This window comes from Notolabrus celidotus, chromosome 14 (genome assembly GCF_009762535.1).
Source record: "Notolabrus celidotus isolate fNotCel1 chromosome 14, fNotCel1.pri, whole genome shotgun sequence".
Classification (NCBI taxonomy): domain Eukaryota; kingdom Metazoa; phylum Chordata; class Actinopteri; order Labriformes; family Labridae; genus Notolabrus; species Notolabrus celidotus.
Window position 1 is genome coordinate 15,876,389 of NC_048285.1, and position 126,232 is coordinate 16,002,620.

Consider the following 126,232-nt stretch of genomic DNA (forward strand, 5'->3'; position numbering starts at 1 on the left):
ACCCCCTTAATCTGCACACAGTTAAAAAAAATACAGCATTCCTAGTCACAGGTAAGAGGCAGCAGTTCAACATCTCAGAGATTAACAGAAACATGTTCCACCATCTCACAGGCAAACACTGATGCCGTCAAAACAGTTCCAATGAGGGTTAGTAATTGGGAAATTACAGGCTTGATGCTCACGGGAGAGCTGACGTATAAGAGGGTAATTGCCTGGTTGCATACCGACGGATCTCTAGCATTCCTCCTCAGCTGACATGCATAACGATGTCCTATTGTTCAAGTTTTGACTTGTCTCAGAGGACGCCCTATGAAAAAGATACCTGCCTGCCAACTTCAGCCTGCTTGTTTGTCTAACAAAAGTCAGTGAGTGATCTCAGCACATGAAACAACAAGTACTTTGATAATCCTTTAATTCATCTGGGGGAAGAGTGCTGTTATGAGGCATAACAACCTGAAGAAGCACATAGAAATGTAGTTAAATAGCTTAAGACCAAATATTTAACATAATGTACCAAAAATTGTCAGAAAAGTTCTGATACCATACACAGGTTGTACCCATTATACTAGCGTGTTATCAAGTCATGTGATTACATTTCTGCACTTGTACCCCTGAAAAGGAGATCAGAGGCTAGCGTATCAGGATGGATGATTATAAGAACAAGAACATAAACTAAGGTGTGTTTTAACTCCGTGGCTGCCATGCTAAGCTCCAAATAAAACGGCTGATAAAGTAATTCTATAAGCAACATAAGAGGGCATTAGGTGGGCCTTTGTAGGTGGCAGGGTAAAGGTGCCGTGTTACAGCCCCCACCCTTTGAATCTTATCTGTTCACATGCCTGCACACAACACAATTACTGGAGGCAGATCAGTTAACAGTGGTGACAGGCCTTAAGCATTGACACGCCTGTTTTACGCACAAAACAGCTCCACGGCATGGAAACATAAAAATAAATTTTATTGAGGTAATTGGTGTTGCACTGGCAGTGAAACCCGTGGGTGTCATAAACAACAATGAAAGTCTTTTTGTATAATTACTGTCATTATAGCAAGTAATTCTGCCGCTTTCATGTTAATCTCATCATGTATATTTCTGTATTTTACAGACTAAATAGAGGGTGTGTCAGCAGAAAGATATAAAGCTATACATTTCAAGTTTTTTTTCCAACTTTCTCCGTAAATCAAGTTGATTCTCTAGCTAGAAATTCTTCCTCTTCAAGCTTTAGCCGTGTGGTGTGACAGAAAGTGCTGTGTGACCTGAGAGTATCTGCTTTAAATGACTAAAGTTCCAGATATGAGTGATTTCCAACGCCCATAACAGGAGCCTTATTCTCTGAGTCAGCAACAGCCCAATTGTTCTACCCTCTCACAACAAAACTGTCTCTATGTTTTTGTAATACCACCCTTAGAGCTCTGCTTTTTTTATGACTTGAACTGTTTTGTGTGAAAGATGAAAAACTGTAAAAAAAAAAAAAAAAAAAAAAACGAAAAAACCCCCCAAATGAATTACTTTTTGGGCTGCATTAAGACTGAGAAAATCCTGCCAGTGTGACTACATGAAGGGTAATAATACATTTTTATGATGTATTTTTCCCGCTCTTTAATTGCTGGCAAAAATAGAACACAGCTCAAAAAAGGTGTGCAATTTCAACAAGGACAAAAGAGACATGAGTAAGTCTTACAGTCATAAAGATATCAACTTTAGGAACAAATCAAACATGGCTGCTTCAAAATGAAACTATTCATTTCTAGGTAAGAGGTTCAATGAAAGGTTCTGCTTTGTATTGCTTGTACATTGAACCGTATCCACATCTTCACAGTCAATCAAACGTGAGACAGTCTAAATTAATAAATAAATACTAAGGGCAAGCAAATTAAACAGATCGATGATTAGAATCATTCCGTAGCCAGATCTAATGTACATTACGTGTGATTTTAACCCAAATGATAAAAGAAGTCATAGAAAGAAGTGTGCCAGCCATTTTTCAAACACACAAGATTCATGAGGTTATTGGTGACTGATCTGAAATAAATTTGTGTGCTCTTCTGTTTAGAGTTACAACTGCACAAGTGCGCATACAAACTGGACAGGAAACACCAGGGTGAAACTTTTGGGAACATTAAGCTGGAGATATTTGCATTTTAGTGGTTTGCAAAATTTACATCCGAGAAACAAGATAGAAAAAGCACATTTTTTACTAGTGTTGTTGAAAGGGATTCTGGTGGACCAAACCACTGTAGGGTATTCTCCGTGATAGTGGTAACCCATCACGAGGCAGCAGTATGAAGATGCACCTGGAATTTCAGAAATCTATCAAGGCTTCCATCAACACACCTCAGCAGCATACACATCGTTTGTTTTACCCACACAGGCACACATTCTCGTTATCCTCCCACTTTGAAATACAAAAAGCGCAAACATCTTTCTATTTGTGATCTAACCAGTCATGCTACCTGTAAATTTGCCTCTCTCTGACAACAGCATGTGGCCTGAAATAGCTAGAACAGAAATGACAACCATGCTTATTTAAGTAGACTGAGTGGAATCCTAAAATACCAACTTGGTTAAGTGCTTGTACATGTGCACATGAGATTGGTTTTCACATGTATGTGTTGTCTGCACATTTGAGTGTCACACTCATGGCTCAGAGTGCAGATATTAACTCGGTTACACAGTAAGTTATGTGCCCTCATTCACTTTCACAGCTGAGTCACATGTAGAAGCATGTGTATAGGGGTTTGTACTGTTAAAAATGTGGGCTGGAAACCAGGGATGCACTCAAGGGTGAAATCACACTGAATCAGATTGTTTTATTAGGAAACATCATCATTACTACTTTCTCTTTAGTTGGGTGTAATAATTTATGAAATATACTGCAGGATACCTTTTAAGTAATGATAACCACATGTATGGGAGTGGTTTTAACAGAACCTCAGTTTTTCATGTGTATTAGTGCAACTTTCGCAAAGGAATGTACAGCTCTGCTTCTCTCTGTTAGGCCATTGAGTTACAGCCAAGCAGAAACCTCCAGTCTTAAAATATGAAGCCCATGCGGATGTTCTAAAAACTGCAATTCATCAGGCGTCCGCATGAGGCTGGCTGCAGAAACACCAGAAACCACATACACACTCATTCAAAAATTACGATATTGCAGCAATAATAAACATGTTTATAGCCTGGTTCAAAAAACAGTTTAGGTCTGAGTAGCTAATTTCTCTATTGGCACACACTGTACAGGGGGTTCATTTTTTTATAACTCTGTATTTTTGAAGATATTGAACTTATGAGTTTTGCCCAAATAAGGACATGGCTGACGTGTTTGACAGACGGGCACCCTGTAGTTGTTAGCCAAAAGTCTCAAGGCCCGCCTCTTTACCTCACACTATGTGGCAGCGGTTGGCGATTGGCTTCAAAACAGCACTCAAGAACAGTTGGGTGACATCACGGATACTACGTCCATTTTTATACAGTCTATGTTTACAGCACAGACTAAGTGCTGATTACCAAAGTATCCTATTCACCATGAAAGTCTGTCCAAAATAGAACAAGTGGTAGAGGGCAGAGAACCCACCAATAGACAGACAAATCAATATAACCATCTTTGATCCAGCACTAGTGTTGTCAAAAGAGGCCTCCGTGGTTTTCTTGGTTTTCTTTCCGTGCTGATGATACTGCCTTATTCACCATTTTCGAAGAGACCATCTCAGTGGCACATCAGATCCATCTCAAAAGTCCAACTAGGTAGGAATGACCTACTTCTATACATGTTCAAAGCATACTATCAGGAACTCTGCTACTATAGCAACATAACAGGAATGCATGTGTATGTGCGTTTGATGTGTGAGCATGTGCTCTGGTGGTCTCTTTGATTATCAATTCCAAGAGTTTGGCATTAGTGTATGTTTGAGGTTCAAGGAGAGAAGGAGAAAAGGTCGAGAAGAAAGAGAGAGGGGGGAAAAGGGAGACGGGGAGGAGTGGAGGAGAGGTTGAGGGTCAGCCAAACAAAAGCCTTTTTTGGCCATGGTTCCCCGGGTCAGGGCTTAGAGGGCAGGAAGTAGCACAACAATATCCGGCACTCCAGGTTGAGACCTCCTACCCCCACCACACTTCTGTCCCTCTCCCTCACTCACACAGGTCACCCAGTGTGCCTTGACAATGTATGTTGATCAAAGGCAGGCTCTGGCAGTAGGGGACGGGGGGGGCGGTATGGGAGATTAGCCCGGGAGGGAGTGTGAGCTTTGTGCTGTGGTTCATGAGTACTCTGGGTCAGCAGGTCTGGAATTATTTCCCAAAAGCCTTCCATTCACTGAAGTTACCTCCGGTGTAGTTATCAACTTTTATGAGTGTATTGTCAGAAATATAGAGTTTGTGAAACTCTACATTATGGTGTTTTTTTTGTAACAAGCACAATTTGTAAGATAATATGTCAAATTAGCCCTTAACAGATGTGTGTTATGTGTTGATAAGACTGTAAAAGTACTATTATCAGCCCTTTTAACATGCTTATTGTTGGATTACTCTACAGTTATACGCATTTATCAATCAATCTTTTACAAACATAGCAGGTCTAGTCCATACTTAATGTTAAAAATATTAGCAAAGTCCCAACATCAACACCAGTCCCCTTACTGACAGGACTTGATCTTATCTCATCTTAATCCACCCTGAGCACGGCACCTCGCAGTATTTAGCTAGTTACAGCAGCAAGGAAAAACTTCTATTGAACAGGCAGAAACCTCGAGCAGAACCAGACTCATGTTGAGGCCATCTGCCTCGACCGAGTAGAGGGAAAGGGGAGACTAAGAGAGAGAAACAGCGAGGATATTGATGAGACGGATAGTAGTAGTAGTAGTAAGAAACTTGTTAACAGTTTACAGGCTGCAGAAACAAATGTGTTTCTTTACTGCAGTACTAAGCTTCATAAGCTAACTTTTGCTGACCTGTTTATTGCTTTATCAATATGAATATGTGCTTCATTACACACGTATTAGCTGTTAACTTTGCTTTTTGTGGCAAACAGATCTTGTGAACAGTTTCCCAATAAGGTAAATCTAATATTATGCAGATGATCTGACAATGTAGACACCTTTATTGTGATAGCATATATTATAAATTGTGATCCCGTTTAATAAATGAAGCTACTGGGGACATTGTACACACAGGATCAAGCATTTTTTTTATCACAGTCTTCAAGGTTAACAACTATCAGGGCAGTCTTGGCTCTGTAGACAAAGCCTCTCATAGAATCAATAAATTACTCATGCTGTTTTATAGACTGATTGATGAAAGTCATCAGATAATTTAAACTTCCTTTTAACATTTAGGTTTCAGGACTGCTTTGGTAGTACTTGTTGTTTCCTGTTGTATAGTTGACATTTGGAAGGGCTCAGAACTCAAGTTGTCGTTACATATTTAAGTAAGGTCATGGCTCTTTTTGTTGTGGTTTTTGTTGCTGTTGGCAGGGGGATACAGAATCAAGTGGTAAGGAATCTGGGCAGGTTTGACGTTTACTTTGTTTTGCTTCATCATCTCGGATTTGAGCAGACATGACACTCCAGAGAATCCCGCCTTACACGCATGGGTGGAGAGAGAGGGAGTAGACACTGAAGAGAAGAAGGTGAGGTGAAGAAATGGAGACAAAGATGAGGGATGACTGTCTAGATCTGTACCGTCAGAGGGATTTTATTAGGATCACATCTGAATGTAGAAAAGAAAGAGAGAAAGAAAGGAGGAGGAGGGCATGACAACGAGGGCAACACAAGGCAGTCAGAAAGACAGAGAGAAAACTTCTGGATAAATTTGTCTTTCTAACTTGCGGAGGGGAAAAAAAGTGTGGTGTGCAGCAGGGAGATAACAATGAGAGAGAGAGGGAGGGAAGGAAGAGTGGAGGTGGAGGAGAGGAGGCAAGACCAAGCAGATGGACATGAGCCAACATGTCGCTTGGGGCAGAAAAAGTGGCTTAAGAGCGGAGAGGAGAGGAGAACAGAGGAGAAGAGAGGAGAGGAGGAATTTTAATGACCTAGAAACCAGCCTGGCAGGTTTGGAGAAGTGGAATGCCACAGATACTTTCCTCATACTCCTTTTTCTTAATCTTCACAAATGACAGAAGTACCCTCCCTCATGTTATGTTAAATATCAGTATCATTATAAACAAGGATTATCATCAGCAGAGCCTGTTTATGTTGGAGTCATGCTTGTGTGGTTCCCCTGTAGCTCTGTGTTTGGAATTTGAATCCTAAGGAACTGTTTCTATTCTTGTGTAAAAGCCGGTTAATGATTTCTTTAAGTATCTGTTTACCAGGACCCGTGGGTCTATTGGCTTTCCCTTTCCCTCTTCAGCAGATGTCCCAGGCTTATCTTTGAACTGAGCATGATATGCCGTCACAATCTCTCAGAGTGGTGTGATGTGCTATTTTCCTTTCTCCATCAAACACTGTGGAGTGTTTCCTTCTCTCGAGCCCTAAAAATCTGTCTCTCTTTCCTGTTGAACAGTTTGGGATCTTTCTTACAGTAGTTTTTTTCTGGCAGTGCAGCACACAGGACTCTAGTGCACATGTGACTTGCTGGTGTTAGTTTTTGGTAAGAGGGAGGAGGAGTTTTAGTTTTCATTCTGTGTCCTTGTTTTGGTCTCATGGTCTCATGGTTGGTTGTTACGTAAGCTTTTTATGCCATGATTTCATGTTAATAATTGAAGAACTAAACACAAAACAGTAATGCTAATGCATTGGTTAATGCCAAATGTTATTGAATGATTAATTTATTGATATTTACATAATTTATTAAACAATCACAAAGAACTTTCACTCATCCACTTGAGTTTTTTGAGTTAGCACACCGCTGTATAAAGCACTCTCATGCTATTTGACCAGGGAATGAGCTTAAACAAATGGAACATCATTGCCATGGTGAGTAGTACCGCCCCTGTCGTGCAGGTTTTAGCCACAGAAACTTGTGGTTGAGGAAAACAGTCAGAAAAGCGGACACTAAAGATCTCCTTCTGTTCAGGAAGTGGTAAAGGTTGCTTTGCTTGCATCTCTATTTATGAATAAAATGTAGACTTTTCACATGTTGACAGTTTGTTTAAGCTTGTTACCAGCCTCACATTTCTCAGTAAGAGATTGTTTTAAACTGACTAGTGTGATTGTGGCCTGAGGGTTTCGGTGTCAATCATTTGGCCCATCTGCCCAAAACTTTGTTCCTGAGGTAGATAACCATGAAGTAAATGCAGTATCTCTCATTTATTTGACTGACTTGTTGACTTTTCATCTGTTTTGAACAATACCCTAGAAGATAGTAAACTCTCTCAGAAAGTAATGGCCTTATGATTACAAACTTCACATGGTTTCCTGGGAATGACCCAAGAGGCAACCTGCAGCCGAGAGTATTGAAGCCAATGTGGAAATGTTAAAAACTGCACTTTCTCGAGTGTCCATTTGAGGCTGGCACATACACACAATGTGGAAACCACATACACACAAATATATATAAAAAAGGATCCTTACAGCAGAAATAAAAATGTTTACATCCTGGTACCAAAAATTTGCAATTTCAAAGATATTAAGATTGCGAGTTTTCCATTATGAGAGGCACAGCTGACTTGACTGACAGGTGGGAACACTGTAGCTGTTGGCTAGGAGGCTCAAAGCCCGCCTATTTAGCTCACACTAGCTCGACAGAAGTTAGGTTGAGTTCAGCATTTCCAATATGGCTCCCACCTACGACTGGCTTCAAAACAACGCTTCAGAAACAGATGGGTGACATCAGGGCTACTATGTCCATTATTTATTTCTACAGTCTATGGGAATGACTCATTTTTATGACTTCTGAGCTCTTATCAGGTAATAGTTGTCACAGTTGAGTCACATGTCTGAGAGTCATTACACCTCCAAGCAGATGAAACCTTTTGATTTTAAAAATCAGTGTATTTCTCTTTGATACGGTGTGATTAATGAGCTTTTGATCTTAAATTAGCGTTCAAACTTACATAGAATTATGAATATATTAATATTGGATACTTTTGATACTTGACCTTTGATACTTGAGTGTTTTACCTGATCTTTCTTTCCTTTTTTAAACTCCATCTGTTACCCTCTCCTCCTCTGTCTGCCTTTTTGCCCTCTCTTGTCCTACTGATCTCTGAAACCCCTTTCTTCTACTTATCCTGTCATATTATGTTTCTTCGCCCTCCTCCTTCATTGACCATCCATCACTCCAGATGACAAGTGTTAAAAGACACTGGAAGCATGGGAAGACGCATGAGGAAAAAAGCACAACAAAAAAAGTGAGGAGAAGCATTAACTGGCTGCTTGCTAGTGTTAAGATTCAAAGTGTATTGGTTGAAGGAGTGTGGAAAGATGATAGAAAGAATGACACTCTAACATTTCCTGCCTGGAAAAACAGTTTGGCAGAATGGTTATACGGAGACGCTCACACACATGCTCAGATACGGCAATGTTGACAGGAAAACAGCTTGTTGCCAGGACGAAGTACTCATTTATTGCTTCCCCTCTGACTCTGTGGATGCAATATAGGGTACAGACAAACAGAATCCCACACACACATTGTTCTGTACATTGTTCTGTATGTGTTTCTGCTTGCATAGCAACCACAACATGCAAGTTATGCAATGCAGTAGCAGTAAGAACCAGAGATGAAGTATGATTAACAGAGCTAATGGTGGAAAGTTTGTGTGTATTTTAAAGGGAGTTTGTGGATGCTCATGAAGCCCACTTGGGGTGTTTGTATGTGGGTTGTAGGAAAACTGACTCACGGATATGTTGAACCCTGTCCCCTGTACGTTCTCCACAGGAAGCATGTGTACAGCAGTAGTCTTTGTGTTGTGACTTGGTTTGAAATTGAGTCAATCACCTCATTTCCTGGCAAAAGTCCAGAGTGAGAGGAGAGAGGAGGTCTGCCTCTTATGACACAAAGTCCAGGAAGTGTAGGCAGCAGGGTGGTATGATGAACAACAAGTCATCCCCGGTCCACAGTTCATGACCTTTTAAAGATAAACACCCTCCCTACTGGAGCGTCCTTGAGGACAACAAAAGATGCTTTCTGTGTCTGACGTTGATCTCTAATCCCCTCTTATAAAGAAGGACAACAAGACGCGGGATCTCTACAGGGATCTGCCACCTATCATGGTCTCTTTATATATCATATTACCAAACTCATTTATGATTCTGATAGATAAATATGAATACTTTAGCTCCCCCTCCTGGTCTGTTGTGTTTACACATGCACTACATGAGAAACAGACAGAAGGAATAGATTGTGTCAAAGAGATTTGGATGACTCAGTTCCTGTTGGGTGAAGATCAACACACAAAAAATGTCCACCAAACAAACACACACACACACACACACACACACTCACACACACACACACACACACACACACACACACACACATTGCACTTCAATCTGTAGTCTAAACATGTGGGATATGGGCCTTTGAGTGTTCCCAGAAATTATACACAGTACTAATCTGGACCAGTTGGACTGTTTCTTTCTGACATAGGCACATTTGAAAGTACTTCACGGCCCCTTTCTCTCTTTCTGAAGCACACACAAATACAGACACTTGAATCAATGTGTATGTTTTCACTTTCTTGGTAAGAGTAAGAACAAATTTAAAGCATGTTTCTATCCGTCTGTTGAACAGAGTTGTCGCTGGGCCACCCTTTCTAACTTTGATAGAACCATTCATGCCGTTTCCCCCTGTTTCCTGTCTCTATGCTAAGCTAAGCTAACAAGCAGTTGCCAGGTGTCCTCTGCAAAACAGGCAGTGTGAGATGGAATGATGAAGAGGTAGAGAAAGTAGCAGACAAGAAGAGAGTAGGGAGCCAATGTGAGAGAAAGGAAACTGCAATATAGGCAGAAGTGGGAGTTGACACCGCAGCAGGGAGGAGGTGGTAATATGGAAAACGTGCTGCTTGCTACCGGCCCTGTGTGTCGGTTAAGTCATAGAGCTTGTATGAATCACTGGAGGACTGCTGACCCATCTGGATCACAGCTGCAAGTGTACTGTATATGTTTGTGTGTCTGTGTGTGTGTACACGTGCTTGTGCACAAATCAGTGTCTGTGCTGCATATGTGTGAAGCTGCCATGTGTACAAACTTTCATCTTTCTTGGAATCCAAAGGGATTAATGCCTCTGTATCCTCCAATACAACAATGAAGGAAGTTCAGGGGGCGCCAGTAAGCCCTCACAGCCTGATCGATTTATAAGGACTGGACTGAAGTATATAGGACAGATTACTCACATTTGCACTCTTTATTGCATTTTTTCCCTCACTCATTCTCCCACACCTTCAAGACCATCTTTGAATACATCCTTCCTATACACAGTGTTCCAAATTATTATGCCAGTAACCTTTTCTTGAAAATCTGGAAGACTGATGTTCAGAAAAAAATAGTGTTTAGGTATGATGTATTTAAGGCCTTTTGCTTTAACAAAACCCTTTTTGTTTTAATCTACAAAGCTTTCTAATATTCTTTGTTACAGACCACGTTTATATCAATGTGCCACATTATTATGCAAGTCCTATTCAACTTTGACCATGGGCAAAAAAAGTGGCCTGAACAAAGAGGAAAAGAGCCAAATCTCAAGAGTCTGACTAAAGGAGAATCTACCAATGATTAGCCAAGAAATTACAGTGTGACCACTGAACCATAAAAAGATACGTTCCAAATAGTCAGGATGGGAGAACACCCAGAGTAGAAAAAGCTTGTCGAACATTTTCAAGGTGAGAACTGTCAAGAATCAAACGAGAGGTTGCTAAAAGACGCTTAGCTACAAGTCAGGCCATTTTTGAAGCTGTGGGGCTTGTTGATGTACCCTGATCTACTCAAAGGCAAAGAAAAGACCTTCTCTGAAGAAAATACATTGGGAAAAATGACTGGAATGGGCTAAACAATACATTACGGACGACTACTCCAAAGTTATATTCACCGATGAGTACCAGACGCCGTAGATGGTCCAGATGGGTGGGCATCTGGTTGGATTTCAAATGGCCATGCTGCTCCAACTCGACCACGATGTCTACAAGAAGGTGGTGGTGTTCTGTTCTGGGTTGTCATTGTTAATTATCAACTTGTTGGTCCTTTCTGAGTTCAGGATGGTGTAAAGGTTTCCTTCCATGGAGGAAAAGTCAATCAGCTAAAGTGAAGAAGCCGCCAGTGTTCATGCATGAGATAGTGAAGATTGAGTGAAGATAGCGAGTGATGGCAAGAAATACGGCTCAAAAGAGAATCTTTGGAAAGCCATACAAGGTGCTGCAGAGACGTTATCAGAAACCTTACTAAATCTGTTTACCAGAGACTTTTGACACTCATAGAAAGAAAAGGAGGTTATATTGGACATTTGAGAGACACTTTGGATTTGAAATTTCTCAAAGACATTAACAGTTTTATTTTGTATACAAATGTAAAGAAAACTGTTGTTTTTGTTGAAGTTTGAATACACTTTTTGTAAATATTATAGTTTCAATCAATAGAATATTTGAAATAGTGCCTAGTTTTTAATTTTCACAAGTTATATGCTCTTATCACCAACTTGCATAATAATTTGGCACGCTCATTTCTGCAGATTCTGCATATTTTTGAAAATACAACCGACGTACCGACGAAAAGCATAATTTTAACCACACATTTGAATAAATATATTCACCATCTGACTTTCTAACAAATTTGAAAACAACAGTTAACATATTTTTTTAAATATTCATAAAAATGCAACATGCATAAAAAATTGGAAAGCAGTGTAAAGTGACACAATTTTTTTTTACACTGACTCTCTTCTGATTGGATAACAGTTGTTGTTTTATATGTCTTACCTTTTTCCTTTAATGTACTATATGCAGATTACATTGACAATGCTGGCAGATTTATCAATGTTATATTAACTTTGTTAACAAATAATACATTGACTTGTCAATATGATGAGGTTAAATGACATCTGTCAAAATCAAATTATATCTGCTTACATTATGTGGGGTAACAAAATGTATCTCTGCGTATGGCACAGATGAAGTGTGAGTTAATTTGACCTGCTGTTGGTTACAGGATAAACAATTCTTCTGTGGAGCGCTTTTCTACCACCAGTCACTGAATATAATAACACTCACACTGGGTCAAGTTAACCTAGTGTTGCATCTTTGCTGCTGGGTCATTTTTAACTTTCTATTTTTCGCATCTTATGTGACCATTATTACATTTTATTACCGGGCTGTCTTACTAATCACTGAAAACCTTAACCTGAGAGTGTTGTTAAAAAAAAACCTTGCCATGGAAGTATGGTAATGTGTTAATACTGTGTATAGTGAAAACAAAATTGAATCCTTGCAATTATAATCTTCTTTATTTGTCAAAACGTAGTAAATGGAATATAGGTAATCTCTCTTACAACATGATTATTGCTTGTGGAATATTCCAAAACACTCTGAGTCTTCTATACATCTTTCGTGTTGCCAAATTTGATCTCTGATGTCAGGACAAGTCATTAAGTGAAGCCTCCCAGCCTCGATACCAGCAGGTTGGTTTTTAGTGTTTTCTATTCTTTCACACGTATATAAATCTGCAGCATGCTGTTGCCACACATCATTGCCTTAACCTATTCACACACAAACTCAACACACATGACAGTCATGGTGAAACACGCCATTGTTATCCTGGTAATGCTCCCAGTGCATGTCAGGGAAGCTGTCTGCCTTTCTGGTGTCAGACCCGTCTATCCTTCACGCCAGCGGCTTCATGACCTACTGCCTAGCGTGCCTCTGTCTGCATGCATGCATATATCTGTTTGTGAGCGTGTGTGTGTGTGTGTGTGTGTGTGTGTGTGTGTGTGTGTGTGTGTGTGTGTGTGTGTGTGTGTGTGTGTGTGTGTTATTGTGTGTCTGGAGGCTCCTGGACTGCCAGCTGTACTCTCAACATGCCCAGGGAGAGTCTCGCCTCACAGGATAGAGAAGACAGTGAGAAGAACTCTTTCCACGCTAACACTTCCATGTTAACACGAGCCGTGCACACATGTCTGTTTATGTGTGTGAAAGGGGGAATAGGGAGAATGGACCTGGGTAATGTGTGTGTGTGTGAGAGAGAAAGGCAGACAGGATTTAGTGCAGTAGGGGGAGGGCAGAGGTGACTTGGAGGGCTTTCACATTTCATTAGCACAGTGGCTCACACATGTAAACACACACACTAGCACTCACACACTTCCTGCCCACCTCGTCCACTCCTCATTTAGCATCAGATTCACTAACACGTTTATTGCCCCTCTTCCCACATGCAAACACGCACAGCTCTCTTCTCATAAGACCTTGGCCTTTGCCCCAACCAGTAGCACACAAACACACTCTTTTACACTCTCTCATGCAAGTATGTCAACCTCTCACAGGGAATTGGACATTAACTTCGATTCACACAAGCACCTTTAACATATGATCAAAATGGCACGCACACCAGCAAACAAAGTACTTCCATATTCACAGCCTTACATGCATACAGGGAGTGTATCATGCAATTATGTTTTTTATTACCGTGCCATCATCAGTACCTTCGGCACACAATTCCTTCTTGACACACACACAGAAGTGCATATGCAATGAGTTCACGCCAGTCACATGCCAGGGGACCGGGATGTCGTTTTTAGGGAGGGCCTTTGAGGTTGGATTGAAAAAGATATAACCAGCCTGAAGAAAAGATGTGGAATTAAAGCATCATATTTGTTGAGTATTTCTCTTTACATATTTATAAGGTTGATTTTCATTATGTTAAAACGATAAAAATAAAGATGTTTCTATTCAGTGACAATGTTTTGTAAGAACAGAGGTAATAATTACTCATAACTACGTGAAGCAAATTGCATTCATCGTGCTCTTTGTTGTAATAATCTTTAAAATCCTTTATGATATTCTGTTTTTAACATTCAAAAAATATGACACAACCTAGAGGTCATGTTCCTGTTTCCCATCATGCAGCTTAGATTTGACATTTTAAAGTATTGAATTCTTAATGTGAACCTGGTGGAGTAATGCAAATTGTGCTCTCATTGTGTACAACCCCAAAGCCAAACCTTTGGCCTAGATTAAACCTTCTTTGTCCACAAATCATTTGCACAAAGCAAGTCTGTGTCATGAGTTGATGTTTAGTTTAGTGTTTTCCTTGTGTTTCTTACATTGGTTCCTCCCAGTGTTCATTCTGTATTAGTTATCATTTGTCTCCCTTGTGTGTTTAGTGATCCATGTCTCTTGTTGTATTTTCTTGTTTCTTAGTCTTGTCTTGTGTTACCTGTTTTATTTTGTAGTTCTTGATCCCTGTGTTTTCAGTTTGCATTTACTTTCTGCCCTTGCGTGTTTACCTCTTGAATACCCTCATTAGTTTCACCTGTGTCCTGTTGATTACCCCGTGGCTGTTTTTTGAAACCACTTACTATACTAGCAGTGCGTACTGATTTGGCCAAAATTCAGTATGTAGTATGTTGTTTGTGAAAATCTGAAGTATGCCAACACTACCCGGGTGTTCTACTGATTCAGGATAATTTCTCAGCATGCAGCGGACCAGTCTCCCTCGCATACTGTTTCCCACGTTGCTCAGCGCTCGCTCCTTTTTTTCTTTTTTCTCCATTTTGGATGGGGGGCATCAGTTTTTAGGTGCTGTGAAAATTATTAAATTACTTATGAACCACTTCTTAACTTTTTAAATCATAAGTGAATGCTAAAGAAGCTGTTTCTCTATCAGCTTGGCCGTTGTTTACTCCCGCTTTTGGATCTGTTTTGCAGTATGCTTGTTCAGGCGTCACTGGATTTCCAGTTTCAGAAAGTGGAAAAAAACAACGGCCAAGCTGATAGATAAACTGTTTCTTTAGCATTCACTTATAGTGTAAGCGTTTTTTATGGTATTTAGTAATTTTCACAGGACCTAAAAACTGAGTGCCCCCCTTCCAAAAAGAAGAAAAAAGAACAAGCGGAATGTTAGCGCTGTGCAGTGAGGGAAACAGTACACGAGGGAGACTGGTCCACTGCATACTGAGAAATTTTCCTGAATCAGGACATCCAGGTAGTTTTGGCATACTTCAAATTCCTCTTGATCACATACTATATACTACATACTGAATTTGTGCCAAATTAGTACATACTGCTAGTATAGTAGGCGGTTTTGAAAACAGCCTCTGTATTTGGTTTCTCTGTTTCCCCTGGCCTGTTTGGATCATTATGTCAAGTTGGGTGAAAGATTGCGGACCTAAGTGCACATTTTAAAATAAAAAGGTTTTATAAGGTACAAACAAAAGTTACTTAAATGTACAAAAATACACAGAGTAATCAGCACAGGTGTGGAACACAGGACACAGGTGAAACTAATGAGGATATTCAAAAAAGGCTATAAAACCTAAAATGAAAACACAGGGGATCAACAATTACAAAAAAACATGAATCACAAGACAAGACTAAGAAACAAGAAAATACAACAAGAGATATGGATCACTAAACACTCAAGGGAGACAAAGGATAACTAATACAGAATAAACATAGGGAGGAGGAACCATGGCAAGAAACATAGGGAGGAGGAACCAAGGCAAGAAACATAGGGAGGAGGAACCAAGGCAAGAAACACAAGGAAAAACCTAACTAAACATCAACTCAAGACAGTCTGAGCATATGTCCTGTGAACATAAAAAACTGTTGACAAAAGATCTTGTGAAAGCTGTTGTGTAGTTAACATGTGATTTCTCAAACTCCTGCTGGACATCTCCTTGAGTTAGCATTGCTAATAAAGTCTGATGGGGAACAAAAAAATGCCAGACGAATATCTAAGATGTGACTGAAGTTAACACTTGCAGGATGGGCATTGGACAGGAGATAAATTTGGTTTTATTTTTAAGTAGACTTAGACAGTCTGCAGCAGTAGCCCGGGAGCTTTGATCCTAGTTTTACATGGAGTAGGTCAGACATAAAGTATATTCAAGAGGAATTCCTGTTATCTCACACATGTTCTCCAAACACACAATCTGATGTTTTATGCCCTCCATATGGTGATATGTACAAATCCCAAGATTCAAAAGAAAACTTACTGATACACAAAAAAATCCGATTTTGCTTCTCAATTAACCTGTAACTCATGTGAAACCTTTATTCTTTCGTACACAATGCACATAATTACCTTTTTTCATCATGTCTGTCTCTGCAGATCTTTTTGTATAGCTCCACCTGAAACATGCTGTGACAGAGGCAGCACCAGGGATTCACCAGGGCCCCACGAAAAATATCACATTCTTTTAATGCAGATGTTCTAATATTTTTTAGGGCCCTTGTCTTTCATGTGCCTCATTCTAACTTTTCACCCCCATATGGCACAGCCATGGCTTGAGAGCATAAAAAAGGAAAAGTGAAATACCTAATGAGACCAAACATAAAACAATGTCACATGTAAACAACAGTGTTAATGTGACGTTGTTCTACTGGAGACTTTCCAATTTATTTTGGTGAATTGATATCTCATCCATGATTGTCATGCAGCACTTCTTACACCCAGCTTTACATAGCTTAACATAATGCCAAGAATGCAAACTAAGCTTTCACACCAAGTGTTTAAAGACTGACTGAACTCTTGGCTCTCAACACTCCTCGCATACTTCTCCAAGGATATCTTCGCCATTTTACAACTCTATAAAATGTGCCAACACAATTAGCTTGGCTCCCATTGTTCATGTATTGTCTCTAAGACTGTGAACAGCTGAGACATGCTGACATGACCAGGATAGAATCAGCGTGGTTCTTTTTGAATCTGAGGCTCTGCACTTGGATGGGATCATGAGTACCCTATGACCACCAGGCGGTGAAGTATTTATTTGGATATGAAACCAGGGCAGACCTGAGCTGCCACTATGACAGACACAGCCCATTTTTTTTTTTGCCTAAGCTCCTTGCAAGTGCTTCTACAACAGATGATCAACTGCAAAAACCCTCTCAGACGGCACACAGGTGACGGTGAAATGCACTTTTAAACGTAGCTGCCCTGGCATATCAGTACAGCAGTGTTGGGCTTTTATTTAACTTAAATTAACAACTGGGTCTCATAGCAAGTTCAACATCTCTACATTTCAGTTCCCAAATGCTCTTTCTCCTTTGGGACATGATAAAGTGCAAATAAAGTTAACCACTAACTGTTGAACACTATGGAGAATTGACAACCTGAAGAATAAGGTATTTCTCAAGTTGTTTTTGCAGAGTAAACAAACCAAAAAGAAAAATGATTATTGGACTTTGAATGGCTTGCTCTTACACACAGTCTATGCTTAAATGGCGGTGAAAATAAGAGCGTAAAAACAGCTTCTCAGTTTGACAAAAGTGATGAGTGTTACACGAAGATAACACTGATCTTGATTTGTTTAGTTGGACTCAGTTGGTGGGTCCAAATTTTTCAAAATGTCAGAGTATTCCTTTAACCGTAAATGTTTGCCTCTGGCATGTTCCTACATAGTTCCTATAAACATCCTCAAAGCAAGAATGTGTGGGTGAGTGTGTGTGTACAAATGCATGAACAAATGAATGTGTGCGTTTGTGTTAGAGAGGCGGGGGGTGGAGTCCGACTATTCTGTTTGTGCTATGCCCAACACTTCCAGCATCTTTGTTTATAGCCCTCCTCTGCTCTTTTCACACAGAATGATGAGAAAGACACACACATTAAACACATTGCTTTTGGCAGTCACAGGAATACAAACACACACACATTAACACAGACATGCACATGTACACACTTGCACACATACCGTGCTCCAAAAACCCACCGCAGTGACCTTTCAGATGCAGATGGAACAGCAGCTTCCCTCCACTGCCAAAATGTCAACATCTTCTGCTCCCTCTTTGCTGCTGAGACAAGCCAAGTTGGCAGCAGGTTAGCCTTCATGTCTCTGCACATTGGCTACATACTCACAAATGCTTATACACCACACACCACACAAACTGCTTAGTGCACATCTTTCCTGTTATTAGATTTGTTTGGATATACATTCCTACATTATTCATTTATGAACAAATAGCCCTCAATAGATAAGCAGGCCATGATGCACTCTGTATCAGCACATTGAAACAGAGCAGCACAATCTTATCTCTTTGTTTCTATCTGAGCACACTGTGAAATCAGGGCTTTATTGAAGAGAAGGAATGAACCACGTGAATGTTTGTTTTGGGACAGAGCTCTGCCTGCAGGGTCACCATAACTCTGCCAGGCAAAGCTGGGCCTGTGTCATCGGAGTCCGAATAGTTTTGAATCTCAAAGCCCGGGTCTGGCTGACCTGATAAATAATGTCTATCTGACTGCAGCTACACCTCCACGCCTACGGCCTGACTCACGCACCGTTGTTGTTTTAATCATCAGCTGGGAAGAGCACAAAATGTGGAGGAAAGAAAATGACATACATACGAGTTAGACTGACGTTTTGTCTCCTATGATGCGTAGGTGAATCTACCTCTCGTGGAATTTTCCTTTCTTGAAAGTTCCAATAATAGGAGGTAAAAAATCTCCACCATAAAAATACCTGTAGATTGCTTTGTCCTTTTAAGAATTCAAAAAAACGTTGAATAATTTCCTTTCTTTGCTTTTTTCTTTTGTTCTCATGTTAATGGTTTTCAAACATTTTATTATCCTTCTATTTATGGGGGAGGAAATTAAGAAAACAGATCAGAGGAGAAATTTGGTGCCTGGGTTCTATCCCCTTCTCTCGCTCTCTCTTTCTATGTTTGCCTGACTCTTTCTCTCCCTCCCTCTGTGTCTCAATTTATTGATTTATTAATCAAATTAGAGCGATATTAGACAAATGTATTAATGTGTTCTTCTTACTTAAAGCGACCCCCCCCAACACACACACACACACACACACACACACACACACACACACACACACACACACACACACACACACACACACACACACACACACACAGTCATATGTTTGCATGTATGTTCACATGCAAGTGTGCAACCCTGAGGCTGAGGAAACTATTTATGGTGAAAGTGGGCAGAAAGTGTAAACACATGTCCGGCATCCTTTGAAAAGACAAATATTTCACTCCTTTTCCTCCCTCCCTTCATCTCTCTGAGGGACCTCCACCCATCACCTCCACCCTCCACCCACCACCTCTACCGTATCACATTCTCCTTCATGCCTTTGAGCCTAAAGGGAGAACATAAATCACAGCACATGAAGGAGATAGGAGTGGAGAAGCACACGCAACCATTTGAGCAAATGTCTGTGAAAGGGGGAGATGTGATGGAAGTAGGTAGAGGGGTGGATTTTTGGGCTGGTGGGAGGGTGAATATAATCTCTTCCTCTAGGACAGGAGGATGACAGAGAAGATGGCACATGACCCTTAAAATGTTGCACGGCACCCCCAGTGCCTTTACACAGAAGCTTCAGTATGTCTTTCCCAAAATGACTTGAGACATTTTCCACATTGGTTACAGATTTTGTATTCTGAGGCCTGAGAGATTACAGTGTACATGAGCAAAATAAATATGAAAGCAACCCTCTTTCTATTCTTTGGGTCCATTCTACAATGAGGGTGATAAAACCAACACAACATTCTCATCCTTTTCTCACCATACCCTCAATAACGATTGAGTAACAGTAACAGTCATTTTGGGCTAGACAGATAGATAGATAGATAGATAGATAGATAGATAGATAGATAGATAGATAGATAGATAGATAGATAGATAGATAGATAGATAGATAGATAGATAGATAGATAGATAGATAGATAGATAGATAGACAGATAGATAGATAGATAGATCGATAGATCGATAGATCGATAGGAAAAGAAAACAATATAGGCCCAAATTCAGCCAAAAGCTTATCTCCACTGTGCTCCTCTATAGCAGTTGTTCTCAAAGTCCTGGGGGTCCCAGGACCCCACTTTATGCAAATGGTGCAAATGGTGCAAATGGTGCAAATGGTGCAAATGGTAGTAAGCATGTGCTTTAGTGATTGGAAGTTCGGCTCTTTTCAGAGTGCCGGCTCTTTTAACTAGGCTCCCAAAGAAGAGCCGGCCCTTCGACTCCCAAACGGCTCTTAATTTAGGATCTTTTGTAGCAATATATTTTACCTTAGCTTTGCAAAAAATAATGGTTTGTGTGTTGAAAACCCTTTTACATAGTGTTTTTATGGGAAGCCTTATAATTGCACAATTTTGTGCATTTATTCTGTTACAAAACCATTCATACCCTAACCCTAGGGTTAGGGTATGAATGGTCCAGGTTTTATATGAAAATTAACACAGGAAAAATAGTAGATGCTACAAGATTGACGTTGCTCTTATAGTCTGGATGGCTGATGGCACAGTATTGCTATTTTTACACAGTATCATCAACACGCACACTCACATGTACAGTGTTGTGGCATTGAGATGTAAGAGATGTTGAGCTCCTGGAGCTTAGCTTTGGGCAAGCATGAGACGATAACTCAAAGAGAATTTGTCACTATGATAGGTGATCTGTCATAAATGTTCCTGGGGGTATATGATCATACTGAGCTATAACATACCAGTGCTGCCAGGCAAACTGCTCTGTGTGCATGTGTATGAGCAAGTGTGTTGTCCCTTTATTTCCTGTCAGCTGTGACTGTTCAGTATGTGTTTGTCCCTGTGGTTATGTTGGTGGTATCACCAAAGCCAAAGTAATCTGGTACAAACGTACACACTCACACATAACAGAGACAGAAAGAGAGAGATAGAGGGAGCGAGAGAGAGAGAGAGATTACCAGCCTTGCCAGGCATTGTGTTGGCAGGCCTTTCGGCATCACCTCCTCCCTCACTCTCTTCCTCTTTGCCTCCTTCCTGCACCCCTGAAGTGCACGGTTAATCCCTAAGCTCTATCCCCATTTAAAAGACAGGGACATCACGCAAACCTGCCTGGATGCATTGAATTCTAACACTCACTCACACACACACAAGCCCATGCACTGTACTCAGCCACACGCACATGCTGCTTTCTCCTGCAAACACAGAGAAAGAAAGGGAACAGCTCAGCAGGGGGTTAAGCACTGCGGTGGCAGCAGTAGCAGCAGCGGGCAAAATATTTGTCTGTTTTTTTCTACAGTCCTTAAATGTCTCCAGCATGTGACAAGATCAGGAAGAGAAGGGACTTTTGCTGATGCTCATCCTCTCCTAATGGGATATGTATCTGTCATTGCGTAGTCACACTCTCATGCACACCATGGACTGTGGCATGTTTGTCAGATGAGGATGTGTGTGTAAGTGGGGAGCTTTAAATAGGATCTTGAGTTTGTGCTCCTTCAAAGCAAGAGTACTACAGCAGCTCAAAATGTAGAACTGTAGGGAAGTGAAAAGTTATGTTTATGAAGATTACAATTCCATCTGTCATTGACCTTTTGAAAGAAACGTGGTCCACTCATCCCATCAGTCTTAAAAACCTCTCTCCAGTCAGTCCACACTGTTGCTGCAGGGCTGAGAGCTCAAACTCCTCGTGATGAATGATCTCCACATTGTAACTTCTCTCAAAACCATCAAAAGCTGCAACTGTACATTGTTGTAGAATTTTAAATGCTATATGGACCATGAGGACACAACCTTACTATTCTTGATCGTCTGTAATCTACATGCACAGACATGTAGATGTTGACCTCTAGTGGGCATAACGTGGATGCAGCAAGCACTTGAGCTCAGAACTGTGCTGCAGTAACTATTTGAGGGTGCTTATTTTTTAAATGATCAATCTTTTTTTTTCCTAAAGGCAGTGTATTTCATGGATGCTGGTGGTTTGTATAAGTGTGGGGGTCAGATTTCATTGAATATTTAGAAATGATGCAACCGAAGGCATATTTCTTGAAGAGTTCCCAAGGAGGAAGGCTGAGATAACAAGCAAAAAGCAGTTTTTAATAAATTAGACATGGTAGGTGGACAAATTCATGTATTTCAATGAAATGTTTTATGTATTTTAACAAAAAATATTATTTCAGAAGAGCATGTTCAACAAAATGTGCTATATATGCTATTTTCTAAAGCAAACTTTAAAGGGAAAAATAAACAAATAACAATTTGAAGAAGATAAGCTTGGACAGAAATGTCAATTTTCAAAAATTAAGAAAATAAGGAAGAACATTTTAAATCCCAGTTTCATGAAGTTCAATTTGAGAAATGTCCGGACTGTGGAGGCTATTAAGAAGAGTATGGTATAACCAAGTCATGCCAGAAGCTTGTTGTAGAGCAGGGAAAATCTTCATTCACAAGGAGAAAGAGTCCTCAGGTTTAAATCAGTTCGGACCAAATCCCTATTGAATGTACGGTAAGATTTTCTTAAGTCCAGTGTAGCAGTCTATTTAGAAAGGAATAATTTAATAGATAAGACAGAGCAGAAAGCAGGAATACAAGGGTTTGCAGGGTGTGTAGAGCACACTATGATATTATAATGGCACCACATTCAGGTTGCTAAAAGGGATCTACATATTGTGTTTTTAGTTCTGGCATATGCATTCGGTTCTGTACCACCCATTTGGAGTGCTTTTGACATCTTTGGGTTGCCTGGGGTGATTGTAAACCTAGTGAAAACACACTTCCAAGATATTAAGATGTGTGTAAGTATGATATAGGTTTTACAACAGATGGAAGAGACTACAAGTAGGCGTTATGGCTATAGGGGGTACTATTTCCCCTCTCAGATTGGCAATGGAGGTAAGTAATTGTTAAAGCTTTAAAGTGTGTGATAGCTTGGATATGGCAGGGCTAGGATCAAGATCAAGCCTAGTCAATCAGGAAGCATTTCACTGTCCAGGGGTAAAGTGATAGAGATGAAGTGTTATGCAGATGGGAAAGAAATATCTTCAATAAGAGAAAAGCCAGTGAAGGGCTTGGGTAGATGATATAATGGAAACCTGGATGACAGAGAACAGATAGATCAGCTTAGAAAATATGTTGTAGAGGGGATAGCAAGGATAGGCAAGTTGAAGCTATGGTGATTGCAGTTTTGCCTGTTCCCTAGATTGAAGTGACCACTGTCCATTTATGATGTACTGATATTAAAGGTGGAAAGGCTAGATAAATTGGTTAACTTGTACATCAGGAGAATGTTCAGAGTTCCTCTGTGTCTTAGTAGTGAAGCATTTTATGAGAAGGGCATACTCCAGTTACCGATAATAACTAACAGTTGCATTCAAGTAGCCTACAAAATAGTTAGAGTAGAGATGTTGCTGTTTGGGGCCAAATATTTGGTGGTTAGTAATGTGGTCCCAAATCCAACAAAGGCAGCTCTTAAGCACATACAAATTGTAGGGGGCGTGTAGTAAGGTTGCAGGGGTTTGGGTCTAAATTCAGGCAGGCCAATGTGGAACAAAGTAGGTCTGAAGAAAGAAGAAAGCTGGTAGTGGAGCAGGTGCTCCTGCAAGGAGAGGTCGTTTAGTGTACAAGGGGCAGTGGCTCAGGCTCAGCCAGGTCAGAGGATGAACTGGGAAAGTGTAGAAAACGGAAACTTAGCTGGTGGGACTTGTGAAGTAGGAAAATGGAAGGAAATTCCTGATATGGACTACATGTGCTTGGGTGTTGGAGGACATTTGAAGCTATATACTAGGCTATGTATGAAAAAAGCTTGCTTGCTGTTGCTGCTGGTTCAGAGAACAATTGATGTGGTGGGCAGTTAAACCCAGGATCCAATGCCGTTAGAATAATTTATTTAGCAAAAAATAAGGGATCAGGTCAATAGTCTCTGAGGTGTGGATGTGGATGATTGTTTCTATGTACAAAATCAAAAAGGAAATATTACAAATCTAAATAAACAATGTCAATTAATGATATTGTTCAGATAATTCAGACATAAGGTTTAAACTTACATCAATAATGCATCCACTTCAGGTAATTTCTCTGAAACCACATGGCCTAAACAAAGGCGTCAGTCTGATACATGCCCAGTTTGGAGGGGAAGGAAAGACAAAGACCAGAGTGCAGGCTATTATAATGTTGGGGGAGTGGCTTTGGTCCTTCAGGTGGGACCTGATGAGGTGTCATCCAGGTTGAGTGGAGACTTGTGATTTAACAATGTAACTTTTCAGTAGAACATACAGAGCAGCCTTATTCAAACAGGGACCACCATCCCTGCATTGTCTGTCAAACTCCATCATCTCATCCCGAACTGACTCTCTTGACTGCTGCTGGCATTATATAATGCATGATATATTATATTATATATATATATTTTCCATATTATATTATATTATATTATATTACATTATTATTATAACTACAACTCATGTTCATATTACATACCCATATTTATTTTTATTCATATATAATTACACCATGTCAACCTGTCACTACTGAAACATTTTTAATACTGCCTGTGATTACTTCTATTTAATCTAAATTCCATTGTAACATTGTATATATCTAAATTGTATTCTAGCTTTATTTATCTATTTTTAATTTTACTTATTTCATTTTATTTTATTTTATTTTATTTTAATTATTGAAACTTCTTCTTGATTGTACTTATGTCTGGGTTGCTGTAACAACTGAATTTCCCCCCGGGGGATCAATAAAGTAATATCTTATCTTATCTTATCTTATCCATCTTATCTTATATATAATTTATATATTTTTTATTAGTACTTGATTTTTAGTGTCTGTCTATTTATGTTTGTACAGGGAGTAAAATAAAATACCGGAGTCAAATTATTTGTATTCTTCAGATACTAAAGTTCTTCCTGATTCTGTTTCTGATTCTGATTCATGTTTGCTAACAGGTGCATTGTCTTTGTCTTCCCGCAGAGGGCAGCATAAGCAGGAGCGTCGTCTTCATTGGTCAAACGAAGAAGAATTTACCGCCGTACTTCCGGGTTTATGCTGACGGGTCCCTCTTCTCCACGTACACCGACGTGTCAGTCCTCTTCTGTCCAGAGCTGAGCAGCATTCAAGTCAGTCATTTCGAAGACATGGCACCTAAAGGCAGCAGCAAGCAGCAGTCAGAGGAAGACCTGCTTCTTCAGGACTTCAGCAGAAACCTTTCAGCAAAATCCACTGCTCTGTTTTACGGAAATGCACTCATCGTCTCTGCCATCCCCATCTGTGAGTATGAGAGGAACTGGAGCGGCTAGCTTCCGCGAGCTAACAAGCTAACACTGATTCGCTGGAGGAGTAAAACACGATAAAAGCAAATATTGAGTGATGTGCTCATGAAAAGCTATCCGAACGAACTTTATTAACACTAAAAGTGTGAAAACATTACAATATAAAACCAAAGTATAGTCAATAAGAATCAATAAGTGTGGCTGATGTGTTACAACTAAAGTATTGCTGTTGCTATTGCTAGCTATGGTTTAAAGTGTGATTTAGCTAACATTGCTGTGAGTTGGAGTAATATAACTCAACAGGATTAAAACACTGTTCAAGAGTTGCAATATTTGTGTGTCTGTGATTGGGATCATTAACCTAAAAACATAGGGTAAACTTATAATGTTAACCCAACTTAATGGATTCATGTTATCACCTGGTTTACTACATGTTTTAATCAACAATGCCTTAGTAATTGATTGATTCTATTCTTCTAGGGCTGTTTTGGAGGATTTGGCACATGGACCTTGTCCAGTCGGCAGTTTTGTATGCTGTGATGACTCTGGTCAGCACCTACCTGGTGGCCTTCGCCTACAAGAATGTCAAGTTTGTTCTCAAACACAAGTAAGTAGTAAAACTCACGACACTCTATTTCACCAATTTGAACGGCTTACTCCTTTGCATCTAGAGAAATTGCATTTGGGCTACACATAAACTAATAAACTATTTAATTAAAAAAAAAACACTTATGGACTTCAACTGATTGTTAAAAAAAGTGGAACACCAATTTTCCATTGCTATAGCTTTTGACAAGTGTATTCTAGCACACTTTAATACATTCTCAGTAATATAGTAACAGTAAAAGTAATAACTAAAACAATCAATATTAACAAAACTGGTGGCAATGAGTGGATCCTTGTTTGACTTATCACCTATCTTTTAGTGGCTGCAGCTCAAATGTTCTTGATAGTATCACATTTCTTATTCAGACTATTACGTTTTGATGAAATAAATCAACACTCACTGATAGCAGTGCATCTTTTGAGTCCTGCTTTCAAAAAGTATCAAACATTTTTAAAGTTGTTTCTGATCTTTCTTTCGTCATCATTCAGGGTTGCCCAGAAACGTGAGGATGCTGTTTCTAAGGAAGTAACCAGGAAGTTGTCTGAGGCAGACAACCGCAAGATGTCCCGCAAGGAGAAGGATGAAAGGTAGGACATATCTTTTAAAGCTATGTAGTGTAGGTTAACATTGATGGTTTCACAATCAAACACAAATATGTATTGGGAAAAATTAGTAAAATCCATGCAGGCAAATGGTCAGGTTATTGACTTGTGTTGTAACCCTACTTAGTTTAGATGGAAAAAATATGACTTTTAATGCCAGGGTTACGTCTGGGTATGTGTTTCAACAGGAGAGAAAGTGTCCACCAAATGACACACATCTGAAATCCACATTTTATTAGCTTCAAGCTGGCAAGAAAAGAAGCTAGTGCCCTCAAACCATACTTCACTGTATTTGACATTAAAGGGAACATGATTTAATTTCTTTCTTTTTTTTAAAAATCTAGAATCCTGTGGAAGAAGAACGAGGTAGCCGACTACGAGGCCACCACCTTCTCTATCTTCTACAACAACACTCTCTTCCTGGTCCTAGTCATCGTGGCCTCCTTCTTCTTGCTCAAGAACTTCAACCCCACTGTGTATCCTTTTTACTATACATCAAGTAATCAACCTCTTTCCACATCATTCATGTGATGTCCAGAAAGGGAGATGCATATTTTCACACATTGTTTTCAAAACTATAGCTGGATCAATTTCACACAATGCAATTCAGTTCTCTGCCAATGCTTGTTTTGTCCTTAACTCTCTTTTCACCAGAAACTACATCCTGTCCATCAGTGCCTCCTCAGGACTCATAGCTCTGCTGTCTACAGGCTCAAAGTAAAAGCAGAAGGAAAAAAGGGGTGGGACTAGGTAGATGGGAAGGGAAAGGAAGGGGTCCAAAATTGGTACACACAATATTGTTTTTCACTTAAGTTAGAAAAGGGTTCAAGGGAGGATTGAAATATTACATTTCAATTTCATGAAATTCATGATCAAATGTCTGCAGGGTGCTCCTCCAAATCTGTCTCTGTCTTTTTGTAACAAATAAAGCAAACTGGTTTATTTGTCCTCTGCGTTGAGTGGATATGTGTGTGCAATAAGATATAGAACCACTTTATTAACCTGCTCGAATTGTTATACAGCACTAGGTTTAACTCCCTATATGTCAAAAAGAAGTGAAAAAGATGCTTCGATTGGCAATGCATTTATTTATAATCACATTTTCTTATAGATTATGTACAGAGAATACACTGCTCAGGAGAGAAAGAATACACGGATGGCTTGCATGTCTAACAAAAAAACTATCTACCCTCTACGTCTACATGTTGTAGAAAACACTGATCCATAGAACAGGTTACTCTCATGATAGTTTCTTCAGAATGGATGTAGGTTTGCTTCACACCAGAACAGGAAATCTTCAGTTTAAGTGTGACTACCTAAATAAGTTTAGAGTTGAAAATGTTACCCATACACATTTATTCCAAGCTTTGTTCCATTCTGGCCTTGATTTGTTTCCCAACAAGTGAAATAATTGAGAGAACTAGGCAGCTTTTTCCTACCAGTTTCTGATATTTACCGCTGTATGAATTAATTAATTAATTAATTAATGTTATCAGTAGAAATAGGCATACATGTTACGCTTGCTTTCTGTCTATAGAAGAATCCAGAGTTGGAAAAGACTCATTTTCTGAAGAAAAGAAAAGCTGAGGATTTATGAGGCGAAGAAGAAGACTGTTTGCTACTGCATCAGAAATAAATCAAATCTACAGTATAGCTCAGTGATTACAGTACAATTATTTTGTGAAAAAAGCAAAATATAGGCCAAGAAAGGACAAAGTCAAACTGAAACAAGTTGTAGGGCAGATTTCAGACAATTTAACAAACTGTATAATTCACTGTAAGCCAAAAGTGACCTTACACAAACTGCTGTAAGGGTCTTGCTTTATGTTTTTCAGTTGATGTTTGGAGGTAATCCTATAATTAATAATCTGCTTACATATTGTTCTATTTCCATTGTGTATGTAGAAGAGCTTCCAAAGACATTTTAACAACTCATAATGAAAGACATCCCTGAATGTTTTTTTTTTTTTTCCTGTAGCGGGACTCGAGTCAAGGCACTCTGTCAGGTGGAGCGGCCTCCACAAACACTGGCAGGCCACGGTCCATCAGTCACTGTTTAGTCTCAATGATGGGCAACGTGTTGACTTGTGCAAAAACTACATTACATTTTATTGCACATTCAGAGTCAACTTCATGAAGACTTTCGGTAAAGGAAGTGATTTGACCAAGGAGACACACTGTGAAGTAAATATCCACAGTTTGTTTGCCAATCTCTTTGTGATACATGGGGCACATATTGGCCACATTTAGTCGGTAGAGTCAAATGAGTATAAAATTGTTTTTCATATTTTCTTATATAAGAAAATGGTTTTCATTCCAATGGTGACTAAGTGGAAGAAACTGTTTTCATGATCACAGGCTACACTTCTTAAAATGATCAATGAGCCAAATGTTGCTGATTGATGATGCTTTAGTGTAATATGCATAGGTTTTTTTGACAGTAGAATACATTTTCCGAGCATTCAAATCCGCAGCGTGTTTATGCGACAAGCCAACAATTATCCTAACGACAGAACAGTGACTAAACTAGAACCTGGCCATCATTTCAGCAGATCTCTGTGATGGCTTGTTTTCCAGAGGAAGAATAACAAGAGCAACAACACACAAAGATAACAGCCATAAACTCTAAGAGCTGAGACGCCATGTTGGAGAATATGTATCAATGACAGTGATGAACATTAAACAAGCTTTTCACTCACAGAAGACCATTCCTCAAATAATGCCACTGTTAATACAGATAATATACTCTGGATACCCATTGCAAAAACAAGTAACACAATCGACCCTTTGTCGGAAGTATGAGTATACTTATGATTAAGGGTACAAACTGCCTTCTGTAACAATATGAAGTCAGGCAGGAGGAGGATGGGATGAAGAGTGTCTGCAGAGGAACAACAAAATAACCTTATTTACATCTTATTTATATATTAGCCATACAGTACAGTGAAGTTCTCATATGCAAGAGAGGCTTCTTCATGGTTTTATGTTACAAGGTATACTATAACATTTTCTGTACATGTACCATCCCAATATTTCTTAAAACATATCTCAAAATGTCAAAATAAACTTATTATTTACTAACTACTCTAAAATAAATACTGTTATCTTTGCCACATCCCAAATACTTTTGTGCTATTAAGAAGCATTTTTTTGCAGATATAACCATGACCAGCCACAAGGTCAATTTATTATAGTCTTTTTCTGCAAGGTTCATTAAGGCAATGAGCCATGCAGGTTCAGTTCACAGGCAAGAAAGGAATCAAACATCTTTTTCGTGAGAGTATTCATCTTGTTTGTTGTTCACAAAGCAATATTTCTCTCTCGTGTAATCTAGTGTAGCAGAGCAGTGGTTCTGCAAACAGTCCACAAGGGGGCGACATGCTTTACTCTCAAAGTCCTTATCCCACTGACACCAATGCTTCTCTGCTTTATGGGCAGTCAGTGACAGCAGCCAAGCTTGCAGGAATTATAAATGAACTCCATCCTGTTTGTTTCTGCTTTTTGCCCTTTGTAGAAAAGAAAAAAGAGGCACACTATAGCTGGGTACACATGCATCTGTTGGTTAATACACTCAGGATTTGCAGCCTACATATCATCTACTCGATTTTATTCTGTGCTATACTAAATAGGAGATAGAGTACATTTGGTAGGTAGTTAAAAGCTGATTCAAGCTAACAGGAAACTGGCTTGTTGGGGTCTATTCATAGCAGCATAGAGCAGGCCAATGTGTCATTGCTGAACCTCATGTTTCATGGGAAAAGAAGTGAGTGGCTCTATCCCACGACTTGAGTGTGCTCCTCTGACACAAGAGGTGAAAGTATTGAGCTCATATGGTAATCTTGTTTGCTGCACTGCATAGCGATTAAATGAAAGCACTGACACCAGGGTTGTCCATGAAACTGAAACTTCTCAATGTCACATTTCTGAAGGTTCCACTCAATTTTAAAATCGAAGGTGTCATAATTGATGTGTTAGGTTGTGGTTCAGTCAGTCTCATGGTTGAAAGATTATGGACTCAATCTCGACTTTGTGCTCAAATCAAACTCATCAGTGGAAGTCTGGAACTTCAGAGATGGGGGCTTGAGAGTGCTGAGTCAACAAAAATATGAGAAAATGAGCACTGAAAGAGAACATATAACAAAAATGTTGCATGGAAATTTGATAGCAAGTTGCCCTTGAGCAAGGCACGTTTGCTCCTTTTATAGCTCCTGTGAGGGATTTGTAGTTTTTGTTGTTTCAATTTTAGCGACCTCTGCAAACAGAGCATCACTTCTTTTTTATTACTCATCTTTTCTTATGTGAGGAGTGTTTCCTGACAGAAATGCCAATCAGGCTGACTTTCATAGTCAAATAATGTATCACCCATTGTCAAGATTTGTGTTTGAAACCAATACCTGTTAAATATAATTTTATTGAAATATTCAAACTTATCGTTGGTGGTTTCATTTGCTTTTGAAAATCAAATCAAAACCAGGTAAAAATCCCCCACAGAAGTTTTTAACACTTCCGCATGTTTTTATTCTGTACCGCTCAAGCTGTAATTAAGTACAGTTAAGTGAATGTTTATCAAAAACTATCAATCAACCTGCTTGGATTTCTTAATGAGACCCCTGAATGTGTCACAATGGCGCAGGATCTGAGCTGTGACATGTGAAAGAAGCTCTGCATAGTTATATTCAAATGGACCAGTGCTTTTAATATACTGCAGTGGACTAAGTTTTGTTTGAGGCTGCTGAAAGCTGAGCTAAGCATCTCTTGGCTGATCTGGACTGGACCTGAGATGAACCTGGTCGAGCTGATCTGAAAAATCGGGAGAAATGTCTCGAGATTACAGATGAGGTTACGGTATGCAAGGCTGGGCTTAGCAAGGCTTTATAGTTCCAGGCTGAAGTGGGCTGAGGCTGAGTGGGGTTCCCAGGACAGAACCATGGACTCAAAACTTTGAACTACAGGTCCATGGTAGCAGTATGGTTAAGTAGCTGGGAAAGCAGATAGGCTGACCTCTACTTAGTCCACCAGCCTGGTCTAAGAGCGGTAGTCCTTCTTACTGTACGGTCTGTTGCCCAGGATGTGGTCAATTTCAGACACTACATGAGACGTCATCTTTGGAAGGACCTGGGCAGAAGGAACGAATACAGGGAAGGAAAAAAAACAAGTAAAGAAAGCTGGATGTATAAAAACGATTTAGATATTGAGACTGATAAAGCTGGAGGACTGAGCTGGTTACAGCTGAAGAAACAGATGTTTGTTATAGAAACAGGTTGAAACAGTGTGTGTTCCCTGCATGTTCCCACCTGTATGGCCCCGAGGTTCTCAGTGAGTTGCTCAGGGTTGGACGTTCCCAATAAAACTGAGCTCACTCCTTCATTCCGTAGACACCATGCTGGGGAGAAAAAAAAGGTTTATGTTCACATGGTGCCCACTTGATGGCACACTTCTGCTTGTTATTGTCTCAAAACTGGCCACAAATAAACTCTTCAGTATTGTCCCGCAGTTGCTCCGCTTGAGTCTACATGAGAATATTTCACAAATTAAATTGTTAAAAAAATGTATTTTTAAAAATACAATTTACTGCCAATTGTAAACCTTGCATTACTGCCAGACAAGCTACAAAGTAATCTTTGAAACAACAGGCTGCATTTACTTCTACCTCCAGGCAGCTCAGTCATTTTGTCCTTGATGAACAACAATGTTGTGCACCAAAAAGTCGGTGTAATCTTTAAAAGCTGGAGGGAACATCAAAACCTTGAGACGAATAAAAAACAAACCCAGGCATTGTGTGGGATAATCTGAATCTGTGCTTCCATAAAAAAGCTTTCTGTCTGTTAGCTGGGAGCAGTTATATTTTCAAAGAGCTGTTTAAGGCTGCTTTCACAGGATTTGTTCTTAGGTGGTGAATAGAGTCTTACCCACAGCCAGCTGAGGCAGAGTGCAGCCCAGCCGCTCTGCGATGTGGTTCAGCTCCTTCAGCTTGGCTTGTTGCTTCCTTCCATCCTCACTTACTATTTTCTCTTTCAACCACTGATATGACTGGTGTGAGAAAGGAGGAAATACACACTCAGTTAGAAAAGAAGAAGGTCCTTGAGAGAAATAGATTAGACAAAGCAACATCAAATTGTGGAGCTGGATCAAATAGGTAGCAGGCATGTGTAAAACATTGAGGCTGTGAGTCGTGATGAAAAGCATAATGTCATCTTATTTACTGCAAAAAGACAGCTAGTCTGCTACTGTCGTGCCTTCAATTGGTCATTAATATCACAAAGACTTTTATTGATCTGTTTCATTTACACATGCAGTACCAGGGCCACTGTTGTAGTGTTTGGGCTGGGTTTGAATTCAACAAGAGTTCCTTGAAAGCTGTGTTCAATCATTGTTGTAGCTTGTATAACCATTTCAGATCCTAAATAACAAGGGCTGTTTTCGAAACAACCTGCTACATACTACCTAAGAATTTACTAGGCAGTAGGTACTACCTACTGCATACCGCGTTTGAATTTAGTATGAAGTATGACCGTTGTGTTATGTTGGATCTACTTCGAGGGACAGTGGGGGATGCAAGTCTTTGGCACCTGTATTTTGAGAGTCACGGTCTGAAAAGTTTGAGAACCCCTGTTATATGCAATAACACCAGACTTGGCTGCCCATGTTTTAAACCATTTCTCTCTATAATTAAATCCCCCAAACATATTTTATTAATCAAGAGTAACCATCAGCAGTATAGTGTGTATTATTCCAGGATTTTCTTACAACAAAAGATTGTGTACACTGGACCCAGAAAAAAGGGAGGTCAATGATGGGCTGGAATGATTAGTATATAAATTAAACCTAATCCAGGGATATTCCAGTGGTAAATTTTAATGAACTGTTCATATAGAGCACCTTTCTAGTCTTCAACCACTCAAAGCACCATAACACTACATGCCTATTCTATGTAAAGTGCCCATCAGTAAAAGCTAATCCAGTTTATAGCCTAGAATACTCAGGAGCACTGTGGAGTTCAATGTCCTGCTCAAGGACACTTTGAAATGAAAAGCTGGGAACAACCAATTTTTCGCTTGAGGGGACACTATCATGAAATAGGGAAGGAATACTGTCACTGCACTTGCTTTCACATGTATGAGTGTATAACTTGTAATGTAAGACTTTAATGACCAAAGTAATGAGCAACAATTAATCAAATTATTTTTTTGCAGTGATCATAGCCCGTCCAATGTTGGGAACCAAATGACTTTTGCCTTATGATACAATTTTTCCTATGGTGCCTCTTTGAATAACTCATCTGGTCCCTTTTTAATAGCCTGCCTAATGTCCACACTCAAAAAAATTTAACTTGCAAAGTTTGAATCATTGCTCTTGATATAAACTTGTACTTTCTGACAATTACTGCTGTACTCTAATGACAAAGTTTGATTGCATACCTTCATAGAGGCCCTAGAAGATTCAGGAATGCCGTTTTCATATTTCCCTGTGATGATGCCACATGCCAGTGGTGACCACGTCATGGCCCCAACTCCTGTCACCATGGAGACCGGGGTGGGTAAAAAGGAGGAGTTTTATTAAGATGCGCTAAAAGTGCTGAGATGTGTGAAGAAATGTGCGAGAACAGCGCTGAGACAGTGAAAATATATGAGAAGATGAGAACAAATCCAATGATTAAAACTCAGAGGAAATGAGCAACAGAAGAGGTGAGACTGTATTTATCTGTTCAATGTATTACTCCGTAGTTTTACTCATGCAAGACAAACTGAGAGATTTTTCTTGGGACAAAAAATGCCCCAAAATAATTAACTTACAGAACTACACAACTCAAAGACACATAGGATACTTGCCTATCTTGTGGTAGAGTTCAGGCAGTTGAACTTCTACTTTCTCTCTCTGGAAGAGATGATACTCTGCCTGCTCACACACTGGGGGGATAAGATTAAACTGTCTTGCCACAGAGTACGCCTCCTAGAGACAAGACAGAAGAGAATGGAGAAAAAGGACAAGAATTAATGGATATGACATTACTCTTTTTTTCTGCTATTCTTTGAACATATGAAAAACAGGGGGGAAAAGCGGGCGAGAAAGATTCTCAGGACTCAGTAATAGGAGCAACTCAGAGAGCAGATGGGGTAGAGGGGTGATAATCAGCTTGTGGGAGTGTGTTAGAAATCCAAACTCAGGGCTCAAAGTACGTAATCCAATCGATTATTATTACTAAACTCCCCAGGACATCAAATTCTAAATTCATTACATACTGTCTTATCTGGATTCCCATATGCCCTTCATGCCAGATAAAACACACACACACAGATTCACATATATGCATGCATGTAATGTGCAGGGTTGATTCGCTTTAAAAATGTCCCAGCTCTTTTATGCTGTAGGTCTCCTGCTGTGGGAACACATGTCAGGATGACAGAGAAGTTGGAGGGGGGTAACCTAATCAACGTAACACAGGGATAATGTTGGTGCCATCGTTCAACTTACAAATTACATGTTGCCCTTTTTCGCTGCCAACCCATGACATAAGCTTCCAATCTGTGTGTGTCTGTACAAAGTGTGTATGTATGTGTATGTGCATACAGTGCTGCCGCCTTGTCACGTACACAGAGAAGCCCTATTTACCCCCCTTCATTATTGATGCTATCTAAATTACACAGCTTTCATCTGGGCTTGTGTTCTACAAAGATATCTTCTCGCTTTCTCCCTGATCGCACAGAGAGGATGTCAGCGTCGCGCTGTGCAAACAGGGGGAGGGAAGGTTATGGAGACACCAGAGAGAGAGGAGGGAGGGAAAATGGGTGTTAGGTCCTTGATATCACTTTGGGCATATATTCATTTTATAAATCTACTGTGGGTTCACAATGTTTATATGTATATATGAACATACACACTCTCGTGAGAGTTGAAGCAGGAGGAAAATTGTTTCTGACAGGAGAAGAGACAGAAGCTTGAGGAAACCACTGTGCCTCTGTGGGAACTCTTCCTGCAAACACCTGTTTATCCTTAAGCTTTCACACAGTCCAAGTTTCCATTTTCCTCTTACTGCCTTTTATTTTTCCTTCAAAATAATGTGACCAAGACGGTACAAAGTAATAGGCTGCTAAACCAACTGACCATAACTACGGTTTCATTGGTTTATTAAATGGTTCATTGGTTCATCAGTTAGGTCAAATAAAATGTTATGGTGTGAGGTTTCTTTCATCAAAGACCATTTTGTCTGTAATTCAAATCAGTGGGATAAGAGATGTAATCTACCAAACAGCATGAAACTTTTCCCCTGACATTAAATTGCATAGAATTAATTAACATCATTCCTCACTTCTGACTGTCTGAGGCAACAGTAGGTGTTAGCGTTACTTGAAACTGGAATTAACACTTATTCTTCTCCTTGTAGTAGGTGTTTTTCAGAAAAATATTATAGCAGAGTTTAATTATCAACTTAGAGATCTGACTGAGTATTTTTTTTATTCCTTATTTATTGATCATAGAAAAGATTGTTGTAGCTACAATTAATTATGACTCCTCTCCATACTTACCATGATCTCCATGGCTGTCCACCGAGATGTTCCCCAGTACATCGCCATGCCTTGGTTGATTACATAGGTCATGGCCCGAACGATTTCTGTAGAGATACACATAAACCTAGATAAGTTGGATATGCAGCATAACATCTAATGATTCCAGCCTGTACAGAAAAAAAACAGACAAATTACTCTACAAATTACTTTACAAACTTTCACTTTTAGTTCATGCATGTAAACAAACGAAATACATCCATCCCTGATGGATCAACCCAAAACCCATTCAAAACTCATAGAGCAAAACTGTCCAGTCCTTCAAGCTTGTCCTGAAACTCTCTGAGAAAACGCACAGTGAAAACCTTGTTGTAAGACAACGACATTCCTCTTATTGTTCCTTCTTACCTGGAGCATTCAGGGAAGTGCACTGAAAATTAAGTTGAAAAATTTAATGGAATTTATTGTGGCTTTCTTAATGATCTTCCGGTTGTGTAAGATGCTTGATTCTAATTGGTCAAAACCCCTTGACAACGGTTATTAACTTTCACTAATATGAGCAACACCAGAGGCAAGCTGATCACACACCATGCCAAATCAATCCGCAAAAAAGAGTTCTGACACATTTTGCTTCTGCTTGTTGACAACATAGACAGTAAGGTGAGGTTAGTTTCCATTTGCATCAAAACAATGTGGCTAAAAATGCTAGTTTCGGTTAGCATGCTAATGCGGCTTGCTAAACAACATGGATATTTAGATCTTGGATCCTGTCCAGCATTTCTAGCCACGAGCGAAACAGGTGAGAGCAACTTTGAGTTACCTATCTCTACAAACAAACTTAAATCATGAGCAGTGGTGATGATAACATCAGTGTTCAAAGTTGTGACTTTTGCATTGTTTATTTTTAAAGGTATGTCAACTGCAGAGCTCAGAGAAGAAGGAGAGCTGACAGAGGACACTTTAATGTTAAATTGACTGCAACAGGCAGATAAGAAACCATCACCATGGAACGTTAACACTGCAGTCGAATCACTGGGACTATTTCTTAAAAACTGTATATATAAACCCATTTAAATCATTAAAATTATCTTTTAATCAATGTTTTTTGCCATTGTGTTTGTGTTTTAAGATAGTAGCCAGGTAATAAGCAGGATATTCAGGCTGGGCAAGACTCTGGCGGGAAGCGGAGGGGTCTTGTCCACCCTGCCGGAATTCTATTTTCCATAACTACATGCTAACCATAGATTATCCCTTACTTAATTAGTGAGAATGGGCATAAAGGATCCCATTTATCTGAATTATAATTTTAGCTTTGTGTAACTTTCCAAAGAATGTCACTGCAGGTTGTCAGTCTGACTCTAAAGGTGTATTAAAGCATGAAGACTAATTTTAAAAGTGACCAACAGAAACTTTTCAGTGGAAGATGCAAAATAATACTTTTTCAACATTACACTGATTTTTCTTTCTTTCTTTCTTTCTTTCTTTCTTTCTTTCTTTCTTTCTTTCTTTCTTTCTTTCTTTCTTTCTTTCTTTCTTTCTTTCTCACATGAAAGATAAGCACAAAGAACATCATGCACAAGGTTGATGCGACTTTTTCAGAGGTGGCAACATGTTCTGAATCAACAATAGCCGAGCCCCATCAAAAGACTATGCCAAGGACATGGAGGGAGATGGATGAAACCCAGAATGCAGTCAAGCAGGGAGGAAAAATGAGGTAGGAACAATGAGATTCAGGTGCCAAGTTACTCTGAGGTTTCAAAATAAAGTAGAAAAAAAACTTAAAAGTCATGAAAATGTAAAAGAAAAGATCTGGGATAAATAGTGGCCTTCACAAAAACTTAATCTTGTTTCATTTTTATATATGCATTCATGACACACACACAAAAAAACTCTGTGAAAGCCACCCACCTCTCCAAGTCTGTTCTACCTGCTGACACCTCCTCAACTCTCCCTGACAACCCGGGCACAAACTTACAAGCTCACATAGTACAGCTCATCTGATCACATTCAAGCTGCTGCATTTTTAATAAAGCACTTAGCTCCAACACTGCTGCCTTCAAGAGCCAACGTGCAGTCAGAGCCAACAGAAACTCAGATTAGTGCTGTCATTAAGGTTGTTCATCATCGCCCTCCGCTCACTCCAATTATACTGCAATCCCTCACTGTGGCAGGACCCTTGTATTTCACTCTGCTTAACTGGTTCTTTGTGAGCCAAGAGAATATGAGGGGTAAGAGGGTTGAAGGAAACGCTGATAGAAAAGAAAAGGTTAGTAATGGTGTAAGGTGTAAAGATGTCAAGGCAAGAGAAGTAAATAAAAGCCCAGCGGAGTAATTTCAGATCATGAAGAACATTCCCTTCAGTTTGTAAGTAATGATTAAGCCTGGGGCACAGATGTCTTACTAAATACCATCCCGCCAAAGGAAATAACACATAAACATTACTGCCTATTTTCTGTCTCTTAATTGTGTCTTCAAGTGCATCCCTCTCCCTGCCCTCCTGCCATAGGTCCAGCTGCATGCTGTGATTATGCACCCTGCATGCAGTGCACATTTAAATGCCCACTTGAAAGCCTCATGTCCTGGCAAAACAACAAAAAGAGACAGAAGAAGAGAAAGCGAATGTGCAATACGTTTTGAGGAAGGAGGGCCAATAGATCACAGGCTTGGTGGAATTTCACAGGAAATGAACAGAGAGTACAGATGACAGGGAAAAGTACATTGGATTGTACGATATCTTATTAATATCTGCTGCAAGTTCAACAGGGCCACCAAAGTATCACAAATTATACCTGTCAATATCACCTAATGCTGTTAAAGGATTCACTCTTCATTAACAATAATCGGCAAATTGTCAAAGTAAGGCCATTCGTTCTTTAATTATCTTGTCATTACTCCTTTTTAGTTCAGTTTTGATTTATTTAGATTAATAAAGGTTGCCTATAAATCCAGATAAGCTAAAAGCACCAATGAAGAAGAGGAAAAGTTGTGTGCAAAGCAAAGTAATTCACCTCAGATGTCCTTATTGATTTGGCTTCAGCACTAATTAATAAGATGTTGACAGAGTGCTCACTGTACCTGTAGAATGAAAGATAACACAACTACTTTTGAAGATTAGGAGGATCCAATGCACCACTAATATGCATGTCAGTAAGCAAAAAGGTTCTGCAGGAGGAAAAACATCCCCACTCAACATTCTTTATAAACTAATGACAAAAGATTCCACCTGATGTTTAGGTATCATGAGTGATGAGGCCTGATTGGCTGACTCACCCTCCATGGGAGTGTTGCTGTCAGGGCGGTTGGCAAAAACTACATCCACATACTCCAGCTGCATCCTTTGTAAAGAGCCTTTGAGACCTGAGAGACACAGGGAGGTGTGCCAGTTGACTTGGTACAGAGGTGGAGTTGATCAAATAAAAACAAGGTTTGCTGCAGTTATAAAACACATTTATTGAGTGTATGTCTTAAGTTTGCGTTTCTTACCTTCAATAATGTGTTTCCTTGACAGTCCTCGCTCTGTTTCTGCTCTGATGGGACAAAAAAACAAGCAGGACATGAGCTAAACGAGCTTCCAATATTTTGTTTGCATATTTATTCCCTTTCGTCAAGGCTGTCATTTGTTACTGGGATGTTACCATGGCTATTGTGATGGCTGGAGCCACACAGTGTTACCTGGTTATGGGGGGAGTAGTACTTCCTTGGTTGAATAAAAGGCATGGCTAAGGGTGGACAGGATTTATATGCTAAAGCCAGCTGAGTGGAGCAGACCATGGGCTCTGATGTCATGGGGGGCTTTTTAGGTTTAGTTGGTTTTACTTTGAATTTAGTTTAACTTAGTGTCCATTTTGTTTACCCCTTGAGTTAATCTTGGTTTGGCCAAACCACTATATACAGTAAGTTCCCTTTTTGTCTCATTGTGTCAGGTCTGTTTAGTTCACACCATACATTTTGTTGTGTTTATTTGACTTATGTTAAGTTGACCTCTTTTAAAGACCTAATTCTTATCATTTTGGTTTGGAGATTTGGTTTGCTTCATTTAGGCAAAATAAAACCCACCTTTCTTTAAAAAATATGCCTGTGTCCTGTACCTTACTGCTTGGTCCCTAACAGATATGATGTAACAGTTTAAGCAGGATATAGAAATATGTTTTGTTATATATGACAATTGTAAATCAATCTAATGCTTTGAAGAAAAAACTGTATTTCCAGGATTAATATGACTTCCTTTAATCTATTGTTCAATTTGATTATTTCTGTTTTCATATGTTCTGATAATTGTTTAAAAAAAAAAAAAAAGGTAAAAACAGAGAAAAAGAAGAAGAATTTTGGTGTAAGCCACACCCACTTCTGGCTTTCTATGCAAATATAGATTCAGATCATTTTTTGGTTGAACAGATACTTATACAGATACAGATGATGACATCTCAGCACACCCCTAATATATACATAACTCTGTAGATCATATAAAATAACTAGTGATAGAGTTGTCCAAGCAAACTAAAAATAATTTCGATTCATCTTTTGACCCTGACAGGAGGTGAAGACATGTGAGTGTGCATATTATGCTGTCTTATATAAATGGGTCAGAGCGCTTTCAACTGTTCAGCATCATTATTCATCCATAACTCCAGAGGAGAGATGTAAAGGACTGACTCTTCCTCACAGAAGGAATGCTCTGAAATGGAGAGAATAACTTTCCCCTTATCGCAAGACCCAGGTGGACTGTCTCCGCCAGAGAGTGTGACAGCCTATAGGTGCATGTGTGTGTGTGTGTGTGTGTGTGTGTGTGTGTGTGTGTGTGTGTGTGTGTGTGTGTGTGTGTGTGTGTGTGCGTGCGTGCATGCGTGCGTGCGTTTTGAAGGAGGCAAATAGTCATTATGTGCACTTCACCAAAAAAGTGTGTAGAAAAACCAATGTGTGTGATGACAGTCTAAAATCCATGCAATAGCAGAATGTAACACCGTTGATGGTAGTGAAATCGGTGCCATGCCCCCCTTGTCATAATTCTGGGACCCCCCCAGAATTATGACAATGCAGTACTGGAGTAGCTCGGTAGAAAACCTCTAAAAAGAGTCATTTTACACAGAAGACTGTGGCACCCCTAAGGATCTTTATAGTTTGTTAGTAAGCTAATTGTGTGTTTTGGTAGGTAGCAGCAGGGGTGGGATGCCAGGGGTGGGATGATTTTTTTGGCTTCACTTTTGTATAACAAAAGAGGCAGAGACGTATCATCCATTGTTATATTTAGACAGTAGTGTGACTCAGCAGAAGAATTGGTTCCACTGGTAGTAACTGTATGTGTCATGTCATTCAGATTGTTGCAGGGAAAAATTACCATAAAAAGTGGCATAAATAAACCCTTGAAAGTGGAAGAGTTAGAAAGCTTCAATGTTGTTGTTTTAGAGATAGAACATCAATGTAAATGCAGAACACAAGGACAAATTATTCACCTGTGCATTAATGAATGTTCATACTGAGAACAACGAGCCAAAGATATATAGGGGATACAAAGCACCATTTTTTTCCCCCTTCCTCCACTGACACTCTTCATCTCAAATAAAGCTTAATAAACATTTCACACATTGCCTCCTGGCATGAAAATGACAGTTAAGAGAGTTTCTTACTTACTTTCCTCCCCAGTAGAGTTTAGTTGTAATGACCAAACTGGATCGCCTGAGAAAGTGCAGAGAAACAATACAGAGAGGGAGAAGAAGGATGCAGCACAATGAGTTCTACATAACACATTGTGGTTGCTCAGTGCATCTTAAGTGACTGTGTAGATCAATTGGAGATTTCAAGTCTAGTTTCCACCATGTATTCCTTCATCCTCTGTTTGGCTGTTCAGCTAAAACTAAAATGATTTTTTCTCACAGCTAGTTCAAGTTGTCTAATATAAGTAAACGTCACTCTTTCCTTAAACTGTTTCACTAATGTGTGCAACAGCAGGTGTGAATATGCCACCCACATTTTGCTTTGGAGCTTTGGTTGACATCCTATCATTACATGTCTTATGCTTGGTTACCTCTCTAGCTCGAGTTTTCATTAAGTGGCTGTTACAGAGCAGCTAACTTAATGTGGGAATATCTAACAGTGAGCATCTGCAGGCTTGAGTCATGGGACAAATCTATACCAAAGGAGTATGTGACAACTGAACACGACTGGAAAAAAAATAAAAATGAAGGCAGTATTGTGTTGTGTGCCTCATTGCTCATAGTTTCAACAATACATTCTGAACTTTTGGTCAAAAGGTCTGCAGAAACCATCACTGCCCATTCCTTCTTTTACAAATGTGTCTAAAGTCGAGATGACATTCACAGACGGAAATAGTTTAGTATGCCCTTACTGCACCAGCACAAACCGCCTACTGGTATGATGTAGCTCAGAACATGGCGCTCCAGGCATAGAGACACAATAAGACTGCAAATTAAGAATTTGATACGTCATACCTCATTATAACCGAGGGAAGCTGGCGTTGACAGTCAGCTTATTCAAAGAATGTGTGATAACTATGACTATTTTAACATGTTTGATATTTCAGATGATAGCTTGTTTATTTTGTTAAATCAAATCAAATTAAATCATCTGGGTTTTCTATTACTCATGAGCAGTGGTTTAGTCGGTTGTTATGCCCCTTCCTGACTCAAATAAAAACTCCTAAATAGTTGATGAAAACAAACTTTATGTGTTGAGGCCAGACTTCATAAAATACCGAGGATACAGAGGCCTTCAGGTTGTACAAGCTTCAGCTGCATATTGCAATAACTCATGGGAATTGCTTATTTGCATAGACATCTTAAGGAGGGGCTGATGTTGAGGCTCCATAAGGTAGAGCCTTTGATGCTACAGTTCTCTCCTCCCTGATTTAACAACAGAGCGGTTCAATAATAAAATATATTTGAAGAACTTCATAAAGGGAATATTTGAAAATTAATAGAAACTGGAAAAGCCTTCAAGATTTTTTTTTTTAACTCTAACCTTGTTTCAAGCTGCTGTTATGTGATGTAATATGTGTGTAGAAGTGTATGTGTTTGAGTATGCTAAAAACATGTAGCTGCAATCACCATAAGAAAAAAACTGTCATTACTGTCCCTTTGTCTTGTCTTTACATTACATCTATCTCTCTCTCACAGACACACTGTAAAAAATGCCCCTCCAAAAACAAGAAAAAAAACGTATTTCAAGGTACTTTTACCTTGAAATAAGCAAAGAAATCTGCCAATAAAACAAGTGAAAATTTGCTTGGTAAGATTTAGAAAACTGTGATCTTAAAATTAGCAGGGAAAACTTATTTTAATCAATATTTTCACCAAATCGTAGTGTCTCAGAATAAGACAGGAATGTTAACAATTAGTATTATTTCACTCAAAAAAAGATTTTTGCACGAATAATTATCAACTTCTTCATTTGAGATATATAGTCACCTTAATTTGAGTTGTATTATAGCGGCACTTCTCTCGGTTTAAGACCATCTTGTACTTGAAATAAGATTACAAAGTTTAATTTGAGCATTTTGAGATATAATGTCCTCTCATAGTTAGCTGGATAAACTAATATTCAGTCATGTTGTTTTTTAGGATAAGCCAGCTATGCTCAAAAGTAGGTGTTTCATTGTGTGCATGTAGTTTGAGGATATATGTTTTGATCTGATTTAGAAGAAACAGTGCCTGAAAACTGTAACCCACCTTTAAAAAAAAACCCTTTTCTTTTTTTCTTTCTTTCTATCTTTTATCAATGGAGCTGTTTTCTGATAGATTCTCCAATGAAATGCATTTCCTTAAATCAAGTGAAGGGTTTGTCTTAAATCAAGATTATCCGTCTTCTACAAATAAGATCTCAGCTTGAAAAATGTATGAAATGTAAAATAAAACTTGTTTCTTCTAAATTACAACTAAAAACAAGATCATTTCAAGATTGTTTGACTTAAGATATTTAAGATGTCTTAAAACAAGTCCCTCTATCTCGCCCAAATGTTACTTGTTAAATGAATGTATCTTAAATCAAGTGGGAGAAGACATTTTGACTAAAATAAGACAATTTCACTTGGTAAGATTTTGAGTTTTTGCAGTGCATACACACAGAACACTTTGCCACTTACAGACTACACACACAAAGCCATCTTTTTCTCTCACATGACAGTAATCAAGCCATCAGACACACGTATGTCACCATTAAGAGTGTTTGATAATATACAGTCACTTCATTTACAACAAGCCTGTATTATCATTCAGTACTGGTACTTATTACACTATCTTTGGAATTTATTATTTAAGTTACGTTACAATTAGCTTATTATTAGCAGCTAATCAGCTAAAAGAGGTAGCCTCTATCAAAGATGGCTGCATGCCCCTGCATATTTTAACCCAGTGCGTGTACAGTATGTGTAGAGTACCACCCTCTGCCACTAGTGGCGGATACTGAGTTACTTCCCCTACACACCTAAGCACACTTATGCTGGTATATGTGCAAAGTGGGGAAAACCCTGAAAACGTCACAGGACACTATTTTGATCTTTCTTAAACTGAATTTAAGTTAATTTTCGTGGGGTCCAGGGTTTTGGTCCTCACTAAAATATCAGTACCCACACAATGAGTGGGCTAACATATTTCAGATCCCACAATGTAACAAATACAAACACCTAGACACACACACACACACACACACACACACACACACACACACACACACACACACACACACACACACACACACACACACACACACATACACACACAACACAACACACTTTGCCACTTATAGACTACACACACACATCCATCTTTTTCTCTTACATGACAGTAATGAAGCCATCAGACACACGTATGTCACCATTACCTCCAGCATTTCTTCTTGATGATGTTTCCAAGAATAACTTCGGCCCTGCAAGGCAATATAAATGAGCTGCCATTATGAACTTGCAGTTTAAATTCTTTCAGCATACCTCTACAATATCAACCTCATAAATTAATTTCCAGTCAACTGAACAACCCTCCTGTCCATAAAAATGATGGAAAATACTTTAATTAAGCTTTAAACGTATTGGTGCATTCAGGCGTATTTGTAATGTGATAGTAGGTTATGATGAAGTGTGTTTTCTTATCTACATTTTTCTGCTAGATGCTGAAAAGGAAACACATCTTAACTCCACTTTAGGTTATTTTAACAGAAGAATGATCAAAAACAATGGACACTGAGTAGGTTTCTTAACCTGATACTACTTTTAAACTTATTGAAGGTTGGAAAATGACAGTAATCTTCTTATTTACCCCAATAAGGTTGACACAGGTTGAAAGATATTCTCTATAGACTCAGACATCAGTCTGATTCTGCCGACTGTGTTACAGCTTCATGACTCTTTCAAAGCAAAAAAAAAATCCTCAACAATCAAATAACCCTGAAAAATGGCCCTAAAAGACTGCATAGAAATAGATATTTTACACATAGAGCAACAATTACAAGAAGTGCAGCCTCGCACATCAATATCTTTTTGGTCAAATTAACCCATCCAATCTCATATGTTGGCAAGAGCATGAATGTGCACTAATTACACCACAATAAAGACTGCTGATCACTGTTTCAGCTGTTTTCTTAGTGTATCAAATCTTATCATATCTGTATCAAATCAAACATGCATGCTAAAAAGACTTCTACAGAGGTACCAGATGTCTGCACTTGATCACACTGAAACATGAACAGGTTATTGAGCTCAGATGAACTGCAAATGATCTCAGAGGTTCACATGATACCCACCTGCCGCCTGCGTAGACCTCAGCTGTGTCGAATAGGTTGACTCCTCCCTCATAGGCAATGGTCATTAGCTGCTCTGCAACCTGGACAAACACACAACATGTACATACAGAATAATTTATTGAACTTAAAATCTCTTTTTTAAACATCTATCCTCAAAAATAAACAACAAAAATGAAAGAGCAGTAGAACTGTGGAATTGCTATAACTTTCATATATATTTCAACATATTTGCACAGCTGAAGTGCCCAATGTCAAAATGTTCTCGAAGCAGTGCAGGCGGACTAAAGTAGAGGTGTAGAACTCAAGTCATCCTATAGGCCTTTGAAGGGACAGAGGACAGAGACAAAACATCCACACTAAGAAAAGAAACACAACCTTTGCATTATTCATCATGATATTGACGGCATAACTCTTTCTGTCAGTTTCCATGTGAACAACTGAGTGCAACACACATACAGTAAAGACTTCTGATTTCTGTATGCGGGGGAAACTTCTTCTGATTGAGAATAACTACAACCCTCATGTCAGCAGCACAATAAACTAAAAGACAGTGCCCTGTTGCAAGGGATGTGTTGGATACTGTACATGGTGCAATATGTCCTGTGTGAGAATGCTGCAGTAGAGCTCTCAAGTTATCTGCTTGAACCCATACACTCAAACAGAGTGTGTGTGTGTGCTTGTGCTCAGTCTGTTGAAGTACAGATTTTATTGACAAAGTGGGATCACAGTGTAATTAGCGATGACAAATGGCCTGTCTCCATGATGTATGGCAGTGTCAACTCATTTCTTTTTTGTTAATAAGTGCTCAAACTTTGTATAAATGTGTGTGTGTGCATGTATTTGTGTGTGTGTGGTATATGAGGTGATATTTCCTCATCTATTTCAGATATGGTGACCATATATCATCAGTAGGAGGTCCAATTTCTCCATGCTGAGTTTTCTTATGAGGGGGCTTAAAGTGAATTTGCCATCATTTCCCTGTGGAGTGGAATTGGTTTGTAGATGTGTGTGGACAGACGTGTGTTGGGACACACATAGTTTGTGTTTGTTTTTGTTCAAGTTTGTGCATAGAATTTGTTTGTCCGTCTGTCTGTGCACAAAAAAAACCTACCTGCATGTGTGTGTGTGTGTGTGTGTGTGTGTGTGTGTGTGCGTGCGTGCGTGCGTGCGTGCGCACGCGTGCTCGCAGGTGTGTGTGTATATGTGTTTCTGTTTCAGTGGTGGCAGACAGTGGAGGTGTAGAAAAATTAGATAATCTGTCCTCTGAGACTCTGTCTCAACCTTCTCTCTGCTGTAAGCTCAAACTAGGCAGCAGTCCAAGCCTTTGTGATATATTTAATACAACAACGATAAACTTCACTAAATAATGTATACACATTGAACTCTAACAGAGAGCAATACATCAAAACAACAGAAAAGACCAGAATCTAGACTGATGCACAACCAATGCTGAGAAAAAAACATTTATAAAAGACATAAAATTAAAAAAAGATTCTTAAAAAATGGCACCAATTATGAAAATAGTTATGGCCTTTCTTGTCCAGAGAATACTTGCATGTAAGTGTAACAGGGTCAAACATGCACCTGTATTTTTCATTGTGTTTTGTTCTGTTCCACAGTGGGAGAGGTGTGTTTCAAGTTATTATCTTTCTTTTATTATACATTTATTTTTATCATAAATTACATATGACTTAAAAAGGGAGTTTTTATAACAGTCACTGAGCCAGTTTATTTATTTTATTTGTTTCAAGCTTTAAAATGTACATGGAGTTTCTGTCTGTCTGTGTCAGCGCCAGGTATCTTTGTTTCTGTATTTATAGTTTCTGTTCCATGTTAAATGTTAAGTTACTGTTTCCCCTTTTGTACAGTTCCACTGTGGGAGAAGAGCTCGTGCGGACTGTAATATTTACACTGAGGTTATGTTTGTTTGTGTCTGTTCCAGAATAAACCGAGGTGCAGAAGGTTAGGGAATCAGAGTCATTGCTTTATTATATCCAATCAGTGCACCACACATAAGCCCACTGATTACATGAGCGCCAAATAGCCTTCAGTCATCAGGCACCTCTCCTTTGGAATGATCTCCTGGTCAGGATCCGGGATCTTGCTCGAGGTGTCTGCCTGTTAAAAGGAAGTTTTTCCTTGTCACTGTAACTAGCTATATAATGCGAGGTGCAATGCTCATGGTGAACGAGATAAGACTAAGTCCTGTCTCAAGAGGCAAATGGAACTTATGCTGTCTTGATGTTGGGTCTTTGTTAATAATTTAACACAGTGTATGGTCAAGACCTGCTATTTTAACGTTGTTGTGATTTGGCGTTGTACGAATAATGATTGATTGATTGATATATTGGTTGAATGATTGATTGGTTGAATGATTGATTGATTGATTGATTGATTGATTGATTGATTGATTGATTGATTGATTGATTGATTGATTGATTGATTGATTGATTGATTGATTGATTGATAAAGAGCCAAATCTGCAATGGTAAGATAATTGAAAGTTAACAAAAAATATCTTCGATGACAATACTGGTCTTAATCCAGGGCTCTTATTTTGTATATGACTACATGAGTTGTACTGAGGGGATCTAAATGATGTTGGAAACGTCCAATTTTTTATAACCTTGGAAGAACAGCAAGGATCCGTCACATCACTGCTAATTACTATTTTCATAACAAGGCCAGTACTCACTATAGTGATCAAGGGAAGTACATGTATCCCTTCAATAAAAATGACTATTTTTCAGTCCAATTTCCCTCTAGAAGTAAGCTAATAATATATCTGTTTTCATGCTTGGCCAGTAGTATAGCTTTGAAGTCATTCATATTTAAAACCTGCATCATTATCTGATGCACATCCACTTCTCAGAATGGTCAGAAAGGGAGGAAAATAAGAGCACAGTAGCCACATTTCTAAATAGTGCATTCAGTCTGAGCACCCCGTCTGCCATTAGGGCAACCAGAGCAGAGTGCAGAAACAGAGCAGCATAATGAAGAGGTTAGAGACAGATCGGGTCAGTTAAGGAGGGAAAGAACTGGAAACAAGGGATGACTGAGAAAAGAACAGCATGCTTTTTCTTCAACTGGTCTCTGCAGAGTGCAGTGGGAATCTTTCACAACTTTCGGGCACACAGGAGGGTGATTTTTAATAAGAGTTTGGACAAAATAGGATGTGAATAAAAGGTTAGAGAGCCCTGCATTGATGAGTTAAGTAAAAAGTGGTGAGAATTTAAGAACCCACGTTAATTAATGCATGTTTGGAGGGTAAGGCAAGATGAGGAATATGCTGACAACAGCTTCAGGCAGACGATGAAGTGACAGACAACACTGACAGAGATCCACGATGAGGGCAAGTCAAGTCATTTTTCAAAGTGTGACTGTTTGGCTTTTGGTGATTGCTTATTCACAATGAGTCGCAAAAGATACCAAAGGCCAGTCACTGTCATGAAGGGCTTATGCTGACATTCACAAGGTTGAACTGTTTTTTTGATGATTAAGCATCAGTGCTTACATAGATAAATTACTATTTATGGGTTAAGCCATTTTGGATAAACTGAGTATGACCCACAGACTTTAAATAGTGCATTTCTTTTAATGTTGTAGGTGGAGAACAGTCTGTAGTACACAGATAAATGCACCTCAGCTGAGTCATTATAAAGTTGCAGAAATAGACAGGAGTCTGAACTTTGGGCTACTTTTGTCCTGGGGCAGAAAAGGTGCAGCAGAATAGAACACATGTAATAGTAAAAATAAAAACTTGTTCTCTCTCAACCCCAGAATCAAGGCTGTGGTAGCCTCCTACATTCTACCCACACAGCTCTAAGATGATTTTATGGCTGCACTGCATCCTCTCCTCCACACTCCCTGCATCAAAGTGAACATCAACAAGACAAATTCACTTTATGATGTATGGATCCACTTTTGGCCTTTTTCAATGAGCAAGCAATGTTAACTTGCATCCCACCATCACTCTTGCAAGCTCTTTGTCTGGTAATGTGCTTACTGCCCAGACAACCCTAGCTAAGTGAGACAAACTTCCTGCCCCTTTGAAAAGTCAAACAAGAGTATTATTAGTTTAATAGTTGTTACGGATTCCCAATTGCAAAGATTACTAACATGTAAAACTGTAGCACCAGAAGCTTATGAACAAATGAGTGGCTTGAGATACGGTGCACGTTTAGGAAACAGTTCTGAATTTTGGAAAGTTGTATGAATACATTAGTCATCATGTTTACGTCAACCTCCTTGCTAAAAAATGGACTTAGTATCCGTGACCTCACCCTAAGGCTGTTTGAAATCAATCCACGGAGGGAGCCATATTTGGTAATGCTGAACACAACCAAACTTCATCCGAGCTAGTGTGAGGTAAAGAGGCGGGCCTTTAGCCTTTTCGCTTACAGCTACAGGGTGCCAGCCTGTCAATCAAGTCAGCCATGTCCTTATTTGGGCAAAACTCGTAAGTTTGATATCCTCAGAAGTCCTGAGGTATAAAGAAATTCAGCCCCCGTACAGTGTGTGCCAATAGAGAAATTAGCAACTCAGACTTAAACCATTTTTTGAACCAGGCTTTAAACATGTTTATTATTGCTGCAAAGATCGTCTTTTTTCGAATGGGTATGTATGTGGTTTCTGGTGTTTCTGCAGCCAGCCTCAAGCGGATGTTCGATGAACTGCAGTTTCTAGCACTACCACATGGGTTCATATTTTAAGACCGTAGGTTGCCGTTTGCTTTACACAGACGCATAAACTTCTTCTGGGTCTTCCTGTTCTTCTACAGGGAAAAACTATATTTCTTTAAATGTCAAATTTGTCCTCTGATGGCTTAAGTTGTTGAGCACAGATACTCTTTTCTTTGCAGAACAAAACTCTGAGAAACAATCTGAGGTGTCTTCTTGATCAAAAGGTAGAAATGATCTCCTTTTTATCAAACATGCCTTATCAGAAATGAAAAAGAGAAAGTGCAGCTCTTAAACAAATTTTATAAAGTAAGTGTGTTCGGGTCCCAGACTTGTCATGCATTTATTACTAAGGTCACAGACCCTGAGAGCCACTCAGGATATGTTTGTTATAATAGCAATGACATTGGATGTGGGGCATTCAGGACAGTAGAGGACTTTTTAACCCCACAGCATTGCATGTGATGGTGGCACTGAAGCTGTTGTGGAATCACTTTATGTTTGCATGTCAGCTGAGGCTCTCCATCTGCACTGGCTTCTCTCTTTTTTTTCCTTTGGTGGCAATGATCCTCTTTTTGTGTGTCTATCTATCTGTCTATCTAATCTTCAGTCAACAATGTAGTGTTTGAAACAGGTTGAGGGAAAGTCAACCTGAATATTTTGTACGAATCTCAGCTGCTGGTGCCAAAGCTTGCTGGAATTGGTTATAATAGTGACATTGAACTGTCAACTCTTAGACTGTTGCAGTGAAAGTTGGTGCTAAGCTTTGAGTGTTCCATGTGAGCTGATGGCTCATAGCCTTACAGTAAGAAAAATCATACTGTTATATAACCTCCCAGGTTCTGTGTCCCCTAGAGTGAGATTTGTTCTCTTATTCTTGAGTGTCACTGTGAGAGTGTACATATGTGGTGAGCAACGCCCAGACCCCAGAGGCAACATCAGAACATAGGATTCATCAGTGTGAATGTAAAGGGGATTAAAGCACGTGTATGTATATGTGTTGACACTCAGCGTGCCCCTTTTCTGTCCTATACAGCATGAAATCTGAGTCAGTCTGAATAACTTGAATCACCACATGAAATGGGTTTGGAAAGGCTGCTACTTTTTTATGTGGAGAAAAAAAAATCAGCCCTGTCATTATGACATGTGAGGGAGGAATAAAACACAGAAACTGGCTGTAGGCTGATTGAGCCTGTGGTTATTACAGCTATGTCAGCCAGCAAACTGTCTGATCAAGGTTAACTGTGACAGCACTGTGTTAGAATGAAATGTCCCTCAGTCACACCACCAGCACTGGGGTCCACGTGTCCCTCTTCAGACCCACTGAACGACTGTAAGAGGGACAACGAGTAGTGGCTATCTGCTTTTAATTGCATTATTATTTCTGTTGAAATGAAAAATCTAATTTAATGTTTTGAATGTTTTCATGTGTATGAACGTTTGCAGCTTTCTTACAAACTACAAGACAAATAGAGGTTTCCTCTCTACAATTACTAAGCATATTTATTTTTTTTGGCTGTTCCCAGGTTTCCTGACGACGGTTCCACCTGTTCATCAGTGGTTAACACTCAGTGATTGACCAATTTGTATCAATACATGGACACACACAGGCATGACCCGAGTGCATCAGTAGAGCAGGTTTGTATGGATGCAGTTTGGAATGAAATCGAGTTGCCTTGAATATTAAATGTCTGTATTGGTAAAAATGGATCAATTTAAAGGTGCTGTGAGGAACTTTTGTTTTGTATCAATTCTGGCGCCCCCCTTGTGGACAAAGTGATACCTCTTATCTCTTGTCCTATACATGCAAAAGTAGTGTTTTCAACAGAAGCCTCATCCTGTTGTGTTCAACAGTCAACTTTATCAGGCAATGTGATTATTTTCCATGAAAACAGTCAAAGAAAGGCTGTTTCTGAAGCAAGATATCCATCATCCGGTCTGGCACCTACCCCCTCAGGGCGGTTTCAGGCATTAAAAATTACAACAGAGAAGGTGTCAGTGTTGCTGCTGATGGACTTGTTTGCTATTGAAGGTCATAAAGAGGCATCAGTATCATTTTCAGTCTGTTTCTCAACCAGTTTAAAACTCCTCACAGGGCCTTTAAGATTTTTTGTTATTTACAATCATTTAGAAATATAACTGACCCAATGATTTTTTTTTGTTTATTTTTATTTTATTCCATCTACATTAAACACACCGCAGATGTACACTATTGTATGGGCACCTCAAAACAATGTGGCACAGGCAAGGCGAGTGGAACCGCAACCTGTGAACAGAAAGACAGGTAACTTGACAAGTCAGCACTTTGCAAAATTTTGCTGTGTTACTTTGAAGTACACAAGCAGTAGGACTACCTCACGTTACATGGTGTGACCCTGTTTTCATCTGCCGGTGCCCTTACATCCCCCACCTCGGGTCAAGATTCATCTTCAGCTACTACTCCCATGAGTGGTGAGCAAATTATTGCAAGTTATCCCATGTCCCGCAGGAAATCAACTACACTCATTCAAAGACAATAACTGAAGCTATAGCTGTCTTATGAAAGACCTGTATGTGAAGGGTTCATTCATCTTCTATTGTTCATAGTATAGAAATTGCTTTCTGCTGCTCACTGGTGAGCCATCCTGCTGCTGAAAGAGTGTTAAGCATATAATTGTTTAATAATGCACTTAACTGTACTTGTTAATCATGAGCATCCTAAATTCTGTGAGCCAGGTGTATTACAGTATACTGTACTGTTAACTTGAAACAGACGGAGAACACTCAAATAGGACTTGTGAAAAAGGCCAGTTTGTGAAAGGTCTTCGTAGAATCATATCGAATTGCATGAATTCACATTGTGTTCAATCAGGTTGTGTTGAATTGTAACTGTAGTGTGAATTGCATCGGTAGTTGTTGCATATATATCTTTGATGTATCGCATCATTGACAATGTATTGAGTTTTATATCATATTGGACTCACACCAGAGATGCCAAACACTAGTGGTTAAACATAAAAGATCTGTCATTCTCAGTTAGGATAGACTTGTCCTGTGTATCTATTTGTTTACATCTAGGGAAAAAGTGTCTCACTATATTAAACTCAATCCAAGTTAAAATACAATACACAAACACAATTTCATTTCTAGTTAATGTTAAGAGACCAAAACACACCCCGGTAGGACAGAAACCATGAGTTTACAGAAGAAAAAAGCTTTTACAGTTTTATGTCAAATTGTTACAAATTATGGTGAAGTAAATTTGTTGTTACAAGCCAATAGATGCATTTTTTCTTGTATAGAGTATGAAGTGAAGGCAACTTTTATCATACTCTACTTGAAAAGAATATTTTTTTATGTTTAAACTCAGTAGTGAGTATCCAGGGTTTATCTTAATGTCATTCACTTTGCACTGCACATGACATTTGGCAATGTGACATCGACTCTGGGTGCATATGTTTAACATTTTCCCTACTGATCCCTATCACATGGATTGTACAACAAAATCAGTTAGTCTTTATGATCGATACAACAAAAGTTCAAGTCAAAAGAAAATGTGTCATACCTCATCTGTAATCTGTCCTCCAAATGTCACCCATGTACCTGCGGGAAAAGGGAGACATGTCAGCGTTAGAATGCATTTCAGTGCTTCCTGTCAGTGTCTTTGTGTGTCTGTATGTGTTGATTGACATCCTGGAGTAAACATTACTAATACCACAAGCTGTGGCACCAGATGAGTAGGGGTGTCATGTTCCCAAGAGAAAATGTGTCCTGTTCCAAGCTCCAGCTCACTTCCAATGATCGACTCGTTTCTGGCCTGTTGGCACTTTCTGTCTCCAATGATGACAGTGTGTGCTTGTTCCAGTCCTTCAGTTTTGGAAGAACTTATGCGCCCTCCCCTTATGTCTGCGTGTATATGTGTGTAATGAGTACATGTGTGTATGTCTGATACATACTGATTTCCCTGCAAACAGAGCAAACAAGCCAGCCAAAAGGCTAAGAGCGGACATTATATCCACGACACATTACCTCACTGAATTATGTATGTAGCTTTGTTGGGGCAGAAAATGCTTTCCCATTCAGATTATGTGAAACCAAGTTTAGCTGTCTAAAACTGTCTTGTGCTGTCAGACAGACATAGAGGGAAACGGAGGGAAGAAGGAGCACCTTTTTATATCATAAAAACGTCTAGTGAAAACCTTTAAAAGCTGAGTGGTTTACGTGTCTTTTGGGAGTTACAGAAAAATCAGGGCTGCCTCACACCATATGTCAGTCTGTGTTCCTGAGTGTTTCAAAATTGGCAAGTGAGTACCAAGGACAGTGTCACTTACTTATATGTATATACATTGTGCAGGGTTGATCCTCAGACAGCCACAGATGGATTTAACCCTGATTAGAATAGATTATATCAAGAGTAATGTTAAAGTCAAATCAACAGACTTCTTGTACAGATATGTTGTTTTGTAGTCATCCAGAGGTGGAATTGATGCTTTGATCACTGAAAATAATGAGCGTAACAACACCTTTAAAAACTGTGGTGCAGTTACTTAGGTGTTTTATGCAATGCGGTTCATTTGCATAGAAAAAAGATGGTTTTGTTCCAAATGAATGCATAATGGCTCATTTAAATGTATGCCAACAACACTGGCACACAAAGACAGTGATTTCTCTCTCTCTTTTTCTCCTCTATCACTCTTTCCAACCCCAACTCAGTTGAGGCAGATGGCTGTCAAACATGTGTCTGGTTCTGCTCGAGGTTTCTGCCTGTTGAAAGGAAGTTTTTCCTTGTTGCTTCAACTAGCTAAATACTGCAAGGTGCAATGCTCATGGTGGATTAATATGAGATAAGATCGTGTCCTGTTTGTAAGAGGGGACTGGATCTTATCCTGTCTTGATGTTGGGTTTTTTTAATAATATAACATAGAGTACGGTCTAGACCTGCTATGTTTGTAAAAGCATCTAGAGGTAACTCTAGAGGTTGCAATTTGGTGCTATACAAATAAAGATTGATTGAATGATTGATTGATATTTCCTCGCCGCCCTGGTTAAGGAGAATTTAACCCTTTGCCCATGCTTTTTAAATTAGACAATGTCTTGTTGGCTCATTTGCACACTTTTAGTGGGCACAAAAGTTGTGTTAACCTTCAGTGAATCAGGCTCTCAGGATGTTATGATACAATAGCACTCATTACTCTTCACATTGCAATATCATAAATTCCTTGGGGTTTAAGTTAGAGATGACACCTTGAGGATAAATTAGATCTGTTGGTGCATAACTACATTATCTTAACTGCATAAGGGGCAGAAAGCTATTGTTCTCAACATGCATCATCAACAGCAGACATGTGAGCAAAGTTGTTTTCAGCAGAGGAGGGGCAGTCGAAATAACAGTACCTGGGTGAAGTTGCTTTTATACGCTGTTAACACCAGTAACCATAGCAGCCTCACAAAGGCGTGTTTACAGCCCTGTCATTACAGTAATTATATATTGCTCTTGTTATGGAGTATGTGCATGATGGTTTTCGAACATTTTCCCTCCACACATTTATAAAAAACTCAACTGTGTTTGTGCCAACTGCATGTGTGCATGAGAGTGTATGGTTTCCATCAAATCTTTCAGCTGTCCCCAGCATGGTGGAATTGTAATCACAGCTTAAGTTTTCCAGCAACTGATCTGAGCTTTGTGTTAGCTGTAAGCTCAGCATGGGATGAACACCCTGCAGGGCTCTAATGTCAAGGCCACTGTGCTTTGAGTTCAACCAAGTTTTCTGTTTGATGGAAAAAAATCCCTGCAAATGACAAAAGCCCTTTTTTAATCCTGGCAGCTGATTTTGGAAAGTGCCCTTAAGTGACACTTGATGTTGCTTCACACATGAGATAATCTAATCATGTCTTCCTAAAAAATAATCAGGCTAATATTAATCCAGGCAAAACAAATGGTGACTGTAACATTTATATAAAGTGTACAAAGGAAGTCCTTGTTAGACTGGATTCAGAATGTTCTCTTCTTTCTTCTTTTCTTCTGAACTACATTTTCTAAAATTTCATGTCTTCCCATCTATGACATTTTCTAAATATCACTTCATAGAGAGCTCTATAGAAACAAAACAAAAGAAACACATGAGCCCATCTCTACAAGGCAGAAAACTAAGGGGGAACAGGTAAAGGGAATAAAGGTGTTATCATGTTTTCACTGTTTTGTATGTCTTTTGAACCTGAGTCTTCAGTCTTGTATCCTCAGCTTGGCAGCCTGATAGATGGCACACATTTAGATAAAACATTTATCTGGTGTCTCAGTTTAACTGACCTCCTCACTTTTTACAATGTTTCAGCTTCTCTGCCTACAAATCCTACTGATGAGTCATATTTATTTTTTGGCACAGTGCTGAGCCGGTTACGCATGTATTGCTTTATTCAGACAAGACATACAAGCCACCAAACTATAGTTTGACTTGGATTATAAGGCAAAACTGTCACTGAATAATTAAAAGGGTACCACGGTTGTTTGATGTAGAAGTAATTTAACCATCTCCTAAAAAGTCTATTCTTGATCCAAGCACTGCTTTCTATAGACATACAGTAGATTTTACTTTATCTATCTTGCATAATTTTTTTAAGAAAGCAGTAGTAATTCAGTTATCTAGTTAACATATGAGTTTATGAAAGGGTTTTCAGACAGGATTTGTTGATATGCAGATGACACTCAGTTATACTTGACAATGAAGCCAGACAGAATTGATAAATTGACAAAACTCAAAGCATGCCTTGAAGGAATAGTTCAATTTTCTAGGAAGTGTAGTTCATTGGGTAGATAACAGTTAGCTCAGTCCCTCTTTAGAAAAAAAAACAGCCAGAGTTGCTACAAAGAGACTCAGTTAAGTGTCCCTGTACACAGTTCTGAAAGGAAACACTTTGCAAAGTGTACCGACAGACTGGTCTATCAGTGAGTGTGTTTTTTTATGAGGTTTCTCTTAAAAGTTGACCTGTCCACTGTTGCCAAGTTCTTGCTCATTGGTTGATTAATGTAGGGTCTCTAATTAATACCACTAAAGTATAGTCATCGTGCTCTTTGTAAGTGTAAGTGTAAATGTGAAGTGTCAAGGTAAGTGATAAATGGACTGCAATTAAATAGCCTCTAGTCTTGAGACCACTCAAAGGGTTTTCACAGTACATGTCACTTTCACCCTTTCACACATGCATACATTCAAATTGCAGAGGCTACACAAAGCGGCCATCATTACTAATTAGTCTTACTCACACACATTCACAGGCCACTGACACCAAGTGCAATTCAATGTTCAGCGTCTTGCTCAAGGACACTTTGGCATGTGGTCTGCAGGGGCTGGGGATCCAACCTCAGTTGAGAGGCAACAGACTCTACTTCTAAGCTATAGCTGCCCAATTAAGATGGGGATGTTTCATAGATAAAAACTTTTGATCAATTATCTTCTATCCAACACATTTTAATCAGTGTACATATATTTATTAATTCATGAAAAAAGTCATTGCAAATTATTTCTACGGATGTCCCTGTACACACCGCTTTACTTCATTATCATAATCACATTTAAAAGGTCAGAGCAAAGTGGTTTTGCTAGTTTTTTAGTTGGAGATCCTGTAAAGCAACATTTATTTGTGTACAGCCCATTTATGTAAGGATTTACATAGATATCTGTAAGAGACTGTTGAAAGTCCATTACTGGTACGAACAACTTTTTAAAAGGTTAAATATCCAATATTATTTATGCAGGCAATATATCACACATTCCGGTACAGTAGTTTGGTTGTTATGATTGCCTTTTGGTTGACAGCACAAGGAGGGGGAACGGGAGATGGAGAGACAGAAAGAGAAAGAGAAACTCAGGAGAGGGAGAGAGCAAGAACTTGATGGGATAGAGAACAGTCATCTTTGTGCCAAGTGATGTTTCCCCACATTCACACCATTGAAACCAATTGTGTATTGGTATACTGCTATCAAATGTGGATTCTTTCCAACCTGCACTTACATTTATTAAAATCACAAAAAAACTGCTTTTTTATCACTTTATATTTAATTATCTAGTTGAATACAATATGTTTGTGTGTGTATGTTAGTGCAAAGAGAAGAGTGAGAAAAGACTGAGTGAGAGAGCTAAAGGAGCATAACCAGGCGTGAAAATGCCATGACAGCCTCTGTTTTCGCCACACACATTGCTGTAGAGTCCACAATGATTTAACAGAACTAAGTAGTGTATTGCCATACTATATCAAACATTCTTTCTCCCAAATTCACTCTTACTTTATAACCCACTAGCTTTCATCAGATAATGTGTTGTATTCAAGGTTTATACATTTATTTTCATGTGTGATTGTGAGTGCAGAGAGAGAGAGATCACTGTCGAACATGACTCTGGTTCTGCTCGAGGTTTCTGCCTGTTAAAAGTACGTTTTTTTCTTTGTCGCTGTAACTAGTTAATACTGCGTGGTGCAATGCTTCTGGTCGATTAAGATGAGATCAGACTGAGTTCTGTCAGTAAGAGGGGACTGGGTCGTATCCATAGACTGTGAATAAAAATGGACAGCGTTGCTCCACCTCTTCCCGTTGTACGGTTCTGAAGCAAAAAAATCCCGCTCCTGGGTGCCGCCATTGTGCAGCCAGAGCCTGTGAAGCCACTGTAACAAGCTCCGCCCTACAGCGCAGCGTCACAAGAAGCTGTGTGTCCTTTGAAGTTTCACTCTACAGCGGCTGTGAATCAAAGGAAACCCGGAAGTAAAACCCCGTTTTTTAAACTCTAATAACCAACGAAGAAGAAACTTTTCAGGAAAAAGAGGCCTAGAACACAAAACAGTCAAATACTAACTACATATCACCACAGCATACAGATGTGAGAAAAGTTCGTACGACGTGTATTTATTTTTTTAAGTTTGACTGCTCCCCCATTCAAATGAATGGAGACCTGCTATGTTTGTAAAAGTCTCTTGAGATAACGTTTGTTGTGATTTGGCGCTATACAAATGGAGATTGATTGATTGACATATCTTTAATGTGTTTCCTAAAAATCTATGTGTTTCCCACACATAAAATGCTTTTTGAAGAACACTTAAAACATATGCAGGAACTTTTAAAGAGGATTCTTCAATTAACAGATGTTGGATGGTATAGCAAAGTTTAGCTGAAGTAAATGTACTCTATCTCGTTAAGGGGCTGAGTAAACCTAAAGGTACAGCCTCTACACACAAACGCAAGGAAACAAAAAAAAGAGTCTCATAAACTCACATCCCTTTGCAACCAATTTCACTTCTGGTCTCTACTGGGCTGCTTCTCCAAACCTTATTGATTTCTCCTGAACAATTCCAATCTCCCTCACCTCTACTCAAATCAGTTATGTCTTGTGTACTCTTGTAGCTGACACATACAGTGGGTGTACACAGCAATATTAACTGGAAATGTAATACAGCACAGATACTGTAGTATCAACTTAAATTCAACGTTTTTGACACAGTGCAACACAAATGAAAAGTTGTGAGCTTTTGTACAGTATGTCTGTTTCTACAGTTATTTTACTGTCACCTTCAGTTCATACAGTTACATAAACTTACAGGTGTGAAAGAATCAGACTGTAAGGTATCTATGCGAGCAAGAGAGTCACAGTGGACCATCCAACTGCAAGCCCTTGTTTTGGTATTTTCTGCGAGTGTTTTGAATTTAACTTGAATTCACTTTTTTATACTTGTGCCTCTGCTACAACTCAACTGATAAAAGGCTTGATTGACATAATCAAACACACTTTGACAAAAAAAAAAACATTGTTGTCATACCAGAAATACAGATTGTACTTCCACATGTACTTTGAATGTCACCTCAGTTGCAGAGAAGGTGGAGGTTTTATCCCTGTTGGATTATTAGTGACTTAGATTTTTCCCCATTCAAAGGTGAAAAAAGAAGACAATGAAGGGAGTCAAAAGCACTGAGAAAATAACACATGGCTATGGTAATAATTATTTCATTAGTAGGGCAAGCTTTTGAAATGGCAGTAGGATCCTCACAACTATGGAAAAAAATGCTAAAGTTAAAGTTTAAGAAAAAGAGGTAGGAAGATTCCAAAAAGTGTTTGTCCACTGTACCCCAGTGGCAACACACAAGCAAGGTTCAACCTGCCTGCTGTTGTTTCTATACTGCAGGACTGCAGGATTTTCTGGGAGAAACATTTTAAGAATTCATCACTCAGTAAGTCTGCATCAGTGCAGAGTGCACCCAGGAGAAGGAATGGAACTGGACAGTATGTGGCATGTGTGTGCTGTGAGGAAAAAAAGGTTAGCAGCTTGCATACAAGTGCTAATGGTTCAGATAATTTTCTTTTGCAGTGGCTTTTTCTTTATTTTGTCAGTCAATTAAAATTGGTTTGCACATGTAAATACACACATAGGGCCTGTGCTCCCCAACCAATTACTGCAGCATGGTTGAAGGCAGTGTGTGTGTGTGTGTGTGTGTGTGTGTGTGTGTGTGTGTGTGTGTGTGTGTGTGTGTGTGTGTGTGTGTGTGTGTGTGTGTGTGTGTGTGTGTTAACAGCATGGTAAAGTCATGCAGACCTCCCTGCAGTCAATCTGTCTCTCAACTCCTCTCAGCGAATGAAGAGATAGTGAATTATCTACAGCTGCACACTGTCTGTGTGAGAGGTCATGATGACTTCACTAATCACTTATCAATTGTTTCACTCTCCAGACCTCTCCCAGGGGATAATCAGTTTTAAAAAAATCAATTTAGTTTTAATTAACTGGTGTGAGGCATTACTCTTGGAGACACAGACGCTTGTTGTGTGATGCTGTGGCATTTCAGATACATAATAATTGAATTGGTATTCTGTTATACTTTGTACTGTGAAATAAGCTTTTTAATGGAATCAAAAAAAGTGATTTGATATTTGCTCAGACATTTATGATAATCTATAATATATATTTATAACATTAAATCCTATATTTTTTATAGTCAATTCAAGGCAACATCTCTAGAATGAAAAGAAATGCATGGGCAGATCTTTACCGCATTGGAGGGACACAGGTAGCACAAGATGGACTGTACTGTACAGTCTTCTACAGTGGCAGCGCATTTTGATTTAATTTTGTTTACTCTACACATCTGTGCCTATTATGATAATCAATAAGAGACTGCATTTTTAACAAAAGTCTTCTTCTGTACATGAAAGTCGATAAAACTGAGGAGGAGAGTAGATAAAGCTGGAAGTAAGGACAAAGCTTAGGTCATAAAAACTGTGGAAAAGATAAGTGCAGTAAGAAAGCTATCTGTAAAGTCAGGAGTCACATGATTCCTTTTTAATTTTCTCTTCACATCTCATCACTGCTCCCTCTGTCCTGCAGTCCGTCCCTTGCATAATGACAATTGGTGAAGAATACTAATTCATCTGCCGGTTCAGTTGTTCTCCCTCATTAGCACACAGCAAACAAATCTGATGCAAAGAGTCAGTGTTAAGACAATGCTTCTCAAAGTACCCTGAATCTTAAAATTCATACATTTTCTCAGCTGTTTACTGTTAATGAGCTACACATATGTTAGCATATGGAGGGGGAGTGGATTTCAGAATGTTAAGGATGATGAAAAATGCTGCAAAATTAAGCATTACAGAGTATACAGAATGTAATAATAGAATACAAAGATACAATTATTTATGTTCAAACTTAGTTCACATTTTAAATTAACAGCAAGAGGTTATTAGTAGGAGGAATAATTAAACAGGACAATGACTTAGTAGCCTAACTAATAGTTTTTTATACCACAAACAAATTCACAAAAGATTTTTTGCCACATATCAACAGTGCCAGTTTGCAGAAAATGCTCTAACTGTGGAGTTATAATGTGTTAATGTTCAACATCTTTTGCTGAGATGAGATAACAACATGATGATTTGGCCAATACAAGTTCTGGCATTCACAGTGGCACCTTGTTATTTTTTTAGTGGATAGAGCTAATGAACCAAACCCACTCTTCAGCATCATTGAGCAACATAACAATTACTCTTGTCTCCGGTAACATTAGAGGTTAAAAAAGAAAAAAAACCATTGTGCGATCTCTGCTTATCACCAATTATACAGTAAAATACAATTTAACATATTTTTGAGGTCAAAGGTGAACTAATTATAAGCCAGCCACTCCATTCAAGGTCAACATGCTATTTCATTGTGATATAACTCTGGTAATTTCATTTGAAAAAATACGCTGGCATTGGCTTAGTTTGTGAGTTTCAAAGTTTCAAAGAAAGCCTTGGGTCTTGAATGCACCTAGAGATGTATTCCAGCAAGAAAAGATACTATCACAATTTATCTTCTAACTTCTTCAAATCATCCATAACTGACAAAGACACTTATTTTCTACTCGTCTTTTTTTTTTTGACTGATTCATTCTAACTAATTGCAAATTAATCACACAGTTTATATGCGTATATACTATACTCTAATCAACATCAGATTGGAGAAGTATACTTACTTTATGCTTACCTTTCTATTTTAAAGGTGACATATTATGCTCTTTTTCATCAAAATATATTGGTCGAAGAGGTCCCCACAACATGTCTTTAAAGTTTATTGCTCAAAAAAACACTTTGAAATCAGATTTTGGTATGCCTGTAAACCCCTCTTTTTCAGCCCTGCTCAGAACAGGCTGTTTTCTGTGTCTGTGCCTTTAAATGAGAATGAGCTCTCTGACCACGCCCCCTCAGGAAGTGGACCCGCGTTACTTCAACCCTCTGAATTTGATCCAGAATCTGATCCTGACGGAGAGGCACCTGCAGCAGGACCTTTCTGAACGATTGGTCACAGATTTAGTGTTTCTTGTTGTTTTATTTGTCAGTATGTCGACGTGTGTCATGGTACACAGCTCCGAACATGTAGCTATGTGACTATGCTAACTAGCACTAGCACTTTTCCATGAAAAATAAAAATCATCCACTAGATCTTCAAATCTGCAGACGTGGGGAGTAAAACCGACCTTTGTGTTTATTAAGACAGCCTACAACTAGGATGCCTCCCTCCTAAGCTCCTTGTCAGCACACGTGTGCAGGTAATGAAAAACAGAGGAGGGGTTGAGTTGTATTTTATACAGTCTATGGGCTGAACAAGCTCCGAGCTCTGACTTCCGTTACAGACCGGATGTCGTTGTGACGTATGAAAAACACTGAAAACTGAAACGGCTCGTTTCAGCACACATTTACAGAAAGGTGGAGAAATCAGAACAGGGGCAGAATGGATTTTTTTCATTTTCGGGGGGGTTGTAGACATGCCAGGGACACATATTTCAGGTAGAGAACCATTAAAAAGTTGATTTTGCATGATATGTCACCTTTAATTTCAAAATCGTTGAATCAGTAATTTTGATGATGCATTTTATGCTCACTAGAGTTAATTTAAAGAAGTTCAATAGATTGTAATTCCATGCAATTTCTTTTTATATTGCAAGTTAAACCAGATTTCTCTTCAAATGCACTGTCTTCTTTGGGTTTCAAAAAGTGAATATCCATTTTCTGACTTGACATTCCAATACATCATGATGGTGTTTTATTTAACTCCACTTTGAACACATTGTAATGCAACCATATGTCATCTCATTTAGTGACCTACTAGCATCTATCCTGCCATTTGTAAAGTGGATTTCAACATTGGATTAGTACTTTTGATCTTTGGGACTTGCTGCAGAGTTTTGGGTAAGCTAACAAGGCTGCTTTGAGTGAAGGAGGAGAAGGGTGCCTTTCCCGCAGAAGCTGATGGAGTGTTTTCAACCTGAAGACAGTTGCGTCTTCCCAGTGTTGTTACCTTTTTGTGTTCTTGTGTGTTTAGTATCTTGACTGTTTACTCCCTCTGTGATTTCCTGTGGTCTTGTTGTTGAGTTGGTTTTTGGTGTTTTATTTTGTAGCATATTCTACCTGTGTGTGTTAAGTTTAGTTTTACTTCCTGTGTTTTCCCTCCTTTGTGATTGTCTTCACCTGTGCCTCGTTGGTCTCACCTGTGTCTCATTACTTGTTACCCAGTGTGTCAACAGTCTCTGTACAGTTTCCTCCCTTCTGTGTCAGTTCTTTATGTGTGATGTGTTGTGTTACATTTCGATGAGTGGGGTCGTGATTCCTGTGTCCCCTGGATTTAGTTTTAGTAAGTTTTGTTTTGGTTTATTAAAACCTTTTTAAGTTACTCTGCATTTTGGGTCCTCCCCCTTTTGGTTTTCTAACTCCGTGACACAAAGGTACTGCATTACTGCAAAACTTTCAGCCATCCTCGTAAGAAACTGACAACTAGAAATCATCTGTGTGCTGTAAATTATTTGTTAGCTGGGAATTCAATTTTATTCAAAGCCTGTGTTAGACGGTTGAAACATATTTGTGCATCAGTTATTTGATTTATCAAACGTTGATCAACTCAAGATATAACGCTACGTCATGGGACCTGATAGCCTTGATAGCAGTAAGATAAGCTCAAGCATTATAGATTTTTCAGTTTTTAAAAATGTGGTCCTTAATAGAACCTTGTTTCCATTTCTTTATTGATTCATGCTCAAGGAGGTTTTTTTCTTCTTTCCCTCAACAAAGTCACTGCTGTATCGCTCTGGTTTTCCACAGGATGGCCAATGATCACAAACACAGAACGTGAGTGCGTCAAATATGACAGCCCTAATAAATATATATCTTATATTCTTATACATCTTTTGATTTACAAATATTTGTTAAAATAAGCAGTCCATGATTTGATTAAACTATTATGGAAATCAAGCTTGTAACATTGAAATTGGACTTTCTTGGACCTTCATCATGCTGTTGCACAGTGGCTCTTTAAAGTATGTGACCAAATATGTGCCAAAGACACCAGCTCCTTCAGTCATGCAGTTCACACAACCAGCAACAAATGGAAACAAATCATGACTAAGGGTTTGCTTTGTACATGTTTATCAGCTTTGAAAGTTATGCATACCATATTGTGTGTATTTGTATATTCTTAATTATACTATAACAGTCCTGCTAAATTGTGATCACACCTCATATGCATCCTTATCTGTTTTGAAACTACTCCTTTATAGAACAGTTGTGAAACACCATTTAACATCCCACTCTTTGCCCTCCATCTTCCTCCTCTCCCCTGCCAGCACCATGTCCACCCTGAGCGCAGCATGTGGCAGGCAGCTGGCATTATGCTGACCTTTTCTGCACCACTCTGCTCAGCCAGTTTGAGTCAGACCTCTCTGTCTACAACAAACCACCTGGGGCAGCAGAGCTTAGAGCCGACCTCAAAGCCAGACACTACACCCTGAAAAACAAAAGTTCTACATTGTAGCAAAACACCTCTTTAATCCACCACTGACACAAAGACAAATGCTTTTGGCACATCTCCATGGTGCTTTGATATACAAAGCATGCTTGCTACTTTTTAGATTGAAGTATTTGTTTTAGAACGATCATCAGCATCATAACCACATATTGCTGCATAACGCAATATGATACCAAAATGCAATTAAAATCATAAACTAGAAATGTTTTGGGTCACTGCTGCTGCACATCATAGAGCCTCTCCTCAATCTCAATTTATTTGCATGACTGAAAATGAGGAAAATTACTCTGTGAATGCTGGAGTGTGAAATACTACATGCTGTGTGAAGCCAGGCGTCTGATCTGCCTTATGCTGTCTCCTAGAAAGATGCTTTTATTTAACTTTAATTGCTCTCTCTCTTTTATTCTCCTCCGTCCCTCTTTCCAACCCCAACTCGGTCAAGGCAGATGGCTGTCTAATATGAGTCTGGTTCTGCTCGAGGATTCTGCCTGTTAAAAGGATGTTTTTCCTCACCGCTGTAACTAGCTAAATATTGCGAGGTGCAATGCTCTCATTAAAAGGAACCCAGACTGTGGGGACTAATAGGCATAAATCTGCTTTAATGTTTGTCTCATACTAGAATGCTTTGTTAAATAGACATGAAGAATTGTTATTTCTTTAAAGAGCGAAATTTATAACATATTTTATAACCTACGAGCGCAGCCATTGTTTTACTAGCACAATGCAAGCTGGGTTGATGATGTGTAATGGTTGCGTCTTGCCGAGCCTCTGGTTTTCGCTGTGTTTACTCGCTGGCTTTCAGGAGCGTGAAAACCATAATAATGCCATGCTGTGCTGCGTTTGGGTATAATTTCCAGTTGAAGGGAAACAAGGGGACTGGTGTAAGTCTACACAGATTTCCAAGAGACAAAAAGAGAAGAAAGGAGTAGGAAATTGCTTGTGGACGTACACAACTTCCAAAGGACCCGCGGCTATGTTCTCGCCACTTCACTCCAGATGCATTTGATGCATTTGGCCGACCCATGCTGGTGAAAGAGCTCACAGGTGCTGCTAGTTATAAACGGAGACTGAAGCCAGTGCTGTGCCGTCAGTTTTCGTTCATAAACAGACAAAACGCCCACGGGAAAAGAGTGAAGTCCGCCCGAGGAAACGCCATAGGCAGGAGACGCTGGATGTGCTCCTGCGGGGATGTCAACATCCCGCACCTGCAGATGTAGCCTCTGATGGCGAACCATCGGGCACGATCACGATCACGACCACGACCACGACCACGACCACGACCACGACCACGACCACGATCACGGAGGAAGCTGACGACGAGCCCCCCGATCAGTCAACACAGCAGTCCGTAAGTGTACATTGTTCTCCAAATAAGAGTGATGTTGATCAGACGGAAAAACACACATCTGATGCAGCGGTACAGTGGCCAGCGGATGCGCACCAACTTATTACTCAAGACCACATTTATGCTGCTAATTGTGAAAATGAGCTGAAAAAACAGTTTCAGGAGGACAGTCAGTCTCTGGATCTTTTCCTCTCAGATGATGACTTTTTCAGCGAGGGCAGTCAGCCACTGTACAGACAGTCTGATCCGGAATATAACATAAGTTCATCAGAGCCTTCCCAGAGCACCCGGGAATCACATGCTTCACCTGACACGCATGAAGAAAACAGCCTGTTGCAACCAAATGACGTCACTACCCAAACATCATTGCGACGCAAAGAACAATGGCGGCCTAAGAGTGAAAATATTTTTTCCAGTCTTATACAAACTAAGATATTTTGAGAGATTTTATTATCGTTTTTATATAGCTGATACAAACATTTATCATATAGGAAAATACATTTAGGTAGCCGGGGTTCCTTTTAAGATGAGATAAGACTGAATCCTGTCAGTAAGAGGGGACTGGATAGTATCCTGTCTTGATGTTGGGTGTTTGTTCATTAATTAAAATAGAGTATGGTCTAGACCTGATGAAAAGCATCTTGAAATAACGTTTGTTTTGATTTGGTTCTACACAAATACAGATTGATTGATGGATGGATGGATGGATGGATGGATGGATGGATGGATGGATGGATGGATGGATGGATGTTTAGGATCTATGCCTCTATGTGCAATTTAGAATAGTTCTTCCGTTTGTATGAAGAAGAAGGTGTTACACTTGATAGGCCAGGAAACAGCTTTAATTTGAAGGGTTGACAAATTCTCAGAAACATGCTACTGTAGGACCAGAGACTGAATCAGAACTAAAGCTAGAGCATATACATAATGTTCTCTTGTCTCCTCTACCACTGCTGTTAAGAGACCCTTTGCCCTAAGACAGTGAGGGAAGTCTTCTATTTGTGGATTAATCCTGGTGAAGGTCAGACTCTTAAAGCTAGCTTAAAACTCATTTAAGGACTAGAGGTTGGAGCTTGGGTTTATATCATGGCTAATCCAAGACCTTAAGGGCCTCCTCTTAACACGTAGATTGAAGATTTATTTAACTATTGAATTTAAAGGATCCTGCAGATATGCCTGTTGTAACTGACTGTAGCCCAGCTTAGTGGTGTATTGGCTAACAAGCTAAAGTAACCTCGCTTGTCCAAACCCCTAAGAGAGTCATAATCTTGATTGATTCCACTGATGTTACGCAATATTTAACTTGGGAAAAAAGTTCCTCTTCTAGCAGCTCAGAGAGATTTTAGAGTTGTGGAGCTGACTCTCAAAGAGACACATCACATATGTATACATAATATCACAGTATGCCGCAAAAACCCAACAGCTCCTGCAGTTTCAGTGGGTTTTCCATAAGAGATCTGATGGGGAAAAAACTATAAATATTTCAGTTTCTAGGGATCTGAGTTGTGAGTGATTTGGTTTTACTCTAAAACTTCAAAAACTGGGCTGTGTTTTAATGTATAAATTAACCACATAGCTCACTCTGCATTCAAGTACTCTTGTGATCAGTCAAACAGGACACGTTAAATCCTTCTGCCTAGATCCATCACATACTAAAGAGTCTGAATAATTGAATTTTGGGATTCATTTATGGGAAATCAAATGGGAAATCTTGTTAAGAATAAATGAAGAATATAAAACTTTCACTTCTATCTCATAACAGACACAGCCCCTTCATAATTACAATATTAAAAGATTCAGTGAATTATCACTCCTCTGCAAAGTTCTGTGAGTGTCCATTCTCTGATGTTTTAAGCTCTTGAGTGACTTCAAGGACATTGTTCTGACTTTTGGTTAGTTTGGTTTGAAGAATCAAAACCCTGTAAAAGAAATTATAGATCAACATAGGAGTCTGATAATTAAAGATTTCTGATATGTCCTGTTTGAAACCCCTGAACAGTCCAGAAATCATTAAATTATGTAAAAAAATGTTTAAATTATTATCCGTTTTTTTGAAACAATGCTTGATTTGCACAAGCTTGTCAATCTATGGTAGTACAGATCTTGCTATAGAGTAACCTGTGCTATTTCTTAAAGCAGCATGTAAGTGTTTAACAAGTCCAACTCACCTATTCTGTTTGTTTGTCCTAACCAGGAGCTCTCCTGATATTGGAAAAATGAGGAAGGGAACATTGGGCTAATATTTTGGCGGACAAGAATAAGTTACACACAACCTGAAGCCAAGCTGGGGGTAGCTTTGACTGAGAAGAATTCTATCAGCAACCCATATCGACACACACACACACATACTCACACACACCAGACACATACACACACACAAATAAATAAATGTCTTCTGGAGCAGTACCAACTGATCGGGTTACATTCAGTTTACCTTTTTCAGAAAGTAAGCTGAATTATTTGTGTCAGTGAGTGAGTGAGTGAGTGAGTGAGTGAGTGTGTGTGTGTGTGTGTGTGTGTGTGTGTGTGTGTGTGTGTGTGTGTGTGTGTGTGTGTGTGTGTGTGTGTGTGTGTGTGTGTGTGTGTGTGTGTGTGTGTTTAGAGTTGTTGCTTAACCAATACATCTGAGCCTGATAGTTTTACTTCCAGACCAATTCTGAATTTAATATTGTTTGTTTGACTTTTGCCAAAGGAGTTCATTCAAAGTGTCAATGGCTCAAGCAGAGCTGGTCTACAAGAACAAACACTCTAGAGTGAAGACACATTATGTAAATGGTGAATGGACTTGTACTTATATAGTGCTTTTCTAGTCTGTCTGACTACTCAAAGCGCTTTTACACACTACTTGTCGCATTCACCCATTCATACCCATTCACTCACTGATGAAAGAGGCTGCTATTTAGTAAGGGACCATCAGTATTAGCTAATCTCATTCATACACATTCACACACCGCTGAACAACAGTGGGAGCAATTTGGGGTTCAGTGTCTTGCTCAAGGATACTTCGGCATGTGACTGCAGGAGCTGGGATCAAACCGCCAACCTTCCGATTGATAGACGACTGACTCTACCCACTGAGCCACAGCATGTAAATAAAGTAAATATAGTAAAGGACATATAGACCTGTGAGAAAGTTTCTTTTTTAAGTCTAAGTGAGAATTGCATTATGGGTGATAAACAAAGAACAGTGTCTACTCACCAAGTCCTAAGCAAGATACTCTGAGTCCTGACTTTCCAAGGTTCCTGCAAAAACAGAATGGAAGAAATTACTGTATGTACACTGAAATCACATGCCTGTATTTAACCACACATGCCAACAGATCTTTAGTCTGAGAGTCAGTTTTGATGATCGCAATTTTTTGTATTAAGTTCTGCAAAGCATGGATGGTATAAAAAATACCATTCTCTAATTTAACAATAACGGAGTTCACTTAATCACATTATGAGTTGTTATTTTAGGACATTTCAACCTATTATGTATTGAAAATAGTGAATGTGGCATATGTCTTGTTGTATCTCTTGTACGTGTATTCCCACTTGTGTTTCCAGTTAATCTATTGTGTTTCCTGTTTTATTTCTTACTTCTTGCCCCCTGTGTATCTGGTTTTGTTTTACTTCCTGCCCTTGTGTTTCCCTCATGTTTGATTGTACCCTCATAAGTGTCTTGTTGTCTGTGTCTCTCATGTGTATTTAGTCCCTGTGTTTCCTCCCTTGCGTTGTCAGTTTATTGTGAATGTCTCCCTGTGCGTCTTCTCTATGAGTCTTCCTGTGTTCCCAGTACTCTCGTTTTTTCCTGTCAATTTTGTATTAAGTAAGTTTCTGTTGAACCTTTTACTTTTGCTCTTTTGTTTATTAAGTCTTTATTTTCTTCCCATAGGTTCTCTCTCCATTTTTTTCCCCATTGTGAGAGGCAGACTTTTCATTTTGGCAAGATGCTGAATGCAGCTCTGCTTCTGATCATCACATGACAGCTTGACAGTGTTTCAAATTGCTCCATGACAGGAAATTGAATTTCGATCTCCTGAACCTCCAGGTAGAAGATCTGACACTGTTCACCTCCCATCATGTCAAGGAATTGTTTATTGACTCTTTAATGTTCTTCTTTCCAATCAGCAGAGTGGAAAACAAACACCCAAGAGAAACAGAGTCACAAAAGTAAAAACATCATCACACTAATTGGGTAAAATGAAAATCCTTAAAACTTGTTTACTGGAGAGAGGATAATTAAGTGTGTTTGGGAGTGTTTCTGCACATGCGTGTCCTATAGGTATTCAATGCATCTAATTAGCCCACTAATAGCCTCCTTAAGGTGTCGTTAAAACAACACACAATTTCTGCTTAGAATGACACTTTCAGTGTGCATAGTATCTCCAGAAATCTCAAATATGTACAGTAATTAGTTAATCCCTCCATGAACCCACACCTGCCTCTGCAAACTCATCAACCAAGAAACAAAATGCTGACCTAACAAACCACTGAAGAAACTGCCCTTCAACTCTGTTTAGCTGAAAATCTCCCATTAATGTGTAAATTCAAAAAACTGAAGTATAATTGAAATTGCTGCTGCTTAAACTGTTACGATGAAACCATTTATTAAAAAGGACTTGATCTAGTTTAGTATATAGTTAACATTTATTTGATCACATAGAGAATCTTAATCCAATATTTACTCTCCTTCTGGCTCTTTTTTTGTTTGAGTGGTGTTGTTGTTGTTTTCGTAAATAAAAGCACAAACACATACAAAAAAAAACATTTGTGACAACTTAAACTATTCTAGTGACATTTATGAAAGAAAACAGACAGTTACATTTCACTGAAGCTTAAAACATTTAGCTAAGAGGTGCTTGACATTGAGAGAGGCACAGTTTCACTCTCAGATTACAGTAATACAGCCGAGGTTGAACCTCTTGTCTGTTTCACTATTGTGGATAGACAGGCAGATCCCCGCCATGTCCAATCAAGCTTGATGAACAGTTATTGTGCTGTCATGTCAGTTTCCAGAGAGAGTGTACATGGACTGATGACTAAACTGAAGCTACAGGAGAGAGAGAGAGAGACACACACACACACACACACACACACACACACACACACACACACACACACACACACACACACACACACACACACACTCACACAACCAGAATTCCAGTTTTTTGAGCAGGTGCACAGCTATAACTGCTGCTCCAATTCATCAGCTTGCAGGCAGTACAGGTGGTGTAGTGTTCCCGGGAGACCAGTGCATGCTTTGTTTTGTCGGCTGCTTTTGCTTGCTCAGGAACCTTGTTTGGAGAGAACTTAAAATTGATCTTGAAGTAAAATCCACATCATCATTTTTGTTTCAAAGCACACTATTTCTTATTGCACTTTAAAGAGCAGAGAGAAGAAGAAGAAAAAAAACCTACTGGCCGTCACACTTTGTGTACTCCTTGAATGAAAACAGTACAAAGTATGTCACAGTTAAGGTCTGCAACTCTTCAAGATGAAGCAGGACACATGCCATGCTGGACTTCCAATTTTAATCTGGATACTGTAAATGCAGAAAAGTAAACATGATGTGTCCTAGTCTTTCGTTATTTATCCAATATCTATAACTGTCCTAGTCTTGTGGTGTACCAAATAAGTTGTTCTGATTTTAGAAGCCCTGGAAATCTGAAAAAGAATGTTTTATTCAACAACTTTATGTCTTGCTCATAATAAATGTGAAAGCCTAATTTTTTGAGTCACTCACTACAAGCCCCAAGTACAAAGGCTTTTTCTGCATTACTGGAGAAAATACAGTATATTAAATGATTCAATCGACTGCTGCTTACATAGTGATAAAATGGTTGAATTGGAGTTCCACACTCACACAGAATCCCTATAATATGCATTTAAGCACAAACGTGGCCTCACTTAAAGCATCTTACTTTGCATTCATTTCAGGCTCAGCTTTGTGTATTGATTGAAGAGTACACTATTCACAGTTTTTAGCAATCTTTCATTTCTACCCACCTGTCAGAGCCACTCAGGATATTCATTGCTGACATGTCACCTCTGTATCCTTCAATATCAGAGTTGTTGATTGGGTGTAAAAAAAATAAGCCACCCTCTGCAAATCAATTTTGGATGATGGATTAGATCTTCTGTAACCTATAAAATATCTACATAGGAGGCTCACAATTTTGGACAAGGTGCTCTTCAACGACAGTACCAGGAGATGATTATTCATATATGCATACACTACATAAATGAGTTTAAAGCTGTGGCTGCAATTTCTGTAGTGTTTTTTTCTGCGGCGCATTTGTTTTCACAATAACTGTGAAAAAAGCCATATATTCACAGGATTGAATGCAAGTGTGACTCATACTCTTTACTGGAAACTTGCTGTCTTTCAACAAACAGGTGCAAGACCAAGCTTCAGCCCACCTTATGAGGGCTACCGCAGGTAATTCATCATATCTGCAATCAGACTGTTCAACACCAGCAACAAAATGTGACGTTAGTTATATGTCTGTAATCATTATCTTTTATTTCACTCCATGGCAGCTATTGTCTTCCATGGTCATTATTTATTAATCACAACCACAAACTGGTTGCAACCAGCTCATATTTGAATTGTGTTTTTTCATAATGTGTGTGTTTTTAAAAACATGGTGCAATTTTATCTGTACAGTGATTGGGCTTACTTATCTACTTATAAGATAGAAGCGTACATAGTGACTATATATCTGTACTATTTGCTACATTTTATTTTATTTCACCTCACTTATTATTATTGTTACTATTATTATTTATGTTATTATTACAATCATTATTATTATTATTATTAATATTATTATCATTACTACTACTGTCATTACTATTATTATTATTACTATTATTACTATTACTATAACTTTAATTATTATTGTCAATATCATTAGTATTACCATCATTGTTATTATAATTATTATTATTTTTTGTATTATTACTTTTATTGTTTTTATTATTATTACTACTACTACTATTATTATTATTATTATTATTATTATTATTATTATTATTATTATTATTATTATTATTATTATTTTAATAATATTATTATTACTATATTTATTATTGTATTCCTCTGCCCTGTGTTGTAAGCTGCTGGAACAAAAGAGTTTCCTCAATTGGTATCAATAAAGTATATCTAATCTAATATCTAACTAATGTAAATTAACCACCTGTTAAATAGTTGCACACTTATTGGGTTTACCCAGCATCCTTTGCACTACTTACCATTTTACAGCTGTCCCTTGTAGGTATGTTTATATGTATTTCTAATGATAATGTTTAATGTTGGCTTCTATACAAGTTTAATACGTGTAGTTTTAAGTTGGTACACAGAATGTCTACACATACCTGTTCAATAAAGCTGGTTCTGATTCTGGCAAGTAGCCTAATGTAAAGTTTTTCTTTTTTTCTGACAAAAGATGATCCTTTAAAAAGTTTTATGTAAAGGTCTCCCTGTAGTCTAGTCAGGGCAATCTTTTAAATTTAGATCATGTAGACTGGAGGCGCTGAGTCAGGCACTGGATGCCCCGCCAGCGATTAATGATGATGTCCCCATTCCCGGCCACGGCCATGAATGATGAGAGTCCAGGTGAACTCTATTTCAGGTTTTAAAAGAAACGCTTGGCTGGAGCCGGAGCAGATGGAGACAGATCTCCTTACAAAGCAAACGATGAAAAAAAAAGAACCTTCCCACTGTGATAAGTGGAATGAATACTAACAGATAGTCAATTTAGACAGAGCACTTATAGTTGCAAAGGAGAGATGGTGGGTTATTATTGTGACAGAGCAGTTTTTAGGGCCAATGTTTAACTCATTCTTTTCACCCCTGACAAAGTGTTCTCAAGACTATCTATTAATATGTCCCTCATTTCAAAAAGAATCAAACTACTGACTCATTTTCGAACGGACTTCAAAGAGCAGATCACAAAATAAACATAACTTGTTGGAGCAGCTGCTAACTCACAAAGCATTCACTTACTGTACAGTATGGGGTAGTGAGGTGGAAAGACACTTCAATAGTGGGGTATACTTTCTTTTACCCACTGTTTGACCTTTTTCTCCCGTGTTGACTAAAGTAATAAAGGAACAAATTACTTTTCTCCGATCAGCTTGGTTGGCCTGTGTACTGCTGATCCTTCACAATACGTCCTCCCATTCAGCTTTCACTGGGATAGATTGCAAGATGGATGAATGAGCTGCACTGAAAGGAGGAGAACAGATGAGATGGAGGGAATGATGCAGAGATGAGGAAAATAAGATTGCCTCTCTTGGGAGATGGAGTGAGAACATGATTGTTTCCCTCATTTAAAACCTCTTTCAAATGGCTCTTCATAGATATGCAAACACTTATAGCCACGCATATATATAAATAAATAACCAACCCCCCACTGCTCAACACTCACATGCCAATGCAGCCGTCCTTGCCCATCAAATATTTATTGAAATATAAACCCCCATAGCTGCTTTTCCAATCAAATCTACCATAAGAAGCCTTTCCCTTCAATGAGGCTATTCATCTCCACTTAAACATGTCTTCATTTGCCTGGTGATAGACAGTAATGACTTTCTCTAAGACCCCCAGTACTATGGCACTATCATCCTCTCTCTTTATCTGCCAAAATACTCTATCTCCAGCATGTCAACAGTCATCACCACAAATCGTCACTGATTTGCCCATTATCTCCTTCACTATTGTAGAGGAGGGGGCTGCTCAGTATTCAGGGTGAAATGTATTTAGGTTATGCTTTCAGTGTGCATTTTAAACTACATTAGTTTTTACATTGTTGGATCTTGAAGGCTCATCTAGAGTTGATGCTCTCTATCTGGCAAACTGCTAAGTGTGCCCGTGTGTATTCAACTCATCATGAGATAAATGACTGCACAGAAATCGTTTATTATTTGGCTAACCTTATTACCATGGTTAATGATAGTGTTTTATTTCTGTGTGCACTTCTCCTTTAACAATTACAAGGACGACTTGCAGAGGGACTGCTTCCACTTTTGTGACCAATTTTCAAAATGAACATTGAATTGCTGTTTACACTGCTGAAAAACAGTTACGAGCCACAAGAGAACGTCTAACACATTTCTCCATCTAGTTTAAAACAGTGTGAGAGTGTGTATGTTTGTGTGTGTGTGTGTGTGTGTGTGTGTGTGTGTGTGTGTGTGTGTGGGTGTGTGTGTGTGTGTGTGTGTGTGTGTGTGTGTGTGTGTGTGTGTGTGTGTGTGTGTGTGTGTGTGTGTGTGTGTGTGTGTGTAAGCGATCGGGAATGAGACTGGGAGAACAGAGGAGGGAGCACAGAAGAGCAGAGGTGCATGCCCAAGGCCACCTGAGCTCCAGATAAAGTAGGTTACTATGTCGCAGTAATCACTGAAATTCTGGCATCACACATTGTTTGTCTATTGCGACTCTTCACACCTAAAGGAGACGACAGCAGTTACCTCATAGTTCCTAATATTTCTATCACTACTGTTCTCATAACTTAACAAGCCTCCGCAAATGGTTCCCTCTCCAAACTATTTTGCTTTTAGCCCTCTCCCTTTTAATTATTTCTGGTTTGTTAGCAGTGGTGTACTCAGAACTTGGGGGGGTCACCCCCCTGGTGCCCTCATGTCCAAAATAAACCATGCTAAAGTGCCCTCTTGAATTCCGCTGTAGTAGAAAGAACATTTAAAACGTGCCTTCTCTGGTGCCCTTTCAGTGGAAAAACATTAAAAAGTACCCAATGGATGACCCTAAAATGTACAAAATGTGAAAGAAAGTGCCATATTGATGCCCCTCAAATGTATAAAAGGTAAAAAGGTGCTATTGGATGCTCCTCAAATGTACAAAACATAAAAAATGCCCTCTGGATGACTCTAAAATGTATTAAATGTTAAAAAAAAGTGCCCTTTAGATGACCCCTCCGGGGAATTAAATGTAAAAAAGTGCCCTCTGGTTGCACTTGTGGTTGATTATGTTATGTAATGTCATGTTTATCATTTAATATAAACAATAATATAGAAATATATCAATAGTTTTTTCTTTTCTTTTTTCATAATTCAATTTCCACCACAATTGGTCACAAAAATATTCACCACGACGCAGGGAATTAAGTTCTGGAGGTGTTCTGGAGGGAGGTCGTGTTACGACTGCATCAATACATTTAAATTCACCCAAAACATTGAATACCAGGGATTTGAAAGGAGGTGCCCCTCTTTTTGTTTTCGCCCCTGCCCCTAAAACAGCCGGAGTACACCTCTGTTTTTGATTTTTTAAACTGCTCTTTGTCCATTATGTAAATCTCCTCTCCTTGACCAATACTTAATTTCAACTCCCAGCAACTCAACCACCTTAAAAATTACTGGGATATCTTGCCAGCTTGGCTTATGATTGAAAATGTGTTAGCTATACCAAATTTCTACTGAATTTTCTCATTTCTCCCTGTCATAATGAAACAACGGGACATTGATCAAACCTATCACTGTTTATAAAGACAAGACATTTTAATATAGATTCTGGCCTTATTTTGGGTAAAGCTTATGAGACACCTTTGACAGTTCAACTCACACAACCAACATGCTCCTTGTGTGCAGCAGCCATAAGATCGCTATTGCTTCCTTGTTGTAAAAGTTGTAGTTTCATGTTACATTTCATTAAAGGTAAACTCATACTAGAAAAACTAAAGGGAAATGTGGATCAAGATGGTGATCATGTCTCAACCTCTCTCACTTCATTCAATGTCAGGGTTGTCATTCAAAAGCATCTACCTCCTCTCACTCACATGCATCCCATCATGTTTAAAACATGAAAGCTCTCTGTAATTGCTCTATCATGCATATACAGCACTATTCACAATTATAACTCTGAATGTCTCTCAAGGTGCCTTAGCAAAAACTTGTACAAATCAAAGCTAATCTTTTTGGGTCTTATCACTGCTGCTGAGTTTTGCTGCTGAGTCTGACTCTTTTTTTTACAAAACATGTTGAACCTCAGATTCCTCACCCATTGTAACATCTTTGCTGTCTTTACAGCAGAATACCATCTTTTTCAGTCTTGTGTTTTTATATCTGTAATTGGAGGAGCGGGAATCTGACACTTCATCGATATTTGTAATAACATATTTGCATAAAATCTTCTATTGGCAAAAAGGATGCCATGTTAATGACTTCATTTCAGAGGAAGAGAGAGCCATCTGCAGATAATTATCATGTTGTGTGGACTAATTATCCCTCCATATCTAATTGAGTGAGTAATTAAGAGATGGAGATTGAGGCAATGATTGATTAAAAAAAATTAAAAGGATCTGCTGTGATATCAGCTATTCACCCATAGCAGTGAATTCCAGATGAGAAAGCTGAACACTCTCCAATTAAATGTTGCAACTGACAAGCGATATGAGCTGTGTAAGCTTTAATGTAAATATGTTGACCAGATAGAAATTTGTAAAAAAAAAAAAAAAAAAAGTAACAGGGATATTCTGAGAATCAAAAGAACTGAGCAAGCAGAAAGAGAAAGACAGATAGAGAAAGCCTGATGCTGATAAACTGCACCAGAGAACCAAAGATCACAAAACACATTAATCAAGAGGAAACTACTGAGCTTGTATATTGTGATTCATGATGAACCAATTGAAATAAATAATTTAGAGTGAAATGTGAGAATGATGAAGTGAGAGAAATGAAACACACTCAAAGTCAGTATCATCACTGATATATGTCCTCGCTCTTTGAGGGTATTGTTTTCTTTCACTTTGTTAGCACTTTGTTAGCACCTACAAAATCTAACACTTGTGCCTGCAAGGAAGATGCACATGGACATGAAGAGAAGTGAGAGCTAGAGAAGTGGCAGAGAAAACAGTGATAGATCATAGCTGATGGTGATACGTGGTGATGGCTGGCACATCACACAATTTCTGACCTTTCACTGAACTTTGATCTCAGTCTATTACACGTAGTCCTTCTTGTGAAAACTAAAAGACATGCAGGAAGGTGGCAGTACCTGTGGATGCTTTCTTCCTATATTATCTATTAAATGATTTACTTTTTATTTTGGCAGGAAAAATAGTATTTGACAATTTTCAAACATGAATTAAAATCAGGCTTATTAACTGTGTCCCAATTCAGGGGCTGTAGCCTTTGAATGACCAAGCCTGAGATGGTCTGGTCTACAAAGAATTTTCTGTGTACCTCATCAGCTGTTCCTGCCTTTACACTGGCAGCACATATCACTGCCCCATTTCCTACCAACTGACTGGCTAAGCAGCTAGCATAACCACCCATAACCAACATTCCAAAGATAATATCAAGTTTCATGATGACTCTGTTTTATTAATGCTGCGAAGATCATCTTTATTGAACGGGAGGTTGCCGCTTGGTTTAAATCAAATACTATTATTTAAAACTGTATTTCTCAGCCACTTGAGCATCTGCCATCTGGTATAAATCGGTGCACAATGAATAGCAGGATATGTTGTGTGGCAAAGCATGCATCCGTTGCATACCTCCTTGGAAAAGAGGAGGTGCATTTGATGGAGCCTGCGGTCAAAACACAGACAGCAATGGGGGGCACAGAACCTTTCAATTCAGAGTAAAGTAGTTCTGGGGGCTAAAAGACCACAGGACTCTTGGTCAAAATGTACCTAAATTTTACCTCTGGGTTATGTTCTCTTTTAACTACAGAGCATGTTTGACAAAGAGAAAACGTTTTAAAGAACATATGTGAAGCTTCTTTTAATTCAATTTTTTTTTCAGTTTAAAATTTGAAAAAGAGTATAAAGATATATGTGGTCTACTCATCTCATTAGTTTGCCAAGTAACATTGCTCAATGCTACAACAAACAAACACAAAAGGGAAAAATCCCCCCTCACTATGTAATATACGGTAATATGATGCTGGCTGTAACCTCAGAGTAGTCATTCCCCTTTGTAAAATGCTACCTACAGTACTTCTCTTTTAAATAAACAGCTGAGTAAATCCCAACCACCACTCTGAAAAGTCCCATTTGAAAAGTAAGCAATCTGTATGTGCAAGTTGAAGTGTAAATGTGTGCCTCTGCAGTCACGCAGGCATGCATACATAAATACATGAATAGATTTGTGCACACTCTCAGTTATATGTACATGCACCTGCTTGCATGTTGTGCCTGTGTGTCCGTACCTGCGTGTCCGTATGAGATAAACTGTTTCCTGTGAACTATGGAGCAATCTCAGCTGTGGGGCTATTTCATGCTTATCAAAGCCTGAGCACTGAGTGGGTGGGGGGTGTGAAGAAGTAAGGGGGGAGGCTCTCAAAGCCTACATAGCCGCAGAGTAATACAGCAGCCTGCGTATGGGAGTAATATAAAAGCTGTCATCTAGCAAGTAAGGAGAGATAACACTACCAATAGCACCTCTAGGAAGCACACTTTCAGCCAATCAGTCCTTTGACACTTTCACAGTTGCAGCTGCACTACATACTGCAACAAGGTCAGTCATTGTGAGTATGGGGAGATTTGTAATGATGCCTGTGTGCACATGTGGATTTGTGTGATTATTCAGGTGTGGACAAGGTAAATATGCATTGCTGTATGTAGTGAGTGAATTGCACAAGGCAGCATGTGAAAAACTGAATGTATTTAAATGCATGTGATGATATTCACAGAACAGTATGACTCACTTTGAGCCTTTTTCTCAGAAATAACAGAGTTCAAAAACAGCTATCATCATCTTTAAACCATAAATCCCCTCACAGGAATAGTTAGATGTAAAAAAAAGATTTATATATATATATATATATATATATATATATATATATATATATATATATATATATATATATATATATATATATATATATATATATATATATATATATATATATATATATAGTGGGGCAAAAAAGTATTTAGTCAGCCACTGATTTTGCAAGTTCTCCTACTTAGAAAGATGATAGAGGTCTGTAATTTTCATCAGAGGTACACTTCAACTATGAGAGACAAAATGAGAATGAGGTTTCCACCCCCATGCTTCACAGTAGGTATGGTGTTCTTGGGATGCAACTCAGCATTCTTCTTCCTCCAAACACGATGAGTTGAGTTTTTACCAAACAGTTCTATTTTGGTTTCATCTGACCACATGAAATTCTCCCAATCCTTTTCTGGATCATCCATATGCTCTCTGGCAAACTTCAGACGGGCCTGGACATGTACTGGCTTAAGCAGGGGGACACGCCTGGCGCTGCAGGATTTGAGTCCCTCTCGGCGTAGTGTGTTACTGATGGTAGCCTTTGTTACTTTGGTCCCAGCTCTCTGCAGGTCATTCATCAGGTCCCTCCGTGTAGTTCTGGGATTTTTGCTCACCGTTCTCATGATTATTTTGACCCCACGGGATGAGATCTTGCGTGGGGCCCCAGATCGAGGGAGATTATCAATGATCTTGTTTGTCTTCCATTTTCTTACTATTGCTCCCACAGTTGATTTATTCACACCAACCTGCTTGCCTATTGTAGATTCACTCTTCCCAGCCTGGTGCAGGTCCACAATGTTCTTCCTGGTGTCCTTCGACAGCTCTTTGGTCTTGGCCATGGTTCAGTTTGGAGTCTGACTGTTTGAGGCTGTGGACAGGTGTCTTTTATACAGGTAACGAGTTCAAACAGGTGCCATTAATACAGGTAACGAGTGGAGGACACAAGAGCTTCTTAAAGAAGAAGTTACAGGTCTGTGAGAGCCAGAAATCTTGCTTGTTTGTGGGTGACCAAATACTTATTTTCCACCATAATTTACAAATAAATTCTTTAAAAATCCTACAATGTGATTTCCTGGATTTTTTTTCTCATTTTGTCAAAACATTTGTAAAACACATAATAATTGGGCTATATGTAAATGTGCGACCCTGTAGCACTTCTTCCTACATAGGTGATTCTGTTCTTTTTGCTCATGCATTGCCACTCTGCTTACTGTGGGCTGTGCATAGGCTTGCTCATTGTAAAATACAATGATAAGGGTCACATGTCAAATTTGCTGCAGTTGTATGAGCAGAAATATGTGTCAGTTGAAACTGTTTTCAATCTCCTTGTATTTGAATTTAAACTTCTCAGCTTGACTGAAAAACGTACTTAAAAAATGAATCACATAATTTGAACACACATTGACAAACTAAATCAGAAAAGGCACAACTTGGAAGTGAATTCCAAAAGAAAAACTTGAGACTGAATGTAATATTCAAATATAATTCAGTTTTCTTGAAGCTGTACCATATCATCACTTAATATTCAATTCCATATTCAGCTCTCTGCATTCATTTATATATTTATTTCAAATGCAATAACAGTTTTCTCAGACACACCTCTGGTTGTAAAAGAAGAGCAATCAAGTGCAGATTCACAGCACTCAATTTTTTTTCACAATAAAAGCATGGGTAATAATTGCATTCATGCACATCTTTCACAGTGCCCTAACAGTATGCAACGTGATAGCTGGCTGGAGAGGAATCATCAAAGCACTGGGAGTGTTAGGTTAAATGTTTATTGAATTCAAAGCTTGTCAGCTTGTTAAATTAAGTGGAGTTAGTGCAATGCTAATGATAAACATATGCATGATTCAAGTGTAGATTCTTAACTTGTTTTAACACAGGTGACCATCTCTTTTTTCTGTTTCCATAATGCAAACCAAGCAGCTACCTCTAGTCTTAAAATATGAAGTCCATGCGGAAGTGCTAAAAACTGCAGTTCATCAAGTGTCCACTTGAGGCTGTCTGCAGAAATACTGGAAACCACATACGAACCCATTCAAAAAAGACCATCTTTGCAGCATTAATAAACACGTCTACAGCCTGATTAAAAAAACTGTTTAGGTCTGAATAGCTAATTTTTCTATCAGCACACATTGCGCAGGGGTGAATTTTTTTATAACTCATTATTTTAGAAGATTTTAAACGTGCAACTTTAGCCTAAATAATGACACGGCTGATTTGATTGACAGGTTAGCACCCTGTAGCTGTTAGAGTAAAAAGCTAAAGGCCCTTCTCTTTACCTCACACTAGCTCAGACGAAGTTAGATTGAGTTCAGCATTTCCAATATGGCACCCGCTGACGATTGGCTTCAAACCAGCCCTTCGGGAACAGTTGGGTCGAATACTGTTGGTACAGGGTTTAAAGTATATAAAGTTTCATAGACATCAGAGATCAAGGAATAAGACAGGATAGATGTAGGCCTGTATAAATTATATTAATCACCGCCCATTTTGAACACATTGAAGACAAGCCAAGGGTAAAACCCTCTGTAAATATTTAAGCATACACTACTTTAAGAACAGTGTAGCTCTCTCTTCAAGTTCTGCTGTAACGTTACTGCAGCATTGATGTAGGTGGCAGTGAAACAATAAAGTAAGTCCTTTTACATTTTTTGGATAAGCTACTTGAGTAGTCGTCAGATACAAAATCTGATAACCGAATAACTAAACCTGAGGAGTGAAAGCTTTCACCACAGAAGTCAGTCCCAGCATGAGGAAATTAACTCTTAATATGGGAAAATAATAAAGGCTGTACAGAGAACTGTTATTCAACTCCCACTGTAAAAACATACCACCAGCAGGCATTATGGATCATTATGTATATACCTCCATGCTTTAAGCTCTGTCAGAACCGGATTTCTGTCCTGGTGGTCTCCCTGTTGTGTGAAATATAAACAAGCCTCTTGATTTTTCTCCTGAGGCACATTTTCATGAACATAGGTACTCAAAATGCAAATTAGCCATAATTTGCTTCATGCTCACAGCCACAAACTGTCATGTGTTTCTACATGTGTAGTGGCATCCTCCACACCAATGGGGTTAAACGGAAGGCGTTTCATATTCTGTCATGTATGTATACATTAGTGTGTGTGCAATCTGTTAGATACAGTAGTTACGGAAGGGGAAGAGCAAGCACAACCCCATATGTGCATTCGGTGACTCACAGTGGCTGCGTAGGCAAAGATCCTCACATTTCAGGTCTGAATCACTCTGCCAAAGTCCCTGATCTGTTTGTTGTCAAGTGGCCTTGCTGTTCAGCTGGTTTTCCAGAGAAATGTAAAGCAAGTACATCTGTGAAAGGACAAGCTATTTCCTCCAACCAAGATTCCTAAAGCCACACAGTCGTTCTTGGCAGACGGTCGGGTAATTCTGTCATCTTTAATCCTGTTATTTTTCCTTTTAATCTTTGCCGCAAAGACAGAATGAAGCTTGTATCCATCATCGCGAACACTGCTCTACCTTCTGCTCACAAGAATCAATGTCCTTTCAATTTTCAGAGCTGTTCAAGGGAATCCATTGCATTTCAAACAGATGCTAAGCAATGTCAACCTGAGAGGCATGCTGCAGAGGACGATGATATTGTGTGGATCAGCAGCAACTTCAAGTATGAACTAAGAATAAACTGTGGGGAATTTCAACAAGGAGTTAGGTAGATGTTTTGTTATAAAAGAAGTGAAGCGTTCTTGGTTTCTGCATGGACTGACTTTGTTACTGAATAGATATTAGTGGATATCAAACATGTTAACTACGTACATATGACACATAGTGGAACGGGGTTTGATGTAGGGCTGGGCAATAATTCGATAACGATAAATATTGCGACATCATTTTTCTCAACATATATATATATAACAAATGTTCAATAAAAATGTTGTATATTTCAACCTGTATTTACACTCTCCAACCAATAAAAGGGGAGGGGGTGCTAATGAGCCTTAACGCTAGTTGCCAACCAACATTAGACAGAAGAAGAAGATGGCATTGAACAGCCAATCAAATTGAGGTAGCTGGACTTAATGACGTTTGGAGGGGAATGTAAACACAGCTGAAACGAGTGACCGCAACACTAACAAACTATTACCTTATATAGTTAATGAAATAAACTTTCAGGATGTAGGTAAAGGAAAAGCATGGAGACACGTTTAATGTCCACCACGACTGTAGTACAACTGAACACTGAGAAACCATGATGCATTCACTGCACTGTATGAAACATTTCTACTCCACCAGTAACCCTTAGTAACCTTAAAGGAGCTTGCACTACTCAAAACAATAATCTATAAACTGATACACAGAATACATTTTGATACATCTGTCTCGTTAATTTAAATCAAGTTATGCCAATTATATCAACCTGAGAAAAACAAGAATCTACAAACTAAAACTTCACAAAATCTCATTTTACACAAAACACCTGCGTCCCTAGCACCGTCAAAAACGAGGGATTCAAGAAGCTTATTAGAGAACTAAATCCCCTCTACAAGCTAACAAACCATTTGGTTTCTTCAACTTTCACTCAGGAGCAAAAATCTGCCTCTAAATTTAAATGAAAAAGGATTTGATATTTATCATGATAGTTATCGACTTCGACTGATATAAAATTGTTATTGTTATAACATCTTTTTCAACATCGGCCAGTTCTAGTTTGATGGTAAAATGACAGTGGCACAAGTCTAAGGATGCCAAGCTGCATGGTTTTCTTCTAAACTTGTTAATATTGCAAGACCCCAGCAGGATGTAGGACAATCTACACAGGCTAATGCGTGCTAAACAGAACACTATTTCACAACATCACGGGTATGTTATTTGAAAGGGAAAGAAATCGATGCATTCTTTATAGTGTGTAAGAACTGCAAGCTTTGGATTAATTTCCCCAAACCTCGACTGTGGACCGAGATGACTCACAGCCTTGAGGCAAAACAAAACAAACACCAAATGAGATTCTTAGAAGATCCCAGATTCTTCAGCAAAGACTGCACCCACACAGAGGCACAAACACACAAAGAAACATCAACAAACACACATAAACAAAGCTTGAAGGTAGTTACAGTTATAATATAATCCTGTATAAAGCATTAGGAGATTCTGCACTATAGTCATTGCTTTGGCTTTTCAGCTCTTGAATTGGACTTGCCTCCCAAAACATGTGAAGAGAGTAGGATGCATCAATCAATGAATGGACAGACAGACAAGAAAGAATGGTTGGTTGTTTGTAATATTTGACATGCGGTGAAAAGTCATGGACTGCATGGACAAGTTCCAGTTACAACAAGTCTAAATTGAATGTAACACTTTCAAGCATGTTCATCTTTGAACTATGCATCAACCAATAACACACACATCCACACAACCTGAAATCTTTCTTTATAAAATATGCCCACAAAATTCTGCCCTTGTTTAGACAAGTGGATAATAACTAACTCTTACATGGATATTTACATCTTGGATCCTGTCCAGCATTCCTAGCAACAAGCGGAACAGGTGAGAGCAACTTTGATTTACCAAGTTACTGTGAGAATAGACCCCAACGAAAAGCAGAGGGCTCTTGTCCACCCTGAAAGGGTTTGGTTTCCCTTCTAACCACACATTATACCTTACCTAAACCTAAACATCAAACTGTACCTCCAAACAGTTAGCTTATGAACATTTATTCAAATACTAACCTACAGCTGCTGACCTAGATCACTACAGTCAAATTTGAGTGAAAAAACCTGCTGATTTGTTTATTTCGGGCTACAGTTGAAGCTCTCAATACCTGATATTTGCTAGGTTATTCAGACGTCACTGTCTGTGTGTTTATAGAAAGTATAGACTTTCTCAACCTTCACTTTCCGTGTCTTTGTTATTGTTGCTTTCCTCAGAAAACTTTCCTAGCTTTAGAGGCATCTAAACTTGCCACCATATTGATTCTGACCTGAGGACAAACTCTTCTGGCTTTGTAGCTAGGAATGAGTGAGACCTGCTGCTGAGTGACGGAGCAAGGCGGCACCAGCAGGAGAGAAAGAGAAAGAGAGAGTTGGAAGGTTTCTTCACTGTGTTATCAGCCTGCATTCTGTAGCTTTGATGAGCCTTTACATTTAGCCATACAAAATTAATCATGTGGGCTGCACCGACTATAGAAATAACTGCTTTGTGCCTGTGTAAGGCATTGATGGCGTTCTTTTTCAGGGTTCCCACCCTATTCTAGAAATCATTTTCCAGGACAATATAGCTGGTATGACAGGGACTCATCTCACCCATACACTAATATGTTCCTTTCTGTGGAAGTTTATGTGCAGTTTATGGCTATAACAATGAAATCTTACATGCTCATAAATTATGACAAAATGAGTATAGAGTTATACATATACACCTGCTGATGATATAAATATGTTACAATGACAGTTTTGGCATTCATAACCTAATTATACATACAGACTACAGCAGACTGGAAAATTAATAACAACATGGTTCTGATTGTTGTCACCTGTAACTTCCATCTGATACCTGCATGAAATCACAGACATGGTGAGAGGAAGTCAGAACCCAAGCAGCGTTTGATACACAGTAACTATATACACAGAAATATCAGTGCTTTACCACCTATTCCTGTCTAAATGTTCCCATTTGTGTAAAATTATATATTCTCAAAGACTAAACTATCTTCATTTTTCTCATATTCATCCATAGGCCATACACTTACTACTTAAACACCCAGATTTTTTACACCCTGATGATACATTTTCCAATGACCTGCACATCACATGCGGTCTGAATTGTTGGGGTGGCCAGACAGATCATAGATCAGCTGTGATCTATAACACTGCCTCTTGATACGGACCATTTTACCTGAACGATGCAGTACTTCCTTTAAGGACACAAAATAAGCAAAGAAATAAAAATATTACTGTTTGCCATTATCCATCCGTGTTTATCTTCTCGCAGTTTGGCTGCCATTCATAGTTACAACCGCGGCATCCATTCAATATCAAAGTCCCATCATGCTCAACCATTACAGTCCATGTGTCCAACACATATTTGAAACCAGCGCTCCTTTGCGTTTGAAACAAGCTGGCTGGAACATCAACTTTAGCAACTGAACCAAAAATGCTAACCAATTTAACATTTTTCAACCTTATGAAACTAGATGAGAAAACAGCAACAGTAGTCTTCACCTACTAAAAACTACAGTAACAGTCAGCAGTGACTCATAATTTGGAATTTGGAAAGTAATATTACTTTCAATATTTTAAGTTTCGGCTGCTACAGTTTAAACGTTACCTTACTGTCATCCAGCCTCTAGGGGCTATTTGGGGATGTGGCTTGGAAGTGTTCACAGAGTGTACTCTTAACACTATGGTCCATACACTACTTGATATGATCCCAAACACTATTTCAGATGGCAATGCCATCTTATGCCGGAAACTTTGATACGAAATAGGAGATTATTTCAATTCATTTCCAATACAGCTTAAGGAGATTTTCCCAGAATATATTTTCCAGGTTTTTTCCATGACTGGAAAACTGTTTTCTAGGTTTTCCAAGGTGTGTGTTTCCCTTCACGTCTCAGGTAAGGAGAATGTTGAGTTTGTTTGACTTTGACTTTGTACTGAGTATTTGTGCCAATATTCAGCATTAATGCCACTGTGTTTGGATGGTCCTGTGGTGCAATTATCCCATATATTACGTACAACTCCTGTGGATCCTTTTTACAGGTCTGAGCTCTCAGCCTGCACTGGAGTCATGCTGATCTTCACTTCCACTTAGTGAACATGAGCAGCTGGTCAGACAATCTGCTGGATGGCAAAAACATAAAGTAATGTTACTTTACTTTGTCAGGCCAAATTAGTCCCTGTTTAAATGTTTTTCGTTGGCAGAATTAAAGAATGTTACTCTTGACTTCTTTACTTTTAAAACTTACTGCCCGATGAGATTCACATTGAATTAAAATATAGAAACATCTACCTATACCAGACAGAGAATTAAGCTAATCCGGTTTTAACAGGACTTAGTGGATTTTACTTGTTTCCAACAACTGAATGAGGGTTTTCAAAGTGCTGACAAATTAACATGCTCCTTTGCTGTTATTTAGCAGAGTACCCATGAATCCCCAAAGGTCCATCTTTTAATATAGACTGACTCCTCAGCTGCTTACAGTGATGACTCTGCATTGTGCCTGATAAAATGTATAAATTAGGGGGAGAGACGGGGAAGTGTGCCAGGCCAAAGCCGTGAAATAAAACTCAGCAGAAATTTCTGTCTCAGCTCCAAAATCTGTCTTCCTAATGTTGCCACCTGAGCAGCATCACTGTGGTTGTAAAGAGAAACACGTGGTTAATTTGTTTCTCACTGAGATTCACTGTAGGCTTCAGAGTGCAGCCAGGGACAGAAGGAGATGGACAAAATAAGACAGCAGCAAACTGAGAGAGACTCTACCGAAATGTATTACAGGTTCAAATCCCTGAAGCAACTTGGAAGGAGAGGAATGAAATCAGAGAAGCATTGAAGCAAGGTACAGTGTACAAGAGTGTACACATGTTTTGATGGTTGCAGGATAACAGTTAAGATATATTTGTCCTTTTCATCTTTTCTTTTCTTTTATTGAAGCAGGAATCAGTTTTTACAAGAAAAAGATAACAAAAAAGACAAGAAGAGAGCTTGTTGTTATGTAGTTGATGGATCTCTCCATCCACATCATGATCTCATTAAACCTGATGGCCCATTTAACACAGTAATTAAAACTGCAATCAATAAAGGAGGGTGATGTTACACACAGAGACACAAACACAACTTCTCAGACCTCTTTGACCTTTTAAAAAATATATATCAATGCATATATTTTGCATTCATTTTCTTGCTCTGAATGTGATGGTATTGTGAGGTTTTGTAAACACAATCATTAACATTATCTGCGCTTTTTTAGGAGAAGAGTTCTGAATGGAAAGTGAACATTTGACCTCTAGAATTGTTTTTCTTTCACTAAATATAACCATAATTTGAAAATACACTGTAATCAAAAATAAGTTAGTTCAACTTAAAATAATTTGTAACCTGGCTGCCTTAAAATGTTAAGTTCAGCAAGCCAAGAAATTTAAGTTGTTTCCAATTTTGTCTAAGTTCCTTAAACTTAGTGTTATTAGTTGGGGTGACAAAGACAGTGCTGATAAATTAGTTCTATCAACTTCATACTTTAAGTTTAATCGACAAGCCTTTTTAGTGAGACCAACAAGCAATTCTAAGTTTTACAAACCTAAATCTTAGCAGAAACAACATAAAAAAAAACAAATTAAATCAAAATGTTTCTACAGGTATATTGAGTTGTAAAAACATGAGAATGTAACTTGCCTGAACTAAGCATCTTGTTGGATCAATTTATAATTAACACTTCTGCAAATATGTCTAAAATGTTTGCTCAACAGAATGTTTTGTTGAATCAACTTATCTTTTTAAGGCAGCCAGGTAACTTTTTTCTTGACTTCTTCATCTTACTTGTAACATCACATTCATTGAAAAACAAGTACTAGTCATTTCTTAAAACAACCTAAGCCTCAATTTTCAAAAAATACTACTTAAAATTATTTCTCAACATGGGACAACATTCACAATACTTTATTCAATTTCAAAACTGACAATAGCTTTTTTGTATGAATTGGACTTGGCATCAGAATGCTATCATGAAGAATGGATTAATATGGCAACTGCCATATGTTCAATATTTATCTAGAAGTAAACACTTAGCTTACGAAACTGTAAGCAGAATAACAGAAGAGTGCTCTCACTATATAAGAACTATGTAGGTTTAAAAACAGAAACTAAGTAGTAAAAAAGTCTACAAATATCACACATAAAACATTTCTCTTTTGGTAAACACTTAGCTTCTGCACTGCATGCAGAAAAGTATCAAAACATTGATCCAAACCAAGTGTCTCTTGCAGCACATGGCATTGTAAAGGTTGGTCACTCCAGTGACTATAAGGGGTTTCCTGTGCATTTGTGCAGGGGTCATACTTACATCTAGTTGTATCAACAAGGAAATCTATGTTACCTGAACCTCTCTGGTTGGACTGATTAGTTGGACACTATTTTACTTGATATTTCAAGTAAAACTGACATTTAAGTTGAATTGACTTGAGAAAGTGAGCTGAGGTAACTAAAACCTAAAATCCCCTTTTACGGTGTAGAGAGTTGTTGCTGACTATGCATACTACTGTATGTATGACCAAATATATACTCCACATACTGTTGGGAAGTGTTTGGCGCAAAGGCCACATAACTATAATGCCTGTCAGTGAAGACCAGGTTGTATTTTAGTCAGTGGATATGAGAACAATAGTGAGAGATAAATGAAACCACCTGACATTACCTCCCATTCAAGTGGTTCTAATGAATGCAGCTTATAGTAAGGGAACAATGTTGACCCGAGCTGACAATGAGTCCAGGCTTTTCATCAATTATTCAGACAGATAATCATTTCTTCCATCTATTGGGTCATGGCCACTACATTACAGGGACATTGTTTCAGGCTAGCATGTTATCACATGAATGGATGGGAGAGCCCACAAGGAATGTCACTGATCCATTGACATTCAATACGTGAAGAATTTCACTGGTGAGAGGGAAAATGTCGGATTAAAGGGAAGGTAATTTATCCTTAAGATTCAAACAAATTAGTCTAAGATTCAAAAGGCCCTGCAGGAATTACTCAATGTTTTTTGTATACCCAAAAATCATCAAGGAAAACTTCCCAGGGACCACATCACTATTTCTGAGAAATGTGAGGTAATTTGAAACAGGAGTCAAGCTCCCCTCAGAGAATGACAATCAGAAAGTTAAATAATTGAATCTATCTAATCTAGTAAGGATAAACAGCACAGGGAATAAAAAAGAACCTGTGGGTGAATGAGAAGCTCATACAAATAATACTCCAAAGATGATCTGTACACTATAAACATTGAATGTAAAGATTTATGTTGAATACTGCAGATCAGAGCATCAAATGTACCATGATACTTAGCCATTAAATCACTGCAGTAACACTGTTATCATCCAGCTTTATTACTGATCTTCCGGTTATGTAAGATGCTTGATTCTGATTGGTCAAAACCCCTTGACAAAGGTTGTTAACTTTCATTAATATGAGCAACACCAGAGGCAAACTGATCACGCCATGTCAAATCAATCCCCGGTAAAGAGTTCCGACACATTTTGCTTCTGCTTGTTGACATAATAGACTGTGAGGTGAAACCGTTAGTTTCCTTACGCATCAAACCAATGTGGCTAAAACGCAGTTTTGGTTAGCATGCCAGTTTTGGTTAGCATGCTAATGCGGCTGGCTAAACAACATGGATATTTACATCTTGGATCCTGTCCAGCATTCCCTGCAACAAGCAGAGCAGGTGAGAACAACTTTGATTTACTGATTACTCTAAACAAACTGAAGTCGTGAACGGTGGTGATGATAACAGCAGTGTTCAAAGCTGTGACTTTGTCTTGCTTATTTTAAAGGTGTGTGAACCGCAGAGCTCAGAGAAGGAGGGCTGAATGCAGGACAGTTTAATGCTAAATCGACCGCAACAGGCAGATAAGAATACATTGCGATGGAATGCTAACTGCAGTGGAATCACTGGGACTATTTTTTAAAAACTGTAAACAGAAATCGTTTTAAGTCAATAAAAATATCTTTCCATGTTTTTTGCCACAGTGATGGTATTTTGAGTTAGTGGCCAGATAATAAGCAGGATAATGTATGGTTAGTTGGTAGTTCTGGGAAATACAATCCCAACAGGGTGAGACAAGACCCTGACGTAAAGTGTCCATTGCAGAGTGATAGAGTGGTTACTATTCAGAAAAAGGAATTGCACACACTTAAAGAAGCAATTTGATGTTTAAAGCTCTTCAGCAACCTTATGAATTAAAGGTCTGAAGCTTTAAGTAATTAAAATGTATATGATGATGTGTGACTTAGCCACATTGGTTTCCCTCATTTAGAATTATTTCTTCAGACTATTGAGAACATTTTCCAAATGCCCGCACTGCAAGGAGATTTAAAAAGCAGGCCATCATAGTGAGAGGAGAGATGATAAGTTGTAAAATATGATGAAAGTTGTGCACAATGTCAGAGCTCATCTTCAGAGAGATGTTCAAAGTGCTGCAGTCAGTTTTTTTTTTTGCATACATCCTCTCTTCCTGCAGAGCTGACCTATCTGGATGTGGAGTTGGTGTCATAAGTCAGATCCTCAGCTTCAAGAAGTTATAGAAAAAGTCACATTCAGAGCACTCTCTTCCAGTAACCAAGAGTATGGATCCACAATCACAGGTTTAAAATGTTCAGTGTGATAGTCAAAGACCATAAAGAACCCTGCTTAGTATTATTTCCTGTGTAGAGCTAACCAATTCAGCTGCATAAGGTCAGAGACTGAATCTTAAAGTCAGATGTAATCTGAGTGAGTTTCAGCCTTTTATTGCTGCTTACAAAACAGTGCATTCAGTCCATGTGCATGGCTTCAGCAAAGCATACTGGACTTGTCATTACTCATCACCATAATTTACCTTCAATGATGCCGTGTACATGGGCTCTGCCAAGGATTTGGGCCCCATGAAAGAAAAACATCACTTTGGAGCTACATTATGACCATGGGTGAAACATTCTGCATTCAACGGAATTCACCATTTGATGGAAAACTGATAAGAAGTGTGTGCCTTTTACATTTTCATTTTAACATAATATTTTTTAAATATGCTCTCAGCATTAACTTATGTATAGCTTCATCTGACTGAAGATACATTAACCACAGTTTGAACTAAAGAAACATCATCATTTATAAAATCATGTGACTGTTACAACTAATGCTAGCCGTCTCACTACTATCAACTCTCTCTCTTCATCTCCCTCTTTCTATTTCCAACATAGAGTATGGTCTAGGCCTGCTCTGTTTGTAAAGCGTTTTGAGATAACACTTGTGATTTGGCGCTATATAAATAAAGTTGACTGAGATTGAATCAGCAACTTTTTTGAATAGAACACTAACATAATAAACACATGTACTTTGTATAATTAATGCAGGTATTGATTCAATACTAAAATTACAGAGAACAATATGTTTTCTATGAAGAACATACTGAAAGTAGGTTCTAACTTAAGTAACTTGGTAAGTTCTGTTTTGATAAAAAACATGCTTTAATTTAAAAAAGGCAACTGATGAAAAGCAGCAAAAAGATCAATCTTTGAGTAAAATTGTTCAATGTTAAGCAACCATGAAAAGGCATAGACTCTTACATTGTTTTTATGTTATAGATCTTGAAACATCAATTAAAGCGTCTCTTACAATATTTTAGAGGAATGGTACAGCATTAAAAGTAAAGGATGCCAAGAGCATAAAAGTGGTTTATTTCACATGGACTCAACTCCATTACCTTCATTTTCACTGCACATCCACCTTTTGTAGAGAGAAACTGGTTACATACTGTGGTCTGTCCTTGCCCTACCTTGCCTTTATTTCCCTTTCTCAACTGGAACCCTGACGTATAGACATGATGCTACAGCCTGCACCAGCAGTTTCACTTACTACCAGGAAAATGAGCTTGCACGGGGTTGCATGGCATTAAGTATGGATATAATATAGAAAGAGAGGGGGTTTGTAATGCAAAGGCTGTCTAAATATTACATTCTGCTAAAAGATGAAGCAACAAAGACAATTCTCTCTCTCTCTCTCTCTCTCTCTCTCTCTCTCTCTCTCTCTCTCTCTCTCTCTCTCTCTCTCTCTCTCTCTCTCTCAAGGCAGATGGCTCTCTAACATGAGTCTGGCTCTGCTCGAGGTTTCTGCCTGTTAAAAGGAAGTTTTCCCTTGCCGCCGTAACTAGTTAAATACTGCGAGATGCAATGCTCATGATGGATTAAGATGTCATAATATCGAGTCCTGTAAGTAAGAGGGGACTGGATCTTATCCTGTCTTGAAGTTGGGTCTCTGTTAACAGTTTAACATAGAGTAAGGTGTAGACCTGCTCCGTTTGTAAAGCGTCTTGAGATAACGTTTGTTGTGATTTGGCGCTATACAAATAATTACTGATTGAGTGATTTAATTATCCAAATTGCTTCATGTTGTTATGTTCTGCTGGCTGTCATTGTCAGTGTTTTTCAACTAGTGCAAACATGCAGTGATGTACACTACACTTATGAAATATATGTTTGCTTAAGCACAGATGGTTACATGGCAAAAGAAAGAGGCTCACATTCTGATGTAGCTGCATTTTATTGTGCAAGTTAGATTTTACTCTGCACAAATAAGGAATAAAAGAGTTAGGACATCAGGTTTAGGAGCTCCAAATGTCTGATGTTAGAGTGCCCTTAGGGTATAATTAGTTCTTTATACCAGCATCTATTTAATAAGGGTAAGGAAACAACTTTTTGTGTTAAGCGTTAACATGAATTGCAGGTTATTACCTCATAATTTGCCTCAATGCTTGCCCATAAAAAAAAAATGAACGGCAATGTTTGCCTATTTACATAAATAAGAGCGTAATTGAAGTCTTGCTGACATTGTTACTGCAGAAGATGCACACATAAGCAGTTTAGGAAGGTGTCATAAATATTAAAGGTGAGTATATCCAGTCTGATCGGCTATGATTGCGTTCAGGGGCCTTTGATCATGTATAAAGCTATAAATAAGCTAGCACAGCTTCTGACATACAACCACACACACATAATCACTCACACACTGAACAGATTTAGCTTGATGTACATTAACGGACAAAATTTAGTGAGATAAGCACTTATTTATAAAGCATGCACTTATTTCTCTTAAAAAATATAAAAGTACTTAGGGACACACGTCCCCACACCAGAGTGCAGATTAAATAGGATACACAATGCACATGGGATTGGAAGAAAAGTAAGAGACAGCAGTTTTCTGGCCGACAGTGGGTGTTGGAGCTGGAGTGTGTGGGACACGATCAATAAATAGCACAGAACAGCAGCCCAAAAAAAAAACGCCAATAGATTTTCATTTAGTTGCTGTTTTATAGACTTCACTGCACACACACAAACACACAAACACACAAACACACGTACACAGCGCAAACATAGAAACAGGTATGTAATATTAAGTCCTTAAGCAGGTTCACACTACAACACTAAACTTTTAATAAACACAAATTCATTCACACTGTGCCAGAAGTACACACACAAACACACACACACACACACACACACACACACACACACAAACACAAACACAAACACAAACACACACACAAACACAGTTAAAATGAGCAGTTTAATAAATGTTGTAAAACCACTGTAGACTATAAAAGTAAAAGATACTAGCCCAAGCTCTCCCTGAGGAATGACAAGTCCTGCTGAGCCTCATCATCTCATTATCATCAATTATTGCCATTTTATGGTTGCTATTACTGTTTATAGTTCTAATAAATGACACTTAAAGTTTATGTATAATCAGCTACCTTTCTTAAGATAGTTTTCCAGTAATCATATAAAACTGATTGTTGTAGGTGGCAAATAAAGGCTCTAAAAATACTTGTGTAATGTGACACAGAGAGAGATAGAGTTTTTCTGTGTTTTCATGAAGGAAACAGCAGCTGCAGCATCTCAAAGGACAGGGGGTAGCAGAGTTCAGAGTAAGTGTTTTTACACATAAATGGAGCATCTCTTTTTTTCTTCACTAAATCCCTGACATCACTTTACTAAAGACAACAAGCATGTTGAGCACAGAGTAGGCTGCATATTGTATTATTTGTTTATATTCTTGTGTAATAGACCAGACTTTTGACAAGACAGCCCATGTATCAAATGTTTTCTGCATGTTAGTAGATCAATTATTCACTTGTGATACTCTTAAACTGTATAATTCAATACAACAATGTAACTGTTTGACATTTAGACTGCGGCACAAACCGAGCAGCTAAATCGTCCCTATGCGTCTCGCCTGCTGCGTGACAGCTTAATCCCTTCAGGGATCAACAAATGTCTTCAGCTCTTTGATTCAATTGTAAGCTAAATAAAGGTTAATGAAACTAATTGAATCTTCAATGAGTAACAACAGAATGACCTTTGTAGAAACACTATAGTATTAAATATGTAACAACCAACATGATAGCCCTTTTCCTTCATGCACAGCCAGTACAATATTGTATATTTTCTGCAGCTCTAACATTGATCCAGTGAGCCATAACTAAATCAGGAAGCAAACACCAGGAAAAAAGACTGCTTCTATCTTTAAAGAAGAAATGAAATAATTCTGATTCTTATTCTTAAATCTACCCTCTTGACACTCTACACAAGACTACATGCACTGTCAGTCTAGCATGTAAGCTGTGAATTAGTTCATGTAGACCAAACTCAGTAAACCTTCCTGGATTCCTTCGTCCTGCATTATTCACAACACAGCACCACTGCTCACTCGGCCGTGCACCACACTGCAGCACCCTGACTCTATCCAACCACAGGATATGCTGTATTGCATGCTGTCACCCCCAAAAGAGTCTCGTCTCCTATCCCTGTGCTTTTTCTCTTATGTGAACTCTTTCCAGATTGCATATATTTTCTTTCTCATACTCATAAGCTCCTTCTCTTTCAAACAAATTGAGCAGAGTTAAGGAAGTTGAACAACAAGAATTAACCAAATTAACCTCATTATCTGAATACCTGCAAAGATTTCATGGTCACAAAAAAACTGTAAAGGATTGGAATCCTCTTTAATGTTTAAGGTTCATGTACACTGTAATGTTTAAAAATGTGTTTCCTGTTTACTTGGTGTATGCAAAAGTACTCTGTTGAGGAACTTTATTGTTACAGCAAAATAGAAATCCTCAAACAATTAAGGAATTGATGTTTTCACTTTCTCACACACTTCACCTGAGCTTGTTAGGATACAGAAATAAACTTAAGTTTTTTTTCTATAAATAGTCTGCAGTCACCTGTCTGCAAAATGAACTAGGGATGGGCATTTCAAGCCAAAATGCTCTTCGATAATCATTGGCATCTATTCAGCGATTATTCAAACAATATTATTCCTGTTAACGGCCCATTTGTGTGGTAGTCGTATTAACCAGCAGCAGGACGAGGTGCTGCTAGTAGCAGGAACTGGCAGCGTCCGTCTTGACCTTTACGCCGGTGTTTCTGTGACGCATCAGTGTGGCGTGTGTGTTTACAGTTATAGCCATTCTCAGTCTCTGGAAATACTGTACATGTGTAGTGGCGTGACATCCAGGAACGGAACAAATTGCAGCGACTGTCGCTAATGTTTTCTTCTTTTTGCTATTTAATGCAGCTAGCATTCTTCTTCTCCTGTTACTTACAGCTGGGGTTGGTAGTCCGATTTAGATACACTTTTTGTCATACTGGTTAAAATGATCTTTATGTCCCAATGGCAATCAATACATAATATGTTCTTAAAAAAGAGTGAAAAAAGCTGCTATCTACAGCAGGAGTAAACCTGAGAAAACACTAACCAATCACCTTCATTAGGTTCCAATTCATGAAACCAATCAAATCCCATCCTGCCGTTCTGCCCGCCTCCTGCATGTACATTTCTCCGGCGTGCACTCCCCATCCCCTGCCTCTGCTTACCCTGACTCTATTTACTGCCCCTCTCGCTCGACCTCGGGCCTGTCCCCTCTGACCCGATGAGGTACTTTGCTCAGGACTGTAGTCCGGATCAGAGTCTAAAAAGCTCTCACCACGGGGGCTCTGACAAGCAAAATAATCAATGACATTCAGTAAGTCCTACAGAAAATGTAGATGTATTGTAGCGTCCGTCCGGATGCTGTAGGGATGATGAGCGGATTCGAGAACACGTTGAGCTTTACTAACCGGTCACTGTCGGCAGTGATCACGCCAACCAACAAAGCAACAATAAATGTTTCAATGAATGAAGAACTTCTCCTCTTGTCTCTCCTCTCTCCTGCTCATTGTGAGTTGTGAGTACTAACAATAGCCATGTTTGTTTGTGTTTTTAACTTTCACCGCTGTTTACCGCTGAGTGAGACATGAGTTGACGTAGTGCAAAACACAAACGATGTGCTGAGGACCGGTTTTGAATCGGCTGCGAGGGGAGGGGGGAGGGGTTAGACAGAATATTGAGGAAATGCTACATCCAAATTCATGCTAGTTTTCCGTGACTACCAACCCTAGCTTTAATGCGGATAGCAAGCAGCTTTCTGACATTCTATAGCCACTGTATGGCGGGAATACTGTTTTACAACCAGGCAGTGAAAACGATGAAAAATTGTGCTTTTAAAATGAGAAAATATTCACATTAACTCTTCGATGTTTTACTAAGTGAATGAATATTTGAAAATTCGAAAATCCTGTCCCATCCCTAAAATGAACCAATACTTTATTTATGTTGGAAGAATTATCACAGGGAAACTACAAAATCCAAGCGTTGTCCTTTATTTTGTCAAGTTTACACAGTGTGGTTTACTCAGTGCACCCCAGTTTCAACATGTTATGATAAAAGCTCATTATTTCAACTTCCCCCACTGTGCCTGACTGCATATGCTGCTTCCCAGTGGCAGTAAATTTAGGGTTTATAGCCAGCAGCTTTTGAACATGATGTGCAATATGTATCGTTTATGTAAACAAAGTTTCCCTTGGAGTATTTCTGCCAGATGTTTATGTAATAACTTTGTTAGCCTCTCAAGGAGTAAATGTAATAACTTAGGTTTTAGTTCGGAAGGGCTAGCTTAGTGTCAAGTACTGATTTATGCAGTGCTGGCTGTGCATTAATGAACCCCAAATTCTTCCACAAGCAAACTCTGTTCATTAAAAATTAAATCTCTTTTGGGTCTCTGTTGACCTCTTTGCTTTCGTGAGTTCCACACCAAAAATTAGGAGCAATTTCTAAATTACACTCTAGCAGCAGAACTCCCACAACACATGCAGGGGAAAACAGGAAGAAAAAGGGTGAAAAACGAAGAGATGGGGTAATTACTGAGGAACTCGGGTGGAAAGGAAAGAGGTCATTCACTACAGCTACAATTAGCGAAGTGTAAGGGTGTGTTGCCATGCAGATGTATGCAGACCTAAATGCATGTGTCCTCAAAGGGAAACCGCACACACTTCATAAACTCAAGATATCAAGCAGAACTGCATAGGGTGGGGGTGGGGGAAGGGGTGGATAGATGCAGAGAGCATACAGAATAAACTGTTTTCCTCTTGACTTCCAGCATTTTGAACTATTATAAGGATATACATAAAAACACTCTTTTCTTTTCTTTCTGTGGCTGTAACAGCATTTTGTAAAAAATTCTAGTATTCCTTTTTTTTCCTTTTTAAATGGTGATTAGGATTTCTGTTGGCAATGGAAAGAAAAAATAATGTTCCTGTGGGGAAAAAAACAATTTATTTTATCCTTTCCTATGAAGGAACGATGATGGATGGTCTCACAATACACAGGACGTCATCTCTTGAAGCAATGTGATGAGTATGAGGAGATGAAAAACTCTGGTTGAGGTTGACTAAACATTGTGTACTGTGGTTGAATTTTAATGAAGTATAACCGCAATGGTTACTGCTTTTATCAGCTTTTTTTCTTATTTCAGATGAAAACCACAATCTGTTCTTTCTATCAACAAAGTGCTGTGAGTACACAAATCCAAACATTGCTTTCAGTTCAGTAATGTTAACAGTCCTCCCTTGGTTCCCTGTCACAGAATGTGTCACATGACAGAAGCCTAGGAGTGACCTTTGACAGTAATTTACAATTTGAAAAACAGATAAACAAGGTCATCCAGTCCTGTTATTGTCAACTTAGAATTCAATTTATTTGTATAGCTCCAAAGCACAACAAACGTTATCTCAAGACGCTTTTACAAACAGAGCAGGTCTAGACCATACTCCGTTAAATTATTAACAAAGACCCAACATCAAGACAGGATATGATCCAGTCCCCGTCTACTGATAGGACTCGATCTTGTCTCATCTTAATCCTCAATGAGCATTGCACCTCCCAGTATTTAGCTAGCTACAGCGACAAGGAAAAACTTCCTTTAAACAGGCAGAAATCTTGAGCAGAACCAGACTCATGTTAGACAGCGATCTGCTTGGACAGCTTTTATTTCTTCTATTTAAATCATTGTAACGGTCTTTTAACAGGTATAAATAAAAAATCCATCAATCCACTCCAGTCAGTAAATAATTCAGCAGCAAGACTTTGAACCAAATCTAAGAAGAGAGAGCACATTACACCTGTTTTAATGACATTACATTGGCTGCCCATTGTTTTTATAATAAAATTTAAGGTCTTATCACTTCTAAAGCACTTCATGGCCTGGCCCTAGAATATGTAAAGGATAATGAATGGTTAGCAGGTTTTTATGGGAAAAAGACTCCTGACAGGGTGAGACCAAGCGGCAACCTCCGGTCTCAAAGACGATCTTTACAGCATTAATAAACATGTTTACAGCCTGGTTCGAAAAATGGCTTGGCCCTACGAAGGTAATCTCTCTATCGGCACACACTGTACAGGGGGTGAATTTTTTTCTAACGCAACGGTTCAGAAGATATTAAGATTCCGAGTTTTTGCTCAAATAAGGACATGACTGACGTGATTCCCGGTCGGGAACATATAGCTGTTTGCTAAGAGGCTCAAACTCCGCCCCTTTACGTCACACTCTGCCTGGTTGAATTCCGTATTTCCAATATGGCTGCCGCCGTCGATTGGCTTCAAAACAGCTCTCAGGAACAGATGGATGACGTCACGGATACTAAGTCCACATTTCATACAGTCTTTGGATGAGACCACGCAAGGGGTTCTTTTCCTCAAAAGGTTGTCAAGGGGTTTGGACCAATCAGAACCAAGCATCTTACACAACCCGAAGATCAGTAAGACAGCCGGGTAATAAATATGTATTATATTTATATAACTTAAAAACTTAACGTAAGAGAGTGTTTGCTGTTCAGGCTCCACGACTGTGGACTAACCTGCATGTATTTCTTATTTATTTTTATGAATGTTTTTCTTTTATTCACTCCTTGTTTTTACTTTTTTTACTGATTTGTTATTGTTTTATTGTTTTAATTGCTTTTAGTAGGTTCTCTTTTACTCGGCTGTTCTTTTAAGTTGTTCTTCTTAGATTATCTTGCTAGTTGAATATGTCTCCCTATCATGCTTTGTTTATTATTGCTGGGTGTTTATGATGTAAAGCACTTTGTAATGTCTGTTTTGATAAGTGCTGTATAAATAAACGTTAGTATTATTTATTAATAGGGATAGTAAAACAATGAACTTTGTTGTCAATAGCCGTTTAAAAAATGTGTTAACAGTTGAAGACTTGGTAAACACACAATTTTAATAACACAATTGTGCTTCAAGTAAGCATTAGCTTAAAAATGAATATAGATATAATGACGAATAAAATATAATAATATGCCATACTTGTGTTATTACTTTATTATGTGCTGTTTGTCTTGTTTTATTAACAATGAATAACTAAGTGAGTTTGTACAGGGGGAACAAAGTTCATGCAGGGCACACATGCAGTGATGTGCAGACTGGTATATAAAGCAGACAGGAGAGAGTGTCCTGAAAACAGTGTGAGTCAGCATGTCTTGGTTTAAAGCTCTGGGGTTAAAAGTCTGCTAAGCTCTTTCCATTCCTGTTGAAACCACAAGCAGCCACTATAAAGTGAAGCAGAGAAAGCTGAAACATGAACCTGATGCTTTATGATAACAGTAATGACTTTAAAGAATTATCAAGCTGTCTATAACCACTGTTGAGATTTACTTTCCACATTAGCATGGTGCAGCTCACTTCACTAATCATAGCTGGTCATTTTTTTATATTAGAATCAATGAGAAGATCTACACTTTCCTTCAATTAGGAGATATAATGGACACTTGGAGTTACACCCATTACCTTTAATGGACAGGTACCAAGGAGTACTTTGTAATGATACTTGAAGTGCTGCAGCAGGTTTAAGGTTACAGCTGCCTCATGAGCCCTGCATAGAGATGTTGACCCTGCATATTCACAGTTTTTCCAAGGGTATCTTTTCAAAGCTTTTTGATCAAACAGCAGAAAAAAGGAAAAGACGAACAAATCCATCTTATTCATATTAGAGAATTAGCTGAGGGACGTTGCCACATCATGTCTGATTGAATATCTGTCCTCTCTGTTCCTGACTCACAGCTGTTTCATGCATCACAGCCTGGCTTAGTTCAGTCAGTATTTAACACCCAAATCACACACTTACAAACACCCTCTCTCTTCATTCAGTTCATCTCTGCTCTCTTTGAAACTCATTGTTACTGACCTGGAAGTTCACTGGAAAAGTGTCTGTTTTTTACAGGCTACAATAAACCCTTAGTGGACCTTTAAAACTTAAAGTACTGAGGCGCTGCTTGACCAGGTATCTTAAGTGTACACCCCATGTACAGAGGCTAAAGTGTGTCCCCCCCCCAAAAAAAAAATTCATGTTTCTCTTCAGCTGTACTGTCAAATAGATGCAACTTAAAAATAGAAATACTAAAACTTAAAGATTCCACATCCACGGTATTTCAAAAACCATTAAGACTAACTCTTATGCTAAACAATGCCACAAAAACCTGTACTGAGTCAAACCAAACACAGAGACAAGCCCACTCGACAGAGCATATTGTACTTGCACTCAGTCAGTCACATCTCCATGGAAACTGAAGTCAATTATATGGCCTTCATATGGATGCAAAGTCCCTCTCTCCCGCAGCACTGCCATTCACATGCAGGTATAACTAATAAAGTAGGCGCACTTTTGGGTTTTCTTTTGGCACATAACTCATCAGCATACATAACGAATAACGTAATTTCCTCTTTTAATGTTGCATATTCATAGTCAAATCACAACTGCAGGTTCAAGCTCATTTCATTCCCTGGATAGATGACTCAACACCACTTGGTAGAAGACTGCAGGAACCAGCACACTGTCCTGCAGAACTTGCAGATGGCTGTGTTGACTGGCTTGCTGAGCACTGCTGCAGGGGATTGAACCTTTAACAGTCTCTCAGGCATTTATTCAACAATTGTGACAAGTCATGTAGTCGTTTCCTCACAATTTAACTCATTTTCTTGTTTATCCTGTCATTTCAGACACCTGCCTTGTAAGTGCTTTCAATGTGTTCCTGCAATCCCCACACACCTGATTGCCTCACTCTGCAACACACCTGTTCTCATTTCCCCCATGGATTTCCTGTGTTCCTGCCATCCACTTTTACTAAACTTCTGATATATATTCTAATGATCTACTCAGGGCTACAAGTATCTCCGTGATGTGGCCTTTCATCTAAGTTGTCAGTGCGCAAAAACTGCAATTATAGTACAACTCCATTAAAGCTGCTTGATGTAATTAAAGGTTGTTCAATAACAATCAATCAATAAAGAAACAACAACTATTGATTCTCCTTGTAACTGAATCCCAAAGATAGCAACTATGGTTCCTCTTTCTGAGTTAATCTCCCTAATGGGAATACAATCACTATACGCATCCAAATGTTCCTCTCTATTTGTGACGTTTTTGAATGTAGCAATCTACTGGCTCTGGACGTATACAGCTTATCAGTTTTTGTTTCGCAGGGATGAGTGACCAGACATTTTTTGAGAGGAATATATCAACTCTTTCTTGGACTGTTAGTGTATTAGACCTCAGTCTTTGAGTTCTCCCCCATGTTCCTTTTTCTTGACGGCCTGCTCTTTACCTCGGCCTGTTCCCTGTTCCGCCTGCCTGCACTTTGCCTTTGTTTTGCTCTCCTGACAGATGGCATGCTGCAGAACTTTGCTTCAAACATCTTACATGGCAGATGATTGATTGCTTTCAACAGGCTCTGTCTCTGAGTCCTTCATCTCTGTTTGCTGAGTTCTTAAAATTTTACAGTGCTTGCAATGAGGATCAATTAATAACAGCACACTGCAACAAATTATTACTTTATTTTTGTCGCTGTAGAAATAAAGATTGATTGGTTTCTGTGAGCTGAAAATAAAAACTGTTTCCTTAAACAACTCAGTCCATCTGCCCTCTACATAGTATGCAATAATGTAGGTGTTAACATGTATGCATTTTTTGTGTGTTCATTTTATGTGTGTGCATTACATGTTCATTTAATTTGTTTGTGTGTGCATATAATATGTAAATTCAGCCCATCACGACTTCAGCCTTGGGGAAAAGTTTGTAGGTGATTTTAATGGATCAAAGGCACAGAGCGCAGCAGACAGCGCATTGACAACTATTTTTCACAGGGTTTAGTATGCCACTGCTGTTTGTGGAGGAAGGAAGGGGGAAAAGTGAGAGAAGAAGGGGAGAGAATAATGATGGAAATAGAGAAACAAAAGGAAGGAAGGAGTGTAATTGCATGGGGTAAATTGAATAAGAGCAGCTGTAAGGGAAGGAAGTTATGCGTATGTGCCACATACTTCATACTGACACTGAGGGTGATTCGCAGACACACATATCACACACTGGGTACAAACTTTTTCAATGCTCATTCACAAATAGTTCTGCATACCAGATCCCTGAAGCTGAGGATCTGATCAGAGTCAATTACTAACTGACAGAATCAAGAACCAACCCTCTGAAAACTTTCTTCATCTTCTTTTTCACTCTCTGTTCATTCCTGTGTACGTCAGAAGAATTTCAAACCTGTTAAATAATGATGTTGGGAGGGGAATAGATGAGTAGTTGACAGTTACATTGTCTCTCTTATTCTAGATGAAAATATTCTGTTTGTAATATACAACGGATTAATGCATAAGTCATTCAGTTACAACAAAATGAAGCACTAGATGGTTATTAATATTTCTGATTTCTTAGTATTACAGCTTGTAGAATTAAACAAATAATTTAAGATCATTTGTATTTATTTCTATGAGTTTGTTCAAAGCGGGGGAAAAAAGGAATTTGGTGATGTTGTTATGTTTTGCTTCAATTTAGTGAATGTATCTGCATTTTTTTTTTTTTTTTGCACTGTCTACTTTGTTACTGTGACACTTGATTTTCCCCGTTGTGGGACGAGTAAAGGACTATCTTATCTTATCTTATCTTAACTGCTATACTGATTTCGGATTCTAAAAATCCACACTAAGGTGCAATTCAACATTTCCATGAGGCACATGTGTGTGTTAATATGAACCACTATAATAAATGTATTGTTTTTATCCATCCATCCATTAGCTTGACTGCTTATACCGTTTGAGGACGCAGGGGGCTGGAGCCTATCCCTGGACAGGTCGCCAACCTATTATAGGGCAAATATGGAAAGACAGACAACCATTCACACACACTATCTAAATTAGAGACAGGCAATTTAGAGTGACCAGTTAACCCAGTAATTATCTTTTTGGACTGTGGGAGGAAGCCGGAGTACCCGGAGAGAACCCACGTATGCAGGGGAAAACATACAAACACCACACAGAAAGGCACCTGCCTGACAGGGGATTCGAAACAGGAACCCTCTTGTTGTGAGGAAACAGCTCTACCCACTGCACCACTGTGCAGCCCTCATTCTATTTATTTGTGTTATAAATGGGAGTGAAAATATTGATCTTCTTTTAAGTTAAAGAGCAATGTTTGGTCACTGTTAACCTCACTTTAATGATCTAGTTTTGTTCTATAAAGATTGATGAGAGCTTGGTATAGGATCTATTTTGTGATAAAAGGCATTCTTGGGGAGCTGTTTAGGTTAGTGAACTGTTGATTGGCATCAAAAAAGCATATCCAAAATGTAAAAATCATGAAATAAGTATTTTGATGTCAGATTTGCTTGCTTTCTTGAATGCTCTCACTGATGGCACCAAAAAGTCTTATTGTTGTTCAAGTTAAATATATGACAAATTCACGTCAAGTTTTATTGTTCCAATTATACACTAAAAGTTTGCCAAGAGATGCAGAGTATGTTTTAATGTTGAACTCCTCCCTTCTTGTCAGCAGGAATCCTTATAAATCAGGTAAAAGAGCAGTCAAGAGAGCTGGTATAAAGGAAACAGAGGCCCTTAAAATGTCAGTTGTTATACAGACAGCAGCACTCTGTCTGACAGGCCTGTAGCTTCAGCTCTGTCAGGAGATGGAAATGTTAAGTCGGAAACAAGGAGGGTGTTTTTCTGCCTGTTCAGCACTTGCTCTGCTTTTTAGATAGTTTGCAGCTTTGGAGGTGCTGGAAATTGGGAGAGAAAGCAGAGAGAGCTTACATTTCACTGAGGAACTAATGTCAGGCATGTGAGACAGGACAGAGTGTGGCATACACCGTCAATTTACAGGAAATAACTTGCACTATTAACTGGGGTCCAGCCAGAGGAGATTACTGAACAGATCAACCCAAGTGATCACAATTTTAGGTTCTTTGATTATCCTAGAGAAACATTATTCGAAACGTTTTCTTCCCAATCACATCCAACACATACTAACACAGTTCAAAGCTGCAATGCTGCTATAGAGTTAAGGTAACATCTGGATGCTAAATCAGGACACAAAATCATGTTCAAAGTGTTGCACTGCTCTCTAGAAGTAGGCAACAAAAGACACCTAAAATAGATTCTGGTACTAGTTAACTTTTTTCTACTAATTGCCAGAAAGCCTGTGTGTTTACAGTGATACTGTTCCTGTGATGTAGATTAATTACCAATCTGGGAAAGCTTTTGGAGAGAACTGCTGTTCCTTAAGAGGGCAGATTTTGTTAAGAGAAGCAAGATCTACTCATTCAAATGAGCTACATGATGCAAGATGTCTAAAAAAAAAAAAGCTGTTGGGGTGAATTTTTAAAAAGTCACTCATGAACTCTATAAGGTCACACAATCAATTGCTGTTTCTCTTTCTTTTGTTCTGATTCTCTCATTGGGTAGCCAAAGAGAGAGATTTTAAATCCTTTGCAGCAGCTTGGCTTGATGCCTCCCTTGATTCCTGACTCTCAGCTCAGTTTAAATGATTTTCCTGCCACAATCTGAAACAAACCTGACAAGGCAGCATGGCTCTTCTTTTAATTAAGAGAGCTAAAGTGAGCAAAGTGAAGTAAGAAGTTGGAGCATTCAAACAGAAATAACCCAGTTCTTCTGAACTGTAATGTCACAGCAAGCTAAGCGATGCTACCATTAAATTAAAGAAGTCACAAAAAATATAAAATACAAAAACCATGGACACTCACATGACTTCTTTGTTATTCTTGAATGCAATAAGCTTTAAGTCACCAGCCACAGACTAATTGACATATTTGATTCAGGTATAATCAGTCCTTGTTTCACATCTAACAGCTAAACAATTAATATGACTGTCAGTGGGTTTTAGGACACCCAAGGGCAAAGCCACTGTTTTCAAACTGACAGACAACCAGAGCCAGTCACTGTTTGTTATCCTGTCCACAGATCAATATGAATGCCCCCTGTAGGGATTTACTGTGATCATTAATAGATTTGACACTCTTTGTCTTTCCTGTCAGCCCCTCCCCCCGTTCTTCCAGTGGTTCCTTTAATCATACCTGCAACACTCCGAGGGGGATGTGTCCTGTCTCTCTAACACTATCACACACGTCACACCCATGTCAAACCTTCAAAGCCAATTCAGCCCACACCTCAGCACCCATTTTCAGCTCAGATCCCTAATTAATTAGAATATGTCTCTGGGAATGATAGTTAACTTCTCTGTATTTTCAGTGTAGCCAGCGGTTAGTGCTAAATAACCTCCTGCCAAGACTTTCTCTCCATGCGCTGCATTGTGTTCACTCCAATTAGCAACTTCAGAAGCAACTGTGTGTTTAGATTAAAAGTGGAGGGAACTGTGAATGTTTCCCCTCCAGGTATGTCTGGGATGTAGACACTGTTCATCTGTTCATCTGTTTCTGGTAGTTCTCTGTTTAACTGTGAAAATGAACACAAAGGCTTCACTCTGGCTTATTTCAGTGGTATCGGCCCAAAAATGAAAACAATTTTCTTGTAGTTGACCTGCAATTAACAGGTCTTTAGTTTGCAAAAACAACATTTTCATGATGAAGAGTTGTAAAAAGTCAAAAGAGAGGCGGTCCTCATGGTCCTAAAGGTAACTTTTGAATAGGGTTGCCAAAACGATTATTTTGCTAATTGACTAGTCGACTAATCTTGGCAGCCCTACTTTTGAAATGCTTGATCTTTGAATGCTAGTTAGCTTGGTATTTGTTAATAGAGATAAATAAATCATCATCAGATTCCCACTACTGACGGGCAGGATGTTGTGATGGCTGCCTGTTTTTGCTCTCCATACAGACAGTTTTTCTTGTATTCACCAAAACAGGCTTAAACATGATTGGTCAATACTTCTCAAAATACAGGAGGAAATCGTTCCACTTAAGTTTAGTAACCTTGTGGACTGAAAGCTAATGGTCTATAGTCAGTAGTAAATATATGTGGTTTGTGGGTTTGAGTGGATTTGTGTTTGTGCATGTGTGTGTGTGGATGTGTGTCTTTTAAAGTGTTCCGAGTTGAATGATAGCACTACAGAGCCAAGGACATGATTACCATAGCAACAAGCAGAGATAATGCGTTGGTTAGGGCCGTTGACTATTTATTGTGTGGTGGTTTGGAGCACGACCAGCAGGCACAAAGAATTCCTTCCTTTATTCATTATCACTTTTGTCTTTTCATCCCTCTCTTTCCTCGTGAATGATTGTTGTCATGTTGAGCAAAGCAGTGTAGAAATGAAAGGCTGCCATATGCCCAAAACACACACACACACGAACACACACACACACACACGCACACACACACGTGCACACACACACACACGCACACACACACACACACGCACACACACACACACACACACACACACACACACAAACACACACACACACACACTGACTTCTGGTTTTGATACATTCACATTAACTGCAGAATTCAAGTTTAATAAAAGTCTCAATTACAACCGAAACATATAGGTCTTTCACATTCACACACACAGAGAACACCTTCACACCTCCTCCGCAGAAGGGAACAGCACACAGACACTTACAGTAGTTGCTAATCTGGCCTTTAACACCACTTTGCTGTGCAAGCTCTCAGCAGGCTATGAACAGTAGCTGAGCCGACACCGGCCTTCCTCTGCCAAATTAACAGTTTATGAGTTGGCTCATGCAAATGCTTGCCAAGTATTCACAAGGCTTTCGAGTTTTGTTTTGTTTTGTATTGCAACACATGTTAAAATGTCATCCAAATTGGCCTTTGTCTTGCCCGATCCTCTATCAGTTTTTCCACATATTTGCCTTTCAGAGATGATCGGTGAGCAAACATTTTTGAGAATCGTAAGGCTATTCTTTTTTTATTGTTGACAAAACCTTTCAGTGGAAAATAGAAAAGTTAACTGACTGTGCTGAGTTAGTCTCCAGACTCTGACCTGGCTGCTATAATCCATTTAACACATCCAGTCCCTCACATCTGCTGCCTCTTTTTCACTAGTCTCTCTTTACTGACAAACTGTAGAGAACCAGCAGGGTGTTACCTATCATAAACACTCAGATAGGCAGACAACCAAATAAAAAAATGATAACTAATATAAAACAGAACAGATGAATGGGGATCCACTGTTGTTTACAAGTGTTTTCACATGCATGTATTCTTGTTTCAGGCTGAGATGAGACATAATTATTCCAGGGATAATTTGATTTCACTCTAACAGACTTTTCCTTCATCTTAGTGCAGCCTTTGACACCATTTCTCACAGCATCCTCCTCAACAGATTAAACTAAATTGGATTCACTGACACACCCCTTCACTGGTTTACCTCTTATCTCTCCGGCTGCACTCAGTTCATTAAATTCAAATCCTTCAAATCTCAGTCATTCCAAGTCACTTTTGGTGTTCCCCAGGGTTCTGTCCTGGGGTCCTTCTATTCATCTATCTTCTTCCTCTTGACAATAGTTTCCGTAAATTTAACATCAGTTTTCATTGCTATGCGGATGACACCCAGCTCTACCTGTCAACCAAAACCCACCTCCTCCCTTACAACCACTTCCCTCTCTGACTGTCTGAATGAAATGAAATCCTGGTTCACCTTCAACTTCCTCAAGTTAAACAGTGATAAAACCGAGGTTCTCCTTATTAGCACCAAATCCACCATATCAAAGCTTGACAGTTTCTCCCACCTCCCAGGTTAAGGGTCTGGGTGTCATCCTCAACAGCACACTATCATTTGAATCTCACATCAATAATGTCACTGGGTCTGCATATTTCCATCTACGTAACATCAATCCCCTCCACCTGTCCCTCACACCAAACAGTACTGCCGATTTTGTTAACATCCTGGTTGCATCTCGCATTGAGTACTGTAATTCCCTCCTCTTTGGTCTCCCTCTCAAATCCATCCATAAACTCCAACTGGTCCAGAATTCTGCTGCCCATATCATCACCAGAACCCCGTTCATTAATCACATCACTCCTGTCCTCCACATCAATACACCCAGCCACACTCTCAGGTCTTCTTCTTCCATTCACCTCATTACACCACCCACCCGCTCAACCACCTTGGGTCCAGAGCCTTCAGCCGATCTGCCCCCTGCCTCTGGAACTCCTTCCCACCAGACATCCGTAATATCAACTCTCTTTCCATTTTCAAATGCTATCTCAAAACACATCTTTTTAAACTGGTATATTCACTTTGATTACACCTCTTCACTGCACTTTATTTTATCCTGCTCATTTTACTTATTTTTTACACTGTATCATGTCTTGTTGATTTTACAAGACTAATTTGTATACTGTTCTTTTTTAAAAACTGTGCTCTATGGTCACCTTGAGGGCTCTTAAAGGAGCCCTTAAATAAAATGTATGATCATTATTATTATCATTATTATTAAGTAAACTTCTTTCAGCCTCCTACCTGACGTCTTCAGACAGATCGGTTGTCTCATCTCATTATCAGCTGGTTGCATGCCATTTTTAACAGCATCCATCTCTGCTCTCAGTTCCCAGAGTACTTAGTAACATGAGAACAGGCGGTCAGCTGCTGTTAAGAGCCACACAAGCTCATAGAGCTGAAAGTCGCCTCAGGTAACAGTGCAAGATATCCAGACCCCTGACTTATCGGCAAATGTTTTGACACATGGATGAACCACCAAAGGCAGACTTTTAGATTTCACACACATGAAATGGAACAATAAGATAGCAACCTACCATGCAACCTCATAACTAAATTGAGATTTTTAATTTATTGAAAAAAAGATAATTAAATTGAAAACATTCAATTTTTTTCATTTTTAAGGTCATATGTATTGTTAACTTCAATCTTATATCCTAATAAAAATGATAAAATGGTATCCTGAGAAAATATTATCCTGTGAAAAATGAGTTTTGAACCTAGTATTGTGATTGCTATCAAAAATAACTTCCCAAATAACAAGGGCCATCATGGTACATAATGGTACACATTGACTCATGATAAATTTCTGTTTGAATTCATGTTACTCATCATGAACTAATAATCAAGTTACTATGACTTCAGGTAATGACTATGTGTGTAAGATTGTGACTAAGTTTAAGCATGTAGTCATTACCTGAAGTCATAGTATCTTGATTATTACGACCAAATTACACCGGATGCGTGTCCTGTCCGTCTCAGATCCATTACAGCACTGGAGCTGATAGGTTTCTATTCCTGCCTGAGCCCTCCGGGTCAGATAAGCAAGACTTCAACTTTGCCAAATGCAGGAGCACGACGCACACATCTCAACAGAGAAGATCAAGCTGGGCAGGACGTCAGGCACCAAAACAAAATGACATTTGGTTAATTTTCAGAATAAAACACTGAGTTATCGCCAGATTGTATTTCACTTAACTACGCCAACAAACTGTCATAATGAGCGGATCCAGGCCTTGAGTCAACAGGTCAGAGGTTTTCAGAGGCCGATAAAGACAACATGGATGAGGAGAGTAGTCGGATATTCATCAGTGCAATAATTACCAAAGGAAAACCTTGGTCACATGACTCCAGCTGTCCGGCGGTGCTGCTCCGTGCTGCATTCTGAAAACAACAACCGGTGGGTGTTGACAGATGAAAGAGCACAAAGCCAGACTGCAGTGGATCGGAGACAGATCTTAGTTCATGATGAGTAACAGGAACTAATGGTGCATCCTACATGAATTCAAACAGACATTCATCATGAGTCATGCATTACTTCAACATGAAGGAAGCATTAACTTGCTAAAAAAATTTAAAAGTGGTAAATTGTAAAGGGGTAAATGGACTTGTACAGTGCTTTTCTAGTCTTTCTGACTCAAAGCACTTTTACACTACTCATCAAATTCACCCATTCACAACACATTCACTCACTGATGGTAGAGGCTGCTGTAGTAAGGGACCATCAGTATTAGCTAATCTCATTCGTACTCATTCACATCCCTGAACAGCAATTTGGGGTTCAGTCTCTTGTCTTGCCTTGTCTTGAATCGAACCGCCAACTTTCCGATTGATAGACGTCCGATTCTACCCACTGAGCCACAGCCGCCCAAAACAGCAGCATTACCCGAAAAGCTTTCTCTTTTTAATAGATATAGTTTTTACAGGGTGCTGAAGGCCTAGCGGTCTAAGCGCCCCACGTAGAGGCAATAGTCCTCGTCACAGAGGTCGCTGGTTCGACTCCCGGCAGGTTAACAATTAACTGCATGTCTTCCCCTACTCTCTACTCCTTACATTTCCTGTCTCTCTTCAGTTTCCTGTCAACAAGGGCAAAAAAGCCCACAAATATAACTTAAAAGAAAAAAAAATACATTTTTATACAGTAAACACCAGGACCACAGCTCTCGACCAACCCTCAGGGTTTTAAAGGACCCACCACACATAAAACAATGTTTTCACTGAGCATGCTAGCACCTGATTGGATCTGATGTGTTCCATAGAGGGAGGGGCATATATGATGTGAGGAAATCTAATGCAAGTACAAATGTATACACAAACATACGCATGCAAAAACACGTTTATTAATAAATCTGATACAAAGTTAATTGCCTTTATCAATTAAAACAACCCCCTGCTATATTTCCTTTGCTCTTTTTCCTAGAACTCTTTTCTCTCTCTTCGTTTTTCGTTTTCGTTTTCTCTTTGCATAGAAATATATACGTCCAACAAGGAGGCAACACAGACCTCACTGCTGCTCTTTGCTGCAAAGCCAGAAACTGAGACTAATTCAGAGCTTATTATCATACCACCAAGCTATGTGGGGTAGGGGACAGAGGGAGCTAGTTGCACACTGGTGGCTCAATCTATACAAGTGTACACTGCATACAGTAGTCACACCCCAGCATGGGGCTAGACTCCTTGCATAAGATGCGTCTAACTCCACTCCCCTAACTGTGTTCCCTTTCACCTGTCGGACTGATCGACTGATGCAAATGTTGTTTACCGAGTCTCGCTGTAAAGGAAATCGTTAACAATTGAATGAGCTCTCACCACTGTGCATCAGAGTGACAGCAGGAGACATGATGTGTGTTTTTTTACAGACTTTGAAAATAGCCTAGAGAACCTTTTGTTTCAGCTCTACTGTCAGAGTGAAATACTTAGTGTGGGCACATTAATCCACCATAATCCAGTGTTTTGTCATCACTGTATTCAAATGTACAGCAATGCATCACCACCTCCAACCCTCCACGCACACACAACCCAAGCCTGCTCCCACTCTCCTGTTGTGGAGCTTATTAAAATTTAAAGGATCCAAACTCAGTCAAACTTGTATTGAGTCATGCATAAAGGACATTACATGAGTCAATGAGTCAACAAGGTATGTATTGTAAATCTATTAGTTTAGCTCGATCGGCTATGATCACTGTGACAGTATTTACCTGCCAGAAATTCAGTTTCCATGTCTCTGTCAATAAAGTCTTTGTTATTTTTTCAATTATCTTATCTTGTCAAACAGATCTCAACTTGACATTTGAAATTTGCTCTTTGAGCAAATAAATAAACAAACAGTCTGACCCCTGTGTTTTGCGCATGTGTTACTTGACTTTATCCGGCTGTAAGGAGAACATGAAAATAAACAAAAATAAACACAAGTCCACACTGAGAAGCAAAACATTCTCAGCTGTCATACTTTCACCTACACTGCAGTGCCAGAGCAGATGGCGTGCACAACCCTTAGTTCACTTCCTGAAACAAAAAGAAACAGAGAGAGGGGGAAAGTGACTGCCATTCTGTTTGTACCAAAGCACCACTGTCAGCAGAGGACGACACAGCGTTGAGTGATTAGCACACACACAAATAGGTATCGTCTCTTTCTGTCTCTTTCAGTTTCCATCCCTAACTCTTTCTCCCTCATTATCTTTACTTCCATTGTTCCTATAGAGCTGTGAAAAGAAACTCTAGCCCATCTTAGTCTATTGTGAGATGTAATTTTCACCATCAACTGCCTACTGAACCTTCATGACAGACTGACAGGAAGACTGCACTGGCATATGGTTTCTCATCCTATAGTGGAAGCTGTGAGTGTGTGCATGTGTGTGTGTTAGCATGTGTAGGTGTTGGTGTGAGCTTTTATTTAAAAGCTGTAATACTGCTCCCACTTACTGGTGCATTTATTAACAGTTCAACTTATCAATTTGATTCATGTGTAGACTGAAAAATCTATTACAACAGCCTTGAATATGAACATCAATGTTGCCAGTGATTGTTTTTTAACTGAGTTGAAATGATAAAAATGATACAAGCTGGGGGAAGGGGATGTTGTCTTGGTTACCACTGATGCTAGGTGTGATCCTGATCTGCATTGTATAATATAAAATAAACGGCAGCTATCAAAACACATACATACATACAGAGATAGAAATACAGAGATGCCTACGTTAAAATTCAGTCTGTACATACCAATCAATCTTGATTTGTATAGCACCAAATCACAACAAACATTTTGTCAAGAGGATTTTACAAACATAGCAGTTCTAGACCATACACTATGTTAAATTATCAACAAAGACTCAACATCAAGGCAGGATAAGATCCAATCCCCTCTTTTAACAGGACTCAGTCTTATCTCATCTTAATCCACCATGAGCATTGCACCTCGCAGTAATTAGCAAGTTACAGCGGCAATGAAAAACTTCCTTTTAACAGGCAGAAACCTCCAGCAGAACCAGACTCATGTTAGACAGCCATCTACCTCAACCGACAAAACTCACATACAACTGAGCAATGAGCCATCAACATTATATAAGCTACTCATGAAATGGTCTATTGTAGGATGTCTAAAATGCGACAAATGCCGAGGTTGTCAGATTACATAAAAAATAAATAATTTTCTCAGTAGATGATATGCACAGACAGGATAAGATCCAGTCCCCTCTTTTAGACAGGACTCAGTCTTATCTAACCTTAATCCACCATAAGCATTTCACCACGCAGTATGTAGCAAGTTACAGCAGCAAGGAAAAACTTCCTTTTAACAGGCAGAAACCTCAAGCAGAACCAGACTCATATGCACCAACAGCATTAGTGTGTTTCTGTTTTTTATGCGAGGACAGTACTAACATTTCCACTCCTGATTAAACATTTGTGCAACTCATAGCGGCAAACATTTGAGAAAGCAAAGTTTCAAAACATACACTTACAGCAAAATGAATACTCTCAGTTGCATGACTTGACAGAAAGTTTTCCCACTCTTCACCATTGCCACAGTTCTATATTCCTCAACTTTCAACATTTGAGATTTCACAAAATTGACTGAAATGTCGTTATAGTGGCTGTGGTCAGTTGTGACAGTGACACAGTTCTTGGTATAATGTCTGGCTTCACACACACTGACAGGCTGGTCAATACTCTGAACCCCATCAAAAGGATTCATTCTCAGTTACCGGCACGTCTGTCAGTCGTCTCTGTCTGAAGCACTTTACATGACATTCAAAAACCTAAAGCTACTAGGCTGGCATCCCATGAAGCTGATCAGCTCTTCAAAGTAGTGTTGGCACTTTGAGTGACGTTCTTAAATTGTCATTGAGGCCATCAGCAGTTTTTAATGGTATTTGTATCTCTCTGTGGTCAACATAACCAAAACAGCAGTGACAAATGTAAGAACACAGAAATCCAGCTTTTTGGATGTCTTCAGCACAACAGAACTGAGTCAGTTTTTTTGCTTGAAGGATTGTTTGCCCTCAGCTCAGGGTCACCTGTGAAGTGAAGCTCTGTATGTTTCATTTTTGGATAAGGCATCGTTACTCACTGCCCCTACCAGCCTGGGCAGCCGTTTCCAACGCTGAGTGGCGTGGCACAGAGTCGGTGTGCTGCTCACCTGTCAGCCAGCTCTCATTACTGGTCATGCAGCATCACAGCCCACTTGCATTACACATGTCTAGACTGCTTCCGAGTCTGGACAATATGTAATGTTAGTCTGGTCTGACTACTAGTCTTATATTAGCCTTGAAGAGTGGCACATTGGTCCAAGCCATAGTGTTCAGGATCAATTCAAAATACTTGATCAAACTTATTGAGGAGCCTCCACAGCTTTAGACTGCTCATGTCCATGTTTGAGGTATAGTGGTGGATGTGTTACATGCTACATCATGTTCTATTCACAGCTTGTCAAGTACACTTCTGTACACTTTTATAGCCTAACACAAACAACAACAAAAGCAGTGCACATGTAAAGCTAATTTGTAGCAGAATAACAAAAGAATTCCATAATTTTATTTAAAAAAAATTTAATTATTAAGTCAGCCACATCAAGAATATTGCATTATTTCATGTCCCATCCAAATAGGTGTACAACCCTTCAAATAGGACAATAAATAGAATTGGCAGCATGTGCAATTCACTGGAGATTCAATTGTATTTCCCTTCCAGTGTTGCTAAACAATTACATCATTACTCTAATTCCAGCATGTGAACAGGGCCAAAAGCACCCTCAATTAAAGCAATGTGCAGGGCTCTCATTTGCAGAATGGGCTGTAGAGTCAGCACTTCCTCATGCCTGCAGTCTGTCACTAGCTTTTTCTTTGTGTATGCTAAAAACATGTTCCTCAAACATATTCTGACACACAAAAAAAGCCGGTCTACTTTCAGAATGATCTGCAGAGCTTTAAAAGACAGTAATGGTACCATATTTTACGTAATTCACAGCCTGAGGCTGGAGAGTCAAAAACACAAGTCAGCTGAGCAGCAGCACTGCTGAGGTCAAGTCCGACTCAGACACTCTGCCCACACTGCAGAGCTGTCTCACCAAAGCACAGAGAGAGGCAGAGAGAAGAGAGAGAAGCAGGGAAAAAAAGTATTTAGGTGTGTGGGAGAGAAGCAGAAGCAGAAGATTCCTCTTCCATTCATTTAAAGCATTCGAATAAGAGCATTTGAGTTTATGGAAACAAAACAGCAAAGTGCCGTAGAGAGACTTCAGGTTTGTGTGAAACTGACTGAAAATGAAAATATGTGGACTATGGGTTTGGGGCAAAAAACAGAAGATGAGGAGTCAGAGTGATAGACAGAACACACAGAGAAGCTGCAGGAGCTGTCAGTAAACTCTCAGCAGAAGGAGACAACATTTATTCATAACCCCTGTCAGGTTTGGTTGTGATACCCAGAGTAAATGAGCTGCCTTTTTTGGGGATTTTCTGATAAATCTCAATGGAGACTGTGGGTCAAATTTAAAAAGTGTAGCGAGAGCCCACTGCAGTGTTGACAGAAGGTGCTTCAGATGGGGCTGGCATGAATGGTCTTGTGGAATTCCACATTATGACAGCAGCAACAAAACAGCACAGGACTTCTGTGCAGAAAGGGTTAATTTTGGGGCTTTTTGTAATCAAGAAGATTTCTGGTTGTTTTCATGGTGACAATGAAATGATGTTTAAATCTATCCATAGGGAACTATTTCCCTTTGTGATAGGATAATTAACAGACAACTTGAATACATTGTTGACTAAATAAACTTACACATGAACACAACTTTTCTCATGTGGAGAATACTATTTAAATAAGTTCTTGTTCTTATAATGTATAAGATAATATGATTTAAGAATCGAAAGTTGCCAGGCTCGTCACCTTTGGATGAGTTTGTTTACCTTGCGTTTCTGGTTTAACACCCTAAAAGTGTAAAAGTTGTACAACAAAGGAATAAAGCTGCACTCAAACTCATAAATGGTTGAACAACTTGGTTGCAATGAAAAATTGAGCAGCATAATAAAAGAATAATGAAGCTGTGGCAGCTGAGGTGGAGTGGATGAGAGGAGAAATATAGACAGAAACATGAGTAGCATGGCAGCACATGCCAAAACTACAATACCAAACAAACAGCAGCTCTCCAAGAAGCATGCCAGACAGTCACTGTGGCAAACACACATATGCACTCTAAACTCTGGCACACACCTGTACTTCATGCCAGTGTGCTTCCCTGTTGACTCCTTGAGTGAAATGTGTCGGGGAGTAAAGGAGCCAAAGCTGCGAGCGATGATGGCCACCGTGCGGAACTTTGCCCTGGCTTGGTTCACCACATTGGGACTGGTGGCGCTCTGCTTGCTGTGGTCCCCATTCCCCCTTTTGAGGTTGTGATCCGTGCAGGCGATAGACACCTGCATGACTGAGCTTATGTGGAAGAGGCAGAGGAAAAAGTACAGATGGGACAGAAGGAGTGTAAACAGAGAGTAGCAAAGGAAGGATAAAGTCTCAGAGAGTGTGCTTCTTCAAGAATCTCTTGATTCCACAGCTCCTTGCCTCGTGTACCAAGTCTGTGTTCGGGTTCTTTGACTTCTGTAGTTGTTTTTCTTTCTTAGGAAGTGGATTCGGTCCTCAGCTGCTCACTTTCAAATGCTGTCTCCATTAGCATCACTTTGTTTCTTGAAAAAAAAAAAGAGCTGCTCTTTTTTTTCACTCTCACAAGTCTTCCATTTCAAGTCTTTCCTTGTAGAAAAGAGGCAGCAGAACAAGTCACTCATCAAAAGCCTGAAAAGAACAAAAGGCTCCTCAGTTCTTTGCAGGACCCCCGAATTACTCTGACCAGCTTCCTTTCTCTTCTGTGTCCTCCCTCTGATGCAAAGCTGAGGGAATTCTCTTACAGCTGCAGAAAGGCTGCTGGAGGAGAGTGTGGAGGGAAAGCGGAGAGCAAGCAGAGAGACAGAGATGCAACCCATGCACTCGACTCTCCCTGGTCTGAGTGGAGGAGGAGAGAAAGAGAGAGAGCCGAAGCATGAGGATGAGGGAGGAGGGGGCAGGGTCACAGAAGGGATAAAGAGACAGTGCAGAGACGAAATACAGGGATGGGAGTCAGTCTCAGGTCCTGGTGGAGAGCACAGTCACACTTCAGTTATTTTTCCCATCTTCTCACTCCATCGTCTCTTCTCCTGCTCTCCTCTTCTTCACTCTGTTCGGTACTCCATGGTCCCCACCTGCTGGTATTATTGCATGTCACTGATATGCTTGTGCCCCAGTTTCCCCCTTTTTTTACTCTTCTTTCCCTCTTATGTGATTCTAATATTTTTCCAACCGATGTTTGGATACTCCACTCCTTTTTTTTCCCTTCCTCCCGTTGGACAGCTATTTCACCACCAGCGCATCTTAAGAGAACTGAGAGGCATGTGGTGCAACACAGCTCGCTCTCTCTCTCTCTCTCAATCTCACTCCCACACTCCACGTCTCTCTCATTAGCTCCCACTCTACCTCTCTCGCCCAACCTCTCACTCTGATTTCTAACCTGTCAACAATCTTTAAAGGTTTATTCCTCTCTTTTCCTCCAATAACTTTCCAAATACTGTTTCTCTGCTCTTCAATTGAACTTCATTATATGGTATTCTTCTACCTTCTTCACCTCTTTTTTGCTCCATTTTCTGGACCACAACCTCTACACAAGTACCAAATAACAGTTGGCCCTCAGCTGTGGTAGCAAGATAAATCCTGCTGCTGTAACCATGCCACCCTTTGGCTCTTTGTTTAGCATTCAAATTCACTATGCATTAAACCTTTTTTATTGCAAAAGGTGGATTGTCTCTTCAAATCCTGTTGGATCTTGTGATTTATTTTTTTGGATGTGCACACAGACACAAATATGCAAAAGCTGTGGTACAGTTCACAAGACAGAAACATACATTTGCTGACATAAACTAATAATTTCCCATTAATACAGGGTTTAAAGAACCAGTAGGGAGCATCCGATAAAAGTAAGCAGAAGAAAATGGATGGATGAGAGAGGGGGAGGTGTGCAAAGATCGTAATCATAAAGAAAACGAGCAATAGCAGCAGACTGTATGTGACGGAGCAGATATGGGAGGAAGAATTAATGCATCAGTGTTTATGTTTGATTACAGTGCAAGTGTCTGCCTGGGTATGAATTATGATTGTGTGTGTGTGTGTGTGTGTGTGTGTGTGTGTGTGTGTGTGTGTGTGTGTGTGTGTGTGTGTGTGTGTGTGTGTGTGCTCATGAGGGAGGTGTTTTATGTTGTGTGCTTTCCAGTAATTCTATAAGGGGTGTCAAATGGAGGTGAATAGAGCATTTTGCTGCGAGGTCTCACAACAGTCTCTCTTTGTGTGTGCGAGTGTGTGTGTGTGTGTGTGTGTGTGTGTGTGTGTGTGTGTGCGTGTGCGTGTGCGTGTGCGTGTGCGTGTGTGTGTGTGTGTGTGTCAGCACATGTGGTGTAAATGTCAGCGCCGCAGTGCTTGCAAGTTGTTTGGATAAAAGAGTCAGATTATGTCAAATTCTGGACTCAACAACTCTTTTTTTTGATTCTATGGTTATGTACTTTATGTTTACTTGTTGTAGTTTGTTGGTGAGCATCTCCTTTTGTCAGCAGATGCTTTTAACAAAGAAACTAACAAATGTCTAATGTTAAACAAAGTCTGACCCACTAACAAACAAGCGTGAGTGGGGCTGTAAATGTCATGTAAATGTCATGCTAACCCCCGTGTTATCAGTCTGCCTCGTTCTTCAAATTCAACATCTAAACAGGAGGAGGGGAGGCACAGAGCCAAGGACAAGTGATTAACTGTCGAGCATATTGTGATTGAAAAATGAATTTACTGCTCAACATGTTGCACAGTAGCTGAATGTAAACCACATGTTCTGACGTTTGTAACAGCTTTAGTGTGAGAAGTCTTGAATTGTTTGACATAACGATAGCTGTTGTCTGATACTGATTTTATTTAAACACAATAATGTTTTTCTAGCTTCCCATGCTTTCATCTGTTGTGTGCTTCAACTTTCTGATAACTGACATATCTCAACTGATATTAAATGTTTATTTTGGGATGTAATCATCAATACGCCAGAGCTAAATATCACTATTTTAATTGAAATGCCAATTTGACTCACCGTGTCACAACTTCATGACTCACCTTAGTCGCGCTAATGACATGAATGAGGGTAATGGCTATTAATTGGCCAAAGAAGAAGTTGACAGGCTAAAGAACAAAAATAAAAAATACAGTGGGACATTGTCGGACAGTGGTGAAAAGAAGTTAAGAGATGTCTGAGCCATTCAGAAGAAAGTGAGAAAAAGCTTTTCCAGCTCTTTATGCTGGAAGAAGAGGAAAGGTGGACGATGCCTTCAAATCTGCTGAGGCAGATGGAAGTCCCAAGTCACCAGGTCCTACGTGATTATTACTGCCAATCATTGATCACAAGTGTGAAAGGCATTCGTGCCACAAACTAGGGTGACAGAAGAACACCTGGCAGAAGAAGACCCGACATCTTGAGGAATACAACTTTAATCTCAACCGTCAATCTTTATTTGTATAGCGCCAAATCACAACAAACATTATCTCAAGACGCTTTCACAGACATAGCAGGTCTAGACCATACTCTATGTTAAATTATTAACAAAGAGCCAAAATCAAGACAGGATACGATCCAGTCCCATCTCACTGACAGGACTCAGTCTTAACTCATCTTAATCCACCATGAGCATTGCGCCTTGCAGTATGTAGCTAGTTACAGCAGCAAGTGAATACTTCCTTTAACAGGCAGAAACCTCGAGCAGAACCAGGCTCATGTTAGACAGCCATCTGCCTCGACCGAGCTTGGTGGAAAGAGGGACAGAGGAGAACTTAAACTGCTAGTACACACAAGCTAACTGCTTGTGTGTTCTGTATTAATTATCCTATGTTTTCCTTGAGGTCTGTGATCCATGTCTTGTGTTGTATTCTTGTGTATTTTCTCATGTTTCTTAGTAAAGTCTGTTGTTTTTAGTTTAGTTTTACTTCCTGCCCTTGTGTGTTTCCCTCCTTTTTTGATTACCCCAATAAGTTTAACCCATGTCCTGTGTTCCTGACTTTGTTGATTACTCTGTGTATTTACACTGAACAAAAATACAAACGCAACACTTTTGTTTTTGCTCCCATTTTTGATGAGCCTAACTCAAAGATCTAAGACTTTGTCTATGTACACCAAAGGCCTATTTCTCTCAAATTTGTCTAAATCTGTGTTAGTGAGCACTTCTCCTTTGCTGAGATAATCCATCCACCTCAAAGGTGTGGGATATCAAGATGCTGATTAGACAGCATGATTATTGCACAGGTGTGCCTTAGGCTGGCCACAATAAAAGGCCACTCTGTCTAAGAAACTAAATTCAAAAGAAAAAACTGGAAACACTGGGGAAAAAGAAACAGAAAATACAAGGAAGATGTACAATGATCCAAAACAGGACAGGGGAAACAGAGTAATTAACACAAGTGTGGAACACAGAACACAGATGAAACTAACTGGGGTAATCCAAAAAGGAGGGAAACACACAAAGTCAAGAAGTAAGACTAAACTGGAAACACAGGGATCAAGAACTACGAAATAAAACCAGAAACACAACACACAAGACTAAGAAACACGAGAATACAGTGGACTAAAAACACAAGGAAGACATAGGATAACTAATATAGAACACAGACAGGGGGGAATGCATGAAACACACTAAAGAACAACTCATGAAATAATCACATATCATTATGTATCATCAAATAATTGTATTCCAATATATTATTGATTGTATCAGATAAGGCAATATCACTGAATCTTGATAAAATCGTATTGTGTGCCATGTTTAGTTCATCATATTATAGTACGAGTCACCCACCATTTCCCAGACCTTCTAAATGTGGTAAACATACAACCTTAAACTTATACAACCCCATAAGTTTTTTTCTATAGCTTAAAGCTTTATTGAGACTCTTACTCTTCCAGCTGAAGAAGTCTTGCTTTCCACAAGTTCTCACTTCTAACTGGTCAAGTATGGCGGCAGGATCAGTGGCAGTAAACTTTGAACTATGATGCTTCCGCCTGCTGTAAATTCCAAGTTAAAGAAATCCGGTGCTTTCATTGCCTTTTACATCTCAAACAAATGCACACGGTGTCCTTCAGCATCTGTATGGTAAGCATTAAGCTTGTATCATACTGTGATACTACCTGTTCTTAAAGTTTGAAACCTAGCCAATCCTGACATAATGTACTCAGGGTGCTTAAAGTTAACACATCAGTGCTTGATGTAGCCAAGTCAATACAAATGAAATACCTGTAAAAGAAATGGGTTTATACAGTCTACAAACATGACATGATAAATGCAGTTATGCCAGCCCCTTAACTGGGCTTGTACTGTTTAATGATCCCTGGCTAAATGGGGTTTTAAAAATGGCTCAATAAAAATCTTTTTCGGGAAAAGTGGCTTACAGGAACCAGGGCCAGAGCTGCCTGTTGAGATAATTGGTTCTATCTGACTGTGACTGATTTGGATCTGGCCAATTGTTGTTGTTTATTGATTTGTATTCAACAGCACAAAAGTTGCATGAAAAAAAAAATTAGAATGTACCTTTTGAATAACAAGTATCAGGTTGTACGTATAGTGATTTAGTGTAATATAAGTTGCATTGTGTTTGTGTTTTAAATGTATCATGTTCCCCCGACAAAGGGTTCAGACAACAGATTTTTTCTTCAATCAAATTTCCATCCTGTAGAAATAAGCAACTCGAATCATCTTCAGCCCTGCTTCCCATTTATCGGATGCCAAAGAAGACATACACAGCCTTGGATCAATCTCGCACCTAATGGAAAAGCCTCTCTCTGGGAGCTTATTCCAGATCGATTCCGTCGCTCGCCTTGGGGATCAGCAGATTTCCAACCAATTCAACATACTGAATTGGCACTCTAGCTTAAATCATCTTCCCTGTGACGAGAAGCAGAAAACTGCTTAGTGAAAAAGGACCATGGTCGCAAGATTTGTTTCAGTCCTGAAGTGTTGGCAACACATCAGTCTTCATCAATCATTGTCAAACACAAATGCTGCTATGTGAAGTGTGAGTAGCGTTTCTGAAAGTAGTACATGTGTTTTTCATTCACAGTGTTTTCAGCTTTTCAAATGTAGGACACCAAATATGTGTCAATGAAGAACAAAGAGTTATTTGTTAATCCAACTATTCTTCAGGCAAAAATGAACAACTGACCCGAGGATTATAAAACAGGGTGGAAAAAGCATCAAAATGTAATGTCACACTTGGCCTTTCTTGCACAGTTACACAGCCTTTTGCACAACATGCCAAAGTACTCCTGCCTGCCTTTTGTTTTTTTAACACATCTTTGCTTTCTTTGGACAATATGCCATACATACACAATCAATTAAAACTGAAATGCATTCAAAAGATTCAGTAAAAGCCTTGAATCAGTACTCCCATAAAAAAATATATATATAATGTGCTCACCAGTGGGAACACACTGCACAGGGACACATACTGTGATGTGTTTTATTAAATTATCTGAAACACAAATTTAATGCTCTGTTGCCCAATAAACAGAACTTTAATTCAGCGAAGTTATTTTGTTTGTCTATAATTAAAATAAATTCTCGGTTTGTTTAATTTTATACGGCATTCATTTCCTTTTTTAGTAAACCTATTTTACAACGCACGAGTCAGAAAGATCACGTCCTGCAGAAGTGGCAAAGAAGGTTTTTTCTAAAAGTTGCCACTACATACACCATGCTACATTCCCAAAACTCTGTCTGACTCCTGGCTAGTCCTGTTAGCCCGTCCATTTTATAAGCCAGAGATCTCATGTTGCCCATGATGAGAGAGGAGAGACACGGCTTTGATCTCCTCTCCATAAACCTCCGTCTCCTTATACCAGCTCTCCTCCCTTGTAGCTCTATGCCTCCTCTGCCTCTATGTGTTCTAAATCTCCAGAGCTCCGAAGGAACATCCAGCGGCCCGAGCCGACGAGCCGGCCGGCTTCAGCCCAACTAGCCGAGCATGAGTAAAAACAAAACATAGCGGGGTTGCCGGGCAACAGTACTGCGAGTAAAGTTAAAGTTGGTGATTTCATTGTGAAAAACTGTCCACAACTCTCACCAACGGGAGGCCAAAAGAGGTAACAACTTCAACAAACTGCCAGTTCAATCAATCAATCAATCAATCAATCAATCAATCAATCTCAATAGAATGTGAATGTGTGTGAATGGGTGAATCTGACCTGTATTGTAGATGTGCTTTGAGCAGTCAGAAAAATAGAAAAGCACTATAAATATAGAACAGTAAATTGCTTGGTGAGCATTACCAAGCAATGTCTGCCCTTCCCCTGGTCAATGTGACACATGTGAATATCATTTATACTATTATGTCTGAAGCCTTTCAGACAGTGCTGCTTTCCTGAACAAGGGATACATAGCAGATCCCACATACATAACTGTTAATGTGTTGTAGGCCAGACAGGAAGCACATATACACACTGCTTTATTCTACCAGTCTATTGTCTATCTTTCAAACAAAAAGTCCTGCAGTTTCAATGTT

The 126,232-nt window shown here is 39.1% G+C and overlaps 2 protein-coding genes across 2 annotated transcripts; one reads left to right on the forward strand and one right to left on the reverse strand.

Annotated features, from left to right (window-relative positions):
- Positions 1 to 22,603: 22,603 nt before the first annotated feature.
- ssr3 (signal sequence receptor, gamma) lies at positions 22,604 to 27,224 on the forward strand. The gene is made up of 6 exons (XM_034701542.1): positions 22,604 to 22,683; positions 24,769 to 25,065; positions 25,548 to 25,674; positions 26,163 to 26,261; positions 26,621 to 26,752; positions 26,931 to 27,224. The coding sequence occupies exons 1-6, from the start codon at positions 22,614 to 22,616 to the stop codon at positions 26,995 to 26,997; spliced, it is 792 nt and encodes a 263-aa protein (XP_034557433.1). The 5' UTR covers positions 22,604 to 22,613; the 3' UTR covers positions 26,998 to 27,224.
- A 3,907-nt stretch (positions 27,225 to 31,131) lies between these two features.
- Positions 31,132 to 119,058, reverse strand: kcnab1a (potassium voltage-gated channel, shaker-related subfamily, beta member 1 a). The gene is made up of 14 exons (XM_034701541.1): positions 118,850 to 119,058; positions 70,029 to 70,072; positions 53,750 to 53,787; positions 45,527 to 45,606; positions 44,612 to 44,656; positions 41,408 to 41,452; positions 39,263 to 39,306; positions 39,050 to 39,136; positions 35,801 to 35,886; positions 34,106 to 34,226; positions 33,695 to 33,789; positions 32,186 to 32,306; positions 31,571 to 31,659; positions 31,132 to 31,391 (listed from the first exon to the last, which is right to left on the reverse strand). The coding sequence occupies exons 1-14, from the start codon at positions 119,056 to 119,058 to the stop codon at positions 31,302 to 31,304; spliced, it is 1,194 nt and encodes a 397-aa protein (XP_034557432.1). The 3' UTR covers positions 31,132 to 31,301.
- Positions 119,059 to 126,232: the final 7,174 nt, after the last annotated feature.

Excerpts from the sequence above, each read along its gene's own strand:
- ssr3 (XM_034701542.1), top strand. The coding sequence starts at position 22,614 with ATGGAAGAGACTACAAGTAGGCGTTATGGCTATAGGGGGTACTATTTC. Across the intron at positions 26,262-26,620 it reads CGCAAGGAGAAGGATGAAAG|AATCCTGTGGAAGAAGAACG; the intron begins GTAGGACATATC and ends TTAAAAATCTAG. Across the intron at positions 26,753-26,930 it reads AAGAACTTCAACCCCACTGT|AAACTACATCCTGTCCATCA; the intron begins GTATCCTTTTTA and ends TCTTTTCACCAG.
- kcnab1a (XM_034701541.1), bottom strand. The coding sequence starts at position 119,058 with ATGCAGGTGTCTATCGCCTGCACGGATCACAACCTCAAAAGGGGGAAT. Across the intron at positions 41,453-44,611 it reads ATCAAGAAGAAATGCTGGAG|GCGATCCAGTTTGGTCATTA; the intron begins GTAATGGTGACA and ends GCACTTTCTCAG. Across the intron at positions 34,227-35,800 it reads GGACAGCCATGGAGATCATG|GAGGCGTACTCTGTGGCAAG; the intron begins GTAAGTATGGAG and ends TCTTGTCTCTAG.